Source organism: Carassius auratus, chromosome 19 (assembly GCF_003368295.1).
Source record: "Carassius auratus strain Wakin chromosome 19, ASM336829v1, whole genome shotgun sequence".
In the NCBI taxonomy this organism is placed as follows: Eukaryota; Metazoa; Chordata; class Actinopteri; order Cypriniformes; family Cyprinidae; genus Carassius; species Carassius auratus.
The window spans coordinates 8,109,287-8,251,266 of NC_039261.1; the positions used below are offsets into that span (position 1 = coordinate 8,109,287).

Genomic DNA, 141,980 nt, shown 5'->3' on the forward strand with positions numbered 1-141,980 from the left:
TATGCCATATGATTCCTATAGGATTCATTCATATATATATATATATATATATATATATATATATATATATATATATATATATATATATATATATATATAATGACATTTTACCACAAACCACATTGATGGAATGTACTAAATATAGCGCATACTACATTTAAAGCATACATACACAGTATTATTAACAATTCATTATTATTAAAATATATTAACAGGTTACAACCAAAATCCACATAAAATCCCATGTATTTAAGTGTTTATCTTAAGAGCTTTTTAGAACTCATGGTATAATTAAAACTTTATCCAATAATTTCATAAAATAAAGGTTATCTGCAGTGTCTATATGTGAAACCAAAAAGCTATCTGGTTATTTAGGTTCCTGTTTGAATTGAGATCATGATTGTCGGTGCCATTTTTATTATTTAATCTATTTTCTATATATTAAAATTAAGTTGTTTATTAAGAAACTCTTTTATCAAAAACGTGTTGACATTAAGCTTGATAAGCTACATTTTCAAACATACATGTCTCCAGGACATGTACACGGTGAAAAGTTCAAGAACATCAGGCTTCAGGACCAGTTTAAGTGAAGCAGTGGTGCAAGATGGTCTAAAAACCCCAAAAGCTAAATCATATATTGTTAAAACCACACAAATAAACACTTCTTTCATATCAACAATAAAAGGAGTATATAAAATCAGAAGAATTAACCAAACCAGAATGTGACACACTGCTCAGATCTTTTATTTAAAGAAATGTCACATTAACAACCAGAACACAAAGACATTCAGGTAATTTGTTTCATTTTTGTCAAAAAAAAAAAAAAAAAAACATGGGAAAGAAGGAGGGGAACTGAATAACTGTTACAAAACAATTCTAAACAAACCTAATTTCGCAGACAGGTTTAGCATTGCCTTCTAAAGTGGTTTCATGTTTGAGATAAAGAATACTGGAATCACTGGTGTATGCACTGACAGGAAATGATGACGCACTCCTTCAACATCATCATATCCAATGGCAAAAACCAACTTAAATGGGGGAATACAAGATCAAAAATATGAACTACATCGCAGCCCTGAGCATTTCTGTGGCTGTAGCCCACCCCTCTCCAGTTATAAAATTAAAGGCACTCACACCGACAAAAAACATTTTCAAAGCGTAGGTGATCAAGTCAGCATCTGTTTTCATCAGCAAAACTCATGATTTGAAATATGCAATGTTATGCATCAATTATGCACCCATGTTGAATATCAGTTTTATGCATGAGACTTAGGGACAAACTTACAAGGATGGTTTACCCAAAAATGACATTTTTGTTATCATTCGCTTTTTGTAGTAAATCTGTATGAATTTCTTATTTTATGAAACACAAAAGGAGATTTCAGGCAAAGTCAAACTCTTGGTCACCATTCTTCTTCACTGCCTCTTGGTCTTTACAATGAATGTGAATATGGACTGACACTAACCTCTTTTGTTTCACACATAAAGATGGGTCTTAGAGCCAAATGAAGTTGAGAAGATAACAGAAGTTTCTCTTTTTTTTTTTTGCAGAACCATCATCACTTTAAATCATGATCGCTTGGTTAAGTTTTGATATTTTCACCTTGACGTTTATATACTGTTGACTTTTGTATATATTATTTACATATTATGCTCATCTGATCTAGTTCAACCCCAAAAAAAAAAGAAAAAAAAAAAGAAAAAAACATTCTGTCATCATTTACTCACCCTCGTGTTTTTATACCAGCATGAACATTTTTTTAATGAAACACAAAAATATTACATTATGGTAAAATGTTGCAGTCCAAACAATATCAACTGGACACAAAAAAATTTTTTTTTTCAGAATATGTTCTACGGTGTCCAACAGATGAAAATCATACAGGTTTGGAATGGCACGAGGGTGGGAAATTGATAGCTTTTTTTTTTTTTGGGTGAACTATGCCTTTTATAAAGTGTACTTGACAGTAAATATACAGGGAAGGGAGACTGTGATGAGAAAACTGAAATATTGAGGAAAGCCTGAACACAGAGTATTCTTAATCCTGTCACATACCACAGTTACATGCGCATGGGCTTTTAATATTGCACTGAAACATTGTAAAACTTATGATAACCTATTCCTGATATACCCCCCTCCCCCAACCCTTCCTTAGCACATATATATTGTCTTAATTTGAACATTCACATCATTTGTGACATACTGGAACGCCACACTGGAGTAAAATCCACTTTATCTCGCATGCACAATCGCAGTCCTTCTCTTTCCCTCGCTCGGGTAGATTTTCGTCCTCTCAAAATTAGGGTGAGCACTAACAGAAAATAAAACACAATTCACTTAGTTTTAATATGGGTTGATTCATTGTAGTGTTATTTGTTTTCTATACTTGAACATCCTCACACACGCGCGCGCGCGCAGAACCAGACAGAAACGCTCAAAGCTTCCTGCTCTCAGGTTCAAGAAAGTCACATGATCAATCGGCGGGAGACGCATCCTACAAAACTCCAGAGACTTGCATCCTGCTGCTCGTTTTCTGTTCTTTCTAGTTGTTCTCGTTGTGAAAGAATGCATTCCTATTGGTTGAGGAAGAGGAGCAGGACGTAAACACTGTGTAGTCATCATAACGGCATCAGCATGCCTCAATGTTGTTTGCGTATCGGTTTTATATTCAGTAGTTCCATAATGCTTTAAGTACTTCCTTCAATTTGTTTACTATATATCCAAATATGAAATATTTTACATGGTAGCTCCTTGGTTTTTCTTCTTGTATATCCAGTAGGTGGTATCATATTTATGTAGTACGGCACGTTGCATTGTATTTACTTTGTGTAACTTGTTCAGGTCCGTGCTGCAGCCAGGCAACCGCTCAGTGAACAAGCCATGCCTCCTGTAGCCACAACCCCACACAGCGTCTCGTAGTGGTGTGGAGCGGAGACAGGGCAGAGTTTAGAGGTTGTCTGACAGCTTGACTGTCTATGGGATCTCCTAGAAGCCTCTCCTTCTGTCAGAGTATGACGCAGCAACGGCAGAGACGCTGACCACCTCCGTGCACTGAAGGAGGAGGTGTGACCGGGGCAAAGTAAGCGTGGACCTTGATCTCAGGAAGGTGAGCCTACAGGAGAAACAACAGCAGAATGAGCCAGAACGCAGAATATGTCATAAGAGCTGGATGAAGTCATTTTTCAACAATCTAAAACTAAATAAACCCTATTGCTTGTCAGGTTTGGTATAGACCAGTGGTTTTCAACCTGTGGTCCGCGGCGTGGTATTGCAGGTGGGCCGCCAATTATTTTCTGTTCATTTCCAGTCCATTTTAGGGCTGTGCGATTAAAAGAAAACGTCCTAAAATCACGATTTGAGCGTGCGCATATGCCTAACTCCAGGTTCACACACTGTCTGTGATGCGCCTTTTTTCTGAGCCAATGTTGACGGATTAGAGCGTTCTCACTGCGGTAAAAGGCTAGAAATAAAACGTGCGAAAATAATTCATGTCTAACACATGAGCATAGAGTGAAGTGAACAGGATGCAGTTTAAGTGAGAGGAGACACGTTTTAAGTGTGCACACTCTCTCCTCGCAAAGCAGCGTGTATCTGAGCAAGCACGACCGGTTTTGTGACAGAGCAAAGGAAATCTGCTGCGAACAGAGAGATTCGCACTCGTGCATTATTTTAATGTGCTTTCGCGTTATATTTATGCGCTCTCACTGCTGACCGCATACACATACTGTATACACACTGCAAACACCTGAGGCACCGCTACAATTAATGAGCTCTATGTCCCTGTATACAGGATTTTTTTTTTTTTTTTTTTTGCCACAAGTCTATAAATTTTTTTACATCTTCACTATAGTGATAATTTTGACTTATGTCTGTCAAAATTGATCAAAAAAATCGCGATAGTTTTTTTTTTTTTTTGTCCATATCGCACAGCCCTAGTTTATTCAATAAATATAGTTTAAAATCTAGCTTCTGAGTACTAAGTTATTAACCCAACAATAGCGGGGTCAGTTAATTTTTTTGAAGTGGGCCACGCAAACATATGTGTTTGGTTGTGTGGGCCGCGAGTTGAAAAAGGTTGGGAACCACTGGTATAGACTTTAAATGGAGAATTAAATAGAACAAGTAGTAAAGCAATACTGTATAGTGAAGTCTATTACCAACCAATATTTGTAGTAGTTTTATTTCTACTTTTTGATGGAATAAAATAAGACTGTGACAATAAAACAATATGAATTATAGAGGTATTGATAATATATGTATGATGCCAACCCCTCAGAGGACCTCAGATGATGCGAACCCTGAAACAACAGAGAACTAACAAATATTGCTACAAATGTGATTGCATCACATAATAATTGCTGTTAATAATGTTCATCGTCTGGTTGACTACGTCTTGTATACGTCTTGTCATATGCACATAAACTGACAGTTACCACTGATAAGCTGCTACTAAATATTGTAGAAACTCAATTTTTTGTAAAGTTGCTTTGCAATGATTTGTATCGTAAGAAGTGCTATACAAATAAACTTGAATTGAAAGTATAAATGTGTCTGTGTGTATAAACACCCATTATTATAATGGTTAATATAATTGATGTTTGCTACGGTGTAAAAACAAATCCTTTATTCATCTTTTTATTGTCTATGTTCTTTAGGTTGCTTATCAGTAGGGTACTTAGTATAAGCCATGGGTGAAATGGGTAACTTCCCAGATTTCCAAAATAAATCCTGGGCATCCCATTTAGCAGGAGCATATGTAACCCTAATGGCCCAATTATTTGGTGTTTTTACAAGTTTCTACAATTATGACTGTGTACATAAAGCATGTCAGGACTGTATCAGTGAAAAGTAAATCATAGATTGTGTCCAAACAACACAGAACTACTGCAGCAAAGTGGCAGTAAACCTCAATATTCAACGGGAACGCCCCGTTTTCTCAAAGACTGTCCACAGAGAAATTTACAATATCTATATGAAAAAGCTGCAATTTCTAAAACTTAGATTTAAGTCTTAAGTTTTAATTTTAAAAACTTAAACTTAGCAAAAAAAAGGTGTCTTTATCACAAAACCTGGACAGTTGGAGCACCAAACCCAAGTTTCACTTTGCGGCCATGTTTGAAACGCCTCTCTGGCAGCTATTTCAGTAATGGAGGAGCAGTTCCTATCTATTTGAATAGGGAAACAAAGTTCTCCAAAACCAAGCTTACGATTAAATTTCAGATTTGAAATTAACTATAAAATCTGAAGAAACGTTGTTTCTTATATTCAAATTGGGTCAAAAAAGCTTTTTTTTTTAAGTTAGACCAGCTGATGCACATGTGCAATCCTAAGCACGCATCTCGGGACATTAAATGATTCTATCAGCCTCATTTTTCCCGTAAGAGTGGTGCAGCAATTTGTAAATGTAAAGTGTGTGGCTTCTGGACTCATTTGCTTCCAGCTATTTTTAGCTGTACAAAACAGCTTGTTTTGCTGCCTGTTAATGCAAACCAGTGTGTTTTAAAATATTATTTTAGTGTGTTATCTGAACTATGAACACAATGGTTTGTAGTGCAAGCAGTTTTACCGTTTACTGCCCTCTGTTATTCTTCTTGCTATTTCCCTACAGCAGCTAATGAATCAGAAGTCTTGCACATTTACGGAAAACGGCAAACTACTGCACTGAAAAATAAAGTGGATAGTATCTGGAGCTTCTAACAGCAGCTGCAGTGACACAATAACTTTAGAGATTGTGATTGGCTCTTTTATTTAGAAGGTGTTATTGTTCTGCCATATTGTGTGTCGCGCTTTCTCCCATTCATAAGTAATAGAAGTGCACCATCTTTGTACATCTACAGTCTTTGACCAAAGTGAACCTCAACATCTGCCCTGGATAGACAAATCATGTGACCCAACCACTGTGGGAGGGTTTTCAGAGAAAATGTGACCCTGGAGCATAAAAGCGTCTTAAAGAGTCTCAAGTCGCTGGGGTATATTTGTAGCAATAGCCAAAAATACATTGTATGGGTCAAAATTATAGATTTTTCATTTATGCCAAAAATCATTTGGATGTTAAATAAAGATCATGTTCCATCAAGTTATTTTGTTAAAGTCCTACTGTACATATATCAAAACAATTTTTTTTAGTAATATGCATTGCTGAGAACTTCATTTGGACAACTTTAAAGGTGATTTTCTCAATATTTAGATTTTTTTGCACCCTCAGAATCCAGATATTCAAATAGTTGTATCTCAGCCAAATATTGTCTGATCCTAACGAACCATACATCAATGGAAATCTTATCTCAATTGTGAAAAAATGACTCTAAAGACTGGTTTTGTGGTCCATGGTCACAAATGAGAAACCAATTTCCTTCTCCAACACCTCTAAAACAACTTATAGATGTTTTTATTAACGAAAATCACCTGGAGACTATTTTAAATGTGTATGAATCCATTCTAACAAGGTTGGAATCTGTATTAAAACCAAATGGTGGTAAAACACTTTAAGTGTTTCCCAAGCATTCAATATATTTAAGCAAAGTTGTTTTTCTTAAAATAAGTCTCAATTAAAAATCTAAATTTAGAATTTTATAGGCAGGCTCTGTATTAAACTGCTCCCAACTGATTTACTACAAAAGTGCAAATGTGTGTATAAAAAAAAAAAAAGAAAAAAAGAAAAGCTGGCCCCAACTGCAAGTAACCACAACTGGTAGTGCCACAAATAACTGTTCAACAAAACAGGCCACAGTTTACTCCCAAAATGACACGGCAACAAATTAAACTAAAAATAAGGCCCTTTTTGATATTTCATTGTAGATGTTACAGATTGTAATGTGATCAGTATGAAACTGAAAAAAAGGCACATAGCTAACATTTTCGTGACTGATTATTATTGCTGTCAAGTACTCATAAGTATTTATATGCTTACTTGCCAGCACTGTAAACAGACACTGCACATTTGAGTTTGCACATAAGTGATGATCATTTTTGTCTGTATGTGGTCCTTGCATTTGAGACAATGTGTGGGAGTTGTGACATATTTAGTGATTATTTTCCACAGACCCGGATTCGTTTGATGCCCGCACGGGTGACCTGCTGGCAGTCATAGAGCTCAATGCGTTCCAGATGCTGGCAACTCTTGAGATGCTCCAGTGTGATGTCTGTGATCAAGGGGCAGTTGTCCAGCTCCACGACCTGCAGACGCTCCTGACCACACACACTGCTGCTCAGGTGTCTGATTCCATCATCTGTTATCAACTCACAGTGAGACAGACTCTAGAAAACACACACACACACACATATATATGCCGAAGTGAGCAGGCTACAATGAGTGAGCTTTGAAAAACAAATGGACATGCTTTATAATCCCTTTACAGAAAGCCATAAATAAGCATGGAAGCAATCCTCCCACACACTCTCTCTCTCAAACACTCACCAGCGCCTGCAGCCGAGGGCAGTGGATTGAGAGCTGAACCAGAGTGTTATCAGTCACCTGAATGGCACGTACAGACACAGAACATTAATATTTGTATGCTGACTAATCAGGATAAATAGTTGCAAGGAAACAGAAACAGCTCAACTTTGAGACAGAATACTTTGGCTTTATAGTAGAGGTAGATTTGACTGAAAATCTAAAGTTTTTTTTCACCTTTTCATTGTAATAAATTACATACCTTTAGTATATGTAATGATTAATTAAAGGGGGGTGAAATGCTATTTCATGCATACTGAGTTTTTTTACACTGTTATAGAGTTGGATTCCCATGCTAAACATGGACAAAGTTTCAAAAATTAAGTTGTACGTTTGAAGGAGTATTTCTGTTCCAAAAAGCAGAGCTGAGAGAGGCTGTGCACAGACAATCACTGATCAGAGCGAGAGCATCGCGAAATGTCACAAAAGGAGGAGTGTTTTTGGTTGCCAGGGCAAGACAACCCTGCACAGATTACCAAAGAAAAAACAGCATTAAGGGACCAGTGGACGGAGTTTATTTTTACAGAGCATCAACGGAGTTGTGCAAGTGTTTGTGTTTGTTCCCTGCATTTCGAAGATGCTTGTTTTACAAACAAGGCCCAGTTTGACGACGGATTTGCGCATCGTTTATTTCTTAAGGATGATGCAATCCCAACGAAAAAGGGTCATGATCGTGTGTTGGAACCGCAGGCGGTGAGTAAAACTGCTTCAAATATCTCTGCCTCCTTGTTAGTGCGTCCGCCTCCCATCGGAGACCCGGGTTCGAGCCCCGCTCGGAGCGAGTCCTTGCTGCTGCTGCTCTCGTTCAGTTTCAGCCTCGGGATCTGATTCTGGATCATAAATAAACGGCTGAATCCATGGCTGTTAGCCATGGTTTATTTTGGATGATGGTTTTTTCCTCAAGGCAATGTCAGAGCCGTTAAATATGTTTTTCAACGGCTCTGGGTAATGTCACAGCTTCCAAACGCTCTCGACGCAAAAGCCTACTGGCGCTCGTGATTCTTTAGCTCCGCCCACACGTCACGCCTCTAGGCGCTCGTGTTTTTCCGGGAAAAATCGGTACAGACTATCTTTCTCTTATGAATATTATAAAACTAAAGACTTTTTGGAGTTATGAAGGATGCAGTACTACTCTATAGGTACTCAAGATTAACAGGATATTGAGTGAAAACGAGCATTTCACCCCCCCTTTAACATATCAAAAATTAATTTAGAAAATAAATAATTTGGATTCATTTTTTGTTTCTTCGTTTCAGTTGTTTAAATTTGGTTTTAGGCTGCCTTGTGACAACTTACCCCATATAAATACAACACCATTCAAAATTTTGGGGTTAATAAGGTTCTCTTTCCTTTATCGGGCAAAGATGCATTAAATTAATCAAAGTGAAATATACAAAAGATTTCCAATTCGAATAAATCACAATTTCTGAAAATAAAAAATTATATTACCGTCGCGGCTGGAGATGGTAATGTTTTCGCTTGGTTCATGTCCCTTAGTTCATTTCTCTTGGTTCATGTCAAATTAATTTTGATAAATAAGTCGAACCTGACTAAGTCGCAGGACCAGCCAAACTATGAAAAAAAGTGTGACTTATATATATATATATATATATTAATCAGCACAACATTTTTTCAACATTGATATTCGAAATGTTTATTGAGTACCGTATTTTCCGGACTATAAGTCACACTTTTTTTCATAGTTTGGCTGGTCCTGCGACTTATAGTCAGGTGCGACTTATTTATAAAATAAATTGTGACATGAACTGAGAGAAATGAACTAAGAGAAATGAACCAATAGAAAACATTACAGTCTCCAGCCGCAAGAGGGTGCTCTGTGCTGCTCAGTGCTCCTATAGTCTACACTGAAGACATAGAGAGTCCTCTCGCGGCTGCAGACGGTAATGTTTTCTCTTGGTTTTTGGTTCTAAATAAATGTGACTTAAAGTCCAGTGCGACTTATAAATGTTTTTTTCCTCGTCATGACGTATTTTTGGACTGATGCGACTTATACTCAGGTGCGACTTAAGTCCGAAAAATACGGTAATGACTTCTGAAAATTCAGCTTTGCCATCACAGGAATAAATTACATTATTACTGAAATAGAAAAGTGTATTTTAGTCTATGTATTCAGTTTCAAATTCAGACTGCATCTGAAAATGCCCCCTATACTCTCAAATAGGGCACTATTTGAGGGGACAGACATTTTTAAGGGTGTCCGAAACCATAGTGGACATTCTCGAGTGCACTCATTCAATCCCACAATGCAGCGTAAAAAGCTAGAGATAACCCATAATGCACTGTGAGAGTAGCACACCGAATGAATTCCCACATGAGCTGTTTGTTTCAAATGATTATTACAGCAAGCAAACTATGTAAAAGCGGCAGTTCTTCCGCTACATTCACTCAATCGTTCTCATTCACTCCTTCAAGTGGACTGTGTGAGTGGACTAACCTAGGGAACAGTGAATGAGGGTATAGGGGATGATTTCGGATACAGCCTCAGTCTTTATGAGCATAAGGAACTTTTTAAAAAACATTAAAAAATCTTACCAGTCCCACAATTTTGAATGATCGACTATATTTATTTTATATTAATATTTACAATATTATCATATATATAATAGGAATTTTAATCTCACCAAAATACATTCCTCTAAATCCATCTTCTCCAAATCATGACAGTTCTGAAACAGAAGGCATAGTTTGTTTAGGAATCCTCTCATATCAGCAATGTCTTCTAACACAAAGCATGCTCTCTAAATCCAGTGCGTTGATGTTTTGTTGTTTTGGGGTGTTTGTTTGATTACTCACTCGGGCAAGAACAGTAAAACCAGCATCAGTCACATGTGAGCAGCGAGCAGCCTCCAGGATCCTGAGGACAACACATGCAATGTGAATGAAGGACTCTGTGTGGGTACGTGTGCTTATCTGCGTACAGATGAAGAAAGCTTTACTTGAGCCGTTGGCAGTTGAGGCCGAGGGCAGTCAGAGAAGCGTCTGTGATGTTGCTGCAGCCAGACACACAAACCATCTGCAGTTTGTGACAACCACGGCACAAACTCACAAAGCCGTCATCTGTGATTTGCTGCAAGATGGATAAAGCATCTTATTTATTTCCAACAAATTTACATTTGTGTGTGTTTGTTTTCCATTAGCAATATTTAACAACAGCATAGTAATAAGTCAAAGCCTTACTGTGCATGATTGCATGTTGATTATCATGAGCTCAGGACAGTGCTTTTGAAGGTGCTTTAGTCCAGTATCATCAAGCTGAAATGGCACATTTAGCGATTATTATGTTACACTATCAATGATTTCCCTCAAAGTGTTTTGTATAAGCTGGTGTTTGTATATATGTATGCACCTGGGTGCAGCCTCTCAGAAACAGAGCTTTGAGACTTGTGCAGCCACGGCTGAGAGCCTCGATGCCATCACTTGTGGTCTGATCACACCAGGACAGGTTCAGATTCTCCAACATCCGACAGCCCTCACTAGCAGACAGAAAGAGTCAATAAGAGAATATTGATATTATTAGAGTTATATTAAAACATGTCCTGGCTCCAAGCTTTATAATAGCAGTGAATAGCTGTTATTTTTCAATAGTCCAAAAGAAGTCCAATAAAGTGCATCAATCCACCATAAAAAGTGCCTAACACAGCTCCAGGGGGTGAATAAAGGCCTCCTGTAGCGAATTGATGCATTTTCGTAAGAAAAAAACTTCTACCTTCTCATTTCTACCAGTCATGCACAAGTTCACAATAGAACGCTGTTCCAGCAGATGACACAGGATGTAGGGGTAGCATAAGTCTCATGAGAACCAATGTTTGTTTACAAGGGCAAAGGAAGCAAAGTTTCCTTACTTTAGCAAAGGAAAAACCATTCTTCTCTTATTCGCTTATATCAAAATCCTCTAACATTTTTCTTCACAAATCCTTGTTTTTTTTAACTTATAATTCATGTGCGGTGTTTTGTTTTGCTCTCTCCTCTGCACTTCCATGTCTGTCGATTCTTTACTGTCCTACGTCATCCACCAGAACGGTGTTCTTTTATGAACAAGAATGAGATTAGTGTTTATAAAAGTTTTTAATATGGATATTTTTTTTCCAAAAAATACAAAACACTGATTCACTACAGGAGGCCTTTTTCACCCCCCGGAGCCATGTGAGGCCATTTCTATTATGAATTGATGTGCTTTATTGGACTTCTTTTGGACTATTGAAAAATAACAGCCATTGACTGCCATTATAAAGCTTGGAAGAGACAGGATGTTTTAAAACATTCGGATTCGTCTGAAAGAAGAAAGTCATATAGGATGGCTTGAGGGTGAGTAAATTATGGGGTAATTTTCACTTTTTGGAGAACTATGCCTTTAAACATAATTTATGCATACAATATCCCAAACAATCAAACACGGACACAAAAAACCAAAATGTTATTTAACAGAAAAAATAGAGAAAAAAACATTTAAACCGCAAACCAGTAGAGTAAACAATAATCAAAATAAAAAATTAATTTGGATTACAACAACAAAAATTCTTGTTTTTTCAGTTTTAATAAACTCATTTTATGAGGATCAATAAACCACTAAAATTTGTTTCCAAAACTTTTAAATAATAATATAATTAATTATTTTAAAATAAGCATATTTAATCAGGCTCCTATATTCATGTTCAGTTGTTTCACTTTAATTGCATTGAAAATTACCTATTCACTGCCATTATAGTAACATTACTTAACCTAAAAATAGGAGCCTAATAAAAAATTTCATTTTAGATTAAAATTTCAGATGGCACTTTGCATCTGAATTCTTCAAATATAGATATTTTCTTTTTAAGATGTGGGAATATAAACAGCTATCATCTCAATTGTCTAACAAGGAGTTAACTATTCCTCTTAGTCTCGGTTTAAATATTCGCTCTCAGAATTTCCTGCTTCAACAGCTCATACAGAATAATCTACTACAACTGTGGAAAAGATTGGTGACAGACTCCTAATCATTAACAAAGCCAACCTCCTGACACAATGAAATCAAACCAGGCTTTGATTTAACACCCCCCAGTTAAGTTTTAAAGACTCCATAAAATCTAAATCACAGAGTCTTTAACTTTAACTCCTGACAAACTGAAGCAATTTTACGTTCAGGACATCAATTTTCTGTCTAATAAACATCATGCTATTACACAATCAAAGCAAAAAACCCAGCCCTAAATTTGGTCTCCAAGACCTTATGACTGCCCCACCTTAAGGCCTTAAGTGCATGATTGGTGATGGACACGCAGGAGGTCAGGTCAAGATGGCGAAGTTTGGAGCAGAACTTGCTAAGGCTGATGCAGGTGGAGTCTGTGATCTTGGTGCAGCCGTTGAGGTTCAGATGTTCAATGTTGCGACAGTTCTGAGCAAAGGTCCTGCCAAATCAAATGAAACCTCTCAGCTGACAATGTTAAACAGAAAAACTACACAATAAAAGTGGTAAACATGGTGCCAACAACAACAGCAACAAATAATCCTTACACCATCTAACCAGCCGCAATATGGCATTTCCAGCGACAAGACATTTGTCACAGTGAAAGCTAAACTGCTGCACAATCCAATTAGCTACCTGAAAGATATTTAATATATGATATGCAATTATATGGAAAGGGACCTATAATAATGGGCGGGGCCATTCAAAATACCACAAATCACAGCTAGTTAACGACAAAAACTGATTTACTGAGATAGCTTTAAAAACTTTTTACTTTGACTTGCTTAAACGCAGCAAAATGCTATTTTATATTTGATTTATTTATTGTATGAACTGTGCAAACCTACAGTGCATGTTTTAATTAACAAAAAGTAATGCGGCTCACTTCATGGAGGCATCTCCCACACTGAGGCAGCCCCGAAGACTGAGCTGCCTCAAAAACCCTCCACATCGCTTCGAGATGTTCTCCACGACACGGCCCTAATAGAAAGACACAGACAGAGAGAGAGAGAGAGAGAGAGAGAGAGAGAGAGAGAGCTCAGGCACAAAGGATCAAAGATGACGTTATGGTCCATAGAAAAACCCACTGACCCAGTGTTAATCCCACACACATAACACCCAAAGACAGACAATTTAATGCACACAGCAACATATTACTGATGAAATACTAAGACATACAAAGCAAAAGCCGATAACACACAAGACTATATCTGTAATCACAAACCAAACATTTACTTGACAGTTGCTTTTTCACCTCAATATCTGTCTGAAAGTTGAAGAGATCAATCTTCTGCCAGTTACTTCCATCTAATGCAAGAACATTCCATGCCTGTTTATCCACGGAGAAAAGGAGAAAGCATTGTTAGAAAACTATTTTATTACTAGATCGTTTCGTTTAATTTGAACTAAACAAGCTGTTGAACATACCTTGGATACTTGGGCACACCTACACAAAGTGACTACATCCAGGAAAGAGAAAATCCTGAAATAAAAACAGATTTTTGATTACTTGTTTATTTTTGGTCATTATTCTGTTTTTTCCCCTTCTCTACTCACTTCCTGTAATGTATTGACAGTGCATCAGCACATTAGTATGTCAGGCTGATAAAGCTATTTCAATATGAAAACAAAAAAAAATTCAGATGGACCTATTGATAGATATGCAAGTTAGACAAACAGGCAGAATGATAGACAGACCGACAGATAGATAGACAGACAGACAGATAGATAGGAAGACAGACAGACAGACAGACAGACACAGATAGACAGATAGATAGATAGATAGATAGATAGATAGATAGATAGATAGATAGATATTCACAAAATTCATTACAACGTAATCTGCCATCTATGCCAATAAGAGTCATTAATTCTCACCTGAGCAGAAGCTCTTTGGGAAGTTTTTTGTTGATTGGGGCCTCATCACTGTTTGAGAACACCTGGACAATATGACATGACAGATTAACTACATAATAAAGCGCACACAGCACGAGTTATGCTCATGCACAATCAACATGCTCAAAGCTGGTTCAGACACGTCTCGGCCTGGTGCAACTTCACTCATAACACTTGCACAAGAAGGACAAATAAGCATCAACGAGTGTCTTAGATAACACTGCTGCTTTGTGACATCTTCTCAAGGCCTCGCATTCAGGGCACGTCAGCAAGCCAATCAGATTGATCTAAACTCCAAGAACAGCAGCCAACTCTAATGTTAAACGGATTCAGGCACAGCGCCCGTTGCTGACACGGTCAGCTGGTGCCGTTGTGTTAGGACGGGATTACCCTTGACGAACAAAAGCCTAAACACGGCACGTAAAAATAGAGCCATGCTCGGTCCAAAACACACACACAGTACACTTGCAGACACGCACGCAGTCACTCACGCGCGAGCGCGCGCCCACCAACACAAACAGACGCTTAAACACACTGTCATCGCTCAGACAGCCTGCCACCGCCCGTTTTCATTTCCTCGGGCGAAATATCACAGTTCGCTCGATATGAGTTACCTCAAATCTGCTCTTGGTGATGCCGTTCATGTCTGTTGCAGTGTCAATAATAAAGACAGTCCTCTGCAAGCGCTGCGCACAGCGACGTTTGCGCGTTTTGTCAACGCTGGCGATCAAACTATCGTGAAACAGACGCGCAGCTGTAACGTGTGGCCTGCTAGCCGTTCGTGTCTGCGCTGGTAACCGGAGAAATCCCGGGCTGCCCGCCGTCCGTGAACCATCACACAGCCAAAATAACAATAATAACATGGACGGAGCAGACTGCTGCTCTAACCTCACTTCCGCCTGCCGAACTGCCTCTCTGACTACATTTCCGCTCGAGCGCAAATTCCTGCCTGAAGTGAGTGCTGCTTAATCTTTAAACGACGTCAGTAAAATGCCAGAGGTGTCTGGCAAATAAGCTTAAAGAATAGCACTGGAGTTGAGAACGCGCTCGTGGGCTCCAGGGTTTCAAAAGAGTGGCTGTCGTGACGTCACTTTTGCGGGAAAAACACGCGTGGTGGGTTTGTTTTGATAACGATGTATGATGTTGCATAGGTGTGTCGTGGTTAACACACAAATGGAAGTGTATGGAAGTGAAAAGTGACTCTTTATTCATACATAATTATATGTCATCGACTATATTTTGGCACAGTGTCTCAATGTTAGCAGAGCAGGTGTGCGTGCTTAAGTGAACATTTGGACACTGTGTCATAAATGTATTCGCTTTAGTTTCGAAGCATTTAACCAACACAGACAAGTAAAACATTTCCACATTTAATTATATTTACGTATTTTTATTTCATTTAAATGTCATTGTTTTAAAAGTCAACATAAAATGTTAAACTGTAACCAGTATCCTGAAACCAGTTTAGCTGAGACTGTTAAATACAGCTTTATTGGTGGGTGATTGATAGTTGAATAGTCATAAAATGATTGCTGTCTGTTTGTCTGTCTTCAGCAATGTCCTGACGACATGCAAAAATGTACTTTGGAAGTTTAAATAAAATAAAAAAGCAGTGTATTATTAGGCTATATCTGAGGAATGCAACTAAATTCAGTAATATTTCAGTAAGGTACAATATCTCTCTCTCAGAATTATTATTATTTTTTATTTTTTTTACAGCCCTGAAAAATCAGATACATGAATTTTATAAAATGCTAATTTCTGTACATGAAAAGGCGCTAAATGTGTTTTTGCAATGCAGTAATCCATGTCAACAGTAGAGGGCAAAAGAGAGCCGCATTGCAGGTGACTTTTGATCTTTCATGATTTTCAGTCTGTGACTTTTCTGTGACTGATTTTCCCATTGGTAATTATTCAGCTATTGTACGGTCTTAAAGTGTCTCCCAATTAGCCATTATTCATCTATCGCGTTTAGTAGGACCGGCAAGCGATGCGGTTTGTGTAGATATGGTCTTGCGAAAAACTTCTTATTTCTGCATGAGTTTGAGGCTGGAAAAGGCTGCAGAACTAGGAGTTTGTTCTTTAAAAGAGATGAAGGGAGGAACAAAAATCACTCCATGAGCAAGATTCCAGAAGGTCCCAAAGAACCCCAGAGTAATATCAGCGTAGATCTACAGGCCTCTCTTGCATCGGCTAAGGTTGTCCAGGAGTCCACCATCGGGGAATGAAATGTGTCCATGGCAAGACAGCAAGATGGAAGGAAATAATATTGCTACCAGTTTGCCAAAGACTCAGTGAATGAGCCAGAAGACTATGAAAAGAATGTTTTGTCAACAAATTAACATCAGAAATAGACCGGATTGATATAAAAATAAGAAGCGTATAATCTGACCAAAAAGCCCCAGCTAACAGGGAACATTCTCAGAATTTTGGCTAACTTTCTGTGCAAGGTTCTTTCAAAGTTAAGAACAAACATTATTCCCAGTAGCATAAAATAAACGTTCATTTAAAGTTGTCAGGTCTTTAATAATGTTCTCAAAACATCAGCACAAATTATTGTTATTATACATCATTAATGGAATGCTTTTCTGAAACATTTTAGTTGTATGTTCATTACGACAGGTTTCAAAACGTTCAGAGAACATTCAAAAGTAACATTTCCATTGCAAAGTGATAAAAAAAGTCATTGTAGTTCAAATGTATGCACGTTCACAAATGTTCTAGCACAATGTGTGTGCCGGCTTTAAGCTGTAATTGTTTGGCTAATACCTTGACTAAATAATAAGCTAAGGAATTTAGGATCACACATAGCTCTGTTATTGAAGTAAATAACATTAGAAGCTGTTCAGACACACTCCTGCCACTAACTCACTAAAAACCAAACGTACTTGCTAATTCATGCTCTCTATCACTTTCTCCAGCACATAAAAGCCTTTACAATTAAACGAATGCGAATTGGAGTGTGTGTTTGTGGGTGGTTACTGTGTCCTGAGGTTGGCCCCAAGAATTTGGGACACAGACACAGTTGGTTTTGTCCTCCTCTTTCTGAACTGACATACAGCCAGGAGCGCCATGGTGACAAGACTCGCCAAAATTAAGGGTCCAGTCCTAAACACACACACACACACATTACGGTTCCAGGGAAGCACAAGCATTATGAGCCGGACTCCCCACGGCCCTGGAACAATCCCAGTGCTTAGAGTCTCTGTTCGCATGCGGTACTGCACAGGTTCTGAGTCATGACGTATTTACTGACAACGCCGTGCGAGTTTTCGCACGAGCGCACAAGCTGCTCGGTAATGTACCTCTTGGTCAGATAAACCTCCCCTTGCACCTCTGTCACTGCGCCTTTTAGTTCTTTTCTCTCGGCAATCGGGATCATCGGACCTGTCCGTCTGGAGAGCGCAATTCTCCTGGGATTTTTCACCTTTTCTGACAGATTTGGAAAAGTTTTACCTCCGTTTTTTCCAGAAACGCCGTTTCATTATGGGGCGAGCCTGTCACCGAGAGCTCGCTCTCCTGCCGCTGCTGGGATACTTGGCTTGCCTGACGCGCGCGGACGGTGGGTTTTCTCTTGATGGTCTGGGTGCGGTAATTTGTTTCACGCGCCTCTGCAATACACATTAACGCGAGGTGATGAATGGACGCGTGCGTGTGTCCGTGCTCCAAAAGATTAGAAAGTTGTTTGCATGGTATATTTGTTCTTAGTGTGTGGTTATAAATCTTTGTGTGTGTGTGGTTGTATATTATTTTTAAACTAATTTGATAGTTTTCAAAGTAATTGTGTGTTGGTTTGTGCTAGTTTCTTTGAATAGATATGTCTATTTTAAAAATGTCTATATTACATTTTATTACAGCTTGAATTTTAGTTATTTTGGTACGTTATTTTGGTATTTTAAGAAAAACCACATATTCTCATCTTTTTAATGAACTGTTTAGTTGTTAGTGGAGTCAAAATCCTTTAACTAAAGATCTAATTCACTAATGAATTTCATGTTCATCTACCACAAACCCCTGATATCTTCACATCAGCATAACAGACTCATCAATATGACACTAATGAATTTGTAACAAACGATTGATAGATGACGGGTTGTTTGTGGTGGGTCTGCTTGATTAGTCAGACTTCTGAACATGACTCAGTCTGGATTTACCTCACTGACACCAACCTTCTAACTTTATCTCTTCCAATTCAAATTGATCCAAAATGATGATGTCAGCTGTATTTATTAGACATGGAGGCATGAGCCATTATTCTATTATGGGGGGCTGCATGTTTGGTGACATGCATGTAACCTCGCTTTCATTTTGATCTATAATTAGCTCAATTTCAGATGTTTTACACAGGAATTGACTCACTGAATCTGGTATTTTATTTCCTCTGTGTGAGACTGTGACAAACTAATGTTGTTATTACGGAGCTGTCCTTATGTAAGATTTGATAAGATGCTGTCTGATGTGTGTTTATATTGTATGTGTCTACAATATAGTCTGTCAGGATGGGGCTTGTGATAAAAATGGATTCCTTCACCTTCACACGGCCAAAAACGCTGCTAAAAACACTTTATACAGTAACCGTCCTCACTTGACCCTGCTGTTAAAAATTGCCCTTTACCATACAAAGCTCTTTGGTGCTGTAATTCATAGCATTCATACCACCTGTAGATATCATATCAACTTGCTGTGGCTATATCCTCGCATTCTGCTAATTTCCCAATGTCCTTCTCATTTCCCCTGTTTGAGGTAATGTATTCTCACTAGTGTAATGCAGAATGCGCATTCTAGGAGTAACACTGGATAATTCTTTTTCCCAGTCTCTCCATTAGGACACGTGTTTTTACTGGAGTTGGAGAATTTTCCAAAAGGTGGGCAGGAGAGAGGGTTCGAGGCAGCAACACATGCCTGTATGGCTCAAGGGGCCCAGGTGGCATCCGGGGCCGACCTGCATCACGCAGTGTTGGAATGTGCCTTCTCAGCCTGCTCGCGTGGTTGGCTCTCCGGACCGAGTGTTGGGTAAGATCATTAATTACCTGAAGAACAGATGCTGTCAATCAAAGTGTTGTTTCCTTGAACGTGCATTGTGCTTTTTTTGAGGCACAATAATGAGCTCCCTTGCTTGGGTATATCTGTGTTTTTGTGTGTGATTGCAAGAGAGAATCCTACCTGTGAATTCAGCCAGAACATTCCTATTTACACCTCAGGGCCTGAGAGAAATGGACCTGAGCTGCTGTGAGGGAACACATCAGCACCTTCCATGTGTTCATTTTCTGTGCTGCTCCGTTGCTGAGGTGTATTACTTTGCCACTATGCACAAATCCCAAAATAATTATCACATCCAAAATGTGGTCCGAAACCATTCTTTCTTTTTCAAACGAAATATATATATATGTATATGTATATATGTATATATATATGTATATGTGTGGGCCCAAAAAGTAAAGAAATACAAAAAATGTGAATTGCATTGTCTTGAATAACAAAGCATCAAACCAAGCATTATATTTTTTATATAGTAATAAATGATATCTATTATAATAATATATTATAATATTTACTGCATAAAATACAGTGGGGGTTGCGTTTTATTGTATTTTATTGTAACACATATTATACATTTTGGTACATATATTATGTATAGGTTTTGGTCAATAAGATTTCTTTCACATTTTTAAAAAAAAGTATCTTATGTTCATCAAGGCTGCATATTTAACATGTAAATGTAATTAATTCCTGTGATTGCAAATGAGAATTTTCAGCATAATTACGTCAATCTTCAGTGTCTCATGGTCTTTCAGAAATTATATTAATATGCTGATTTGATGATTAAGAAATATTGAATTATTATCAACAAAAGTGGTGCTCAATTCCTTAATTGGAAGCATCTTTTATTACGCAAAGAAAGATCAAAAGAACAGCATTTGTAATATATAAATTTTGGCCTTACTGTCACTACTGATCATCCATGCTTAGTGATTATTTAATATTACTGAACCTTAACCTTTAAACAATAATATATATTCACTTACATTTATGCTTGCAATGGGGTAAGAAAAATAAGCTTAATCCAATACTGTTTGTTCTAAGTTGTACACTTCTTTCCAATAAGTCTGGAATACAAAATTCAAACCATTCTGTTGTTATCATGTATGGATTTGTGAATGTCTGAGGCCTTTGTTGAATATCACTTGCATCTGCAAGTTTTTCCAAAAGGAGTGGCCTTCCCTTCAGAACAACCTCTAGATTACATATGGATTTCCCGGTCGTGACACATAAATTGCACATCAATGACATACATGTGAAAATCTACAATCTACCTCAGTGCAGCTGAGCCTTAATAACTAAACTTTGACACTGGGTGTTTCCTAGTAACTTAACACTGTCCCAGGAGAGTCCAGTCTGGTAAGGATTCAAGTCGTCTGGTTGTGGTTTGAGCTTCTGCAGCCACTCAGACATACCCACATGCTCATAATTCTGATTAAGACCTCACAGCTGAGTGTTAAAAAGTGAGGTAAGCAACTTACTTCCCTCACAAACATTTGGAGGAAAGTCTCTAAAAAATTTAGGAGGAAACATTCTTGGTTATAGACATGCACAGTATATTCTGGAACCTTGACTGACTTCTTGAATAGTTCTGTTTGAAGCTATTGTAAAATGAGTATAAATGCAAATGTCACATTCTATATTAATGCGGCACGTGCTATATTGCTTGGAAACTGCAAACATCCTACAGTTAAAATAATGAACAATATCATTTGGTGGAAGAGCTATTTATTCTGGTGATTAATAATACTTTTTATTTGTTCACCTGTTTGGTATCTTTAATGATTAAATGTTTTTCTAAATGTTGTTTAATTGTTGATCAATTGTTGACTGTTTTGTGTTGCCTACAAATGCCGCATGGTAAAATCACTGTAATGCAGGGGTTTCCAAATTTTTGATGCCAAAGACCCCAAATATTATGAGTTACTTGTGGTTTATTGCATATTTGAATCACTCTTGCCTTTTTTGTTCTAACAGACACACAATCAGAGAGTGGTACTGGCCGACACAAGCTTTAAAAACATATACACGCACGACAGAAAACAGACCTGTGATGTAAATTTATACAAACACTGGAGACATAGCAATGTGATGGGGATATACGGCATAGAGTGTGTGTGTTGAAATAGTACATGAGATGACTATGTATATAGAATTTAACAGTGACATCATGTCTGTTGCCTTTATAATGGAAAAGACAAAAAAAAATTGAGAAATAATTCCTCTAATTTATTTTCAGGACTACAGTGTGCAGCGGCGTCCCGGGGAGTTTGAGGCCAGTTGATGTGCAGTTGGAGAATTTCACTAGGGATACTGAGAGACTGGGCGTGTTCTGCGTGAAAGATAGCGGTCAGTTTTAAATCACTGAAACTGGAGAAGGGGACTGTGTTTTTTCACTTATGAGGGCTTATGAAGGACTATTTCATGTAACACATACCTAAAGACTTTGGCCTGTTTCATACCGCATGTAAAAACAGAAGAGCAAAAGCATATGTGTTAGCTTCAGCGCCAACACAGAGGAGTTTCTAAACTTTTAATACCAAGGACCCCCAAATATGATCATCCTGTGAGAGACTTATTTCATTTAACAAAAAATAAACAAATGAAGGTAAAATCCTGACTATTTCAAATATCAAGTTCATAGCTGGGATTTGGAGTAATTTCCATATGGATTTAAATGTGCTTCCCATCTTCAAGTTAATTATATTTCCCCCAATAAAAAAGGAATATTTTAAAAATCAGTTAATTTCAAAGTCTAGTTCAAATCTATTAACATGTTTCCTGACATATCACTTGAGATGTAGTGATTAAAAAATTATAATTAAACTTTATTTGGAGTACTACTTTGTGCACAATGCATTTTTATTCATATTAAGCCTAAAATGTGTTTTAATATCATTATTGATGAAGATTGCATGATCTTTGAATAATATTGATCTGTAATGCAAGATATTTAAAGTGTACACAAAGTATGCTTGCAATAGTTCCACTTTAGCACAATCAAATACTTCATTACATATTTAGTCCAGCACTACTTTTGCAAAAAGTGCATTAAGTACAAAATAAGTTGTTTCAATCAAGCAGACTTTAAGTATACCAGTTTAGTATACTAAATGTACCATTGCAAGGTTTTTTTTATTAAGCACTTAAATCTGTAAATGTGTTAGTAGTACTTAGCATTTTTAGCATATTTATTTTTCATTTCCATCACATTGGTAAAGATTCTCAGCAGCCAACCTCCTATAACCATTTATTAAAATTGATGATGTTAATAAAAGGATTAGCCAGTATATTACTATTATATATATTATAGCTGTCACTATAGAATGCTGTCACAGTGTGTCAACAAAACTGGCTTTACATGTAATTGAACCTTTTCACTTATTGACATTTTTCTTTTATAATTTATGACACGCTTTTCACCGTTCATCCATCAGATGCTCCATGTGGCCAGCCACCTTCATTCCCACACTCACATCTGCAGGGGAAAACTGGTCTGGACCTCGGGGATGAACTTCTGTATACCTGTGACCCAGGATATAAACTTCCCAACGGAGAGACGGGCTTCAGCCTGCTTTGCGACAGTTGTGGAGAATGGTATGGACTTGTGCAGCATTGCCTGAAAGGTGAGCTGGGAACACAAAGATCAGATTTAAAAATAAAAGCAGCCATGTTGAATATGAGACAGAGGCTCCAAGATGCATAATTCTTGAGGTTCAAAGGGTTTATTTGGCTTTTGGGTGTAGCTGCGTAGTCTTCAAAAAGTTTTATTTGTTGCAGATGATCCTGAAGGCCACATCGACTATGAAGATAAGTTCACAGATGGCCATCTCCTCGAAAATCTGAGGGAGGACCATCATATTTCTTTGAATCCAGGAGGAACGCAGTCCACTGTTCATGAAGTAGAAGAATCCTTTCCTGAGCCAGAGCCAGATCCAGAGCCAGAGCCTGAGCATACAGTCATTTCTGAAGAAGAGAAGGAGAATGATGGAGATTCAATATCAGTCACTGAACCTCCAGTGTCTCAACTCAGTCAGAAGCACATGTTCTGGTTTCCTTCAGAGGCCTTCCAGGAAGAGAAGGAGCAGCCGGGTATCACCACTGATCTCTCCTCTGTTAAAAACCCCAATGAAGATGAGAGTCACATGACAGTCAAAACAACCAACAGCCAGTCAGTTCCTGATATTATCGCTGAGGAAAGTGACCATTCTCCCACCGATGAACCTACCAGTCCCAGTGACGGTGGCTCAGACGATTCCTGGCTAGATGGACACCCTGTTACTCAAGATGAAGATAAAGCTGGAGGTGAGTCCACAGGGGAGGCAGGGCCAGAACAAGATGTAGAGTCAGAAACCGAGACCTTGACTGGCCACTCGGAAGTTGAGGTGTTTGAGGATATAACCAAAAACCCTGTGGAAGAAGACACCGGGGGTTTGATTGAAAACCCTGAGGAGGACGAAGATGGAGAAATAAAAAATCCAGAGGACACAATCCACATGAAAGGAGATGAGGAGGAGCTCGCTAAAGGCACAACAAGACTTGAAAAGGAAGAGTCTGTTGTAACACCTTATGAGGAAACAACTGAAGGACTTTCAGAAGATGACATGGTGAAAGAAACGTACACACCAGAGGAAACGGATTCTGATGGATCCAAAACATTGGGGTTTGGTGGTGTTACTGACAGTCCAAATGGTGTGGAGGTGAAGCCCACCACCTTCATTACTCAGATTACAGCCAGTCCAGATGATATTGCTGAACACAAGCGGCCCACGCCGTACACACCAGCTTCCGCTCCTGAAAACGTGAGCACCAGTCAAGGCGGCCTGGGCCCTGAGAACACATCCACAGCTTCTGGGATGGTACATCTGGATGGTCCACCTGATTATATCACCAGCATGCCCACACCCGTCATCAAGGATCCATGGGAAACCTTCGATGACCACTTCCTGGAGCACATACCTGGTCACGTCCCAACTGAAAACCCTGAAAATCAGAGCGTGATGGAAAGAGGTGGAGATCACAGCCTCGATCAACAGGAGCGGGCTGGAGAGGGTGCTTGTGCTGAAGACCCCTGTCACGGTTCAGGCCGTGGGCCAATGATCGCAGCCATTATCGTTGGCATCGTAGCAGCGGTGGTGGGTTTGGTCTTGGGCGTATGGTATTATAAAAAGAGGCAACAAAAGAGCTCTCACTACCAGCTCAATGGAACTAACAGGCAAACGCAGTGCATTGAGTTACAACAGACTGTGTGAAAGTCACACAGATCCTCATAAAGCCACACAGCTTACTCAGTCGTCCATACAAAGCCATTTATGTGTGAACATTACAGTCTACGTCCACTGGGGCTCAGCTAAATTCAGAGTAGAAAAAGCGCAAAATCTATCTATCTACATGTATCATTCTATCGTTTTTCTAACTTTGTAGTACACAGTCATATTAATTTCTAAAAAATTTTATTTCACTTAAATTTCCTTCAAATTCAAGAATTGCATTGGAAAATAATCTTAATTCAATTCTGAATGCAACACAATCCTGACTTTCACACTAACACTCTGTGTAACACTCCTTTATCGCACAAGGTTGGATTGTTTAGTGCTTACTTAGACAGTATTTCTGTTTTACAGTGTTTTCTTTTTCTTTATGTTTCCATTGTATTGTGGATAATTGATGGATCATGAATCTGATGTCTTCTCATGCTTTGGACGGACTGGTGGTCGGTGCATGTGTATATGGGGTGCCCGTCTGTCCAGATTTGTACATGTTTATAGCTTTGTCCATTAGTGAGTAAGCGTGTGTAAGAGAATCATTGTGACTTTAGCATGTTTGCTTTTGAAAGAGAGCAGTCAGTTCAAAAGAGAGTGTGGTTGAACTGTGTGCGCAATTGACAGTTTCTAGCTTGCAGACAGGTGATACATTCTGGTCAGGTGAATTCTGATTGGCTTTCAGCTCTTACAGTCCTAGAGCAGGCAGAATAAATAGCTTTCTTCCCTAAGTTTAGAATACAGTGAGCATTTGTTCTTTTCAAACCTTTTTCCTAAAAATAAGTGAGTTTCTTGGGGTTGAGCTCAGGACTCAGAAAGATTCACACTCACAGACTGGTTTACAGTGTATTGAGTTAATATATCCAGCGCTATAAAAGTTACATCATAGTAGACTATTTTCTACATAGATTTTCCCAGATATCTCATTGATGTTCAGTGCAAACTTTTGGCCATGTCTTATACAAGATATTCACCTCCAGTGACGTTTATGAGGCATATTTATATTGTGTATTATAAATGTAAAAACTTGATTTTAGAGCTAATAAATTAAAACAACAAAAACACAAATCAGATATGTCTAGAATTACGCATTTCAATTGTCATACTGAGGTCAAACATATAGTATGTTATTTTTAGATAATATTAATAATAGGTAATTAAGTGTAGTAAAGCCATTTATTTCTAGGTGGTGTTAGAGCAAATGTAGCATTTTTTTAATATTGTTTGATTGATTTATAAATGAAGAAAAGTGAAGTAAAGCTTCCTGAATTTTGCAGGGTCATTTGTAAGTATCCATTAAAGAATCGACTGACAGTATTAACATTATCTAACTGTTTGGATATTTTTGATTGTTGGCTGTTATTGTCTTTTAATATGTTTTCCAGCCCTAACATCTCTATTTAGCATAGAAGCTTGCACAGTCCTATTTTAGATTAGCCATTTAGAGGATGCTTTTATCCAAAGATACTTACAAATGATGAAAATCACAAGCAATTTATCATAGCCAAGAGCCAAAACACTTACAAAATAATCTCATTTCTAAGATCAAGAAATCACTTCCAGTTGGCTGCTGTAGATATATTTAAAGCTACAGTGGATAAACACATGAACTGCTTACCATAAAATAGGCCATTTGCTATTTGTGAGGTAAATGTGGCCATTGGAACTATTTTATTTGCTCTGATATCTTCTGAAAGTTATTTTCTGAACTGTAAAGTGTTTTATTGTGATGTGGAACTGTGAGGCTTCATACTCTTTGTTGAAATTCATCTGTAATCATTTCAATCCCATTTGAAGCTAACACTGCTTAGTAATATCAACATGACACTGTAACAATGTCAGTTAGATGTGACATGAGGGTATCTGACTAAACATAGCTGTGGAAAACTAGCTGAACATTAACCAATAAATTACTTTTTGGGGGGAAAATGGCCACTTTAGTCTTCCTTGGTGTCAAGATGACTTAAATAGGCTTAAAAAAACCCATTTCATTCCGAAAATAAGACTGCAAACATTTGCGTAGCGTTGCCGGGTGACTCTGTATGTGTGGAAGAGCAGCAGAGCCAAACCAGAGATCACAAAAAAGGGACATGTTTTCTGTGTCTATGCTGTTGTTTTACCACAAAACAAAGACGAAACGCTCAGAAACACTCCTGCATACAAATACTCACACAGCGGGAGAACAGAGACTTGTTTAAATGTGTTTGAACATGGAGTATCTGTGCAGTTTATCACACCATAGTAGGAAAAACCCAAAGAGAAAAGGAAAGAAGGGGTGGGGGATGAGGAACGAGAGAAGTGGAGGGAGTCTGGATTAAAAATGACCGACAACATGCACTCTTAAAATAATTCAAGTGCTTTGCTTATGGTCCAGTGTTTAGTCTTTTGCTATTATATTTAGTCTAAATGTTTACTGCTTTTAAGGGCAGGCAATATTTGTTCAGCCTTTGAAATAGACAAGTTTGTGTGATTTCCTCTACGCAGCACTATTTCACACATATTTTGAATAGTAGCCAAGTGAACATTTGTGAAGTTATCAACAACAACGTATTAGTGCCAACATTTGGTCCAAAGAGATTGTGTGAGGCTTGGCATTACCAAAAAAAAATGGCAAAGCTCAGCATCTTAAAGTAAGCCAGTCCTTCTGAAATGCCAAATACACAAATTCTCCACCAGAAGGAGGATTCTACAAAGATAGTGTAACACCTGAGATAACAAAAAATAACTAAAACAATACAGATATAGAAAATGACTGATGAATAAGCGTGTGTTTCACTGCACAAAAGTGGTGAGGTTTTTTTAAAGCATTTTCATCCATATTATTTATTACGACAGCATCCACATGTGCAACAATCAGCCAAAAAGTACATTTTCAGTGTTTAACCAGTTCTTGGGGCTCAATTCTGCCTGGATATCTTCACATGGTAACAACATTGCTTGGGTTGTATTCAATATAGAAAAGCATTCCTTATTAAAAAAAATCTAACCAACAAAATAAAAACACATCATTGTATTCTCTGAGATACAGTAACCTGACAGGGACTGAGATTCAAAATTATAATATTTTGACTTGTGGTGCATAATCTGTACTTACATGTGTAGATATAAGCACATATTTTAATACAGATGTGTACAGTAAAAAGATACCAACAATTCCAGTCAACAAACCCTAAATAAATACAAGAATAAAAATGGTACAGGATGGAGAGAGTACCTTTATGGTCTTTTTCACAATATTTTCCTTTCAGTGCAAATTAAATATATTTTTTTATTCATCCTCATCGTCAAGATATTCATCAAGAAACTCTAAAACTTCACCCTGAAAGACAAAAAATGGTTGGAGGAAGAGTTAGAGAGAGAATAACAGTATACCATTGATACTAAAACTACACAGCGCAGTAAGCATAGTGCGCCCCCAAGTGGCCAAAACTCAGAATGCAAGCTTTCAGCACTACGAATATTTTAAAAACACCTTCATGGTCGTGACTCGTGAATATTCAGCAAGCACTCTCACCTCATCATCTGACAGTAACTTCTGTTTGGCAAATTCTAGCATCTGCAGCTGTAGCGTTGTCTGATTGTGGTACCGTACTGCTTCCTGTCACGTGAGAGTTAATTATAAGTACAACATCAACCATCTAAATGAAAATAAATGTATTTATTCATTATTTACCATGATGTGAGACACCTACCGCTCTAGGGAAGAAATCCTCATCAGTCAGGCCAAATTTTTCTCTGTGGTACCGATAATAATCCACATTATTCTTCATCACCTCATCACTGGGATCAAAGAGCATGTAGCTGGCCACACACGGTACAGCGTTCTTCAGATCATTCACTGAGTAAGAATGAAGGAGAGAAACGTTATTCACATTCATGGTTCACGTAAGTAGTCATATAAACAGAGAACTTTCTAGACTTACATTTATAATAAGCAAACTGGAGATAGTGGTACATGGTTGCCACAAATTTCTCAACGACGAATCCACCTACAACCGGTGTAAGCTCGCTTTCACAGCGAACCTTCCTCTCCAGAACCTCTGTGTAATGATCTAAAGACAAAAACGGATATGTTACGTTTCAGCTAAAGCGATAAAGGATCTCAGAGGCAGACATGACTAGAGCAGCAGGTAATGCCAACCTGCAATGGACGGGTAAAAGTCTTTGAAGTCTTTGATCTGTCTGGATCCCTCTGACGCTGCGATGCACTCATCATACACTTTGAAAAAGTCTCTCAGTGCCAGCTCCATATCTGACACTGACGTTCTGAAGTTATCCCCATTGTACGCCCGCACGGCCCGAATGAACAGCATCTGGAGAAAAAGAACCGCCATTATGTAACTGAAAACTACAACACTGTTTATAACATTCAAGACGTATTGCACTTGTATTCATTACCCTGAGCTTGGATTACACAAATGTAGACATATATTATTATAGATAGATATTACACATGCACTACTGCTTAAAAAGTTTGGGGTCTTGAGATTTTTTTATGTTTTTAAGTCTCTTATGTTCGCCAAGGTTGCAGTCATTTGCTAAAAATGACAGTAAATAAGTAATATTGTGAAATTTTTAAAGAATTTAAATTAGCAGCTTCTAATTTTATAGATTTTAAAATGTTATTTATTTCTGTGATGGCAAAGCTTTAGTATCATTCCTTTCGGAAATCATTCTTACATGCTGATTTGGTGGTCAAGAAACATTTCTTATTATAATCAGTGTTGAAAACAGTGTTGTGCTGCGTAGTATTTTTACTCAAGATTCTTTGACGAAGAGTAGTTTAAAAGAACAGCATTTATTTAAAACAAAAATATGTTAAAATTATAAATGTTTTTGATCAATTTAATACATGCTTGCTCATACTGCCCCTAAAAGTTTGAAGTGATGTTTTTATATTATCTATTGAACTGAATAGAATTGAATGTAATTACAATCAGCATATCTAAAAGAACATTAAGCTGCATTAACAATAGTATTAACATAAGGATTTGATTTCCCTTTTATTCAGTGTTTTGTGTATGAGGTCTCACCTCGTATGACTTGGTCTCCAGGTCTTTCATATGTTCATCAGCTCCAGGTAAACTCTTGTAATAGTTCATGTTCCTCTGCATCATCTCGTCATCAGGATGCTTCAAGAGGAAGGTGTACGCGGCAGATACAGCTTTGCCCAAATTATCACTCTAGAATGGTTCATAATAATCAATTATATCAGACATTTCCAAACCAAAACTCTACACATAAAAATATTGAAAGAAATCTTGGTACAAAAATGGTAAAGCCACTGATTTTTAGCCATGTACAATAGTGTGTTATTATTCTTTTGACATGGTATTTTGTTAATATCATGGATTTTTTTTTTTCACATGTACTTGTACAATGCATAGCACATTATATTAGTGTTTGAAACAGACTACTTTGAAATAAAATGTATTTTGATACATGGTACATGGTTATCACCATTGTATTACCATCTTATACAATCCACACAACGAAAAAGAGCAAAAAACAACCATCGTACTACCATGTTTTGCATGCATTGCAAGCACTCACTCACCCTTAAACTAGCTTTATTCATAATTGTTGACGTAATGAGAGAAAGTAGTAGACTCACTTTGAAGTAAGCAAACTGCAGGTACTTGTAGGGCTCTCGTTTCTCAAACTCCTCGATGGTTTCCCGGCTGGGGAGCGTCTGTCTGAAGGCAGGTAAGCCCTGCTTGCACCGCTTCAGACACTGAGCTCGCTTCATCACGTTACCGAAGGCGTGCAGCTCGGGGAAGTCGCTGAAGCGCGTCTCGTCGTCGAGGCGCACCGTGCTGCAGTTGAGGTTACAGAAGGCCTCGCTGTCCCTGAGCAGCCGGTACAGCCGGAGACTCATCTCCAGAAACTCCACGCTCTCGGGCCACTTCTCCTCACTGTACTGGTCTAAAGCGTGTCGGTACGCCGAGTCCAGGGGCATAAGCTCGTGCCGTGGGAAACTGCGAAAGTTGTATTTCTCATACTGCGCAAGAACGCAAAAAGAAAAACATAATAAAAGAAATGGTAGCCCGAGGCAGAGCGATGAGGAGGCCATGGTCCCGTATGTGAATCCTAAAGTACACAGGGGTGTTAAAAGTACAAGACCCGCCCGCTCTGCAGCCTCTCCACGTCCCCAAAATCAGTCGGGACGCACCCTTCCCCCAGGCAGCTAAAAAGCATTACAGTGATTTACTAAATATATATTTATTTATTCGGCAAATCCCACCGATAGCATTTTGAAGGCGGGCAAAAATAGTATATTTTACACGCAGGCCTAGTTAACTATGAAAGTTCACACTTTTGATTTGTGAACTTTTTAATGGCTGCTGTAAATTAAGCTGGATAACAAGAACAGTTCATTCCAGTTTGTCCAAACCCCGCAAAGAATCATACATTTCATCTGGTGTGGTTTATATACAGTTTAATCATTTGATAATTTATTATAACATTATCCACGTTATACTGACTGCAAATTATTGTTTTATTCATTGGGCTAAAAGAAAACTAAAGTAAATTAATGCATGAAGGTGTAAGAAGTATCTGAAATTGGTATAAAATATGCATTTATCAAAACGTACTTAACTATAGAGACATTCTCATTTTAATCTAATGAATATAAAGTTTTAAAAGGCCTGTTGCACAGCTCGGTGGGGCCTCTATAATTAACATGCTCTCGTAAACCCCCATCGTAAAGCGCGAGCGAGCCGCCCCTCTCTGTGCCACGTAGAAAACATTCCAGCCTCTAGGCCTACATTTCCGCATTTTCCTTACAAAACGGAGCAGCTTCCTGCGCACTCTCCCTTTGTAAAGTAACACCGGAGTCATAGGTAGAAGTTAGAGGGAGTTTGAGGACCCATCCACCACGTCTACACACTTCCCCTCTCCACTACAGTGAGCGAGAGAGAGAGAGAGGCTTTGAGGAGACTGCTGCAGCACCAGAAAGCAGCAACTAGCCCAGTGCAAAACACGAACGGAAGATGATACGGTTAACGGTTCCGATGATGATTCTCCTGGCTTTTCTAGTGACATTCGTGGCGTGCAACGCGCCTCCGGTACCGTTAGATGACATCGTGATTGAGAAGACGTTCACCCCGGAGCGCTGCGACCGGGTGGTCAAGTCTGGAGACTTTGTTCGGTATCATTACATCGGCATGTTCCCTGATGGAAAGAAGTTTGACTCCAGGTTAGTGCAAAATGCCTGTTTGACCTCCATTGGTCATCTTCTCATCTGACCTAAAGCCATTTGCGTTTTCAGAGGTTACAGTCTGTGGAGCTCACAGCCACGGAGTATGAACATTTACTTCTGCAAAAGCACCCCATATACATTTACAGCTGATTTAAAACAAGCTAACATTTTGTACATTTTAATATAGAAAGGTTGCAGAAATAAGTGAATGAATAGCCTACATGAATGAATGTACTAGTGACTGAATGAATGAATGAATGAATGAATGAATGAATGAATGAATGAAGGGATGAATGATCGAACGAACGAACGAATGAATGAATGAATGAATGAATGCATGGAGGGAGGGAGGGAGGGATGAATGAACAAATGGATGAATGAATGAATGAGTGAATGGCTGTTATTTTCCATAATGCTTTATGAAAAGGCAGATTTTTTCAGCTTCTTAAAATAAATTTCGAAATTTTAAATGAAAGATCATTTGAGTATATCATACAAGAAAATACTGTTTTAGTCTTTCTTCTTCAAAATTACATTTAATTCAGTGTTACATGGTGTTTCAAAAAAAAAATTAATTTGTGAAAATTATTCTACCAAACATTGTAAAATGTACAAATTATTCTGCCATTATTTATTTATTTATTTATTAGCAAATGTATTATAGCACAGAATTATTATTGCTCTAACCTAATTTTAATTTAATTTAATTTATTATGAAGAAAGAAATCTAAAAAAAAACACATTTAAATAAGAAAATTGTATGAGAAGTCTTTTCAGAGAATATCTCTTTAAATTAAGTTTGTTCTTAGCCAATTTACAAATGTTTAATTTAATAATACTGTTTAAGATTTTGATTGATAAACATTTAATGCAACATTTAATGCATTTTTTATCTATTGCCAAAAGATAAAAAAAGTTATTTATACCTTATGTCTTTATATCTTTATATATATATATAAATGTGTGTGTATCAGTTTTAAAAATATTTTTTTACTGATGTTTGTTGATTTGTGTGTTTGCAGTTATGACCGTAGCACCACCTATAATGTGTTTGTTGGCCAGAAGCAGTTGATTGCTGGGATGGACAAAGCTTTAGTGGGCATGTGTGTTAATGAAAGATGGATGATCAAAATCCCTCCACAGCTCGCTTACGGAAAGGATGGTTACGGTAAATGCACTTTTTAAAAACACAGCTCTCTAATTACCACTTTATCCATAAATGTCAGTCTGTGTGGGTGCCATCAGCACATTTACATTTCAAATCATTCATTTACATTTAAATAGCCACATACCACTAGGTAACATGCTAATGCATGAAACTCACTGAGACCTACAATACCCATGATCCTCCTGGACTCCTGCTGATTCAGAGGAGCACGGGATCTCCAGGTGGAGAGAGAGAGAGAGAGAGGGGGGAAGTTGAACAGACTGGGGTGTGAATTCCCAAAGGGAGTGACCCTAAGAAGAATGTTGAGCCATGTACACTTGTCAGAACTAGTTGAGAAGATGTGTCTGCCCTATTCAACTGCAGGAGACAGACAGATGTGTATAATTTAACTGACTTAAATTATTAGTAATCTCAGATACATTCATCTCATGATCAGCTCTCAGTAAAATACACAATACACAGGGTGGCACACTTCCCCTTGCACAGTTTTATTGTAGTGAGCAAACAACAACTAATAATGCAGCCTTTATTGTAAACACAAAGTCTAAAGCATTAATTGTCCTTCTTTAGAGTAGCTGGTTTTAATCATGCTTCAGTGGGAAGATTTCAAAGCTGCCAAGCTGGGGGGTTTTTATTTACAGTATTTTTATGTCATTCCTTGTCAGGTGACACCATCCCCCCAGATTCTATCCTTCACTTTGATGTGTTGATGTTGGACATTTGGAACAAAGAGGACAAGGTGCAGATAAAGACCTACCACAAGCCAGAGAGCTGTGGGCGCACTGTACAAGTGTCTGATTATGTCCGTTACCACTACAATGGTACTTTACTCGATGGCACACTATTCGACTCCAGGTGAGATGAGTCATGCAAACCTGAAAAAAGGGGGGAAAAAGATAAGATAGAGATATAGATAGATAATTTTAGTAACTAATTTTATATATTGATACACTTTAATTAAAAATCTTATATTAGATAAAAACTTATTACACATTATCGCCAGTTCAGGGAAGGGAATTTTTGTAATGTTTATGAACAAATCACCTAGCCCAGTGATTCAATGACTCATTCATTCCAAGCCCTTTGAATGAAGGCATCAAATGACTCAAATAGACAGTCACATGTCGCCACCTACTGGCGTAATCATGTAACATCTAGAAAGAGCCGCAAAAAATCCCTATCACTAAAGACAGGTTTATTTGTTTATTTAAATAAAATAAAAAATAAACTATGAAATTAAATAGGATTACAATTAAATATTAAAATAATATAATTAAAATGTATTGCAATAAATAAATATTAAATGTAGGTAAATACATAATTAATACATCTAACAGGACTATAATGAGTATAAAAATAATAATGTAAGTTAATAGAAGCAAAACCTTTTCCAAAAAATATTATTTACACATATTTATAATGTTTTGTTTCGTAGTATAAATGAGGTCTTTATACACTCTTGGACCTTATAACAGGACCAATCAGGTTCGAGGACCAGAACTAACAACACAATAATGTGTGCATGCAATATATTGTGTTTAAGTGAAATATTAAATATGTAAAATATTTTTTAATGAATTCATCTAAAAATTATTCAGAATTCATTCATTAACATAGAACTAAACGTAAACATATTTCATTTTTGGACATAAATAGATTAAAACATTTTAATCTGAATTCTTATGATCATTTTTATTTATTTATTATTAATGAAGGAAAATATTTATATCATTGAAACAAATGTGTGGATGCCTACATTTGATGTTTTTCCCAATTAGTATTTCTGGTTCTTTCGTTTGCAGTCACACACGTATGCGCACTTATGACACTTATGTGGGGATTGGCTGGCTCATTGCTGGAATGGACCAGGGGCTTTTGGGAATGTGTGTGGGAGAAAAACGCATCATCACCTTGCCACCTTTCCTTGGCTATGGAGAAAATGGAGATGGTGAGAGTCATTTTATTAGAAGTATATACTAACAATATTTGTGCATGCAGAATAAGCATTACAACCTCCAGTTATCTCCATCACAGGAAGTGACATCCCTGCTCAGGCCTCTCTGGTCTTTGATGTGGTTCTGCTGGACCTTCATAACCCTAAAGATGAAATCACTGTAGAGGTGCAAAGCCTTCCAGATCCCTGTCCACGCAAGAGCGTAGTAGGAGACTTCATGCGTTACCATTATAACGGATCCCTGCTGGACGGCACATTCTTTGACTCCAGGTTAAAATAAAACTTGATTTGAACAGAAACCACTTTTAAGGTGATATACAGTGCACTTATGCTTTTGTTTATGTTTCAGTTACTCAAGGAATAACACATATGACACATACATCGGTAAAGGCTATGTGATCGCAGGCATGGACCAAGGACTCCTGGGTGTGTGTGTCGGAGAACGCAGGAGGATTGTTATCCCACCTCACCTGGCATATGGAGAAGAGGGCACAGGTGTGTGCTGATCAGTCCTTTTATAGTCAAAAGAACATGAGCTTAACGTTTATCTTTGTACTAATCTCTTCTATCTCCTCATTCAGGAACTAAGATCCCTGGCTCAGCTGTGCTGGTGTTCGATGTCCACATTATTGATTTCCACAACCCATCTGATACCGTTGAGATCACCAGTGTGAAGCCAGAGAACTGCAGCAGGATTGCAAAAAGTGGTGACTTTGTCAAATACCACTACAACGCCACTCTCATGGACGGCACTTTCATTGGCTCCACGTGCGTTGCAATTATACGTTTATGTATCGGGTTGTTTTGGCATGCCCCTAACAAAACATTACAAGTATTTAATAATGAACAAATGGTTTATATTTAAGAAATGTTTTCCCTTGCGTCTGTATGTAACTGCAGGCACACCTTAGGTAAGACATACGATGTGGTTCTGGGGGCTGGACAGGTGGTCATAGGCATGGAACAAGGCCTTATAGGAATGTGTGTTGGAGAGAAGCGCAAGCTAGTCATTCCACCTCACCTTGGTTATGGAGAGAGGGGAGTAGGTAAGACATCCTCTCACAAAAACAAATCTAAAAGTTAAAATAAAAATATAAAAATAAAGTTTTTGTTTACATAGTATATGTGTGTGTACTGTGTATATTTATTATTTACTGTATATATATAAATATACACCTGTGCATCTATTTATTTAAAAATAGGTTACATTTATATATTAAATATATTTATATACATATAATATAAATTATATGAATATAAATATATACATTTAAAAACTTTAATATTTTTAAAATATATACAGTATGTTTGTATATTTATATATACATAATAAATATATACAACACACAGATATATTATGTACATAAAAACTTTTATTTTGAATGCAATTAATCATTTGACAGCACACACACACACACACACACACACACACACACACACACATATATATATATATATATATATATATATATACAGTATATACATATATGAATATTAAATAATTATATAATAATTTATACATACATATAATATCATGAATTCTACACATTAATTAATAGTGTGTTTATATTTTACATTTGTATGTAAATATTTCATGTTTATATATATATTGCACCTATGTAACACCTATGTGACCTTATTATAAATTGTACTATATAATTTCTGATTGTGCTGAATTAATTCACTAAAAGAACCGGCTCAAAGGACTCATTTGCTCGCAAGTCAAACTGATCACGACTCACGCTGTTTGTTTGTGCAGGAAATACTGTTTATCCTCAGAGCAAAATATCAGATGCCTTTTATTTGCCAAATAAAACTGTTTTGTTACATGTGTGTAATATAAAATTAAGTGTTAAAATGTTATGTTAATGTTACATATTAGGACCATTCTGAGCTGTACTGATGGCTTCCTTTTTCTTTAATTGCACCAGAGGGAGCCAAAGTAAATTCTTCAAACAACCTTCTCAGCCAAACTAACAATTTAGTTGCTGATGTGTTGATATTCAGGGAGGTTTGGGTTGAATTCGAAACTGTATATTTGAACACTACTCTTATTATTTTTTGCCTTGTCTTTCTGTGGCAGTGACAGAAAGAATAGTATGCTTGCATATTTAGTTCAAACTTCAATATTTCACAAAAATAGATTATTAAAGCACTATTTCTTGCTCAGATGGGGAGGTGCCTGGAAGTGCCGTGCTGGTGTTTGATGTTGAGTTGGTGGACCTCGAAGAAGGTCTTCCTGAAGGATACATGTTTGTGTGGAACAGCGAAGTCTCACCCAACCTATTTAGTGAGATGGACAAAAACAAAGACGCACAAGTGGACGCTACTGAGGTATATTGTTTTATATTGTAACCGCATGCTTAGCAAATACATCCCCAAAATGTTTATTAAGCAAAATTTTCCATTTTCTGTCCCTCCCATACAGTTTTCAGATTACATCCTCCAGCAGGTAGAAGAGGGCAAAGGTCGTCTGGCGCCAGGTTTTGAGCCGCAGCGCATTATAAAGAATATGTACGATAACCAGGACCGTAACAAGGACGGGCGAATCACAGAGGATGAGTTTAAACTCAAGGCAGATGAAGAAGTTGCTCATGATGAGTTATGAGGCTGGACTCAGGAATGGAGGGTTGTGACTGGTCGTTCTGTGGTCGATTATTATAAATGGGAAGGGTGTAAAGATACTGAATTTGACAAGTGAAGTGTCTCCCTGTAATGCTGTTGACTGTAGATGTTTGTCTGAGAGGTGTGTGCATATGTGAATGTGCATAATTGCGTTTTTATATGATTTTTTTGTTGTTGTTTTTTGTACGGGTCTCTAAATGTTTGTAAGCGTCTGGAGTGATACAAATGTGCAAAACATTACTTTGTAAAAAAAGAAAAAATCCCTTAAATAAAACACATTCCAACCCCCAAAGTGTTATTTCAGTTTCTCACTAAATCGCTACTTTATGAGATCTTTCAAAATATTGCTTTAAATAAGTCATGCTCAGTGTTTCTCCAACCTAATCTAAGTCAACAGAAGTCAGGGAACACCTTGTAGCTTCCTCTGAAAGTGAACAACTGCAAAACAACCACAATTTAAGGTTTTAGCTTGTGGATTGACAAGCTGAAATGCAAAATGCTGAAAAGGAAGTTTGTTGTCTGAGCATAATACTGATGAACTTTGAGCTTTGAATGTTTTCTTCATGATTGAGCATGTTCTTTCTAAAATATGTTCCTGATAATGTTCCTTCAGTCTTAGCAAATAAGAATAGCACTAAAACAGTCACGACATGGCTGAATGAACAATACTTAGGTATCACATGAGCGTCTAAGTGCTGTGTCTGCCTGGTGTTTTTATAATCCTTTGAACGTGTGACAGTGTGTGTTTAGTAGGTGTGGGCTGATAGAGACTCCAAACCGGAACTGACTGTAACAGACTAACAGACAGAAGTAATATGATATAAATATAATATTTAACTTTTCTGTCCCTTAGATAAAATAAATAAAATAAAATTTGTGTGCAAAATATACAAGAATCATCGTCCCTTAACAATGCTGTCATTGCCAATATTGTCAAGCATTTAAAAAAAATTAAGCTTTATTCAGATTTTTTGGTAATTCAGAAACAATCCATTTCTTCTCATTTATTTATTAAGTACAAAGTTAATTGAGTACTAGTTAAATTGGTATGTTAAATTCAAGGCTTATTTTTTTCCAAAAAGATAAATATGTGAACATTACGTCACAGCCTACAACCCACGCAATCACACATTACACACACAAAAAAGCTGATTTAAAAAAAGTAATCCAATGTAAGCACCTGTTGTGCCCAATTTTGACCCCCTGTCAAATTACTACCTCCCTAGTATTGGTAGGTTTAGGAGTAGGTTTGGGGGAGGGGTTAGGATTAGACAATCAGGTAGCGATTTGAATGAGGGGGGTAATAATTTCGCAGGGTGTCAGAATTGGGTACAACACCCCATACTATCCTACATTAAAAACGTGAAAAGTTATACTTCTTTATGCTCAAATACCAAACAAAAGTAACTACAGCCAGGCTTTTTTTTTTTACTTACTAGCACAATACTGACGAGAGAGAGAGAGAGGTGAGGGGGAGAGACATGGATAACATGCTGTGTGAACGTGAAGTGATTAGTAAAAGAAGTGCATACTCGGTGAAGTGTGAGAATCCGGTTCGTATTTTGCTCTGTGCCAGAGGGCGGGTGTGAGAGAGTGCCAGTCCTGCCAAATCAGACACAAACGAGTGTGTGTTTAGAAACAACCGACAGCTAAACTTGACAGAAAAACTACGAGAATGGCCAAGCCTGAAGACATTCGATGAGGAAAAGGTATTACATTTTGTTCTTCAAGTCAACATCAATTGCTTCTTTCCACGATTGAATTTGGTTCAAGTGAGAGAGTTTGACAGGTGCGACTCCATCTGTTAATTCGTCTTCGACTATTGGACGTTTAACTAACCTGGAGTCTTTTGCAGCTTGATATAAATAAATTATAATACGCTTATGTCTATGTTATATGTGGAAGTAGATGTAACACTTGGTCCTAGTGAAATGGTCATTTGTTTTCTTTTGTCTTGTTTTTGTCATTGTTTGTTGTGCGCGTGCGCGATTCAAGCATCACATAGCCGAATTAAAACTTTACTGATGTTCATTAACATTTATATTGGAAATGACAAAGTGAATTTAGTGGTTGGGAAAACAAATTTATTTAGTTTACTGTTTTCTTGATTTAATATCGTTACGGTAATTGATGTATGGTAATATTAAAAATAACATTTTGGGCTAAAATAATTTTTTTTAATAGAGTAAAACTAATCTTAACAAAAGCATTGAAAATTTAGTTGGCGATGCGATATTAATAATGTAACTAATTTTTCTTGTAAGAATCGAAAACATTTAAACGAAGTATCAAAGAGTATCACTGGGCTGTTCACACGCCTATGTTTTTTCCCCTAGTTTTAGGGAGATTTATTGTCTCTCTATTTCATCTGGAGAACATTAATAAACATTTAATGCAGGTTGGAGCATTAAGGAATGTTATAATTTCTTGCATTTAAAAGAATACATCTGATATCAAAATATCAACTTTATATTTTTTTTATTGCTAGTTGTTTATTTTTTATTCTCTCATTAGTGCATTCGTGATTACCACAACTACTTCAATTCCCACATTTCCATCTGCGACTCTTGGGTGTGGATTCTCAAAAATCGCATCTAAATCATCTTAATAACCAGGTGTGATCAGTGTGAGGTGTGCCTGTAATGGAAGGGGAACCTTTCCTAGATCTGTGTCACCTGACTGAGGTGGAGCAGACTGTTATTTTCAGCGTTCTGCAGAGAGATGCTGAACTACGCAACAAAGAGGAAGGGAGAATACGGTCAGTCTGTGTAAAATACTGAACTTATTTGGCAAATATAAGTTATATGAGCAATGCAGGATGAAATGTTTGTTTTCAGGAAACTGCAGCAGACGGTGTCAGATCCTGTCCGTCTGCGCACTCTCTCGGGCGCGTGGTTTCATGAAGAGCGTGCTAAGAGATATCAAAAGGGAGGAGCTGATGTTGTTCATTCTTCAATACGCCATAAGAGGCGTGTAAAAGGTCAGATGATCTCTTAGTCATTCCTGTAGTGTTTATGTATTTATGTGCTGTCTCACCCAACACTCTTGTTTTTTGTTTGATTTCTGTAGATATACCTCTGACATCAATATTTACAGAAGAAAAAGGTAACTCTTCTCAGCTACATGAGCAGCGAGAGGAAGACAAAAATACAGAGAGAGAATTGCAGGAAAATATTAGTGTAAGAGAGGATGACAATGGCCAGGAAGAGAAGGAAAGAGAAAAAGAAGATGGGGAAAGGTTGGTGCAAATTTTGGTGTCATCTCTCTACTTAAGGCTTAATAAACTGCATGGTCATATTTCATTATTGAATGAGAAACCGGCAATTAAAATGATTAAAATGCTGTTTAAACCTCTAATACAGTAAAAAAAAAAGAAATGGGTCTCATTTACTAGCTTTGTACGCAAGTATACAGTATTTACATGAACATGTTCGCATAAAATCATGATTTGTTAATTATACGTCTGAAAACATACATTTTTGAATGATTTTCACTTACAATCATTTATTTTAATTTTGTAATGCTTTATTTTTAGTTGCATTCCCTTGGTTAGCCCTGAACAACAATCCAGGATTATAGACATCACAAAGGTCAATTTACATTGTAGATTATATTATATCCTTGTGATATATGTGCTACGGCATGTGTGATATTTCTAATATTCTTGCTTTGAACAGAGCAATACAGCAAAAGAAAACTGTGTTAAAGGTAAAATAAATTATGCTGGTGGGGAAATCATCTGATAAATTATGAAAGACAAAATATAAATGCATCTAAACTCCACTCTGCTTACTTTACTTTTCCTAAATCCTCCAGAAAGTGTTGGAGAGTCTGAGGACAAAGAGAAGAGAATTTTGCTGAATACGTCACCATCTCTGCAGGTCTGTTTGGCAAAGCCAATAGTTCAGATACACACATCCCTGAAAAACTTCTGTATTACCGGTATGTGTGTGTGTTTCGGTAGATTGATTCGGAGGGTGATGGGGACATGGACTCTGGCAGCACTGAAGTAGACTATACTAGGTTTGGGTCAGTTAGCAGCTTGGCCTCCCATCATATGGTAAGATGCACTCTCAAGCACAACACTTGAACTTCTGCACCAAGTTTTGAAGGTGTAAACGGTCCAGTTTCTGTGTGGGTAGATGAACGGCAGTTTGATGAGCCTGTACAGTGTGGGCGATTTCGGGGATGTCGTGGTATCAGGGCGGATCCAGTTCTCGGTGCAGTATGATGTCAAGAAAGAGGAGCTTCATGTGCACATAATACGCTGCCAAGATCTTGCGTCGGCCCGTAAACATCGATCAGACCCGTAAGTTGACTGTGGTCCTTTTCATTCAGTCAAAACTATCAACTACTTATCAAAGCGGCCAAGCTTTATTTTATATTATTTTCAAACAGCATTGACAATAGCAGTGGTGCTTAATATATCTGTGGAATCCGTGCTAGATGTTTAAAGGATTATTTTGATGAATAGAATGTTTAAAGGGGGGGTGAAATGCTATTTCATGCATACTGAGTTTTTTACACTGTTAAAGAGTTGGATTCCCATGCTAAACATGGACAAAGTTTCAAAAATTTATTTGTACGTTTGAAGGATTTTTGTTCCAAAAATACTCCTTCCGGTTTGTCACAAGTTTCAGTTTCACAAGTTTTTTTTCGAGTATGGCTCTGTGTGATGTTAGATGGAGCGGAATTTCCTTATATGGGTCCTAAGGACACTTCTGCCGGAAGAGCGCGCGCTCCCGTATAGCAGAGCACTGAGAGGCTGAGCACAGACAATCACTGATCAGAGCGAGAGCGTCGCGAAATGTCACAGAAGTGTGTTTTTGGTTGCCAGGGCAAGACAACGCTGCACAGATTACCAAAAAAAACAGCATTAAGGGACCAATGGATGGAGTTTATTTTTACAGAGCATCAACAGAGTTGTGCAAGTGTTTGTGTTTGTTCCCTGCATTTTGAAGATGCTTGTTTTACAAACAAGGCCTTGACGTCGGGTTTGCACATCGTTTATTTCTTAAGGATAATGCAGTCCCAACGAAAAAGGGTCACGATCGTGTGTTGGAACCGCATGCGGTGAGTAAAACTGCTTCAAATATCTCTGTGTTGTTAACTTAGCTATCAGCGCATAAGCACATCAAGTAAACAACATGCGATGTTGTCATCAAACTGCACTTTCCATATGTACAGCTTAAAAAAAAAAAAAAAAAAGACGACATAAAGTGGAACTTAGTCATTTTCCAAAACCGCTAAGCAAATATATACAGTTTCAGTACATACCACATAGAGACGTCGTTTGCTGATGCTGCTCTTGTTCAAGTTCAGCCTCTGGATCTGTGTCACAGCTTCCAAACGCTCTCAACTCAAAAGCTTACTTGCGCTCGTGATTCTTTAGCTCTGCCCACACGTCACACCTCCAGCCGGTCGTGTTTTTCCGGGAAAAATCGGTACAGACTATCTTTCTCTTATGAATATAATAAAACTAAAGACTTTTTGGAGTTATGAAGGATGCAGTACTACTCTATAGGTACTCAAGATTAACAGGATATTGAGTGAAAACGTGCATTTCACCCCCCCTTTAAAACAACAGCATTTATTTGAAATAGAAATCTTTTGAAACATTACAAATAAGTTTGCTATCATGTCTTTGTCCTTCTCTTAAACACAGGTATGTTAAAGTTTACCTTCTCCCTGACAACACATCCCGCAGTAAGAAAAAAACTGCAGTGAAGAGGAAAACATTAAATCCAGTCTATGATGAAACCATGAAAGTAAGTTTTAATAATTTATTATTTCACAAATTATTCCTATGCATTTAAAATACACGATCAAACATCCAGAAATTATTTCTCGGCTCAAATATGTAATGTTGCCTATACCAGTACAGAGTGCGCAGACTGGAGCTCAAGGCTCGTGTGCTGAGTATGTCAGTCTGGCACATGGAGAGAATGAGGAGAAACCTCTTCCTGGGGGAAGTGGAAGTGAGGCTGGCTCAGTGGGACTGGAGCCAGAGCCAACCAACCTGGCACAACCTCCAGCCAAGAGTAAGGCCATTTCAAAGATGATCTGATATCTTTAGTGAATTAAACATCCTGTTTAACCCCAGATTTTTCCAGATATGAAAATATCCAAATGCTGTGTCATTAGTAACCATTTGAAATAATCAGTAATTATTTGTTGATTTATTTCTTTTTTGGAAAAGTATGTAAAAAAAAATTCAGTTTCGGTATTATATTTCGGTAACACTTTAGAATAAGGTTCCATTAGTTAATGTTAGTTAACTACTTTTGTTAACATGAACTAAGCAAGAACAATCCTTGTACAGCATTTATAAGTCTTAGTTCATGTTAATTTCAACATTTACTAGTGCATTATTTAAATCAAAAGTTGTGCTTGTTAACATTAGTTAATGCACTGTGAATTACCATGAACTAACAATGAATAACTGTATTTTCATTAACGAAGATGAATAAATACAGTAATAAATGTATTATTCATTGTTTGTTCATGTTAATTAATACATTAACTAACATTAACTAATGGAACCGTATTCTAAAGTGTTACCCATATTTCTGCAGTCATAAAAATGGTTAGATATCTTAGCCCAGCTATTATAAACTGTTTGATCAGGGTTACTATTATGCATAAAAACCTTATGCAACATTGATAGGAACATTGAGATATAAATTAGAAAATTCAACCATCATTGCATGTAAAAATGTTAACTTTTTTGTAGGGGTTCACAATAAATATCGGCCGATAATTAATGCACATCTCATCAGTAAAGCCGGTTCCAGCATCTTCTCAGTTAACAACAGCTCAGTGTAGTTACAGCTGCTCTATGTGAAAACATGCACCTGATGGTATTTACCGCTGATTAGATAACCGGCTTTACTGATGAGATGCGCATTATCGTCCAAAATGTATTGTGCACCCCTTCTTTTTTGTAAAATAAAACATCAATGTTTTATATAAATAATACGAGTATTACAACATCATTATTGTAAATTTTTTGCAATATTTTGTCATTGCAACATTTTATTGTCATTTTCACCAGCAACTGGATTTATATTGTATACCCAAGTTCACTGTTATCCCATGTTTCCTCATTCTATGACCACACAACAAAACTAAATATATTTGAATGATTCTCTGATTCTTCTCATCATGAGAGTCTTTCTCTTAATGTAGGTGAAGTTGAGTCCAGATGACATCATCAGCAGAGGAACCATTCTGTTCTCAATTAAGTTTGTACCTCCAGGTTCAGACGGTGAGTTTGATTAGACAGTTCATATTTACAATCTCTATATCCGCATTTATATGCAGGGCCATTGATAAATAATGTGTGGGTCATTATTAATTTATTATGCACGGGCCCACTCTCCCCTCAATAAAAAGCTATATTGCAGAGCAAATATAATCTAATAATGTAATATATAATACAATATAATATAATATAATATAATAATTTCACATGTTGATTTATGTTGATATTTTAATAATATAACACATTCTTAAATTCACAGTAATGCAGATAAAAAATAAAATATTTCTTCTTTTTATTAAGTGTTTTTTTTTAGTTTGATAAAAAGTTTGTCATTGCAATTTGATCTAATAAAAAATCATTAAAAAAATGTAGTTGCAAATCAATTTACAAACTACAATTGCAAAATGAATGTTCATTTAATTATTAATTTTCAAATGTGAAACCCTCAAGCTTTCATTTTAGTAGAAAATAACATCTTTGTTGTTTAATTGACAACCCGTTTTTCAGCTTCTGGTTACAAATCTGATAAAATGCTAAAAACTTTCCACAAAAATGTTATGTATCAGACTAACTTTAAGTCTTTAGTGATTTCACTAAGCCATACTGTCATGCTCTCAGTGTAAATTGTATAGTTCTGTTTGTTTATTTTAGGAAGTGGTTGTCCACCGACTGGTGAGCTCCATATTTGGTTGAGGGAGATTGTTGGTCTACTGCCCTCTAAACGTGGCGCACCTAGTACATATGTAAAAAGGTGTGTGCACATTCATAGTAGTTTGTCTGTTTTTGTATGTTATTTGCTGAGCACATCAGTATGGTTTGTGTTTGTACAGCGTGGTATTACCAGATGAGAGTGGCATCAGTGGCCAGCAGACTCGGATGGTGCGAGGATCTGTCAACCCAGTGTTCAACCACACCATGGTTTATGACGGGTTTCAGTCTAGCGACCTCATTCAGGCCTGTGCAGAGATAACGGTCTGGAATCAACATCCCTCCAGCTGTCTGGGCGGAGTGCGACTCAGCACAGGCTCAGGTAACACAGATTTGAACATAATATACTTAGAATATATACATAGCTGAGAGTTAAGACTGTGTTCATATGTTGCAGGTGTGAGTTATGGTCAGGCTGTCTGCTGGATGGACTCAACAGAAGATGAGATTAGTGCGTGGTCAAGTGTGATTCAGTGCCCCAACAGCTGGGTAGACACCAGCCTACCAATCAGAACCAATTTACAGCTCTGTTCTGATTGAATAGGTCTTTGTTTAACCTATTCACCCTGTGACTTTGGTTGTGTAACATTCTGGAATACACCACACACATTTCCCTCCAATCTTTGACCCAGCTTGAAGTCTGGATGAGTTGAAGCTAGTTGGCAAAAGTCAACACCAGTTTCCAACTGTTAGATGCTGGAGTTGATAGATTTCACAGAACATTTTGTAGTATGTAATGGGCACAGACTATGGTTTGTAGCTTCAGACTATGACTCCATCCAGTTTGAGGATATCAAATGTTTTTATATTTTGAGCCAATTTTAGAACACGGTGTATGACAGTGTATTTTAGCGGTGTATGACATAACCTAACTGACTTGACACTATTCATCTCCAACCACGGTAGCAATCTCTACAGGACAAAAATTAGATCCCCCCTCCTTTACATAAAATGGAGCAAATTATATAAGGGGAATAGAAACAAACATTTTTGCATTATGGATTTTTCACAAAATAGTCCTCACACATTTCTTTGAGTATGTTGCCAAATAATATGATACAGTTTTGTTTAACGTTGTTGTAAGATTAAGTGTTTTTTTTTTTGCTAGAGTTTGCTAGTGTCATGCAAATCTAGAGGGGAATGATAATTAATTGTCAAACTTTAACTGTCCTCTTATGGGAATAATTATATTTACATTTTTCTACTTGTGGTCTCATAGAAGGTCAAGCCACATATGTAATGAAATACTAACTGCTGATTAAAACCACACATTTGTATTTACAAACAAAAACAAAAAAACTATGAAATCAGAATATATTATTGTACATATTTTTGTCAAACTGTTTGATAATCTTTTTCGAAAGAAGTGCTTATTTTTACTTGCATTAGGATGAATAAAAAAATAGATTTATAAAATGATAGAGACATTCTGTGTAATTGCGATGTATGTTAAATGTTATTGCATTCCATTTATTTAAGTTGGCCTTCATGTAGTGAGCTCAAGTTGTACAAATCCATTCAGCATTGGGTGAGAATCTTTTCTGCAATAAGGTATGGATGTTATATTCATATGTACTAGTTGGTTAAAGTTAAAATATTGCATCATTGAGATTTGCCTTAGGTTAAAGGGTTAGTTCACCCAAAAATGAAAATTCTGTCATTTATTACTCACCCTCATGTTGTTCCAAACCCGTAAAACCTTCGTTCATCTTCGGAACAAAAATTAAGATATTTATGATGGAATCTGAAAGCTCTCTGACCCTCAATATACAACAAGGATTGCCAGGATCACAGAAACGTAGACATCGGTAAAATAGTCAATACTTTTTGTGAGCAAAAAAAAACCGTCTCAGGTTACGAATGTAACCATGGTTCCCGGAGTAAGGAATGAGACACTGCGACCTCTAGGGGTCGCTATGGGGAACGCCTCATCATGATCCGTTTCTGAGGCATACATTGAAAAAAAATCAAGAAGTTGGCCAGCAACAGCACCTGACATCACTACCGGTGTGACTATAGATAAATAGACACCAGAAGAACACGTCATTTACTTCTTCATCTGAAGCTTGTGTCCGAAGCATGACAGGAAGCTCGAGGACACAGTGTCTCATTCCCTACTCAGGGAACCATGGTTACTTTCATAACCTGAGACATTCCCTTTCAAGTGAACTTCAAACTGGATCCTCTAGGGGTCGCTATGGGGAACAGTATGCCCATGCCACCATGCTGAGGGGAGTGCAGGCCTCTCTTCCCGCTCGATGCATCAGCAATAAGGGATATCCAGGTGACCAGGAAGCCCCTCAAGATGACCTGGCCGGACCTCCAGGAAATTCTTTGCAGTGCTGGGCCTGATGATCATGAAGGCTCCAGCAGAAACCTATGACCTGGCGCATGATACCAGAAGCATGAAGCCGGAATCAGGGCTATCATACTGGCTGGACATAATATCGACAAGTTTTTAGTAAAATGTGATTGAAAAGATTAAAAGAAAACTCACAGAGGATTAATACACACATAACCACCAGCAATTTAATACATACATATTTATAAGAAATGGATCATACTCACTCACCCTGGTTCCTGTGCTGGAGCCCCACTCCCTTTAGTCCGGACCATTATTAAGGTGGTTACTACCCACCGGGGCAGCTGTGGCCTGATGGTTAAAGACTTGGACTTGAAACCCGAAGGTTTTGGAGCTGGCATTCACATTGCTGTGAAGGAGCTTTTCTCTAAAAACTGCACTTCTTCTCGCCCTAACTTTGGCTAGGGGATATAGATTTACATGTTTTTTTGTGTGTGTGTGGACAATGATTGTATGTGCTTTGTAAACAGACTCCGGTTTGAGGACTTACATTGACACTCCAGCCATCTTTCAGCTCTTTGATTAACTTTTCTTGTGCTACGGTGGTAATATGAAGGGCTGGGATGTTTCAAAACAGAGGCTTTCTCACTGGATTGTGGATGCTGTCCATGGTTGCTTATATGAGCCAAGGTTTGGAATACCCCTTTCACATTAGGGCCACTCAACAAGAGCTATTGCCTCCTCCTTGGCTTGGTCAAGAGGTATGTATATTCAGGATATATGTCTTGCAGCTATTTGGTCTTCTCAGAATATCGTTGTCAGGTTTTGCAAGCTGGACGTCCAAAGTGCTGTTGGTGAGTGCTTGACTCAAGTTTATGCTACCTCTATTCTTGTTATGCTGCCTCACACAGTTCTACTCTGAGCAGCCCTAAATGCTATTGTTGTTGTATGCCCTGTACTCAGTGCAGCACCTGTTATTCATGTCTAACTCGATTCATTACCATCATCACATTATGTTATACTGTTTAACACAGTTATCTCTGTGTACCCCCACTTAATACTGTTCTTGTTGCTTCTGCTCTATCCTCAGCACAGTCCACATTATTTCTGACCAGATATGCAAATTTAGTATACCTGGGATTTAGACGAACATTGGCTTATCTTCACCTATCAGCTGCAAGCCCGCCTAACAAGCGTATTGGTTATGGGAATAATGTGTGTGTTCTACAACACTTCACCACTCTTTTGGAGTCCCACAATGACAAATATACTGTTGACTACAGCAGGGATCCTCAAATCTGGACCTCGAGATCCACTTTCCTGCAGAGTTTAGCTCTAACCCTAATCAAACACACCTGGGCATGCTACTCAATGCCAATTAATGTCTTTGGGATCATTAAAGAATCTCAGACAGGTGAGGTTGATCAGGGTTGGAGCTAAACACTGCAGTGCATTGGACCTCCAGGGCAAGATTTGAGGAAGTGGGGACTACAGTGACTTCAGCCCACAAACTGAGCCTGACATTATACTGTACCACCTGGAAGTAACTTGAAAACAGACTATTTTTGCATTTTTCAACACATCATCCAATCAAACATTCACTGATGTATTTTGTTTAGGAATGACCTGTAGATAGTTTCTTGATCCTGTTGAGAAGCATCAAATATTGGCCAACACCATTCAAGACTATGTCAACACCTCTCCTGTTAGACATGCACTCTCAGAATAAAAGGTATAAAAGCTGTTACTGGGGCACACCTTTGTACATAAAGAGCCCATATAAGATTCATATTAGAACCTAAAATGTACATATTAGTATCTAAAAGGTACGCCCCCAGTGACAGTTTTTATACCTTTTTTTTATTGAAAGTGTGCCCCCCGTCTGTTTGGTCCCTTTAAGGAAAAATTCAATCATCAGTATAAAAGTGAGAAGGAATATGAAGATCACGAGAACTACTTCATACATACTCAACATTAAGGAAAATGACAAGTAGTAGTAAATAATCTGTGTCTGAAATAAGATATGCATGTTTTTTTTACATCCCCTTTCTCATGTTTGTGCACTCTACAAACAGAGCTGGTCTTTCATTCAGCGTCGTTATCAATAACTTTGCTGACTGGTCAAAAGCAGAGCTGGCCAGGATGACAGGAGGTGTGCCAAATAAGGGAAAAGATGTTCCAAAATAAAAACATTTTTTTACTAATAATTTTATTTATTTGTATATATGTTTTGATCCTTTGATCATCTGTATAAATTTGAAGAACAAAATTCTATTTAGTATTTATTTACTCATCAGCTATTTCTTAAGGAGACTGATCTATCACTGTTGTCACTGTAAATCAGTGTTCAACATGTTGAACTTCAGCCAACTGTGCAACTTTTTACCTACAAACTCAAAAACCAATACAACACTCTATAGCTTGCAGACACTCAATTTGTTCTCAGATTATTCTGGTAGTTAAAAGTTAAGTTGATTCTTATATTTCCTTATGGCTTCTGGTTGAACCTTATGGCTTTTGCATATTTCAACCAATAATGCAGGTATTGTCCTTTAAAAGCTTAGCTACATATTTGCAGTGTGTTTGCTCAGAGATGTCGCAAGCAGGGGGAGCGATGGACCGATTACAGGGGTCCCACATCAATCATCCCTGCAATCTCTACTGAGAGGACCTTGTCCTGGCTCAATAAATATTTGTCCACCCACTGATGGACCCTCATGTCATATGATGTTATTTCAGTTCCTTCTTCATCTGTTATATTGGGAACCACTTTTATGGTTATCCACATTTCGTCGCTGGTGCAAACACTAATGACCTCTTCCTAATTTTCTTGTTTTTTTTTCTTTCAGACTGACAAAAGCTTTTAATCTCCAGTGGATGTCTGTCTGGTTTCTTTAGATTACATTATGTGGCTTCTTCTAGCTGGGTTCGTGCTGCTGGTGTGTGCTGCAGGTAAAAGAGAAAACAAAACACAGCAGGATGAAAACATGGAGAAGTATAGTTGGTTATGTGTTTTAGTTAGAAAGAAACCTATTCAATTAATTGTGTGATGTCTCTTTGCTTTCCTCCTCAGATGCCACACCAATTGGTGGCAGAACAGTTCCTGATTTTGGAAAGATGTATCATGTCAAAGGTAAATTTCTCTCTAATTACAGAGTGCATCCCTGTAAAGTACACTTCTTTTTTTTTTACAGTATCCCTTTTTATGTAGGTGAGCTCTCTCTGCCATATTCTGATTTAAAAGAGCCAATTGAAGCTTGGTACGACCTTGATGGAAACAGAAGTCGAATCGACTATTATAATGGTCAGTGATTATCAGATAATAAAATGAGGCAGTATTTAAATGGAAATAGATTGTGTATGTAGTTTCTCATCACTGATGCTCTCTATGCAGGAACGGTGCAAACTTTTCTGATTGGAAACGACTTGGAATATGGTGCCATTTACAAGATCACACCAGTCACCACAACAACCGAAATCCAAGCTATTAAGTGTTTCCAGCTTAAAGGTACCCAGGAGGATCCAATTCGCCCACAGGCAGCACTGCCTGATTTGCAGGGCTTTGAAGTACGTACTACTCAGGGATACGGGTAGTTTACCCAAAAATGAACAATGCGGTCCTGTGCACATTCACAATTTTGGTTTACATATGTGCTCCCCCTCAACCCCCTCATGCTAGCAAACTTATAAAAACATGCTAGTGGTGTGCTAAAATACGACAACATCTCTCAGAAACATGCTAACAATGCCTAGCAACAACCAGCAGAGGACTTTTTTAAAGGTCTAATGGTTTTTATTTGGTTTCTTAGCAGTCTGATGATGTTGAATGAGGTCTGAAGAATTTTGAAGAACTTTTTGACTTTCCTTAACTTCTAAAACCTTCAAAGATCCAGCTTTTAAAACATTATTTTAAACTTTTTGTTTTGTCAAACCAAAGCTTGACTCAAAATTCGTCTTTTGTGCTCCGTTAAAGAAAGTCTGGTTTTAAGCCCTATTTGGTAATTGTTTCTCATGTGGACGTAAGTTATTTTCACCATTTACAAGGGGTAGTCTGTGATTTTATTGCCGTCTGAATACAAAATGTCAGTGTTTATCTCTCACCAGTCACCACCCAGGTAAAAACACTGTACGGAAACTGTTGTACTTCGCTGTTATTTGCATGCATATCTATTTCTGAAATGATGGAATTTAAAAGAAACGTATGCTACTTAATAAATGCTCCACCACAGCGAGTGGGAGCAGAAAGAGAAAAGCATGTAAACATTTAAAATGGGTCTTTATTATGGCAGCAGCAGGCATGCAATACAACTTTAAAATGTGAATTATAAACAGTTGTAGGATCACAGAACTCGCTCCTCCACTGTGAACAAATCACTGAGGTGATATGTACATTTATTTTTACAGACATCCATATGTGAAACAGTCGCCGTCCCGTATAGGGATTTTGAAATATATGAACAACTTTACATCCCATAGATTCAACTGTAATGCAAACCAAAACATCAACAAGGCTGAGATGTTTGAGTTCATTGATTGTTTATTTGTTTGTTTTCTGCAGTTTGAGAAGATGGAGAATCACACAGGTATTCTCTGTGAGGTCTGGAAAAAGGACACTCAGGTTGGCCATAAGAAGAACACGTATCGTCTGTGGGTCGCTCGTCCAGAGGGAATCGATTCCTTAGCCACCCCTCACCACTTTGAGATGATGAGCTTCAACACTCTTTTGGAGTCCCAGAATGACAAATACACTATTGACTACAGTGACTTCAGCCCACAAACTGAGCCTGACATTTTCACACCACCTGGAGGTGCCTGGAAAACAAACATTCAGTGAAATTACTATTTCTGTCTCTTTTACACCAATACTTCATCTAATCAAACATTCACTGATGTATTATGTTTTTAGGAATGACCTGTGGAGAGTTTCCTGATCCTGTTGAGGAGCATCAAATATTGGCCAACCCCATTCAAGACTATGTCAACACCTCTCCTGTGAGCCATGCCCACCGTCTGTTTGGCCCCTTTAAGGAGAAATTCCATCGTCTGTATAAAAATGAGAAGGAACACGAAGAGCGTGAGAACTACTTTATACATACTCAACGGTGAGGACAATTACAAACTTTGCAATATAGTAGTAGTAAACAATCCGTGTCTGATTTAAGATATGCATGCTTTCTTTTTACTTCCTCTTTCTCAGGTTTGTTCACTCTAAAAACAGAGCTGGTCTTACATATAGTGTCGGTATCAATAACTTCGCTGATTGGTCAAAGGCAGAGCTGGCCAGGATGACAGGAAGTTTACGGATTCCAAAACAGGAATAGGATGTTACAAAACAGTCCTCACACATTTCTCTGAGTACGGCATAACAAACTGTCTTAATTAGTGATATTTTCAGCTTTTTCTAAATCATCTTTTTAATCATTTAGTTTGATTAAATGGAGTATCTGCATCTTCAAGCATATTTTGGAATCATTTTCAAGTTATGGTTTGTAACTGGTCTGTTTCTAAAGTTCTCACTGTGACACTGCTTGTCAAACTCCAAACGGAATGGAATTCTGATTATTAAACTGATATTGTGTAATAACTTTTTTTTCTTCTTTTCCTTACATTAGGATGAATACAAAAATAATAAAGACCTTCTTAATATTGTAATATATTAATAAAAATATCATATATTTTTTCCACTGTGCCAGTAGCTCATCAAATTTCTCTGACATTACCTCCCATCTCTCATTTCACTAAATGTCACTGGTGAAAGATGTATCAAAAAGAAGAGTTTGATAAAATAAACATCCTATTAGGTCTTGCATTCTCTACTCATTCTAATGCTCATGGCTGACAGAAAGAGCATCATTTAGTCTACTGCAAAGTAAACATGGCAAAACTAGTTCATTTGACATCTGAATCCTTTGATCCATCTGTATATATTTGAAGAACAAAATTCTATTTACTATTTATATACTAATCTATTCCTTCATGGCATGGATTATTTGAATATGTTGTATTAATAATTATGTATTTATGTCTGGAACAATTTATTAATTTAACAGTCTCAGCCAGTGATAGAAGATTAAATTCTATTTGCAATGTTATCCTTTTCGTCAAATTATGTTGTAGGAGATTCTGCATATTGGTGATCTATTTCTGAAATTTGTTCTATTCATTTTTCTTTCCTCTTTTTGAGTGTTAGTCTGATGTGCAATACACAGAGATAATAATTTGACTACGTACCTTCAGAGCTTCCCATAATATGCTTTTAGAGACATCTGGGATTTCGTCTGACTTCTGAAGTATATCTATTAGTGAAGGTTAGTTGTAATGTTAGTGGAGCCAGATCAAATAAAACAATGGTTTCATAATCAGTATATTTTACTGCAGAAAATAATTTAGAACATCCTAGTTTGTATTTCTTTGTGTTTTTGCGTGCTCTCTCTCTCTCCCTCTCCACCTCTACTCATAGGTCATGGCTACATCTGACATCAATGATTGGTCCTCAATTCTGACTAGAAGGTGGGGTGAAGGGGGGCGAGCAGTGTGCATTTAAACAGCACTGTCTTGAGAGAGAGCCTTGACTGTGTGTGTGTGTGTGTGTGTGTGTGTGGAAGCTGTCTTATGAGGTTCCCTCTTCCAGAAGGGTTTATTTTGCAATTATATTGTGTTGACTGAGTTATATTTTGTTAATTCCTGTTGTTGTTGTAATCGATATCTCTTCAACAAGTAGTTTACTTTTTATTATTAAGTTAATGTTTATTTGTAGAGCTTTTTGTTGCAGGATCTTTGAGTTCTAGAATATTTTTGTTCTGAGCTGGGTTTAAATATTTAATATATTCTTATTATATAAAAGGATATAATAAATGAGTAAATATCCCCGCATCCACAAGAGGGAGAAAAGGACTCCAAAAACTCCAAGCTCTTCAACATTGACATTTGATTTACCCTTCTCACCCCCCTGCCCATTCCCAAAAAATTAGCAGGGGAATGACAAATTTACCAAAGAACACATTGCTGTTTTCTTCAGCTTAAGGAGAGAAAGGGGAACAAGAGTTTAACGAAATTCTCTCTGCTCCTGTTTTGATATTTATCTATTTAAGACATCTAATTTTTGCAGAATGCTGAACACATTTACAGTTTCTTATTTATTCAGTTTATATAAAGGTCTATGCTTTGTGAATAGGCTTGTTCGAGAAGCACTACACCAGGCTGTCACCGGCTGAAGAGAGCAGCCGCCTCGGATGCTTTCTGCTCGTGGAAGTGATCAGATCATTGGGTTTGCATATATGTATCAATGAAGTGAATTATATACTACATTATTTCTAATTACACAGAAACATTTTTATGAGCAAAAGAAACACTTATATATTACTGCTTAATACAGCGTCATGTTCAGGGGCGCTGCACAAGATGCATAGGCAGTCCTAATGACACCCCCCATGAAAATATATTCCAGACTTTTAAAGGGCCCTCTCTTCCTTTGGGGCCCTGGTAATCAGTACTGGTTATACCCCGTCCGAAGCCCCTGGTCATGTTCAAGAATAAAATGAAGCATATAAACATATGGTCATCTAAATACCGATAAGTAGGGGTATGCTTTTATCAGTGTTTCAGATTTTTTTTTTTAAGTGACTCAAGATAACAGCGTGACTACACTAAAAGAAACGTTAAATGTTATAAAAACACGAATTTGTCAGCATTATTTTCATTTAATTGTTAGTATAAACACGCAAATCACAGAATCTAACGATTGAGAATAAAGCGCGCCGTCACCAAGGCTAGGTTTTCGCAACGACCCTCTTGACCGATTTTGAGCGATTTTGAGCAACTGCACCGCCTGGTCTCGTTTTGCTCTCGCGGTACTTGGATGGCACACGTGATCATGCGGCTGCAGCGCCTAGCTCGGACCAATGTTCTAATCAGAATGCAGTGCGGAGACTAGGCGACTCAGTCGAACAAGCCTTATTATTTTGCAGGGTCTCTTACGACAAGCCGCCTGCAGCATACTGAAAAAGAAGTCTACTGTACTTAGATGTACTGTGTTGGCAGAAATGTACCTTTGAATTGATGCATCTTTCCAAAATCAGGAACTGCTCTGCACCAGCTGTTGTGGCCTCTGATAATTAAATCACATATTCATATTTTCTATCTCATATTTTATATAAATGCGTTTAGTGTTAAAAACATCACATAAATGGTGTCTCAGCTATTATATATCATGGGATTAAATATGCCCGTTTGTGTTTGTTTTCTTTTCTTTTGTTGTTTCTTTTACTGAGACAGCACTTTAACTGCATCATGGTTCAAATCTATCTAAATAAACCAGACAGACATACACTGGAAGAGGTGAATAACCTTTAGTCAGCACTGAATCAACATAAGTGCTTGATCTGTGATAATTTAGTGATAATTCAATCACGAAGCCTTAGCTGTCTTCATATTTGTTTTCACTCTCAGTAGCACATCTCATGTTTCAAGCATTTTGCAATGTTACTTCCCATCTCGCATGTCACTACATTTCACTTTGTAGATAATTTTTTTCTGGTTCTGGCGCTAAATTCTGATTTAAAGTGATTCGATTAGCCAGAAACATGTTTTAAGATATGTAGCCTACTACTTGTGAACATCTAGAAGTCAGCAATTTTACCCGCTTCAGGGGAATTTGGTCAAAGGCAAACAGCTGACTAAAATCATGTGACAGCAAGACCCTCTTGTCATATGACTTTAATTTAGTCCTTCCTTCCCGTGTTTTATGTGACCTCTCTTCTATCGTGAGTGATCTTCTTTCAGTCGTCTAAGCGTAAACACATTTACGTGATTCTCTTGTTTTGTTCCGGGTCTTTTTTTTCCAGAAGGAGAAAGCGTATTCATCTCCAGTGGATGTCTGTCTGGTTTCTTTAGATCACATTATGTGTCTTCTTCTAGCAGGGCTCGTGCTGCTGGTGTGTGCTGCAGGTAAAGTTCTGTCTATATAAAAGAGAACAACACAAAACAGGAAGAAAACAAAAGCGTCTGACAGTTGATCTTGTGATTTAGCGCCTTAGACATTTTCTGTGATTATGTTTTTAACACCGTGTGTTTTGGATAAATACGATATTTTAGGCTCAGTATGTTACGCTTTGCACTCGTAGTGTATATATTATGTTTTGTATTGTTTAAAAAAAATAGTTTTCTTCCCCAGATGCCACACCAGTTGGTGGCAGAACTGTTCCTGATTTTGGAAAGATGTATCATGTTAAAGGTACATATTTAAATACGTACACAGTACATCCCAGTACAGTACACTTCTTTTAAAGTCACAAATCCCTCTTTTATGTAGGTCTGCTTACTTTGCCTTATGCTGAGATAAAGGAACCATTTGAAGCTTGGTTCGATCTCAAAGGGAACAGAAGTCGAATAGACTTTTATCACGGTCAGTTATCATCATGAAAATAAATGAAACCCGACTGTATTTAAACATGTTTATAGACAAGCTGTTGATATTTTATATTGTTTTTTTTTCTAATTGCTGCTGTCTATAGGTACAGTGTGCACTTTTTTTATTGGTAATGATTTGGACTATGGTGCCACTTACAAGATTACACCAGTCACCACTGAGACTGAATTCAATACTATGAAGTGTTTCCAGCTTAATGGTACCAAGGAGGATCCAATACTTCCACAGTCAGCTCTGCCTGATCTGCAGGGCTTTGAAGTATGTACTACCTGAATGACTTCTTATCTTCTGTGGAGCAAACCAAAGGAACAAGGCTGAGGTATTTATGAAATTGTTTGTTTTGCAGTTTGAAAAGATGGAGTATTACGCAGGCAATCTGTGTGAGGTCTGGAAAAACGTCACTCAGGTTGGGCATAAGAAGAACACGTATCGTCTTTGGGTCACACGTCCAGAGGGAAATGATTCCCCAGCCACCCCACACCACTATGAGATGATGGGCTTCAACACACTTTTTGGGTCCCACTATGATAAATACCTAATCGACTACAGTGACTTTAGCTCTAAAATTGATTCTGACATTTTCAAACTACCTGGAGGTGAATACAATAAATGCATAACTCATTCAGTGAATAGACATTTTTCTGCCACTTACAAACTATCTAATAAAAAGCTCACTTTTGTATTTAGGATTGACCTGTGGTGACTTTCCTGGTCCTGGTCTTGAGCATCATTTATTGGCCAACCCCATCCAAGACCTTGTCCACACCTCCCCCGTTGGTCACGCCCACCGTCTGTTTGGCCACTTTAAGGAGAAGTATGAGCGGCAATATGAAAATGAAAAGGAGCATGAGGCGCGTGAGCACAACTTTGTACATAATATTCGGTGAGGAAAAACTAAGAAACATTAGTAGAGATTTGGTGATTTGTATTAAAGGGGTGGTTGACTGTTTTTTTTTTTTTTTAGACCGTGTTTATTGGGTGCAGTCTAACATGTTAATGCTTTATTTAAAAAAAAAAAAATGTTCACATAATTTACCTTTATAAATTATGTGAAACATTTCCATTTACTCTTGGCCACATAAATGTGTCTTCGTAAAATGGATATAAATCCGGTCTTCAGTTCCCACACTAAACAGAGTACATGTCAAGGAAGCAACAGATATACACTGCGTTTTATGCTATTTGATTAATTATCAGTTAATTTCAAGATCAAAGACCGCAACAGGAGAGAGCGCTGCATCAGCACTGGAAAGATGGGTTAGTTTCACTACTCTTAATGAAGACAATTGTGTGTTGAGCGTCTGCGACTTGCTTCAGTTTCATTTGCAGTAGTTTGCACATTAGCTTGCTGAAGAAATACTCATCTTCTCATTCGCAGCGATGCTTGTTGCCTATACTTTATACTATAACATGCCTTGTATATACAGTAGTATATAAAATACTCTCACATGTTTATTATTTTAATGTTTTGGGAGGAGTAAAATTTGCATGTGTGGTTTCAACAAGCAGATGCATTTACACTTGTCCAGTTTTGTCTGGAATGTGGCCCATTGGTTTGAGCAATTAGATTTAAATGCGTCTCGAAAACATTTCATTTGGAACTGACGAGCTGATGATCTGAATCAGGTAAGAAAGAGAAATGCAGAGCAGGGGACACGAGGAACAGGATTAAGAACCGCTGCTTTAGAACATTGATATTAACACTTGTGACTCCTTTAGAATCGTTAGAAGACAGAATCATGATTCATATATGAATAGATTTTTTTTTCATGCACCTCTAGTTTTGAAGCCATTGGCAACAACTGTTCCTCGTCTCTAAAACAGTGCAACATGGCCTCGCCCCTGCATTGCATGTTCCTGGGGGCGGGATTTATGTACATTTTAAGGTTTGTGATGTCACAAACCCGGGAAGTAGTTATAATATCACTACAGTGACTTCACAATCCTTGAAACACAAAGCACAAATTATTGCGGCCCATAGAAACAGCCACTAATGAGGCATCTATATATACAACAGCACATGTATATCTTTGAATATTCATTGATTGTTATGATGAGTGACGACAAGTTGACCGCTCCAAGATGGCGCACGGATCAACGTATCTGGAGCAGTCGAATAGGGCATATGATTGCAGTCCCTACTATTCATAACTGTAGGCATTAAACTGCCATAATTTAAAAAGACAATATGTCTGTTTGCATGATTGAACTTTCAGCTTCGTAACTTTGCAGATATTGTTTATGCTCAAACAGCAACATTACACACTAACTAATGTTAAAAGTGAACCAATCAACCACCCCTTTAAAATGTGAAAAAAAAAAAAAAAATCTCTCTTGGTTATATGGACATGTTAATTACCTTGAAATAAATGAGAATATGGAGCCATAATAATCTATACAAAGTTATATAACGAAAAACAGTAAGCAGTCTGTGAACTTGTCTGAAGAAATTCTTTTTACATACATTTTTCCTCAGGTATGTGCACTCTATGAATAGAGCAGGTCTTTCTTTTTCCCTCTCTGTCAATCACCTGGCTGATCGGTCACAGGAAGAGCTGGCCATGATGAAAGGACTTAAAAGGACTCATGTTCACAGAAAGGCTCAGCCTTTTCCCTCTGAAATCCGCTCTATAGACATCCCTGATTCAGTAGACTGGAGGCTGAATGGTGTGTATATCTTGTTTGAATTTGTTGGGTTGTACAGTATGTGAAGTCAGAATCATTCCATGCATGTTTAGTGATTCAGATGATACACCTAAGGGATTTTCACACTTGAAATTGTTAACCATGGATCATCCTATACCCTGGATAAACGGAATCCGGTGTTTTCTGTAGTTATGTTTCACACTGCTCATACTAAACCTGAAGATAACAGCCGTTTCACACTGTACATTCCTAATCCCAGGGTTTAAAATTCTTATTTTCATATTTTTGGTGTCACTGTCACTGATTGGATGAACAACAGGCAACCTGTTTACACACTTTCCATCTTTTTACATTTCTCCTACCGGCTTCTTTTTACACAACATGCATTTCCGGTTACTAACGTGACATGAGTCTCGTTGCTCAATTTCTGATTGGCTGTCTGTTGCCAAGCGTCCAGCAGCAACAAGCAAACACCGCTCTGCTTCACACTGAACAAACTTAGCACAGCAATGCTCCGGATCAGGGTTTCATAACCCGGGTAAAAAGCTGTGCTAACACCACTTTCAAATGACAGATGTGAAACGTTTCTTTACCTTGGGTTAAAAACAGGTGTTTGAAACGACAATTACCTGGGGTTATGCACATGTGAAAAGCCTTAAAAATATTGTTATGTATTTTCAGGGGCTGTGACACCAGTGAAAGACCAGGCTGTGTGTGGATCCTGCTGGAGCTTTGCCACCACTGGAACACTAGAGGGAGCACTTTTCCTGAAGGTAAATCTGAATAATAAATCCTTAACACCATATCCACTTTATTTTGTAAGAGCTTAAAGGGCTAGGTGTATATGACTTTATTCTTTCAGATGAATTCAGTTGGAGTTATTTAAAAAAATGGTCTTTGATCTTTCAAGCCGTTTGATGCTACTAAGCGGGTGTTGTACTCTATCGGTCCATGAGAAGTTTAATAAAAAGTTAATCCGTTATTAAAATGAATGATTTTTTTTTTTTATTCTTACACTATGATAATCTGTTGTTTTATGATCTGATATTTGTAATGTCCAACTGAATAATGTGTTTTACTTCACTGACACAAATTTGAATTTGTCCTTGTCTTTCTCTCTCTTTTAGACGGGAGAGCTGACGCCATTGTCCCAGCAGATGCTGGTCGACTGTACATGGGGATTTGGGAATAATGGTTGTGATGGAGGAGAGGAATGGAGAGCGTTTGAGTGGATTATGAAACATGGTGGCATTTCTACCGCCGAGAGCTATGGAGGATATATGGGCATGGTGTGTGTACATCTCTATCTAACCCAAACATTTCTGATTGATTTAAATAGTTGTTTAGGTCCCTGCAAAACTGTATAGGAATTTACATCTATAATCAGAAACCCTATTTCCTGATTGCTTGAAAAGGTCCACGTATTACAATTTTTCTTTCTAGAAAGTAGAAAGTACGTTTTTGATCCATATTGGTGGTTAAAAGAACACGACTAATCAAATCACTGTGTGTGTTTCAGAATGGTTTGTGTCACTACAATAAGTCCTCCATGGTGGCAAAGTTGAGCGGTTACACTAATGTGACCAGTGGTGATACTGAGGCACTGAAGGCCGCTATCGTTAAATTCGGCCCTGCAGCAGTCAGCATTGATGCTTCTCATCGTTCCTTCACCTTCTACAGCAATGGAGTGTATTACGAACCAGCATGCAGTGAGTCTTCACTATATTTAACATATTATTTGCCAGATCATTAAATATATCCAAAAAAAATTTAAATGAATACTTTATTTACTTTTTTAGAAATTTAGAATTTGTTTTATTTAGAAACCTTGATGCACAGTTAATATTGTATATTTCAAGTACATATAAGTTAGCATATTATTTTGAGTACAGCAATAACTTACAAGTATTCAGTACTCTTTTCTAAAGAAAGCAGAAATTCATGTTTTATGTTCCTATATCCACAGAAAACGGGACTGATGACTTGGATCATGCTGTGCTAGCAGTTGGTTATGGGGTAATGGATAATAAGCCCTATTGGCTAGTTAAAAACTCCTGGTCCACTTACTGGGGCAATGATGGTTATATACTGATGTCCATGAAAGACAACAACTGTGGTGTGGCCACTGATGCTACTTACGTGACATTAGCCTAATATACCTACATCTTCCAGAAAAATCATACAAGAATTGTTTTTGAGTATTTTATTGCAGATGCTGGACAAATGATCACAGTTTTATCGTTCATGAGTTGGAATGTCAATAAATGGAAAGTCTTAATAACAAAATGTTTGTTCATTGTAAAATCACATAAAGACTTGCATTCCATCGTGCAGCAAAAGTAACACACTCATACTTGTTCAAAGCAAGGCAATGGTCAGTAACTAGTAGGTCTATGTAACAGTTTCATTAGACCCAAATTGAATAATTCTTATGTCCTCAACATTTTAAGACTGGGGGCTGTGGTAACCATCCAATTTTCTTAATTGTAGTTCCACTAATGGTGCCCTCTTCTGGGAAAAAAAGTCTTTACATTTCATCAGGTTAAAAGACAGATGTACCAGACAGTTACAAATTAAGGTCTGGTCAAATTAAGGACAAGAGTAAAAACATTTAGATCATGATAATCATGCAGTAATTTATAAAAATTATTTGGTTAAAAGTATAGTTAATCAAAATTGCATTATTATTTACTCACCCTCTTGTTGTTCCAAACATAAAATCAGACATTTAAAATAATTTTGGTCAGTTAGTCATTAGTAGTTTGGTTGGTTAGTGAACCTCGGATTAAGGATTGAATCATTCAGCCTGAATCACCTAATAAGAGTGATTTGTTTACTGTTTAGTTTATTTCTCTGGTGCAAGCCATTGGCTCGATGACCTGGTCATAGCTATTTTCAGGCTTCATGTGAATAATGACTTAACATTTTAGTCTGTTCCTCCAAAATTTTACACATGGATTCAGATTCTTGAAATACAGTACAGTGCTTTCACAGTATTTTGTAGGACACAGAATAAGAGTTTAAAATGGCATGGGGGGGGGGTGAGTAAATAATGATAAGTGTATATCCCTTTAAGATAACATTTAGAACATTAGACAAATTGCATTCTAAAATAGTTAAATTCTATCAAACAATAGCATGCAGTAAAATTACATAGTTAATGTCAGGATATAAAGGTAAAAACTAGATTGTGTCATTTGGCAGTGTGCTGCTGAGATTGACGTTATCTGTGAGTTTGTGACCATGTATCATCACAGCAATCTCATGACCTTCTACAGTAGTGTATGTATCATAGGCTCAAGCAAAGTTGGCAACATACATATTTAACCCGCTATACATTAAACCTCTTTTTTAAATTGGGTGTTGGATGATGTTTTTTTTCTTCAATAAAGCAACAGAAAAATGATATGCAGTCAAACAACGGACAAAACAGCACTAAACAAGAAAACTTTCCCCTCTAGCTACTGAGCTAAGATAATTCAGGATACTAATATACTATTAAACAATTCAACCAGGCATAATCTTTGGGAACTGTAATCTTAACCAAATATAAATGGAACCCACTTTCCCCACGTGAGACAAATCCGGTGTAATTCCTACACATTGGAGACCATTTACAAAGAAGGCATTGGTTCACTCTTCACTGGACCAAACACTCACAAATTTGGCATTTAGTGAGTGTTAGCTGGTGCTAGTGGGAGGTACATTCTCATTCTAGAGAGTATTTGATTGGACAAAAATCTGGGTAGTACAGGACGAGTCATGAATATTTTTGGTCCATTTGCCATAAGAAGAAAAACATTTTAAATGTAAACTTAATGATTTTAGATCGGCTTACTAATTCACAAATGTTCCTTTAAGTTTGTTTAGGTCAGCGGTTCTCAATTCCAGTTCTTGTGACCCCCTCCTCTGCACATTTTGTTTGTCTTTCTCTCTTATCGCTTCAGACGTTTGTTCTATTCGAACATAAGTGCCCTGCAAAGTGGACATCATAGGATATTCCACCATGATTCCGGTTCGAAGCGAACGTATGCTATATGTTCTATTCAAAGTGCATTGAAGTGTGCGAGACGTGATTTTAAATTGTATTTATTTACAGAGGTAGACTATATGATGTCACACTTGTCCATGTGTGAAGACGTTGCACAGCTCAAATCAATAAATGAATGTTCAAAGTGAAGTAAACTTCAACAGATTTCCCCTGCTCAAGGAGTAGGGAGCAATGAACACTGTGTAGGCACCATGTCAATCACAACACAGTTCATGCACAGAGCTCACTTCTAATGAGCTGATTATCTGAATCAGGTGTGTTAACAAGGAGAGACATGCTAAATATGCAGAGCAGGGGGTCGCAAGGACTGGAATTGAGAACCGCTGGTTTGGAGCATCTCTTTTTTTTTTTTTTTATAAATATTAGATGCACAAATTGCATAGCTTTCAGACCCGGTCATCCATTTTTACACTTAAGTTTTATTAAAACTGCTAATCCAAATGTAAATCAATCAAATAAACAACCTACAGCCATTTAAAAAAACTGTATGGAATGTTCAAATAACTGTCAAAGTCCCATTTTGTATCAAAACCTTAACCATTTTCAAGTTTCACTGATCATCCGCAAGGCTAATAGTGTAAACACACTAAAATTAGACACTGCATAGAGTTTGTGTTATTATATACATCTAACTGGACTCATCTGCTAAACACTGCAGTTCCTGACCTTCTGTGCTGCTTGGCAGTTGGCTGGTATATACAGGAATTTGTCCATCATATTTCAGAGCTGGCCTAAAGGAGAAGAGAGGAGGATAGACTATTTGAGATGTGTTTTCAGGGAATTTTGCAGTAATCTATCCCTTTAATTGTATGTGGTGTTATTATTTACCTCTCTGTATCATGAATGCTGTCTGGTAGTGGTTGATTGGCAGTTTCAGGCAATGCTAGAGCAAGCACTGCAGCAAGCAGAGGGGTGGAGCCAAATATCACCATGGGCACAACAGGTGTATGGCGTCCAAGCAGGTTTATTAGTGGTGCTAAAACTCCACCCATCCGTGCAAACATAGAAGAAACACCAATACCTGTTTGCCTAAAGATAAAAAAAAAGCCAAATCAGATGTTTTTCCCACACGTTAAACTATATGCTGAAGTCAAGAATGCAAGCTCTTCACTCCCACCTGATTTAAATGGACTTGTTAACAGATCATGGCTTTTGAGAAGGTTTTGTGTGCGAGTACCTGAGAACAGTGGGGAACAGTTCTGCAGAATAAATATAGATGATGGCAAAAGATGCTGTAATTCCAAATTTCCCCACCATGGCCAAAGCAGTCCGAATATGAGCGCTGTCTGAGAGAAAAAAAAAAGTTTGATAAGAAAATAATTAAAAAGACAAATAAATTCAAGAAAAGTGCCTGTAGCCATGTTTGACTGATCACCTGCTGGAACAGCGAGAGTCAGCAGACATGCACTGCCTCCCACAGCGAGGAACACACTCAGTGGGATTCGTCGACTACAGGGCAGCAGAACCAACACCAGTGACCTTGCAGGAATTTCCACCAATCCAAACATGAACTGAGAGAGGTAAAGGTCTGCCCCGAGGTCTGACACACCCAGAGACAGACCATAATACACCAACACATTAACAAACCTGGAGAAATGCAGAGACATTAAGTCAATTAAGGGACACCTTTATGTGTGTTTGAAGGGCACGACTACAAACACTTAGTGTTGGGAAGTAACTATAGTTACATGTAGATAAATTACGTCATTTAATTACAAGATAAATGTAACTGTATTCAGTTACAGTTAATGAAAAAATTTTTACAATTAAATTACAGTTACTTATGAAAATGTTAACGATTACAGAGGGGGGTTACATCTTTTTTCACACACCCACATACAGATTTAATTGATTTCATTCAGAAATTGCATTGACTGTTCTAAAATTTGAGACACTAATGTTTCAGGAGGTTAGTGCACAGAATAGGACACATGCTTATTTGATAACTGTTTTGTTTCCTGTTTGGGATTATGTATATGCTTTATTTTTTAAGATTAACTGATTTTTCCATGCCATTTTTAGAAGCCTTTAATCTTAATTCAAGTGTTAAAAGATTTTGAAAGTGATAGATATCAGTGTTGAGTACTACTGTAAGGTTAACCCTGCCTGGTTTACATGTTTGAAAAAAAAAAAAACTACCAGTTCAAAACATTAGAAATTTTGAAAAGTAATCAAATATAATCAGTTATATTAATAAAGTAACTGAAATAGTTACACTACTTATTACATTTTATAGGGTAACCTGTAATCTATTACATTTCCAAAGTAACGTTCCCAAACACTGCAAACACTGAACACTGTACTGCACACAGTTGAGTTTGTGGGTGCTTCTTCAACTACAGGAGCACTTTTCACTCGCTGACTGGAGACATCCGTCATACCTAGGTTATTTTTTTAATTAAAATCATGAATTCCCACCACAGTATCATTTTCATGACATGGATTGCGTTTCAGTAGCATTTTACACCTTTGTTTTTTTTTTGTTTTTTTAATATAAAATAGCAGGTTCATCTGTCTTGCTATAGCTCATTTCATAACTACAACAACAAATATTCTGTTTATTGGGTGATATTTACTTTGATAAATATTATTCTTAAGATGGATTTTCATGTTATGGGACCATGGTAAAACATTAATATAATAGCCATTTGAAATGAAACAAGAATAAAAGATAAATGCATGATCAAATGTGACTTTCTTATAACAAAAAGCACAAAGTTAAAATCTCTTTGTTTTAATGAAATATAAACTGTCACTCTTTATGGCTTCTTTCCCAAATAAAAGTGATATATAAAAAATTGTCTGAAATTGAAGAAACATTAATATACATATCTATGCAGCTACTACTTGTAATCTCACCAGATGTAGAAGAGTATGAGAGCTCTCTTCCTCATATAGGGAGTCCGGAGCAGGTCAACAGCTGTATATTGACTCCGTCCTTGTGGGCCCTCATATCGCTCCACCTGTGATAGCAAGAATGACACTTTAATACTTTGTAACAAATGTTATGAAACATCCTGTTTTTGACTGATTTCTGAACGATTGCGTGACACTGAAGCCTGCAGCTTTGCCATTTAAAATATATTTAAAAACTAAATTTTTCAGTACCAATTTTACTGTATTTTTTATCAAATAAATGCATCCTGTTTTTCAGTTCAAGTTACCCAAACACACTTACATTCATTCATAACAATGGGAGAAACCTTACTAAATACACCCAATGACCTGATGATGTGAAACTCATCTGCTTGTTGCCCTGGTGATGAAGTGAAGCTTCAGACTATCACTTCTTAAAGACGAAAAACAAAGGCCCCTTGGTTGCCCAGGGTGGGGGATGGTGTTGTCATGGTGATGCTAACAGAGCTATTAGAGAGTTTATGGGATTTGAAGATTGGGCCAAAGGCGTGACAAGAAAAAAAGCCAAAAAGAGAGCGGAGAGAGTGAAAGGATCCAAATTTTTGATACCTGAACAGTGGGAGGTAAGGTGCGACCATTGACCGTAGCTGCTTTACGCAGAAGATCAATCGCCTCCTCATTTCGGTTATTCACCAAAAGCCAACGGGCCGAATGTGGAAGAACCCTGAGAAATAGAAGGAGAGGAGGATGAAAGGAGATTTATGCTGTCAGACTGATAAAGGCAGAGGAAGGGAGGAAGTGAATGAAAAAGAGAAGTGAGTGGTGCTTTTATCTTCTCTGTTGCAAAGCCTGATTTCGTAAGGTAGGATACACTGAAACATTTATTTATAACAGATCTTAAAACGTTTGTTAATCTTACAGAAAACAGTTGTTTTAAATTGCAACAATATTTCACAATATTAATGTGCTTTTACAGAATTTTTGATCAAATGCATGCAGCACTGAAGCATAAAAGACCACAAAAACGACTAAACTCCACCACTCGAAGTTTGTGTTAAGTCAAAGTACACTTTTGTGTTTTCTCACCATATATAGAATATGAAGAGAAATCCTGGTGCAGAGATTGCCAGCTGCAGCTTTCTCCAGTCTCTGATGAGATAAGCCACACCTGCCAGCAGCATGTAGCCAAAACCAAAGAAGTAGTCGGTGAAGATGCCTGCCAGCATCCGTTTCTGTGTGCAGGTCCACTCTGTGCCTGTGCAGGAGGGGTCAGGGGAGGTTAGGTGTTCGGGGGTGGTTAGGTCTGGGGTTTAAGGGTTTAACTTAGGGTATTTAGGTCTGTGGTAAAGAAGAAAAGTGTGTTTGCTACTGTTGGCATATAAATATGTCAATGGCACTGTGCGAGAGCTGGGGGGCACTTGAACTGAAAGGTTCCGGTTGAGTACAGGTAGAAATGTACTCGACTGGAACCATTTATATGCATGTTGGTATATGAGGTTGTGCAATAAATCAGGAAAAACTCCAAAACATAATAATGAAGATAATATTCATGTCAATCAGACTCTCCTCATATGGTACAGCCCACCTGCTACAAGTCAGGGTATGTCTTGACTTGTCTAGTAAAGGCATTGGAATATAATATCACATTCCTATATCAATTGACAGGAATATTAGAGGTTTCAGACAGTCACACTGTTAGAAAGAAACAGTAAATGTTTCTCAAATGTAAGACATTAAGTATGCAGAGGAGCAGAAGTTCAGTGTGCAAGTTTTACTTAAAATATCATGTAGATGATTTTTTATCCAGCATGGCAAACTTTTTAAAGGGGTGGTTGCAATTTCACTTTTTTTAACATTAGTTAGTGTGTAATGTTGCTGTTTGAGCATAAATAATTTCTGCAAAGTCTGCAAATATCTTCAGCTTTTAAAATTATGGCAGTTAATATCTACAAAGACGGCTCGTAGGGACTACGACGAGTTACTTCTCGGGTTTGTGCAACATGCAACAAAGGGGGAGAGGCCATGCTGCACTGCCTTAGAGAAGAAGAGGAGTTGCTGCCATGCCATCAAATCTAGGGCTGCACGAAAACATCTATTCATATATGAATCACAATTCTGTCTTCTAATGATTCTAATGGATTCACAAGATTCAAAATAAGTGTTCTAAAGCAGGGGTTCTTAATCCTGTTCCTCCTCGCATCTCCTGCCCTGCATCTCTCTCTCTCTCTCTCTCATTCAGATCATCAGTTCAAGCAATGAACTGTTCCAGTAATACACTCTGTGTGTATAGACAGACAGATATTTTCACATAGCTATTTGAAGCGTTAAACATGGACATGTATGCAGTTCCCTTGCTGTATTAATGTTTTAAACAGGATAAAACTCTATATTAAAAGCTAACATAAGCAGTGGCATTACAAATGAAAGTGTTTCTAAAAGTATGAGAAAACAACAAACAAAAAACATACCATTAAGAGCCATGCTTGCACAGGTTCTGCGTGATCCTCTTCATTAATATTCTCTTCATCTCAATCAGGCTCAAATTGACGAAAGTGACGTTTAGACATGCATTAGGCGGTTTAGCGAATCACAACACACTGGGCCAGCTAACCAATCTGAGCCCATCGCATATTTCTGAGGGAGGGGTTTCATAAAAACAGGAAATCATCTGAGCGTTCAAAGGAGAAGGGACAGAGCAGTGTAGAATAAAGATAAATTATGTGAAAAATAATGAGTTTTTGTAAAAACTAAGGGAGAGTCGTGGCCTAGTGGTTAGAGAGTTTGACTCTTAACCCTAAAGTTGTGGCTTCGAGTCTTGTGCTGGCAATACCATGACTGAGCATGGCATAAATGGCTGCCCACTTGTGTGTGTGCATTTTTTTTTTTGAGAAAGTAAAAATGCACACAATTTCCTGTGAGGGTTAAGATTTGGTGTAGGGTTGGTAAAGGGCGATAGAATATACAGTTTGTACAGTATAAAAACCATTACGCCCATGGGATGTCCCCACTTTTCACAAAAACAAGTGTGTGTGTGTGTGTGTGTGTGTGTGTGTGTGTGTGTGTGTGTGTGTGTGTGTGTGTGTGTGCACAACATGTTACACTGCACCCCATAAACAATCAAGCCTAGAAAAAAACAGTCAACCACCCCTGTAAACAAAAAGTCACCTTTAACCTGAGGTTAAATGTCTTGCTCAAAGGAACAATAACACTAAAACAGGAAAGGGGTCAGAGGTCAGATGTAACCTTTAGTACAAGCACAGATCCTCAGTTATGCCAGTTAATGTTCAACTCACATTCTATTATTAGTAAATATCTATAATTATGTGAAGATGCATGCATGATCAGTGATGACTAATAAAATAGTAAGTGATTTGTATTTTTGAGTGAACTATCCCGTTAGTGACTAGAGAGTTACTTTAGTACTCCAAGTCTCACCTAGAACAAACGCATTGATTATCACGCCCGACACAGTCATTCCTATCATGAAGCGCAGGGTGACATAAACAGGGAAGTTTGGAGCGAAGGCAGCAGCCACACCAAACACTGTCTGAAGGGATAGAGACAAGAGCATGGCAAACCTCCTCCCATACCTTACAGAGAAAGAAAGAATGAGAGAGATTTAATGAGAAATGCTGGTGAATGGACAGGTATTTTTCTTTTTATTATAATCATAAAATAGAGAGTTAAAATGTTATATAAAGCAGATCTGCAACTCTTGAAATTACGTTCTAATAAAATCAAAAAAAATATGATGCCATTCAAATTTAACACATCAATTTTTATTTTTAGTGTTATTTTAGCACTTTAATACTAGTATTTACTATTATAATACTGTTAGCAGCAGGTTAAAATAGCAACATATACAAGACATTTTAAGACAAATTGGGGCCCCTCTGGAATTTTGCCGAGGCCCCCTATTGGGCCCCAGCCGCCTGATTGAAAAACAATGATTTATAGTACATACAAAGTATATAGACCCCTAAATTGGAAACAGGGATGTGTATTAACTCTATGTAATTGCATATATAGCTCTAGGCAATGTACATTTGACATTAAAAATGTATTAATACATAAAGAGTTGAATGGGAAGCAGGACATGGAGAGAGAGATAGAGAGCAATGAGCAGGGTATGACCAATAGTTTCCCTCAGGTTGTTTAAAGTGAACAAAGCACACATGTGAAGCGTGATGATGCAAATGTGTATGAGTGTGTGTATATACCTGTCTGCCATAGCTCCAAACACAACAGCTCCTACAAGCAACCCCAGCATATAGATAGAGGAGCCCAGACTGTTTAGACCTGCCTTGTCACACACCAGATCCCACTGCACAAATACATACACAAAACGCAAGTATTAGTTGAGAAAAATCATTACAGGCATATTATCTTATTTATTTATCTTCCTTGCAAATCTTAGATTTATATATATCAATCAAACTTTTATAGGATTTATAAGTCCTTTATGATTTCACTGGATGGATTTATTTAATCAAAAATACATAAAGAAAATAGTATAATTAAATATTATTACAATTTAAAATAACTGATTTCTATTTCTATTTCTGTTCTTTTTTTTTAATAGATGGCAAAGCAGAATTTTCTTCAGCATAACACGATCCTTTAGAAATCTGCATTTGGTGCTCAAGAAACATTTCTTATCATTATTATCAAACATGAAAACGTTTGCTGCTTAATAGTTTTCTGGAAACCTTTTTTTTTTTTGTACTGGATTATTTGAAGAATAGAAAACTTTGATAACAATACCAGGTATATATATATATATATATATATATATATATATATATATATATATAAAGCATTCTTGCTTGATAAAAGTATTAATTTCTAAGGGGAAAAAATCTTAGTGATCCCAACCTTCCAAAAGGATTAATATTTTAGATTGTGTAACATTATAGAATATATATTTCATAATATGTAATTATTTAATAGCCTTCTATTGTTAGGTTAAACTAAATTTCGTTGTACCCATTTAAGAAAAAATAAAACCCTGACATTTAATTCGTCTAAAGAATGCAGACCCGCGTTTACCTCAGTGACAGTGGTTCTCTGGAAGATCTCGTGGCTGTACACCCATCCTGTCTCACAAGTTGAGTGTGTACTGTGGTTCTTTCCCGAAACTGCTGTGCACGAGTCCGCATGTCCTGGCAGAAGGGAGATACTCAGATTCACAACTGAAAGGTTGCCGACAGTAAGGGACGCGTTCTCCATCCCTGAACCCCAACAATGGTGGGGTGGCGTGGCGCCTGTGAAGACGCTCGCCATCATGTGGAATGCGAGAAAGATCTGCGGTAGACATATCCACACATACAGAAGCTTCTGATATCTCCCAAAGCCACCGATTGTGGCCAGCAGCTGATCGAAATTCATTAGGCTACCGACCTTGGAAAAACAAGTCTCGAGAATCTTCACACCTCCATCGAATTACAGTGAGCAAGTGTACAGAGGCGATCTAAATTTATGTAGATTGCTTAATGTATGCCAGAAATCAATTTTAAATCCATCAAGTATTTTATATCCCGAAGAAAGCACACGGAGATCAATAACAAATGTTTACGCAACACGTGCCATTGTGTTGTTGTTATCGTTGTTGGTCTACAACAGCATCTTAGAATTATATTTATGGCTTTAAAAGATGCTCAAACTAATCCTGAACAAGAAACAGAAAAAAAGACAATTAAAAGCCAAAAAATGTCAAAGTGAGTTGATGTCCACTTTCCAGGCGCCTATATTTCCACGGTTCACGACAGATCTGGTTTGACTGTACGGTTTCGCGCTCCGCTTGTTACAAAAGCGTGAAACAACGAGAAAGGCTGGAGCAGAACCACGTCGTCTGGAATGGACCGAGAACTGCTGCGATGCGTTCAATCTTTGGACCAGCAATCATGAAGAATAGAAAGGAAAAATAAAAAGCAAACTTTCGTTTTTCTCCGCTATTGTGTGGAGTGAAATGGCTGTTTAGTTTGGAGTTTTGTATTAAACCCGCGGCTGGTGAAGTGCTGGTCTAAATGGGACGCGCGGCGCGCATAATGAGACTGTAGATCAAAGCTCTCTGTAAATTAGTCCCACGCGACCCACTCCTGCACCTTTCACGGGAAAAACAACCTCTGGCTGAAAACTAGAAATGAGAGAAATGAGATCTGGTGACTTGGAGAAACAAAAGCGTGCCTTCAGACCGAAGACAGCTTTTCATTTCCAGCGGTAGATAGGAATTTCAACCTTTAAAAAAAAAACTATGCAACAGTACAACAACAACAACAAAATAATAATAATGAACATCCTGGACATGCAGCTTAAAGATATTATTCATATGTCTTAAGTGAATACCAGCTTTTCTGCATAATAAATTAGTAATAAAAAAAATACTAATTAGTAATAAATATATTACTAATAAAAAAATAATTTGTAATATATTTACAGTAGGCTAGGAAATTGACAAATTATCTTCCTCAACATTATCTTTATTTATTATTAAAGAATTTGGACCCTTTTAATGTATTGTTGGCTATTGCTACAAATATACATGTAGGCTATGACTGGTTTTACAGTCCCCGGTCACGTATTAGTAAGCAGTGGTGATAAAAATGCAGTACTGAAAGCAACTGCTTACTACCATCAATAGAAAGTTAATAGGCTTTAACACAAAGTATTCACCGTGATACAGGGTGGCAGAAATTCTGGACAGAAATCAACAAACATATTTACATTGTATTAATGTAATGTGTTGTTCTGTACATGTTCATGTAACCTTGTGAAATAAATGTTAAGCAACATTCATCAGTTGTGAGGAAGGCAAGGCAAGGCAAGTTTATTTATATAACACATTTCATACACAATGTTAATTCAAAGTTCTTTACATAAAAGAAAAGAAAATAATAATAATAAAAATCACAACAATAAAACGCGGAATTTAAAAACTTTGAAAATTATTTCAAAATTGATTTAAGAGATTTAAAATGAGTTTAAAACCGTTAAGAATAGAAAATGGTTATATCAAAAATATAGTGCAATCAGTTCGGGCATTGCAAAGTGCTCATTCAGTAAATGCACAGCTAAACAGATGAGTTTTTAGTCTGCATTTAAATATGACTAGTGTTTTAGCACATCTGATCTCTTCTGGAAGCTGATTCCAACTGCGAGCAGCACAATAACTAAAAGCAGACTCCCTTTGTTTTGTGCGAACCCTTGGTATTTCTAACTGACTCGATCCTAATGATCAGAGTGGTCTGTGAGGTTTATATTCAGTGAAAATATCTGCAATGTATTCAGGTCCTAGGCCATTGAGTGATTTATAAATGAGTAAAAGTACTTTAAAATCAATCCTAAGTGTAACTGGAAGCCAGTGTAAGGGCCTGAGAACTGGTGTGATATGCTCAGATTTTCTGGTTGTAGTCAGAATCCTGGCAGCAGTGTTCTGGATGAGCTGCAGCTGTCTAATGGTCTTTTTGGGAAGGCCGGTGAGGAGATCATTACAATAGTCCACCCTGCTGGTGATAACAATTTTCTTCAAGTCTTGACTGGAAACTAAACATATAATTCTTGCAATGTTTTTTAGATGATAGTATGCTGATTTAGTTATTGCTTTGACATGACTACTGAAACTAAGGTCTGTCACCAGAATCACACGAATCTATAAAATAAAAGGGGGTTTGATTTAAGGGTCCATATCCACATGCAATGTCAACATTTTAGGCTCAGGGTGTATAAAATGATCATCATTATCTATTATGAGGTGGCTGATTCACAAAATGAAATGTAAAGCATCTGTATCCAGTTAACTTTTATTTGTTAGTCTTGCCAATAACTCCCAAGGTTCAATACAGTGTTTATTCAGCTGCTAAAACAAATGGCCTTTACTTTCTGATGTGAATGGAATTTAGCATCCTGGTGGGATTGTTTCTTGAGCAGGATTTTACTATTTACATGCTGTGAGGCATGGAAGGTTTCAGGCACCCCATGAACAGAAAGGCCTAAAGTTAAAGGGTCATATGATGTTGCTAAAAAGAACATTATGTTGTGTTTTTGGTGTAATGAAATGTGTTTATGGGGTTTAAGGTTTTAAAAAAAAAACATTATTTTCCACATACTATACATTATTGTTGCTCCTCTATGCTTCACCTTTCTGAATCATGTAGATTTTTACAAAGCTCATTTTTCAGAAAAGCGAGGTGTATGCTGATTGGCTAGCAATCCAGTGCATTGTGATTGGCCGAATACCTCAAGCGTGTGACGGAAATGTTACACCCCTCACCATATGATGCTGTGTGTCCCTGCTCAACGAGACAAAGCCAATAAATCCCATTACAAACGAGGCATTTGTTGCATCCAGTGGGGACATAATTAATTATTATAATGACTTATATTGTTTTTTACTTGATGTGTTGCATATCGCACCACATAACCATGTCTGCATTTGTGATCAGAGAAATGACAAACACCAAGCGCTACTCTACACTGCTTAAAACTCACGTTTGAATGTTCAGTGCAAAATTCTTTAAATATAAAAAATTATCTTACAGGCTGTGTGTCAGAAGCACCAGACTGTCCTTGCAAATATAGAACTGTCCCACTTTATAGAACAGCCTTTGAGCACGGAAGCATTGTAGGCTATTCTGCATGTTCAGAAAACAGTCCTCCATTAAATGTTTATGCAAATCTTCCCACAAAGTGGCGTAGACATGTGAGGACGTCTTAAAACAAGTCTCAAATTTTATAAAGAATATCTCTTTGGATATGAGACTTTAGTCTTTGCAACTTTACAGATCTTCTTTATGCACCAACAGCTTGTAACACTCCAAAGAGAAAGGACAATTTTTTATTGCATCATATGAACTCTAACATGATCATTCCACGATTTTATTAAATGTTAATTTGTCTCTTTTGATGTGACTTTAGAATCAGTATTAATTCAACTTTTAGTTTTAAGAAATAAAAAAGTTAATGTATTATTTCTGTCAACTGGAGAATCATCATAAACCTCTTAGCTGTTGAAGGAGGGTCATTTGTTACCTGCCATTGAGCAGACACTTTTCCCTTTGAACATTCTCTTACTCTTTAACTAAGTAGACCTAACTGTATTTATATGAGACCTGACCAATGAACTGAAGCTTAATCTATAGAGCTGTTCAGTCACGACAATTTACAGGCCATTCGCAGAGAAATCTCATTTCCTCTGGGTTTCGAGCACTGGCTTTGGATTTATGAGCACAATAACATCTAAGCTATATAACATCTAATACTACAACAGTAAACTCAAAGTCTTGTGTAGTAGTAATACCATAATGTTAAAGGACTTTACTACTCAAAATAAAAATAAAAATAAAATAATTAAACTGTTCTTTTTTATTCTGAACCCATTTTTAATATTCTGCTTAATTTTATGTAGCCTGAATAATAAGTAAAATATTAATTTGATTTTTTTATTAATATGTATTATTATTATTATTATTATTATTATTATTATTATTATTATATTTAGCTTTACATATAAACTTCAAAAACATCACTTTTGATAAGTGCTACTGATTTCCCAGCAGAACCCATTCTACATCTAAAGAAATGCCCATATAAATAAACACAACCCAATATCCCACAATGCCTAGCGCGTATTACATGCAGCGCATAGCGGTACCGTCATTTCCGTCAGTTCTGAACATGGAGGCGAATGGATTGAAGTTGAATTTCTGGGAGAACGGACCGAAACCCGGTCAGTTTTATTCATTCCCGGGTAACAGCAGCAGCAGTGCGGCTCCAGGATGTGGACCCATCAAACACACACTGTAAGTTCATCACGACTCGTCAGTTCAGTAAATCGCAGTCAGTAAGTTTGTGCTTTCGATATGCCTTTCTCTGCTGCATCATCATGGAGGAAAGCTGCTGTTTACCCCGGAAACTGTCTCCTTTATATATCTTTAAAAATATATTCGATTAGTTATTTGTTGACGTTACTCTGAATGTAATTTAAATCTCTTTCTTTTTCCACTCTTCATCTAGTGAAAAAGTACGAGTGTAATGGTCCAGTGCTAAGTTAGCTTGTTAGCAATAATGCTAATGATTCGGCAAATATCAAAACCAGTGTTTTAATATTCTTATATATATATATATATATGCGAAGTACAATAAATATGTCTTGGCATAATTGTGGACATAAATGAGACTAATAAAAACAATAATTAAATAAAAATACGTAACAAAAACTAATTAATTAATAGAAATCTGCTTTTTTTAAATTCAAATAAATGCAGCCTTGGTGAACATAAGACACTAGAAAAATCTTTTAGACCTTTGAACGGTAGTGTTAAATGGATGTCTTTTCTGAATGTATAATGTTGAATGTTTCTCAGCAACCCCATGGTAACGGGCACATCAGTGCTGGGGGTGAAGTTCACTGGAGGTGTGATCATTGCTGCTGACATGCTCGGCTCTTACGGCTCTCTGGCGCGCTTCCGCAACATCTCCCGACTCATGAAGGTCAACAACAACACCATCCTGGGAGCCTCGGGGGACTATGCTGACTACCAGTACCTTAAACAGGTCATTGAGCAGATGGTGTAAGTACACACACGTTTGCTTATGATTTGGTTGAATACTTTTTCAGGTTTGAGACCTCATATCAGTGAACGTTAAAGGTTGAACTCGATCTATGTTTGTTTAGGATTGATGAAGAACTTCTTGGAGATGGACACAGCTACACCCCCAAAGCCATCCACTCCTGGCTCACGCGGGTCATGTACAACCGCCGCAGCAAGATGAACCCCTTGTGGAACACAGTGGTCATCGGTGGATTTTACAATGGAGAGAGGTGGGACAGTGTCCAGACGACTACTGTTGAGTGTATAAACTAGATTATTTGCATTTGAATGAAAGTTTTAAAGTTTTTTTTTGTAATCAGTTTTATTAAGAAGTGAAAACAGAAAGAAGGAGAAAGAGACTTGATTTTATCTAATGGAAATCACTCTCAAATAACAGGTTGAAAAATTTAGATGTAAGATATTGGTGATTAAGTTTGCTAAGAGGTGAATTTATAATGTGCAAATTATTAATTGATGAAACATTATAAAGAGAATTAATATGTATTTTTTTGAATTACTGTTATAGTGTGTAATATTCAAGTCTCATTTATTTTATTTTCACATGACACATTTTGTTTCATGGTGGTAATGTTTATAAAAATATCCTAATATTTTCCTATCTAATAGTGACATTTATCAGATTAGAGCTGGGTGATATTGTAGTTTACATTTTGCTCTATAGTAATTACAGTATACATAGAGCTGGGGTGTATTACTGTTAGATTTTGTGATGGAGAAAAAAACAGGCAGTTGATATTTGCTATATAGTATGCTTCACTTTCCATGAGTGTATTGTATGTATTTATTTTACTTTATTTACTGAATGTTTATAGCTTATATTTTTGACAATATAAAATTTAAACCGCTTATTTTCTATACCGTATTCTATATTGTAACAATTCTGTATTTTGTAGCACTTAAGTGTAATAAATACTATATAATGAATACTTATAGTAGTTGTATAATTCATTATTATTTATATGTAGAATAATTTCAGTTATTCACCTGTGAGTTTTTGTTCAGTTTACAATTATTATTATTCAGTGAGGTTTTTCATTTGCAGTTATATAGAAAGTAATGTCTGTTTTGTGACCCGATGACTTGGAGTTGACTGCTGTAATTTAAATTTCATTGAGCACTGTTTTTTTTGTGTGTTTCTCTCTTAAGCTTTCTTGGTTATGTGGACAAGTTAGGAGTTGCATATGAAGCCCCAACAGTAGCAACAGGATTTGGTGCTTATCTGGCTCAGGTAATGTTTTCTTTCCTTTTTTTTCATCAGATATTCTTGCTTTTTAAATTTAGTTATAACCCTTTATATGAGCTCATCATATACACTTGTGTTTTTGCAGCCCTTGATGAGGGAGGTGACGGAGAACAAGGTAAAAATCACAAAGGATGAGGCACGAGCGCTGATAGAGCGATGCCTGAAAGTCCTGTACTACCGTGATGCCCGCTCCTACAACAGGGTAAGACATGCTCCTTCCTCTCTTTGTCCTTCATGAAAAGAGCGTTATCTCAGGTGCAACATTTCATTGTAAATGTGTTTCAAGAAACTGAAAATAATACATTTTCTTGGGACTTCCTGTAGCATGAAATCGCCATTGTAACAGCTGAAGGTGTTGAGATTATAGGACCACTGTCATCTGAAACAAACTGGGACATTGCCCATCTGGTCAGGTAGGCTGAAATTCATGATTCTCACCATTTATGGTTTAATAGACATTTTATGGTATTAGTATAATGTACACTTCTGTTTGGAAACACAGGGTTGGTAAGGCTTTTTAATTTGATTGAAAATGCAGGTTTACAAGCTTCAAGTTTTTCAGTAAAACAGTAATATTGTGAAATACTTCTGTACATTGATTTATTTTTTCTGTTTTACATATTTAAAAATGTCATCTATTGCTGTGATGGCAAAGCAGAATTTTCAGCAGTTATTACCCCAGTCTTCAGTTTCACATGATCCTTAAGAAATTATTCTAATATATTGATTTTGTGCTCAAGAAACCTTTCTTATTATGATCAGTGTTGAAAACATATTCTGATTAATATTTTTGTGATACTTTGATGAATCTAAAGTTCATAAGAACATTTATAAATGTCTTTACTGTCACTTTTAATTCAAGTTAATGTGTCCTTGCACAACAGAAGTATTAAAAAATTACAAAAGTAAAAAGTTCCGGACCTCAAACTTTTGAATGATAATGTATTTAGTACGTTGCAAGGTTGTTGGATATAGATCAGTGGAGTGCATAGTTAAATCATGATTGCTGATTCATTGTATTGACCTACTGATGTTTGTTTTTATTGCAGTGGTTTTGAATGAGTTTTGTTCTGCTGCCCATTTTGCCACATCATCTTTGGATCTCTTAGCACCACCAGATCAATACTTGTATTGTCAAGACTACAGTTAGAATTGTTTCTTGCTCTTTTGTTATACATAAATAAACTTCATAAAATTGTTTGCTTGTGTTCATTGTTCTCCTATCAGTAAATCAAACATTCATATGCAATAGTTTTCCACCAAGGGCGTTTATAAGGGTGAGTTACATTATTGACAGTTTTCCAACTCATCATTTGTTCATGTGCCCCACCCCCGCCCCTGAAAAAAAAAAAAAATAGAACAATTATTCGTAAAGGAAATCTGTAATTTAATGAAATATCTACATATGTTTGGCAAACATAGAAATACATGGCTGAAATTAAATTTTGTAGAGGGGCCAATGAAAACATGGAGTAAAAATGCCCCGAAATACTGGTTCAACTAAGCCAGCGTAAAAAAATACAACAAAATTCCCCACAGCCCTGGTGAGGTAAAAATGTTACATTCTACCACATTAAAAGACAACACATGAATGTTCTTAAAGGAAAAACACAGTGTTTGCATACATTATATCCCTAAAAGTGTTTATTCATTATGTGATCAAGTATGTTACAGTATAACCCTAAATACACTAGGTAATGATTTCAAGTCATTTCTATTTACATTTATGCACATTAAGATAACAGAGATCAAACCTGATGAAAAGGTGATAAGCTCAACCACAGTGTGTAACACGTTGCACTTTTGTATTTCATTGAACAATAGAAGCCATAACCACACAGGAACTTCACACTAGGGATCTTTAGCACCCATTAATGCAACAATATTTACACGTGCTAAAAATAATCTGCATTTACAGAACTCATTTTCATAGACCCTTCAGTTGAGTGGTTCATTTTATTCTCGAAACACGAAATCTTGGTGGAAAAGGCACACTAAACACCTGCAGTTTCCAAAAATTTCCTTGACCTGTAGAGAGCTGACAATGCTATTCCATTTGACTTAATGATCTAGAATTTCTGAATCCTCAAAACCATGGAAAGACTCCACATCGCTGTCTTTCTCAAAGAGCTTTCTTAACGCAAGCATGCCTGATTGTGGAGAGGACCAAGATTCTGCAGAAACAATGCTAGAAGTCTCAGCTTTCTGCTCCTCGACTTTGTCTCCTTGCAATCTACTGACAAGCAAAGCTTCAGTAAGACTTCGCACCAGCTCAGATGATTCCTCAGATGTTCCCTCTGGGTTAGTGCTCAAAACCCGATCAAAGGAGCGAAAAAGTAGTTTGGGCTCTGCTATAAGGACATCCAATACCTCAATAAGCCATCGAGACAGCAGAAGTGCAAGGTCAGCTGGTTTGGCTCCAACCAGTTCTTGTGGCGCTTTTGTCACATGCTCGCTCCAGCGAGCCTGCATAAACTCGCGCAACACTGGCCCCATACAGGCTTCAAGGGGCTGCAGACGGCGAGAGCAACTGCGTGGGATCAGGCCTGGAAGAGTGTTAACACTGTTGAGCATCACCAAGAATTCATTGGACATGTGGCCTTTGTATGTGTCCATTATCAGCAATCCTTTGCCTCCAGAACTAGGGTTGATGTGCCGACACCACACTTTGTCCAACCAAAGCTGAAGTCTCTCTTCATCTGTGAACCCTTCTGGCCTAGCCTCCAGGATTAAGAAGTCTGGCAATGAACTTGTGTCCTCCTTGAGAGGTTCACCTCTGAGGAAAACCATGGTGGACAGTATGGTCCCATCAGCCAGGGCTGTGAATACAACATCTATGAGTGGATCTGTGGTGCCCATCAGCTTAAATGCAGACAACATGGATGATGAATCTGCGGAGGCTTCATCCAATTGCTCCATATCTACAAAGATGGAAAGCTCCTCCATGGCACCAATAGAAGACAACCTAAATGATTCGGACTTCACTTGATTTTTTAAAAAGCTACTGAAGGTGCTCACGAGCTCTTGGGATTTACACGGTAGCAACTTGCTGGATGTGGCAAATGCTTGCAAGCCCAGATCATGGCGTAGAAAGAAATCAACCATCGAGTCGAAAGAGATATCTTGCACACCATGACTTCTCATGAACCCAAACAGGTTAGATTCATCGATAGGCAGTTGTTGCTCACGTTGGCATAGCACCCATTCGACTAAGCTATCAGCCACCTCTGATGTAAAACCTTCTTGGCTTTTCAAGGGATCAAGCTGAAGCTGCCGTTTCATAAGTAATGACTGGACTTCTTCCGGTGGAGTGTCAAAGTGATTGGAGGCCTGGGGGACCCCGCAGCAGAGTGCGTACAGTACGACTTTCAGCTGTGCCATGGTAAACAAGTTTTCTGCTGTATGTTCTGTATTAACTTCAGAAAGCCCTCCATTCAAATTTGACTTCAAAGCATCTGGATTGGCTTTACATATTTTGTCTGGGACAGCACTTAGTTCAATTGGCTGAACCACAAAGGGAAGTGATTGTGTGCAAGCGGGGCTAGCAGGGAGCGTTATTGTGTAGCTGGGTCGAGGAAGGGAGTTGGAGGACAGTGGAAATGAGCTACTGTCCACGTGCTTCACTTGCAAAGGCAAAAAGACCCCGTCGTTGAGTCTTTGACCTCCTCGAAGAAGGTCCGTTGGGATGAAGACAAATCTATAAATGACAGTAATTCATAAGTTACCTCTTCTGCTGAACTGAAAGTTAAATATCTAGCAACTGACTCCCATTGACTTTCATTATATGGAAAAAAAAAAATTTTTGTGTAAAGGCTTTCATACTGCGTAGTTCTAGAAACTGAATTCTAGGAACTAGCCAGAATTGTAGTTGAAAATGGAATGTAATATCACAGAGAAATCTGACTAAATCTCCTATGACAACTTGCATGGTTACATATAATTGAGGCTGAGAAAAGAATACAACACTGCAGACAACACGTAGCTAAATGCCACTGTCGCTGTTATCCAAAAAATTTTGAGGGATGGTAAATGACAGATAAAAAAAAAATTGTGAACCATCCTTTTAAAATTTAAAACAAATGGAGCCAACTTACCTTTTATAGCCAAGTGAAAATCCTTCTGAAACAGAAGGAATATCATTAATAACTTGATTGTGATAGGGTCATTATTAAAAGCTTAAGTTTTCATTGTAAAAAAAAATTCAGACAGAAATAACCAACGTACCCCGTATGGTGCAATGGCTTGCTTGATGTTTAGGATAATCAGCAAGATGTTTGGCCATCAAATCTCCAACCTGAGTTTTGTATCTACATGTGGTACAGCTTAACCGCCCCTTCCTGCAAACATTTTAATTATCATAATTGACAATAAATGTAACATTACAAGCATACCAAAAGAAGAGGGAAAAAAATATCTTACTTTGGGCAGGGTTTGTATAGGGTAATATATTTTTTTGTGCTTTTGCGAGGAACATGTTCACTGATCATGTGATTGGCATATGCCCTGGAACAGCAGGTGTTGTATCGGCAGAGGGAACAGCTCACATAGGTGGGGAAATGGTTGGAAAAATATGGAATGTCATGGTTGCATTCCATGCAGAAGTGTTTTTCTGTTGGCTTGCTGGAAGAACAAGATGATGGCCATTCGTCAAAAGATTAATATCTATAAATATCTTTATGAAAGTCTGATCTGTATTTTGTTTACAAACAAAGGTAAATAGATCAATCAATAGATAGATCAAGCAAGAAAATACTCACCACTGACTCTGAAACTTAACCATTAGCTCCACCATGCTTTTCACTGGTTTTTTCTTCATGGGACTGACTTCACTGGTGACACTTTGAGAGGCTACAAGCGTTGATGTGGTGTTTTGGAGAGTCTTCAGTGGAGGTGCTACTAAATTTTCTCTGTTGTCAGTGCTGGCAGCATAAGCTCGGATGGTTACCTGAAGCAGTCAAGGAAAATGGTAATGTTATCAAACAAGCAGTTAAAAAGCAATAAATCAGTAGCAGTAGGGGTGTAACGGTACGCAAAAATCAAGGTTCGCTATGTACCTCGGTTTTAAAGTCACGGTTCGGTTAATTTTCGGTACAGTAAGGGAAAGAAATGCAAACATTAAACTACAGGTTGTTTATTACTATAAACTTTTTTTCAACAATTTGTTAACAATTTTTAATAGTATTATATACAGTATTGTTCAAAATAATAGCAGTACAATGTGACTAACCAGAATAATCAAGGTTTTTAGTATATTTTTTATTGCTACGTGGCAAACAAGTTACCAGTAGGTTCAGTAGATTGTCAGAAAACAAACAAGACCCAGCATTCATGATATGCACGCTCTTAAGGCTGTGCAATTGGGCAATTAGTTGAAAGGGGTGTGTTCAAAAAAATAGCAGTGTCTACCTTTGACTGTACAAACTCAAAACTATTTTGTACAAACATTTTTTTTTTCTGGGATTTAGCAATCCTGTGAATCACTAAACTAATATTTAGTTGTATGACCACAGTTTTTTAAAACTGCTTGACATCTGTGTGGCATGGAGTCAACCAACTTGTGGCACCTCTCAGCTGTTATTCCACTCCATGATTCTTTAACAACATTCCACAATTCATTCACATTTCTTGGTTTTGCTTCAGAAACAGCATTTTTGATATCACCCCACAAGTTCTCAATTGGATTAAGGTCTGGAGATTGGGCTGGCCACTCCATAACATTAATTTTGTTGGTTTGGAACCAAGACTTTGCCCGTTTACTAGTGTGTTTTGGGTCATTGTCTTGTTGAAACAACCATTTCAAGGGCATGTCCTCTTCAGCATAGGGCAACATGACCTCTTCAAGTATTTTAACATATGCAAACTGATCCATGATCCCTGGTATGCGATAAATAGGCCCAACACCATAGTAGGAGAAACATGCCCATATCATGATGCTTGCACCTCCATGCTTCACTGTCTTCACTGTGTACTGTGGCTTGAATTCAGAGTTTGGGGGTCGTCTCACAAACTGCCTGTGGCCCTTGGACCCAAAAAGAACAATTTTACTCTCATCAGTCCACAAAATGTTCCTCCATTTCTCTTTAGGCCAGTTGATGTGTTCTTTGGCAAATTGTAACCTCTTCTGCACATGCCTTTTTTTTAACAGAGGGACTTTGCGGGGGATTCTTGAAAATAGATTAGCTTCACACAGACGTCTTCTAACTGTCACAGTACTTACAGGTAACTCCAGACTGTCTTTGATCATCCTGGAGGTGATCATTGGCTGAGCCTTTGCCATTCTGGTTATTCTTCTATCCATTTTGATGGTTGTCTTCCGTTTTCTTCCACGTCTCTCTGGTTTTGCTCTCCATTTTAAGGCATTGGAGATCATTTTAGCTGAACAGCCTATCATTTTTTGCACCTCTTTATAGGTTTTCCCCTCTCTAATCAACTTTTTAATGTTTTTAATGTTCTTCTGAACAATGTCTTGAACGACCCATTTTCCACAGCTTTCAAATGCATGTTCAACAAGTGTTGGCTTCATCCTTAAATAGGGGCCACCTGATTCACACCTGTTTCTTCACAAAATTGATGACCTCAGTGATTGAATGCCACACTGCTATTTTTTTGAACACACCCCTTTCAACTAATTCAACTAATTGCCCAATTGCACAGCCTTAAGAGCGTGCATATCATGAATGCTGGGTCTCATTTGTTTTCTGAGAATCTACTGAACCTACTGGTAACTTGTTTGCCACGTAGCAATAAAAAAATATACGAAAAAACCTTGATTATTCTGGTTAGTCACATTGTACTGCTATTATTTTGAACAATAAAAAAAAATAAGAAATAAAATACTGCTGCAAAGTTCTCCACTAAATAAAATACTATCAGTCTCTAACCAATATAATATAATAAAATAATGAAAAATATAAATAAATAACTATGATTACAGTGCACCAATTACCAGTCCCAGCTTGTAGGCCAGCTCATATTTAAAATATATATATAACTTTTACAAAGTGTAAAGTGCAGCATGAACCGTTTCAGTTTTTAGACCTGCTCAGATTTCGTTATTGCGTTGGACAGGTTGGAATTAAGAGCAAAGGTCTGTTTAAATGTTGACGGGAGCTACGTTTGAGTTTCGTTTTTTTTTTTTCTAGTTGTAGTGATGTTCACACTCGCATGATGCCTTTTGAAAACATTAGGCCAGTGTCACACTGGCATATTGCACCTGTCAAGCATAGTCTATTTTGACGGTGTCCTTTATCAGTAGGCTTCATATTTATGCTCAACTTGAAGTATAAATATTGTTGTCGTGAAGACAAGATCCTGGTCTGTCTGCGGTCTCCCTCTATGTCACCTACAAAAGGATCAGCGTGCCAGCGCCGCGTCAGGCACGATTCTGGTGTGTAAGCAGCCATCACGCAACTGACACACAGCAGAAATACCACGCTCACGCCACGCAGCCAGTGTGTCACCGGCCTTAGAATCAGCTGCAGGGCGGGATTTGCGCTGAACGCGGAGACTTTTGCCACTTAATATGTTCGTTTGGAAACACGAAAATGTACCTATTTTCCGCAAAACAAAATATTGCATTCGGTACACACGTTCACCGTACCGAAAGCCCTGTACCGAAACGGTCCAGTACGAATACACATACCGTTACACCCCTAAGTAGCAGTATAAACATCAAGTGACATGGCATCTGTGATTGGGAGTTAAAAACAAAGTTACCCTAGTGCCAGGCACAAGACCCTCCAATTGCTTGGGCTTGACAAAGGTCCTGTGAAACTTTTGTCTGTGATGCAACTCGTCCTTCTCACGGATGAACTGAAGTCTGCACCTGTCACAGCGCCTCGCTATTTTTTTCTGGATGAAAAATAAATAAATAAAAAAATCACAAACACATACCTTAACAGGACCTTTCTGACCCATCAGACAATATTAACATTTAAAAGAAAAAGTATCAGTGTTAATTTCGTTAACGAAGATGACGACGAAAAATATTCGTTAACTTTTTTTATGTGACTAAGACGAGACGTTGACAAGCTAAAAATAATATCTGATGACGAAATTATGACAAAATGTATGCCGCGTCTTTGTTAACTAGACGAGACTGGACTATAATTTTATTTGGGGACTACCAGACATTCAAAATGCATCATATACAGGCTATTGTCCTTCAAAATGTGCGTCCCTGTCAGTGGATTGTGATTGGATAAGGGCCGTTCGCATATCTATTCTCAGTATGGCAGCCGCAGTGGATCGATAGACTAATAAAACGCAAACTAGTGATCTGAAACAATGGCCTCAGCACCCGAAGGAGTAGGGACGAGGTGAACAGACATCCCGTTTTTCCCGGGAGTCACAATTCTTTGTCGATTAACTTAAAGTTAGTGAAGACGGGATAATCACACTGATAGAAGTGTTCTCGCTCTCAGTTCTCATCTACAACGCGCGATCATTTCTCAGCGCTCAAATACACACACAGCAGTCCAAATGTTTATTGTGTAGAGTATCTCACGTAAATACAGTAAGTTATGGATTAAGTGAATTTGAACAGGTGGATGAAAACTGAACGTGTGTCAGTATTTCATGCATGCCTTCCGTCTTAAAAGACCGCATTCCAAATATATATATATATATATATATATATATATATATATATATATATATATACACAAACCGAAATAACATTTTTATCATTTGCTCCTTTTTCACTTAAAGGGATAGTTCACCCAAAAATGAAAATTGTCATAATTTATTCAAGGTTTTCCAAATTCAGTCCTTGATTCAAATTCATCATACGCTTAATTGATTTGGTCTAAACAAAGAAGAATTAATGATTATTATAATTTGAAAACTACAAATAAAATAGTTTGGCTGACTAAAAGTTGACAAAAATGCAATGACTTTTCGTCGACTAAAACTAGACTAAAACTATGAAAGACTCAAATGACTAAAATGTGACTAAGACTATTAAGCATTTTTGTCTCAAGACTAAGACTAAGACTAAATAAAAAATGCCTGCCAAAATTAACACTGAAAAGTATCTCTTATATCAATAAATAATGAATAAATCAGCAGACAATCAATAATTGATATTCCTACATCTAATCATAGTAATGCATTAGTTTAGGATTTGAAAAGTCTTTCCATATTAATAATGATTTAATATCTCAACACTTGTTATCTATAATAAAGCATGTTGTAGTGCTAAGCACTTTCTTTACCTGATGTCTAGTGACGTGCATTTGGAAGCCGCCACAAGACTTAAATACTTTTAAGCAAAAGGGACACAATAAGATGCAGGTGTTCTTGTGCTGCTCTGCAAAGTGGCTTATGACATCTTCGTAGAAAGAGGAGCGGAACTCGCACACCTGAGGTACACAAGAGTAATTGATTTACACAAACATTTTCAAGAAAAAACTATTGTTGCTCAGAGGAAAGTTAATTAATACATAATTAATAATTAATACATGAATACACAAAATCAGTCACCTGACACATGTAGGGCATCTCGCCAGGCTTGTGCGCATGTTTCATGTGGTTCAGAAAGATAGGTTCATTCTCAAAGGACCACTCACAGATCTTGCACACTTCTGTATAACAGAATGAAATGTTAAAGGTTGACACTAAATTACCTGCAGTCAAATATTAATAACTGTATTGGTTCTCAAACATTACAATTAGTGGTCGACTGATATTGTTTTTTGTTTTGTTTGTTTTTTACAGCCGATACAGATATCTTGGAAAGCAAGCGGACCGATATCATTTTTAAATTAATATTTAAAAGATGTGAAATCATTTGAAAATCGACAAAAAAATAAACGTGTAAAATAAACATATTTATACTTAATATGATAAATCATTTTTCACAAATAAATAAATATAGTAAAAAAATGTAAACACTGTAACCAGTCGGTGTGCATTGGGAATCGTATTTTTCAAATAAAGCCAGGGTAACACTCATTTTACATAAAGTACACAGAGAAAAAAAAACATAAATATGGCATTGGGCAAATGCATAAAGCGTAGCATAATTTGAAATCATGAGTTTAAAGTTTAAAGGTCCCTTTCTTCGTGATTCCATGTTTTAAACTTTAGTTAGTGTGTAATGTTGTTGTTAGAGTATTAGAGTATGAATAATATCTGTAAAATTCTAAAGCTCAAAGTTCAACGCCAAGCGAGATATTTGATTTAACAGAATTCGCCAACAAAAACGACCCGTTTGGATTACAGCCCTCTAGTTCCTGCAGTAATAACGTCACTAAAACAGTTTTTTTGACTAACCACCGCCCACATGAATTCACAAACAGGGGGCGTGGCCTTGTTGTGCTCCGACGGAGGAGAAGGAAGAGCTGTTTGTTTTTGTCGCCATGTCGTTGAAACGCTGTTTTTTTTCATCTCTGAGTCCAATCACCTTTGTTTGGGCTTCCCAGGAATGCTGTACTTTGAGATTAATGGTTAAAATTTAGGTTTAACTCGGTTCCCGAAAATTATAATGCACATGTAAAACTATGTGCAGCTCATTTTGCTGAGGACAACTTCCTCAGTCTCAATCAGTTTAATGCTGGATTTGCACAAAGATTATTCTTGAAAGATGGAGCAGTTCCCTCTTTGTCTGGAGAAGGCGTTGTTTATGGACCACAACTGGTAAGTGTATTTTATTATTTAAGTTGGTGCGTTTAACAGTTTCTGTAACTTATTACACAAAGGGCAACGCTGTTTAGCTTTGGTAACTAGATGTTAGGGCTGTGCAAAAAAACAAATGCGGTTTTCATGCGCATCTCGTCAGTAAAAACGCTCCTGTGACTATAAATACATCTCCAGCACGTGCGTTCTAGCCCAATCGCGTTACCAGGAGGGCAGCTTGCTCTCAGCTGCTGTCGAATCACAACACAGGTACCGCTGGCCCAATCAGAACTCGTTACGTATTTCTGAAGGAGAGGCTTCATAGAACAAGGAAGTCATCAGCCCGTTTTTGTGACAGTGAAAACAGCAGTATACAGATAGGTGAACTGTGTGAAAAATACTGTGTTTTTTTACACGCGAAACATGAACACAATGTGTATTGCACATTGTAAACACAATCAAAGCTTCAAAAAAGCGCGTAAAATGGCATTCAATTCAAAAGCATTCAATTCACATGGACTGACCGTCACGCAGAGTTTGCAAGGTTTGTGATTTTAAATGTTCTTTAGTCATTCAAATATTTGTTTAAATTATATAAATGCATATTTTCTTAAAGCTGACGACAAACGAGAAAGTATTATAATATTTGCCTATCACTAATAATATAAAAGCAATTGTTACAATAGCTGTTGTACACATTAATTCCTTTGTTTAAACGCTCTGATTATTAGACAGACTTCTAACCATATTAGACAGAACTGCTAACAAGGACGGTTAACAAGGAGAATGTGAGCACTTTGTTCTAAGGCGCTGCCTTTCTCAGCACAGTCAAAATAAATGTCTAGTACGTCATCAAAATAAGTCAAATACATCGGCCAAGCAGGAAAACTTATCAGCCGATGCCGATATATGCAAAATGGCAAATATCTGCCGATATATCGGACTTGGCAATATATCGGTCAACCATTAATAAAAATGTATATAAAAAAACAAATATTTAATTCCAGGGGTATAGACTTACTTGAGGAATCTGCTTTGTTATGGACTGTCTCAACATGGCACTGCAGAAGAAAAGGTGTCGAGAAGTTTCTGTAGCAGTGCTGGCACATAGCATGATAGTCTACTTCCCCTGTTTGTCGCTCCAACTCCATGTGATGTTTTGTGTGGTTCATCAGCCTTTAAAATGAGGGTTAAAGGATGAAAGATCTTTTGACCTCAACAACTCCCCTCAAAAAAACAAACTGAAAACCAACTTACTTGATGTTGCCTTTCACCTTCTTGTCACAAAGTTGGCATTTCATCATGATAGGCTCTGCACTGGGTCTTACTAGTGCAGGCTGGCCAGGGTGCTGCCCATAGAAGAAGTCTTCAACTAACATTATCATTCTGCCCTGCTCATCAAAATCCCCAGAGCGAGGACTAGGCGTTCCTTCAGGTATCTCAGAAGTGGTGACGTGTTTGAAAGTCTTTTCTGAGGATGTGGAGAAGGACACTGGAGTCTTGGATGTGGAGGGGTTTGAATGGGTTTTGTCACTCGGACGCTTAACCCTTTTTCTAGCTTGGGCTGTCAAGTCCCAGACACTCTTGATAAGTTCTTGATTGCATTGCTGGACAATGGGGAAGAAGACAAATGAACATGAGTAAAGAATTTGGTGAAAGGTTTACATAATTATCACAGTAGAGTTTCTGAAACAAATCTGAAGCATTGTTCATATGCATTTAATCTCAAAAGGATATGGATAAAAACTTACACAGTAGTATCCACGGAGGGACAGAATCTTTTGGTAAAAGGTCTTACAGCGAACACAGAATTTTGATGAATTGAAGCCTCTCTTCAATGCTGTAAAACAAAGATACTCCTCTCAATTCCTTCTCTTCATAGGATAGTTCGCACACAAAAATAAAAGTTCTGTCACCATTATCTCTATAAATCCATATGACTTCTGGCCATCATCAAAATACAAAACTAAGGTATTTTTAAACCTGCAAACCTGTACCTCAATAGAATGTCCACTGAAATGTTACACTTTAAAAAGTTCATTAAGAGATTGTAAAATAAATCTAAGTCTTCAGAAAAGACACAATCTATTTATATAATGAATCTCTTTTATTCACATGATCAACGCACATGCATAGGGCTCATTAAATATGGTTAGTGGAAGCACAAAAATGCTTTATTGACATGCGAGAACCAATTAGGTTTATTCTTGCAAAGTACAGATGAGCCAAAAGCCTAAATTAAGTCAATTCATATGGATTCAGTTCATTCAAATGATGACAATTTTCATTTTTGGTCGAAGAAATCCACCAATCAGTAATATTTAATCTCTAAACGGTCCTTATTTAAAGCAATAACAACACTAAGAATTGCAACAAAAGATGAGATCTAAACAGAGATCTGTTTTATCAGAAAAAGGTCCTGACCGTTAGTTGATGTGGCTGGAGCAGGTTTGTTGACCTGAAAAAGCCCTCCAGACAGGATCGGGGCTGGAGCTCTGTTTGTTATGTTGTTTTGGATGGTGATGGCTTTGTTTGTCTGCACTACTGAACTCGCTACTTGACCAGCAGCTGCAGGTGCTCCAGTAAACTTAGTAAACTTTATTACTTTTATTGTTGCTCCTAATAAAACAACAAAATAAACATGAGTTAAATCATCTAAAATGTTTTGGTTGTAAAATCTGAAGTATCAACTGCATAAATTGTCACCTGGATTTGCGGCTGGTAGGACGTTGGAGGGTGTCATGTTCAGAGTGGTCACTCCGGGGGCTGCTGAAGTGATGCTTTGTAGATTTGAGGGGTTGCTGATGGTCAAAGTGACTGGGATCTGCAATGCAGAGATTTTTCCAGGGGTTGTTTGCTGTACTGAACTTGCTGGGGTAACCATCCGAGGAGCAATTAACTGTTGTGTCTGAGCTGATAAGGACAGACAAAACTATTTCAGACTCTTGAACACTATTTAGTCTGATGCAAGAGCATTCACACTGGTTGTTGAATGTTGAAATGTGAATTTTGCAAATGAGTGTAAGAGAGGACTTTGGTTTAAGTCAGGCATACGTCACCAGAGAAGTGCGTGTAATTTTTTAAATTAAACACTGAGGTCAAAAGAATTAAACACCAATGAATTGTTCACCATATGATATAGAACATTTAAATGTTAATTTCATTGCCATCTTTAAAGAGAGCAATGCATCCCACAAAATGTGTCTGAAAGTAACTGTGAAATAAAATCACTGGTTTGAGGTAAGACTTACCAGAAGTCAGAAAACTAATAGGTTGTCCATTCAAAAGGTAACCAAGTGATGTTCCCAAACTCATTGAACCTGCCAAAGGCTGCCCTGGATTTGGCTAAAACAGATGACCATCATTTAAATACAACATGTCTAGTTTCAGTATGTAAACAGAAGGATAAATGCCCTATTGACAGTAAAAGAGAAAACTAAAACCTGTGCGCTGATGAAGAAGGTTTGGCCACCGGCAGCTCCAGCTGGTTGGGCAGCATTAGACAGTAATGCAACAGCAGGAGCTAGCAGTAAAAACAAAACACTTGATTGTTTATTTCCACACTGAAGCTGCACAGATTTTCTTTTTACATTGCTTTTTCAGTGTTTCTAAACGCAAACTAGTGACCACTAGGTGGCAGTACATGAAAAGGAAGTTCTTCCAGGCTTTGTAATATTTTTTAGAAGCATGTTTGTTTTCTTCTTACCAGACGCCAAAGGCACAGCTTGATTTGCGAGGTCCGTAGTAGCTGAGGCTGGTTCAGAGGTGCCATCAGACTGTTTTGGTATCAGTGCACTATTTCCACTTGGGACTACAGTAATTAAGTAAATGAATAAATGAACAAAAGGCATAACACTTTTATTTGTAATTACACACATTTCCGAATATATGATTAAATGATATTCATAAAACACTTCAAAGCCTGCTAGACCACATACATTTAAACAATAAATAATAAAGAGTAGTTTAAACTTATATTTTAAAAATTACCTTTATTATATATCTGGTTCCTGTTTTCTGTAAAACTCTGGCATGGCTCTAGATCATCTTCATCACATTGCATGTAAAGGTCTGATTCTGCCATGTTTCTGTAAACAGAAATGTATTCTTATACAGTCAGTCATCACTCCTGTCAATAAGACTAGTAATGTTTGTGGCTAAACATATATAACAATCTGTTTGACAGCTATAAAGTGACAACGATAATAATAATTGTTGTTGTTATTATTATTAGTTAACATGATAATATTAATCTTTTTGTGCAGCTTTTAATCATATATTCTATATTTGTATATACATACATTTATTATATAACAACTTATTATTTTATAACAATAATAAGTTATTACTGCAAAACAGCAAATGTACTAATGATAAAGTGGAAAGCAGTGGAAACGTGCCCGTAAATATTAATTATTTTAGTTGTCAGTGCTTGTGTTGTGGCTGTCCTACTCAAAGTTATAAACAAAAACTTTAATATTTTGTTTTACTTTTTGTCATACTTTGGCAGAAAGTGACATAGATCAGCTGCTAAACCGATTTGTTGATTCCGTATCGACATCCTGTCATCATAAACACGAGTCCCTTTAACGCCCCAACAGACGCACGCGATCCTCCCGTATAGCGCGCGCGAGGCTAGCGTTAGCACGCTCTGCTAACTGCACTCATGCGAGACCCCGTGCTAGCATTTACCTGACTGAACAACTTTTAACAACTTCTTTACAAACACCGACGCGCTGCTTTCAGAAAGAAGTAGAGAGACTCTTACCTCGTGCACGGTTTTGCATATAAGCAAGATATTATGCAAATTTACAATGCGTTATTTCCTTTAATTCTTCGCGGGCTTTGCCATGATGGAAAAACAATGATCCCTGTTCTGCAGACGTTTTTCCCTCTTTGCTCGCGGTGGTAGGCGAAACATTTAAAAACGTCACTTCCACGAGCGTTTCCCTGCACACTGATTGGTTGCGATATTTGTGAGAAAGGCGGGTTGATCTTGATTATTCATTATTTAATAAAAAAAAGCGAATAAAATAGTTAATGTCTATGCTAGCGAAGAGTCATTGTTACATTACACGCATATAATGATATGAAAAGGTGCCTGAAGTATCACTTCCAATAATAAGGATACATGTTATAATGCCGTTTTATCGAAGATAATTGCCATTTACAGTAAATATTAACATTACGATTTTTTTTCTTCACATTTTTCAGCATTTGTGGTGCTATTCACTGCACTGATTTGGTTGTTTTATAACGGCAGTGTCTATCTGCTCTAAACAGTGTGCACAGCCACTAGCATAGCTGGCTAAATACTGTAGGCTAATGATCCAACACGATCACTGCAGAGTTAACGATACAAACTCACGTCTCGATCATCGAAAGCAACACATTTACTTTTTTTAGTCAATGTATGCTAGTCTCGCGCCATAACTAATAGCTCCTGCCAGCATAATCGTTTTCTTATCGTAATAGTCTTCACTCTATGGCTTCACTAATTCTAAGATGGCGCCTGATGTTTAGAAGTCAGGAATGCAATACTGACATAAGATATTATTAAATGGTTCTATCCAAAAATTGCTCGATTGAGACACCAACTCTTTCATATTAAAACGAGTATGTTTTTCCAACAACACCAACACAGTTTTGTGATTTTTATAGAACGAATTGGTGTTTTGTTCAATTATTGTTATAACGTTTATAAGTAGTAACAAAGAACGAAGCCCCTCATGTTTTATAGAGTCGTTCAGTTTATACTCTTAAAACCAAGAATAGAATTTGGATTTTAGACCAATGGCTTCCCCTCGAGATGTTCCTGTTTTCTTTCCCATTTCTTAGGATGATGGCTTAAATTTAAAAACATAACTTAAATAAGATATGTTTTGTTCATAATTCATAGCCTACCTTAAAATCTCGAAGGCATGAAGCAGCTGCGTATGCGACAATTTGTTAGCACTTTGTATTAAAAGCAGCTTCAAAATTCACAATTGTGTAACCAATTTTATGTGTATAAAGTTATTTATGGGTATCTATGTTTCCGTGGATCTATGGTTATCATCCATGGAACCTTTCCATTGCAAAATAGGTTCTTTAATGGAAAAGGGTTCTTTAGATTATTAAAATGTTCTTCACATGCAGAAAAATGGTTTTAAGATCGCTTCACTAAAAGGTTCTTTGGGGAATCCAAAATGGTTTTCATGGCATCTCAGCGAAAACCACTTTTAGAAAAAAACTTTAATTTTATAAGACTAGTAGAAAAAATGTCTCTTGCACTAATTTAAATCACAGGCCATATTTTGCATATAAAACACTCCTTAAAACCCATATGTAAATTAAAAGGAAACAAATGTCCAATTAGCCTATTGTGCAATAGTCACTGGATAAACTGCAACCTATTTTAGCCTGGTACTCAATCAAAAAAAAAAAAAAAATCCATATAAAAACTTCCATATTCAAGGGCATGCATCTTTTTTACAAACTCATATGATTATAACAATAGATTAAGATGTAGAATGAAAGCGAATTTTAAAATATATGCTACCCTGATCAATTTTTCTCTAATTTGTCATATCCAAACATCCCCATATCTCTGATCTTGGGAGCTATAGCCTAATAAAATCAGCAAAATAGTGCCAAACCAATGAAAAAGGCCATAGTAGGGAAGATGACACATGTCCCAAACAATATACCCCAAAAAGCTTTTTATAGCTTAAAAGATCAGGAGCTGTTTTCAAATACCTCAAATTAAGTAAATCTTAAACCCAAGACATTTTTTTGCATCTAACGAAAATCTCTTTGTGTCACAGTTTTCTGTTTTAAAAGCAGGATTTGTTTAGATCACTGTTTTTGTTATTCACATTTCTGTCTGAACGTAAGCCATGGAATCTAAGTTGATCTTGACTTAATCTTCTTATAAAACCTTGACCCATCCTTAAATGCAGGGTGCTTAGATGTGTTAGCCGGCACTGAGCTTGATGGTGGCCTGCAAATTTTTGTAAGTAAAGAAAAGAGTTACTGTACAACAGAAAATAAAATGAAAGCAGAGCTGATAGCACATCACAGTGGATGACATGTATCTCTCTATTCAAGTAACTCAACTGTGGGAGGAACTGAGGTCAAATCGTCTCGCCAAATACGGCACAGTAACTGCGGTCACAGCTATTAGTAAGTTACGTAATGTCATTTCTTCTCATTCTAACTGTCGATGGGTTTAAATAACTTTTCAGTCAGTTATAAGTTTCTTCCAAATATTGCAAAATATAATAATACAGAGCTATTGTGCTGAATGTACAATGTTGTGGCTCAAGAGGTATTTAACATAATTTAAGGGATTTGGTTAATTTTTGAGGAATCTAATAGAATTCAGAAGCTGTGTGATCTTTTTATAGATTTGTTTTCACTACACAGTAATATCAAATTCATATTGTTGTATATTTGTTTGATTTGTAGGGTGTTTACACAGCAATATATTTAAAAATGGCTTTTTGTATGGACTTTATGGATTATAAAGGCAGTGAGCCAACTCTTCAGCAGTGCTTCCAAGCCAGATCTAAACCAAAAGCCCTTTTTCATATTTTCAGAATCTTTGTAGACACAATTTACAACATGTAGACTTCCCTGGGACTTGAATGAAAGAATGTGTCTTATAATAGATCTTCACATACACTATTTAAACTGAACAGAGATGACATCAATGAATTCAATTATGAGCTGCCTTAACTGTCATTTTGCATTATTGACACACTGTTTTGCTAATGAATGTTGTTCAGTTGCTTTGACGCAATGTATTTTGTTTAAAGTGTTATATAAATAAAGGTGACTTGACTTGACTTCAAAAACAGGTTTGGTTCTGCTGAGAAAATGGATTGCAGGTGGAGTTTGCCGCTGTCGTGTGCGACTGGACGGGAAGACAGTCATCATTACTGGTGCCAACACTGGCATTGGAAAAGAGACAGCACGTGACCTGGCCATGAGAGGTAAACACACTGTTATGCTTACAAAACCACTGAAAGGTCTAGATTTTGGAGGAATTTAGGGATATAAGGTGCACTTTGCATCATAGACTGATGGACAATAGCATCTGTTTTTTGGTAGGGGCTCGGGTTGTGATGGCTTGCCGTGATCTTTCAAAAGCAGAAAAAGCTGCGGCAGAGATTCGCAGATCTACAGGAAATGGCAACATAGTAGTTCGGCACTTAAACCTCTCATCTCTGCTCTCCGTGCGTCAGTTTGTGCATGAATACACTGCCACAGAGGAACGACTGGATGTACTTATTAACAATGCTGGTGGGACCTTTGACCTCATTATTAGTTAAGCAACAAATCACACTATGCTTTAACCTGTATTGTTACTTATTGCACATTTTTTAGGAGTGATGATGTGCCCTAAAAGCCTGACAGAGGATGGCTATGAAACCCAGTTTGCTATCAATCATTTGGGCCATTTCCTCCTGACTGTCCTGCTCCTGGACATGCTGAAGAAGTCTAGTCCTAGTCGAATTATTAATGTATCCAGCATTGCTCACAAAGGAGGTAAAACCCACCCATTAACATCTTAGCTTCACATCTTTTAGTTGCCAGGCTTTCCATAAAACTTCTGTTGTACATGTGATACACAAAACATACCAGAAAATATCCATATTTAATCTAATGTATATCAGAAATGTTAGTAGAAATTATGAAATCATTGACAGTAAATATATGCAATACGTGTCCAATATTAAAGTTCTATATTTTTCTAAATAAATAAAAATGTAAACAATACAAGGAGTAATTTTAAATGCAAAATTTTATGAATTTTAGTGCTCAAAGGGGGAATTTACGCATCACAAAATGTTTATATACTGTACATGTGAAAAATGTTTATACATTTTGAGATCTGCTAAAGAATACAGTACTATTAATACATTTTGTAAAAGAGACTTTCATATCCATGCAACATATTTCAGTCTGCTGCCATTTCTTGCAGGTAAGATCCACTTTGATGACCTTAACTTCAACAAAGCACCGTACGATTCCTTGGTGAGTTACAGACAGAGCAAAGTTGCCAACCTGCTGTTTACTCGAGAATTAGCACAAAGGATTAAAGGTTTGTGCACTCATCCCCAATGCATCAGTTACATTCAAACTGTTTTACAACTAAGTATTGCATTAGGCTTGCTTATTCCTGCTCTATTTTGAATAGGATCAGGTGTAACAGTGTACTCTCTTCACCCTGGAGTAATCCGCACTGAACTGGGACGTTACGTGCAGACGCGCCACCCTCTGCTCAGCACTCTGTTGTCTTTTCCTGCTCTCTTACTGATGAAAACCCCCAGTCAAGGCGCTCAGACTTCTATTTACTGTGCGGTTGCTGAGGGGCTGGAGTCTCACAGCGGCTGCTATTTCAGGTGAGCTGTTAATATTAATGTTCCTAAGCTTTCACCATGATTGTATTTAAATTTTTGTAACCTTTTCTAGTATGTTTATTCTTCACTCTGAATGACAATAAGACCTTTTTACAGTGATTGTAAGCTGAAGGAACCAGCTCCTGAAGGTAAAGATGATCTCGCTGCCCTGCGATTGTGGGAAATAAGTGCAAAACTTGTCGGCTACAATGAAGAGAACTGACAACTCTCCACCAAGCTCTATTCATAATACCACATGCCTGAAAGCTTTGTATGCAGCTATCAACACTCAGATCATCTTTTACATCTTTGTTGATGTTAAAAAAATGTAAAACTTAATGAAATGGAATTTATGGTTACTGATGATTAGTGGTTTAATCAGCTAGAAGAAAAAAACAGAGTCTGTATGGTGTTTGTGTCTGGATCAGCAGCCTACTGTAGCCTACTGTGTTCTCTGACTTGCCCATGACAGATGTCATTTGACATTTTAAAGCTGTTTTGAAATATCTCATTTAATAAATGTTTAATTAAAGGATATCTTTATTGTAACCTAAATAAAGTTCAAATAAGAAAAATAAATTTTAAAAAGTGCAGTTGATTGATGCAGTGATTCGTGAGTTGTGACAGAATCATTCTCCTGTGTCAAATCTTTCAAATAAATTTGTTCATGAATCCGACTGAATTGATCTGACTGAAGTACTCACTGAATGAATATTTTAATGCTGGTATAATAAGTATTTATTTTGATGATTAATACATTTTTGATGAAATGATGTTACACATTTCAGTAGCCGCTATGAAAATACGGTCGCCGTAATTTTGCCAAGTAGGACATATTCCTGGATCAACATCTTTTGATGATCCTGGATCATTATTATTTTTTCAAAAATATAGACTTAACCCAGTCCCTACCCTTAAACCCTACCTTACCCATACTTTATTCCTAAAATCAGAGGGAAATTATATCTGATTAACGAAGGTGTAGAAGCACTTAATCCTGATTGTTAGCCTAAAACAGATATTTCCTGAAAGGTTATATCTCAATTCTGATTGGTTGGTTGGAATGTTGTTCCAGGATCAACAAGGATGTTGATCCAAGAACATGTTGTACTTTGCTAAATCATACTCGCCATGAAAATACTGTGTGAGAGTGTGGTTGCGATGTCCGATTTGTGGCCGAATCATTCTTCTGAATAGAATATTTCATTTATATTTCAGAATATTTGTTCCATAGACTAGGAACCTCAATGGAACCTCAAGATGGAACAGAGAAGAGACCAAAATTACATAGGAATCTGTTTGGTTTATAAGTAGAAACTGCCTTGGAGATATTTTGGGACTTGATTATATAGAGATTCAAAAACAATAGTTAAAATTGTAAAAATAATTCTAAATTTGACTGGTAACCAGTTTAGTGAAATAAGAATGGGTTAGCAGCCATCTGTAATAGAGGGCTGATTTAGTAGCCTATGAAGTACAGCCTAATCTAAATGAGATAGAACAAACAAGCGAATAATCTGTTAAAATAATTTTACAGAGAGTAAATATTTGATTTTTGATAAACACCATAAGTGGAAGAAACTTGATTTGACCACGGTACTAATTTATTTCTCAAAACCCAGGTTGCAATCAAAAAGAACACCAAGATTTTTAGCAAAGAAGGGTGTAAAGCAGGAAGAGAGTATTCTGCTTATATAAAATATTCTGCTTTAACCATATTTATAATTCGTTTTTAGACAATCCAACAGAGGTCCTAAGAATTCTTTACTTCTTTAGTTTTATGCTGCAAGGGAAAAGGGTTTCATGAATACAACTGATTTGGTCCGAACACTGACTCACTGAACTTGCATTATTAAAAGATATAATATTATAGTAATACAATTATAAAATTACCAGCATTAAGATTGTAATGAAATTGTTTTAGAATACCTTTTTGATTATTAATAAAACTTGAATAAAATTGTAATTTCAAATAACCACCCTTTAAAACACGTTTTTGTTGTTAAAATACAAGTGTTCAACTTCAGATTATGCTTCTCTAAAAGATGAAAAACCCTCCCTCGCCACATTTTATGTACTCCGTTTTACGTAGCGGCCTGGAATTATGGGATATGTGTATGGTCTTCGAGCTGTTACCAGATCAGTTGAGCTAGTTAATTGAACCTGCAAGACTTGCAGACCAACTGAACCACAACAGTTCCCAAATCAGACACGGATCCAGCGCTTGTGACACCGGAAGTAGTAGGAAGCGCAGTGAGTTGTCGTCTCCCATTGTCAACAGTGTTCTGTATGCAGGAGTTTACGGGTGAAAATAGCCCTTTATCGTTCGTTAAACAACTTTGAAACGAACTGATCGTTTGACCGATTCTCACTGACAATTAAAACTTAAATACAACGACAAAATGAACGTGACTCTTGCTGTCAAGCAGTACATTTCCAAAATGATAGAGAGCAGCGGACCCGGGATGAAGGTGCTGCTGATGGACAAGGAGACGGTCAGTGATTTCAAACTAGAGGACAGTTAGGCTATATGCTTATTAAAGTTAAGAAAACGCAGATGTGTGTATGGAGTTTACTGACCTGTTACATGTCATGTGTTCATATCATGCAACTGAACTCGTTTGTTTTTGTAATATGGCTGCTTCGAAACTGCTAGTACCTACACAACTGTTGACTGTGATCTGCCAGCAGTAACAAAAAGTGATCAAAACATTGATTTCTTTTTCTCTTTTCCTGTTTAAAGACCAGTATTGTAAGTGTGGTCTACACACAGTCTGAGATCCTGCAGAAAGAAGTCTACCTTTTCGAGCGCATTGACTCACAAAACCGAGACAACATGAAGCACCTTAAGGCAATCTGCTTTCTTCGGCCAACCAAGGTGAGCTGCTATCATTTTTATAGAATATATAGATTTAAACTGATTATTGGAATTCAAAATGATTTAAGTTATTAATTGATACATGAACGTCTCTGGTTTCAGGAGAATGTAGAGCACCTGATTCAAGAGCTTCGCCGGCCCAAGTATAGTGTTTACTTCATCTGTGAGTCCCACTAGTATTTCAGAAGACACACTGTATCGGTTCACCTGTCATTAATATTAGTTTGCAATTTTGCATATGTGCTTACAAGGGTGGTCAGAAGATGCACATTTGACCAACTTATGGACTTGTTTTGAGCAGATTTCAGTAACGTGATCAGTAAGAGTGAAATAAAGGCTTTGGCTGAGGCAGATGAACAGGAAGTAGTTGCAGAAGTGCAGGTGGGTGAAGTCATTTTCATAATATATATATATTTGTTCAAAATAATTCATAATTCTTCTTATCTACATCTCTGGAGTACTTCTGTCTTTCTGTCCATCCATAACAAAGGAAACAATTAAAATCAGTGTTCACACAGTGTTGTCGAACTTTACAAATGTAATTTCTTGTCAACCAATTCGATTTTGTGTTATTCTAGGAGTTCTATGGAGATTTCATTGCTGTGAACCCTCATCTCTTCTCCCTCAACCTTCAAGGAGTATCCAGGGTAAGAGAAAAAATGTAGGCTTTTGTCAGATTTGAGGAGCCTTAACTATTTTTATAGAAAACTTAGAGCTTGTATTTTGTTGCTTTGTGTGGTTTGATTTGTGTATGAATCATTAAAGCAACTTGAAATATCAGTTTCAAAGTCATTCTGGTGGAACACTGACTTCTAATAAAGCAAATGGCTTCTGTTTCTTTCTCATGCTTCACATTTAAAACCTCTCTCCTCAGAGTGTGTGAGCCTGGTGTGCAGGTGCAAAATCCTGTGAAAATTGCTTTTCAGTGGCTTTATGGCAGCAGCAAATGCAGGTGTACAGCTATAGACTTATTCAGTGAATTTCCCTCACATACCTAGAGGGCTCCAATGTCATAGAAAAGTACACAAAATCACACAAAAGGTTAGATAGTTGCTTATATATGTATTTTGTTGTTAATGTATTAAAGGTATGTTATGATTGTGAACAGAAAACTGGTGGAGATCATTTACGATAATCATAAGATATTATAAACTGATAGTGCTGCTTGGAATCTGACACTCATTTTTTGAGTTTTTGGCTCACTGTGAATTTTTCTGTTTATAGGGTCGCAGTTGGGAGCCCAGTGTACTGCCTCGTGTCACTCAGGGTTTAACATCAGTGTTGCTGGCCCTGAAGAAATGCCCCATGATCCGCTACCAGCTCTCTTCTGACATGTCCAAAAGGCTGGCAGAAAGTGTCAAAGTAAGGCTGTAATTTTCATTATTAGTCATTTGATTTCATTATAAATGTCATTGATTAAAATTAATGAATAAAAATGTGGTGAACGTTTGATCTGTTTGTTTTCCACAGCAAATCATAACTAAGGAGTATGAACTGTTTGACTTCCGAAAAACAGAAGTGCCTCCTCTTCTCCTGATTTTAGACAGAAGTGATGATGCTATTACTCCCCTTCTTAATCAGGCAAGAAGCAATGTCTCTTAGTAATGTTACATCTGAGTCTCATATTACAGAAGGAGGTCTTAGACCTAGCCACCAGAGGGAGATAGAGGCCATGGGTTTATTCTGGATTATATTAGAAAACTGCTAAAACAGTATGTTTTAGTGCTGGACATTAATAGCATGCTTTTTCTCTAATGCGAGATTTACTGGAGACAGCGTGTTCTACTTGCTTTTGCTAAAACAGTTGTCTTCAGCAAAATAAATGTTACATAATGAAGTAGTGTGCTGATACTGCTGCAAATTCTACATGTGCATGCGTTTGCTTCTTCCAGTGGACGTATCAGGCCATGGTCCATGAGCTACTGGGCCTCAATAACAACCGCATAGACCTGTCAAGAGTGCCTGGAATCAGTAAGGACCTACGGGAGGTGGTCTTGTCTGCAGAAAATGATGAGTTTTATGCAAATGTGAGTAGCTTATCATTCAAAATATCATTGCTATGTAGATTCCATTAAAGAATAATACATCCTGTAATTATGTGCTAATTAGATTTTATTTCAGAAGAAATGCCCTTATTTAAGTAAATATAAGCTCATGTACTGTACTGTAAGCTTTAAAAAAGTAAAAAAATAAAGCAAAGATATTTCACATTGTTTTATTTCTCTTTCTGTTAATAAGAACTTGTACCTGAATTTTGGTGAGATTGGAACAAATATCAAGAACCTGATGGAAGATTTCCAGAAGAAAAAGCCCAAGGACAAACAAAAATTAGAGTCCATATCTGACATGAAGGTAAGTGAACCACCTCTTTATAGCCAGTTAATATTATTCATTGTAACACATCTTATATGAGGAGTAAACCATGAAGACACCTGATTCAGAACTTTTATTATTGCATTAACCAGTTCTGTATTTAATCACCATTTTCTGGCCCCTTTGTAGGCATTTGTGGATAATTACCCACAGTTTAAGAAAATGTCAGGCACAGTCTCAAAACACGTAACCGTGGTTGGGGAGCTGTCTCGCCTGGTCAGTGAAAGACAGCTGATGGAGGTTTCAGAGGTGGAGCAGGAGCTGGCCTGTCAGAATGACCACTCCAGTGCACAACAGGTCAGAGTGCAGACACATATGTACTGTTTCTTGAGGGAGCAGATCAGCATAAAATCTCACGGTATTTTTGATCCAAAAAAAAAAAAGTTATTTACAAAACATTTTAAAAAATCTTACCAACCCTGCACCGTTGTTTAAGATTTACTCATTCCTTTTTCTGCAGAACGTGAGGCGGCTGTTGCAGAACCCTCGGCTTTCTGAAACTGATGCTGTGCGGCTGGTGATGCTATATGCACTTCGCTATGAAAAACACAGCAGCAGTATTCTGCCCAGCCTTATGGAGGAGCTCAGCCGCAAAGGGGCGTCAGAAAGACACCGCAAGGTGAGAGCCATCGGATCTGTCTTGTAGCAAAATGACAAATCCTGATGAATCTGAAACAAAGTCATTTTATTTTATAAAAGTGAAAGTGTGCTTAATTTTGCATGCATCTGTGCTGCAGATGGTACAAGCCGTGGTGGAATATGGTGGCAAACGAGTCAGAGGAAGTGACCTCATCGCACCTCAAGATGCTGTGGCCATTACCAAACAGTTTTTCAAAGGACTTAAGGTAAATCATCTGTTTACCAATGTGTTTTCTTGATGTGTGATATTGGCATAGTCACATACTCAGAACTTGTTTATGTATCTGAATAGGGAGTTGAGAATGTGTACACACAGCATCAGCCACTACTACATGACACGCTGGATCAGCTGATCAAGGGTCGTTTAAAGGACAGCCAGTTCCCCTACCTCGGGCCAAGTTCTCTGAGAGACAGGTGACATGGATACGTAAATAGACTGGCATGCACACTCCTGCATTAATGATATGGCCACTCTTATAGGTGTTTAATCTGAGCATTTTGATGTTGTTTTAAAGGAGAAGTGTATGATTTCTATGATAATGGAATGACTGTTTTAAAACCTCCTACAAGTTAAATCAGTTTTGAATAGTCTGTTTAATTTACAATACAGAAACCTTTTGCTTGGATTGTAAAACATGGACTGCAGTTATATAATGTACTTCTTCACACCCTGTCTCGACCCTTCAGACCTCAAGACATTATTGTTTTTATAATTGGCGGGGCCACTTACGAGGAAGCATTGACTGTTTACAACCTGAACCGCACGATGCCAGGGGTACGGATCGTACTTGGGGGCACAGCCATTCACAACACTAAGAGGTCAGTGTCTTAAAATGCTCGTCTCTTTTCACCATCTCACCTCTATCCATTGGCCCTCTGGCACACAAGCCTTTATGCCTTATTCAAAAGGGTTCCCGGTTACAGAGTGACATCAGCCCTAGAATGGCATTATGTAAAGAACATACAATTGTGGTACTCATATGACAACACACTCATTCATTCTTATTTTGAATATATGGATTCCTGTTTATTAGCTGTACACATGCACGTGTGTGTATTTTGTATATACATAATAAATATACACAGTACACACATATATATTACATAAACAAAAACTTATGTGGATGTGATTAATCATTTGATTGCACTAGTAATATGTAACTATTCATGATGTTGTGTCGATGTATTCTGTTAACCACAGTAGGTTGTGTATACCTGACTCTGTCAAATACAGTGCTGACTGTACTCATCCATTATAACCCAAATATGTTTCCGTTCTTTGTTACAGTTTCCTGGAGGAAGTGATGCTTTCAGTAGGTTCAGGTGGTGACAGAACACTGGGAGGAGGCCGTCAGCTGAGCCGACGCTGAGCTGTTATCATCACTCATATTAACGTCTGCTTACACTCCCAGCGCTGTCTGTCTTCGGAACCCTGAGCTGAGCACATTGTTCTTTTTCTCTCTTCTGACATTCCTTTAAAATGTTTCTAATGGTTTTAGGTAAGAAAATGGGAACACTGCACAATAAGCTTCGATTTGATAACATTATTGGACGATGAATAACAATTTGACCTGCATTTATTAATCTAGGTTAATGATAATTATAAAAAATGCAATAATTCTAACTTCAATTGTTAAAAATCTATCAATTTAGGTGGAAATTTGCAGAAAAATATTTAGCAAACATTAACCTAGATTACTGTAATATTATTGTTCATTGTTTGTTGATGATGTGTGAAACACTGTAAATGTGCAGAACATTTATGATCGAATGTAAATAATGTTTCAGATGCCTGGAAAGTGTTCACAATGACAGCATTTTTATTTATTTGCTCGGTGATGCTGCATTTGATAGTTTTTGGACAAATGTCTACTATTAAAAAAAAATAAGAAAATATGTATATCATATAAGCAAAAAAAATTGTGTGTGTGTATATATATATATATATATATATATATATATATATATATATATATATATAGAGAGAGAGAGAGAGAGAGAGAGAGAGAGAGAGAGAGAGAGAGAGAGAGAGAGAGAGAGAGAGAGAGAGAGAGAGAGAATATAAAATAGTTGAATCAAAAGATCCCAACAAGGCTACTGAAATCATTAAAATCTGTGTTTCAAAACCCTATCCAGCTAAATTATTTGACATGCAGACATGGATAAATTGTTGCCTGCTTATTCATTTAAGAGCTTAATTTAAATGGTGCACAATTACAAATTTATTTTATTTATATCAAAGTCTTTAAACTTCTAATATGGCTTCAATTTACAATTTTTTTTATTTTTATGGCAGTCATTGGAAGACACGTGGAGAAACATCATCTTTGAAGAGTTGAAATCAGCTGACATTAAAGCCTTGTATGAAACACTTTTGTTTTTACATTATAGGGTCTTTTACATACATCCTACTAATTTATTTTTTCCTTTATACATAACTTGAAAAAGTGGACAACATAATGTGTGATAATATATTATCATGCTCTTCAATATATTAAAAAAGAGAAATTGTTTATCCATTATCTTCAGACCAACACATTTTTATAGTTTTTGTTATCACCAAAGCCTCAGTTCACAGGCTGCAAAACCTCACAGATGACACTGATGAAACTGTATCTATTTAGCCCTGACCTTAAGGTCATTACTTTAACCTCCAGAGCTCAACCCCCCACCCCACTGTACATGTTCAGTTTGCTCTAGTATAAGTCCCCTTCCTCCCTCCTAAATCACATCCATTAATCCCCACCATCAGCCAGAGTACCAGCAGACCTGAACGACTTAATGGCTTTACTGCATCAAGCACACAATTTGCTGTGTATGGATAAAAAAATGTTAACAGTTGCTTATGATGAGTCAGTAAAAGGCCCGGTAGATTTCTAGCCAGATTATATCACGGTTGATGTATTGAACTAAAATGCGCATAAATACCATGAAAAAAATAATAAAAATCAGATTTGAGATTATTTACAGATATTGGTAAAAGAAATCTCTTTAACTATCCCAGGCAAATGTAGAACGCTTTGTCAACCCAAGGGAAACATTTCTTGTTCCGTTTTAGAATTAATGTGGTCAATTTATGTAGATGACAAAGAAGCTTAGAACAGTGTAATCAGGTTTTCTCTGAGTTTGTTGAAGAGAATATCCTAGGAAATCCCCCGTATGTGTTTGAGTTACATAAGTTTGTTGATCGTAACTATGTTTATTTGTATTATTCAGATCTGTGCTATCATTTATTGTCCTTTTTATCTTTTGCCACAACTGGCACACATTTCTTTTTAGGTTTACTGAATCAAAAAAGTGTTGACATGCACTTTAATTTCAGTGAATATCTCTCAAGGTGTTTTTAAGGGGTTATTTATTTCTTTATAGATGCTTTGGCTTTGTTTCCTTTGTTTTTGGCCATGCCCCAGTAGTGTATTTGCACACTATATGGTGTAAGTTGTCACAATACAACCTGGCTTATCATGTTTTTAAGCAAAATGTAAACCGTTAATCAGTAATGTAGAAAAACTATGCAAGAAACATCAAAAATTTAAATTATAATGCATGGCCGCCTTAAACTTCCGTAAAAATGTAGTAATTGTAATTTTTTTTTTACTTCCCCTGCCTACAATTTATTTAAAATATAGTTGCTGCACTATGCCAATGTTGTTTCACTGTGTTCCATTGTCATCCAACAGTTATTACAAGAATATGATTTTGACATTTCATTTTGCAGGATAACACATCTAAATATCCAAACTATGGACAGCTTTTGTATGTGACAGCTTGCCAAGTTCTCCTCCACAGTAACTCACAGTTATTCAGTTGTAGCTTTATATCTGCTAGATATCACATTATAAAACATATCAAAAAAGGTCTATATTCTTGAATTCTTTAGGTTACACAAGCTATTATATTACTGAAAATAGCCATATTCTTAGCTTAACGCTGATTTGCACTGTGTTTAGACTAATGAGGGGCAAAAAGAAAGCCCCTGAAGCTCAATATGCAGCGTGACATCACACAGACAGCTGTGCTCGTTCAATAGATGGAGCAGTCGAGCTCTATAAACGGGAAAATCCGTTTCGGTGAGAGGCACAGCAGCTCGGGGACTCACCCAAGCCAATGGAGAGCCTGTGCCCGCGGTTTGCAAACCGTCAGTGTAGAGACTGGCAGTCAGTCAGCACCTCGTCCCATCCATAGCACCTGCACGAGGCGAATTCACAGCAAAAGATAAACAAAAACACCCGTTTCTTCTAGAAAGCGGGACAGATCGCGGGATATACTTCGGGAAAGATACATTTTGAGAACAGCATGAAGAAAAGCCATTTGGTCAAAAGGGTGAGAAAGTCTATGATGTTAAAATATTGATTTTGAATGCTCATGATTAAATAGTTTAATTGAACAGTGACTGAATGTAATAGCCTACAGCGCAAAAATATATACTCTGTTTTTCAAATATGTGTAAATTAATTTAACAACGACTCCTTTGTTATGAATCCCGAATGAAAGCGTATAGCTATGTAGGCTATCCGTTACATTTCCTCGTTATATGCTGTAGTCGCTCGTGTAATTGGCTCAACCTTTATTTTATTTAACAATATTCAATTAGCCACACCCTTAATTGACCAACTCATTTTGCATCACACACACCAAATAACAACACGGTAGAGTGAAAATTTGACTTTAGGGTGCATTAAATCAGGTCATATTAATTAATTTATTTATTTAATCGAACTAGAGTTCATTTTTAGTTCCCAGTATTTTTCATTGTAAGTAGTAATCCAATACTGACTTGCCAATATTTTGTAAATTTACTTTCAGTATCCCGCTTATAGCCCTGATTTCAATTAGACATGGGAACTAATTGTCTATTTCTTAGTTGTACTTGCCATATGACAGCAATTTATTGAATTAAAATCTATTACTAGCGAAACGTTTTATATTCACTAGTATCTGATTAATTGCTACTGAAAAACTGGATCTAGTAACTAAGTGCTTGATAACTTGAAGAATCCCAAACTGGGATTTACTAGTCAAAATACTAGTGAAAAAGATGCCAGTCACTATTGGATGACTTAATAGTAGTTAAAAAAAAGTACTAAAGTCATATGGTGAATAAATGTTATGAAGGCTTTGCAAGGTAAAGTGCGAAAGAGATCTGTTTGAACTCGAATGCTGTTATGTAAGACAGGCGACACACTAACCGGGTCATTGTTGACACACTCAGGGTCTTCAGGATGCCAACCAGCCATCGTCCCAGCCAGACAAAGTAGGCTGGATCCGCAGGTTCAGCGGCAAAGGAATATTTCGGGAAATATGGCGAAACCGCTTTGTGATGCTTAAAGGAGATCACCTGTACATCTTTGAAAAAGAGGTGAGTTATTAAGATTTTAATGATTTCATGATCAAAATGGTCAAAACAATGCAGGACATGTCAAATTTAGAAAAGTATACCGTGTCAACTACTATATAGTGATTATGTATGTATGTTAATAATTAATGTTTGCCAAAACCTCCTGCCCTTGATATAAAAGACATACTTTGCAACATCAAAGTAATTCCTTTGACAAGCTATAATTTTCTAAAGGGTATTATATAAACACTGAAAATTAAATCCTGAAACAACAGGCAGCTTGTGAACCTGTGCTTGTGTCGTGCCTGTACCAAAGATCCCTGAAGGTGCTTACAGATATTCAGTTGAATTCAATTTCCGGTTCATTATAGGAGCAACAAATCTTTACAATTGAATCATTTGCTCACTTGAAGCATGTGTAGAGGGATGGTTGTAATTTTCATGGAAGTGTAGCAGCTTGTTTCTGTCAAAGCCTGTAGGCCTTCTTCAGTTTCACAGAGCCATCACGTAACAGAGTATCATCATGGAAAACTGTACAGCGGTGCTCTTGTTTTTCTCATCAAAGTGACATGAATGGATTTAAGAGTTGAGAAGGCAGTTGCACATCCCTCATTCACACAGCTGCTGCTGTTTTTGGATGACATTGTTATTTACATTCAATATTTTCAAGACTCAGCTGCACCTCTCTCGCACACACAAAATGCAAATTGGTTTCACAGTGAAGAAAAATGTTTCCTATTTATAGTGGTGAATTATTTAAACATGGACTTTACAGAGACAAACCACACAAACATAAACTGGACCTGCTGACATCAATGCAGTTTGCACCTAGAGTTCAGTGTTATGGTTATATATAGATCTTAAATATAAAGCATTAAGGGAAAATAAAAGTTCAAATGTTTTAATGTATCAATATATCACTAATTAATTTGATAAATGAGTAGAGGAATAGCCCCTCCCCCCAAACATACATAAATATATAACTTTAAGATGAAGAAGAGTGTGTTTTTTCAATGAAACAGAGAAATGTAGCATTACATCACTTGCTCAGCAATGAATCCTCCCCAGTGAATGGGTGCCGTCAGAATGAGAGTCCAAACAGCTGATAAAAACAAAAATAATCCACACCATTCCAGTCCCTCAATTAATGTCTTATCTGTGGACATTTCCCTACCAATTAAAATGAGAAAACAATATTATTGATAGTCGGAAGCAACCATCTGAAAACAAAAGCTTAAGAACTTAGTGATGAATTTGCTTCTTACAAACATAAGGGTTTTCATTCAAGATGTTAATTGATGGACTGGAGTTGTGTGGAATTATTATTAATGTTGATTTTTTCAGCTGTCAGTCTGATTTCTCCAAATCTGTTCTAATGAACAAACAAATTCTTGGAGTATATTTTAAATGTTCTTTTTTGGGTGAATTATTTCTTTAATTTTATTTTTTATATATATTCTATGCTAATAGCAATTGAAAATCTCTTAAATCTCTCATTCTCCACTGTTAACACTTCTTGAATTCCCAAAAATTAAAGTTACAAAAGGAGCCTCAGATCAGATTATTAGCATTCTGTGTGAATATTTCCAGCATTGTGAATTCTTTCACTGGTCAGGCAAGCAAGGCTATTTTTATAATATCAGAACACAATGTCAGCAGGTTGCATCAGTCTGAGTATGTGCGCTACAGGTCTGTCCTCAGGCTGTGTGTATTGTTTGCCATGGCTGTCTATAGTACTGATAACGTTATGCACTGCTGCACTTGACTTTCCTTCAGTGCTCAAGGTAGACCTGTTCTTGCCAGAATGATGTCACTTGACAGGACTCTTCAGTTGATCTCACTCATATAGCATAGTGAAGCGCATCTCATGCAACACGAGTCGTAAAGGCTGCGATCCTTCCTGACTCCCATGCGAATCATTTGAAGTTTATACATGTAGACAGCTAAGCATCTATAACTGTGTTCAAAGTGCTTCTTTTCAAGCTCTCTCTATATATCTGGTGTAAATAATTGATGCTCTAGTCTAGTATTCACTGTATTCAAGCTGATCAGTCATGGCTGTGAGTGCATTGTGTGCAAATGGATCATATGTAAACATGTACTGAGGATTTACCCATAAACAGTGTAGATTCACAGAAATCTGTAAACGTGTCAGTATTGCTCAAAACATCATATATTCAAGACACTGCAATGCTCAATAATAAGGATTTCTTTTGTACTGTGGTAGAGCCCTTTAAAAATCCATTTAGCTGTTCCCAAATTCCATTTTATTTCTTTCCAAATTCAGTTTTTTATCTTATTTTAATTTTTCTGGATTCTGTTTACATTTTTCTAGACTGTTTTCATGGTTGAATTAAATGTTATTAATCAAATAGCATGTCTAATTATTTGAAATAATTACTTTCACCAATTAATTGAAATGTACAAAATTTAACTGCAATTTATTAAAATTTTACAAAAAATTAAAATTGTAAGCTATAAAATTGAATTCATTTCTTCTCAAATGCATTAATTTTCTGAATTCCACTTTAATGGTTTCATTAAATTATAATAATTAAAAGCATCTCTGATTAACTGATTTTATATAAAAAAAAAGTAGTACTATATTTATTTATTTATTTATTTTTATTTCTTTACAACACAATTCTTTATTTAAATTTCTCTGCTAAATAATATATACATTCTGATATATATATATATATATATTTTTTTTTTTTTTTTCTTCTGGTAAATATTCTTTAAAAATATGTTTGAATAATAAAAACTATCATTACATTAGTTCAGAAAATGTATAGCATTTACATTTTTAATTAATTAAGTAAGGCTTCATAAGGTTTCACATTTGTTCTTGTTATTTGTGTTTGAGTGTGTATTTGTATATTTATTGTATATTATAATTTACTCTCTATATAGGCCTATATAAATAATACGAACATTATTATATCTCTACAAATAAGAATGGTATTTTTGTTAATTTAAAAGGGTTTATTACATATACATATACATATTGATATAAGATTTTATCTTTCATTTATGTCAAATAAATGAGTCAGTGAATCAGTCTAATCAGCTGTGTTCATTTTGATATTTGAACACTCGCTCTCATCCATTTGGCAGGGCAAATGCTTTTTGGTCTACCTATGGTGTTTATTTTAATTATGTCTATTTTAGGAAAATTGGTTGACCTCAAAATAATGCAGTCAGCCAGATTACAGATCACTCTGAACACGTGATTCGAGGGGATTCTGCAAATCTATTTCCACCTTTAATTCCTGCCTGGTCATAGAAGTAAAACTAGGCAAGTAACGTCAGTGTTCACTTCATGTTTACTCCACTGTAGTCTCCATACATCCTGAAACAGTTGTATGGTTGTATGGCTTAATAAAATCCCAGTTCACAATGCATCGAAAACCATCTCTCTTCTGAAATCCTTGTGAATTTCAGGGAAAAGGCATCAAGAGAATGTAATATTCATAGGAGTACTCTTTACGATGCCTGTGTTTTAGTCCTTACATCTAGTTGTTGATGGAGCTACCCCCGTCAGAATGAAGATGGTCGGTTAGTGGGTTATTTTTGGAGGTGGTTAATCCAGAGATCAGGATGGCCCCCTGCCGGGAACGTGCTGGGCCAACAGTGGGGGAGTGAAATATTGATGTGGTAAAGAGAGGCCAGGCTCTTTTCCTCCAGGGGTCTTTTGCCCCATATTAGCATCACTAGTACGCTCTTTCTCAGAGTGTGCACTCACTCACATTTAAATGTGTGACCCCAGGAGGCCATCTGGAGGCATACGGTTACACAGATTACCTTTGGCCTTATGTGCCATAGGGAGGATGTTACCTACATTTCACTCTTTATTGTAAGGTTTTCTAAACACGACCACGTTTAAAGCAGAATATGATATTGCAGAGTCATATTAACTAGAGATGTTATGAAGTAGCTGGTTTGCTTGTGCCTGCTCTATGATCATGAATCACTTTGATCTTTGCTCTTTAATCTCAAGCTCACTGACACCAGATTCCTTTGTTGCGTATTCCTGTTGCTATGGTGAATGCTTGGTAACCATGCAGAAGTTTGGCCCAAAAAGTCCATGTTTATCTTTTTTGCTCAGTGTGACATCACATAGTGCATGTTAATACCTCTAGTTTTTGTGTTCATCTGAGCAGAAACCCTTGTGACCCTTATTGTATCTCTTTGGGATTTAAAGTCCCACTGTGGGACTCCCTTAGGTTCAGTGAAATTTACAATTTTTCCACCACGGTCAGCTATAATGAGGACTGATCTGTCTTAAAAAGGCAGTTTTTTTCACAGATGGGTCACTGGTTGAATAATTAGAGGAGGAGCTGGACTAACCGAAATCCATTTGGAACATCTGTCTTGGTTTCTGATTAAAAAGAACACCAGTCACATTTCTGTTCCTTTTGTACTATTTGACATGAAGAGAGAATTTATTCTGAGCTAGGCTTAGTTTTAGTTATACGTGTGTGAGGTTTGTGCTGTTCTTAAGGTTTCATCGTGAAAGCATGGTCAGAAAAATTATGTACTCGCACCTAATTATTTTCAAATAATAAATATACATTGAGTGAAATAATTTCACTGAGATACACATTCAAACGTTGTGGTCTGTGAGAAATGAATACTTTAATTTAGCAAGGACACATCAAACATGACAGCAGAAACTTTTATAATGTTAATAATTTCAATTTCAAATAAATGCTGTTCATTTAACATTTCTATCCATTAATAAATCTCATTAAAATATATTTACATAGAAAACAGTTGTAATTATGTTACACGATCTTACTGTATTTTTTAGCAAATTATTGCGGCCTAAAGACCTAAATAAAAGAAATGAACAGTTATGAGTAATAAAGTTGCCATTGTGATATATAGTTGCAATTGTTAGAAATAAATAAAAATGCAGAAAAATAAATTCATTTAAATTTTGTCATGAATTACTAACCCTCATGGCTTTCCAAACCCGTAAGACCTTTGTTCATCTTTGGAACACAAATTAAGATATTTTTTGATTAGGAATGCACAATAAATATCGCCCGATATTTAATACGCATCTTGTCAGTAATGTCGGTTCTGAAATCAACGGTAAATCACAATAAGTGCGTGATTTCACGTAGAGCTGCATTAATACACACAGCTGTTGTTCACTGACATGCTGAGCACAACGGGTGATATTTATTATGCATCCCTATTTTTGATGAAATCCAAAAGCTTTCTGACTCTGCAGACGGCAATGGAACTACCATGTTCAAGGCCCAGAAACGTAGCAAGGACATAATTAAAATAGTCCATGAGACATCAGTGGTTCAAACTTCAATTTATGAAGCTATGAGATCATTTTGTCCGCAAAGAAAACTAAAATAATGACATTATTGAACAATTTCTCATCAGTATTCAACCCGTGTTCACGAGAGTAACATGACTCAATTATCATTTTTGGGTGAACAATCCCTTTAGATAAGAGTACTGATGTTTTGTTACTTTATGTAAAATAAATGTTTATTGTGATTTAGTGTTCTGTCAGCATGGATCAAGCCTTTAATGAGCTCACAGCAGTGTTCTGTTGAACATTAATTATTGCTGTCCTTGGAGCTAAAATCAATATGTTCCACCATGATTCACTGTCGTCTGCACAGTTGGCCTGGGAAAGCACTGCTGATACTTTCAAAAAATGATAGCAATTGTTTCTAGCTTCAGTCCTGATGATGGCCTGTGTCTGTGTGCAGATGAAGAATGATGGGAAGACTCATGAAGTGTTTGACCTGGCACAGTATGAGCGCTCAGAGGAACTGCGAAAGGCCAAGAGCCATAGCAAGAAGAACCACAGTCGATTTACCCTGCTCCGATGCCAACACCCTGGAAACAAGGTAAGGACAAAACATTGTGATGTTATGGTTTAAAAAATAGGGTATAATCCAATGTGTGCCTCTTTTACTTTTCTGAGGTCTGAGGTTTCTTAATTTATTGCACAGTAAAAAAAAAAAGAAGAATCTGTGTCAGTCAACATCAAAGTACTTTTTGATGAAATTTTTAAAGAGTTAATAACTTCAAAAATATGTAGATTTTGCAATGAGGAACTGATTCCTTAGTGAAAAGATCAAGGAAAATATTTTTGTATTTGTTTTTTCCATAGACCCTAAAAATGCACGTTTGGAAATTCAAAATAACACCATCATTTATTTTAAAATCTTTGATAGTTTATATTTGAATATATATTTTTTTCCTCCATTAGAGCCCCAATCTTGTCTTTCTGGCCGTCAGTCCAGAGGAGAAGGAATCTTGGATCAGTGTTTTAAATAATGCTATTACCAGAGCTAAGAATCGTGTGCTGGATGAGGTGAGTACAGACATTTCATATATTCTTTATTTATTCCTTGCTGTTTAATGCTCATCTTCCCACCTATATTTTAGCTTTCCACTCCTGCAGTCTCTTCCCACACTCCATCCTCTCATTAGTCAGTCTCTTTCTGTATATATTTCTTTCTCTTTTATATTCTAGTGCTAACCCTCTTCCATTTCCTATTCGATTTTTCTGTATTCCTGTCATCATTAGTGTTTTTAACTTTTAGGATACTGGAAATGTAATTAATTTTGTAATTTTTTTTACAAAAGCAATAAATGTGGAAAATAGTTACAATTTTTCTTTTTTATTCCCATGAAAAAAAATTCAGCTAAGCACTGTTCAACCATCAGTATTATTATACACCTGATTGTGTGAAATATTATAATATTAAAATATATGTTACTGATATATAAAGTTTGGGGTCAGTAATTGTTTTTGTCAAATAAATACATTTTCGCATTAAAAAATAAACTTTTTACATCGTTACAAAAAATCTATTTAAAAAAAATCCTGTTGTTTTGATCTTTCTTCTTATCAAAAAATAACTGATTTTTAACATTGATAATAGTTAGAAATGTTTCTTGAGCACCAAATCAGCATTTTAGAGTATAATTCTTGTGGTTCGTTTGACACTGAAAACTGGCGTAAAAACTGCAGAGAATTCAGCTTTGCATCACAGGAATAAATAACATTTTAAAATGTATTAAAATAGAAGACTGTTTTAGTATATTTTGCACCCTTGAGCATAAGAGACTTCTTTTCTTTATTGCTCTAGCCACAAAAATTAAAATGAGCTTTCTTGTATCTAATAGAAACTGATAACAACTTTATATGTAGGAAATGATGTCTTGTTTTCACTTATAAAAGCACTGCATTTCATATAGCAGAAACCCACTTTTGTGAATTTAACATCATCTGCATATAGCACCTTCTATATATAAATCTGCTAATTCATTTTCACACCAACAACTGCTGGATTAAACTGAGATGAATGTGAAACTAATTAACACTTGATGTCATATAGGCCTTTTGTGTTGTGTAAATTAGAAACCATATAAGGCTGGTGAAAATGATTGTGTTAATATAGTTTTCTTATGTTTTCCTCTGCAGGTCACGATTGAGGAGGAGAGTCTTCTGGCTCACCCTACTCGCGATCGGGCCAAGATCCCACTTGGGCGCCGTTTGCCCACGCGGGGTCATCTCATGGCTGTGGTGGGTGGCATCCTTGTTCAGACTATGATTCAGAGAACTGTTGTTGTTTGTCTGTTTATATTGGTGTGCGCCAGAGAAAATGTACTGACTTCATGGCACTAGGTGGTTGTTTGGCACAGTAGTGATGAAACTTAGATGCAGCTATTTATAACTAGACTGCATAACAGATAGTCCAGAAAACTTTACTGAAATCTAACTATTCAAATGTATGTTTCATCATTTAAGTTTTACACATGATATGAATATTTATCTTTCAGTTGTATCTCTTTGACTGGGATTCTGTTATTTAATTTATCTGTTGTTTTCCATCTAAATTGTCAAAATGTTTTTAATGACCCCACATAAAAGTTTTAGGGTCAGTAAGATTTATTTATTTATTTATTTAAGAAATCAGTTTTCTTTATTAATTGTCTTTATTCTGCAAGGATGCATTAATCTGATCAAAACATACAGGAGAGGCTTACTTTCTATTTTAGAAAAGTTTTATCTCAAACAATTGCAGCTCTGTACTTTTAATTAATTAAAGAATATATTTTTATGTACTCCACTGTTCAAAGGTTTGGGGTAAAATGTTTTAAAAATAAATAATACTTTTATTCAGCAAGGATAAAGTAAGATAAGTAAGTAAAGGCTTTTTAATAATTTTACAAATTATTTCTATTACAAATTAATTCTGTCAGATTTTTTTTCTATTCATCAAAGAATCCTGACAAAAATGCACCATGTGTTCCACAAAAACATTAAGAGGCACAACTGTATTCAACACTGATAATAATATGTATTGTTTCTCGAGCACTAAATTATCAATGATTTTTAAAGGATCATGTGACATGGAAGACTAGAGTAATGACTGCTGAAAATTCAGCTTCAGCATCACAGGAATAAATTTAATTTTAAAATATATTAAAATAGAGAACAGTTCTTTTAAATTGTAATATGATTTAATAATATTGCTATTTACTGTATTTTGATCAAATAAATACAGCCTTGCTGACTTAAAAAACAAACATGTAAAACATCTTACTCACCCCAAACTACATGTGCATACATTTGGTTTAATATTTTTAATAATATTAATATTTTGGTTTAACTATTTTAAAATGAATCTGTTATAAATAAGGCGTATCCACTAAAAAACAAATAAAAGTGAGAAAAAAAGAGCAAGTGTCTCTTTAATAGAAAAAAAAAGTGTTTTATGCTTTCTTGTTTTAGGGCTCTGCTTCCTCTGATGGAGTGCTGACACTGGATTTGGTGAATGAGGAGGATGCTGGTATGCTGGATGATGATCAGGGTGGGTGGTTGAAGGACCATCAGGTCAGCCTGGATAAACTGGCTCCTGGCCGTCGACGTGCTGGCACTGATGCGTCCAGGCCACCGGCCTCCATTACAGACAGCAAAGTAAAAACCAGCAGCTTGCCACGCAGGAGCGAGTTCTCCTGGAGCCATGAAAACCAGCCTCACACACCTCAAAATGAGAAGAAGTTCGCGCAGGGCCGTAACCGATGTGCATCCATGGATGACGCTCTGTCCCGAGGAGAGAGAAAACCAAACAAGAAGAATGGGGTCCAGGCAACACTGGCCCAGAGTTCCACGGGCCACCTGCAGGAACTGATCAGCCAGCGGCTGCAGAGGACTCAAGAGCTCCTAGCGGAAATTCAGGAACAGGAACCCCATCGGGGCAGGATGGGATCTTACTCCTACTTAAGAGGCATTGAATCCCCTCGTCTGCGCCACCTCAAGGGCTCTGATTCACCGCACTCCAAGGGCTCAAGCTCACATAGCTCACCCCACAGCAAAGGCACAGACTCACCCTCAGTAAGGGTGAGAGATTCACCTGGTTCCAAAGGGAAAGAATCTCCACATGTGAAGTCAAAGGACTCGCCCCGTTTTAAGTCATCCAAATCCCCTCATTCCAAGAGCGCACTTCGTTCGAAGAGCATCGACTCACCCGATTCAAAAGAATCAAGTTCACCCCATACCAAATGCATTGATCTGACCCACATTAAAGGTTCAGACTCGCCTCTGTCCACTGGCTCAAACTCGCCCCCTATGAAGTCAACAGACCCTGCTTTTTTTTGGATCTCTAACTCTCCCCATTTCAAAAGCATGAAGGGTGCTGATTCTCCTCTCAGTGAAGTTTTGGACTGGGACAGCAGGAGGGCAGCTGCTGAGCGGCTCTTACAAGAGGCCATTTCCTCCTGGCGAGAAGCTAGAGAGGTTCTGGCTGAGGTGAAGGAGCTACAAGCCAGACAGCAGCGGGCAGAGCACAGTAAAACTGGAACACCCACAACACCCTCACAGAATCGCAAGCAAAAAAGCCCCTGACCAAATCTTTAGTCAGTCATAGTGCTTTCTAAGACTTGTGAAACTTTACAATGAATGCAAGGAAGGAGAACAATAGGTGGAACTTTCTGTCTTGCCCACATCACAAACTAGTGTTCTGTTTTTTCTCAGTCTATTGTTTGTATATTAACTGTTGTTCCTCTTGACACCTCAACTCTTTGTCTTTGCACTTTGAACAATTGTATTTTTACTTGTATTTCAAGGCTGTACTTCTTCTTTTGTTGTTGGTAATGTGGAATGCTACTCATGATTAAACTGGTTTATAGTTCTCTCTTTGCAGAAAAGCTCAGGTGAAAAAAAACTGATGGGAATGTTAAACTTTGTGTGGAAAAAAAGTTTCAGGTCAAGGTTAGCAATGGTCCTAGACACAAATGCATTTTAGCAAGTCTATATACTCCCTATTATCAAGTGGATCAGTTATAATAAGCATTTCAGAATATTTGTATATTTTCTCCCAAATCACTAAAGATGATCACATTTAAAAAAAATAAAATGTTTTTTCTTGTTACTGTAGTTTTTATTGAACAGACTTTGAGTATCTAACTAGAGCAGTCAGTACGGGTAGGAACGGAAAATTCTAGCTTTCTATTCGATAATGTTTTTGATTCGATTCCAATGCATTTAGTCAAGTTTGCTTCTGATTATGCTCTAAAGACTGATTCAAAAGTTGCTTTTTGAACTACGCTTTGATTCAAAAAGACACCGTTCATAAGAGTCATTTGTTCGTGAATCATTCTGGTCATGAATCGTGACTCGCGTTAATTGTTTGCTCGCATCTTGTGATCGTTTACAGCCAGCAAAGAGCTCATTATTTTCGTGGTCTTCAACGTACTCACATTCACAGCTCAGGTAAAAAAATAAATAAATAATAATATATATACATATATATATATATATATATATACATATATATATATATATATATATATATATATATATATATATATATATATATATATATATATATATATATATATAATTTTAACTTTTTTTTTTTGGATCATGACGCTGAGTATTATATATTTTGTAGAATTTGAGTTATACATAACATCAGTAGCCTATTATTAGATTGTCCAGTCAAATTAGGCTTAACAGGAACTTACTGTTCCATATACCATGTTTTTATTTAACAATACTAATATGACAGAATTTGATTATTAATTAAGCACAATTAGTCAAGACAGTTTATTGTTTTAGTCACTAATGTATCAATATGCCTCAGAAACAGGCTTTGCTAGGAAAATCTAGCCGGATACTACTCTTACACTTGAATTGCATCACTCTGAGATTCATTTTTCATGAGGCAGGCTGACCCCTTTATTTTAGAGGCCTGGTGTTGTTTTGAATAATTACTGTACTGAATTCCATCAAAGAATACCTATGAATGAGATACATTGTGATTTGAAGAAGCTACTTCTTAACATCTTTTTCCTGCCTGGATGAATAGTAATTATGAGGTCATAATTACAGGCCTGATCATCAGCTACTGATATGAGCTCAAATCAGGTGGGTGGGTGAACGGAGTCAACAAATGCCCATGTACTCAGTCAGCGCACTGTTTTGAGCCATCTAATAGAATTTAAAGTCTATTATTGTAACAGAAATTGCTCCACATGATTAAAGTTTTTATTAGGAAACACAAGTACCCTTTAGATTATGACTGTTCTGAAAGCCCAGAGTTTTAGTCATATTAAATGACAAAATGAGCATAAATCATAGAGCACTAAATTAATTATGACTGTAATCTAGGCCACAGCTTGACTTCAGCATGCCAGGTTTAACATGAAAAGCTTATTCACATCACTAAATGTATGGCTAATTAAAATTGATTTGATGCCAAGCGAGGTCATGGTGTACAGCTTTTAATCTCGATACTCTATCACACGCCTCTTTAACATTAAAGACATTTACTGATCTTAAATAACATGATTACTATAACAGTGACATTCTGATAATGTGACAAATCTGAAACTTCTCTTTATTCACTGCACTGAAAAAAAGCCTTCCTGTGAGCTATACAAATAGATAAATTGATTTGTGTATATATAGAGAGAGAGAGAGAGAAAAAGAGAGAGAGAGATTAAATATATTTATTTTAAAATATTTACAAATTTAATTTATTTAGAAACTAAGCATTAAATTGGTCAAAAGTGAAAGTAAACCCATTGATAATGTTATAAAATATTTCAATTTAAAATCTATCAGATTCCACAAAAATATAAAGCAGCAAAACAGAGTTCAGCATTGATACTAAGAACAATTGATAACTGAGCCCAAATAATACTTATTGATAATTGAGCACTAAATCAGCATATTAGAATGATTTCTGTATAATCATGTGATACTGAAGACTGGAGCAGTGGCTGCTGAAAATTTAACTTTACCATCACATGAGTAAATTACATTTCAAAACAGTACTGTATTTTGGATTGAATAAATAGAGCCTGGGTGAGAATTGAAATATTTTAATTATTCCAAAAATGTCTAAATGTTATATTATAATGATATTATATTATAACAAATGCATGCAGCACATCATTAGCACATCTGTTCAGTGATGCACTTAATGCATTCAGATGCATTCAGTCTGAGTAACAGCCTGTATACACTATACATGTTAGTATTCATGGTGTACTCATGTGAAACATCACTGACACACTTTAGGGTATGATACAAAACTGAGTCATCCTCTTGGCCCAGTTCCAATCCACGATGAATCCAGTTCATTGTGTGGAGCTTTAAAGTCTTATCTTCAAAATCTGTGGTATGGCCGGATGCAAAATTTGGTTGTTATATTTGGAAACTAATAGTTTAAATAACTCCCAGGTCTAACCACTGACTCACAATAGCCTGTAAACACTTATATAATGCATTTAGCATTCTTAATTTCATATTGCAATATTATATTTATTTCCCGTGTTATCATGCGCAATGTGAATTTTTGTAATTTAACACAATACAAATGTTTGCCTCTTAACAATTCCCTGGCAAAACTAATCAATGAGCGCTACTTGAACACATTATCTAATTTGTATGAACTGATTCTGTTGCATGACTACAATAAATGATTTATGTCTCGCTCCCCTGTGTTTCTCACTTCTAACAATTCTTAATAAGCTCTGGGGCCTGTGAGTGTCAGCACTACAGTTCCTCACGAAAAAAGCTGTGTAGATTTGTAATCGAAAAGAGATAATGTAGCATCCAACATGGCATTGTTATACATTTGAAGGCCTGCTTTCTTTTTACATGTATTTTTTATCAGGCTCATGTTAACATTCTTGCAGAAGGAAGCATTCTGAAGGGTTATATTTTGTATGCAGAGCTTGAACTCGAGCGGATGATCAGCAACACCTGATTCATACAGAGGCAACGGATTCATCTGGGCCAATGAGAGCGTGTATGTAAGCGTGGGTAGAAGGGGGTGGGGTGTTGCTTTGTGACTCATTAGCCTTGCAGCATCTGGTTTTGGTGCGCTTCTACTGATTCAAATAGATTACTAGAGACATCCCAGGGACGTCATTATTTGGTTTGAAGCCTGAAGCTAAATGGTATTGCCTTACTCACCCTAAAATTGTATTTCTGCATAGGAGAAAGGCTTAGAAAGAATGGCTGTTGAATGTGACCTATATTCACAAATAGATCAGACACAGCCCCAACACTGCGTGGGATTCATATGGCATGTGCCTAGTGCATTTGTTTAATAAGTGTAAGCTCAATTAATCAAATCAAACCAGTTTACTTCAGTAAGATGGCGCTGATGAATTCTGGTTCATTTACATATTTAGTATTAATATTTATTTCCACATAACAATACATTAGAGCATTAGCATTAGAGGGTTTCCCAAATTGGGTTCATGAGGAAAGTACAGTGGGTTTGTGAGTTGATGAAAAGCTAATAATAAATTCCCTCAAATCAAATGTAAATAAATAAATGGGGCTGCACATTAATCGCTATCTGATTCACTGCCCCAGCATCACACAATTCACAGTAAATGCATTAAACTCCATCTCTTCTTATGGGTTAAACATGCATTAGGGAATACAGAGTGTGCAAGGTTTCTTTATTTACACATTTAATTTGTATGCTTTCCAACATTTTGTGGACAAACGTTTACAGCTTTACAAGCTTGAGGATTTGAAATATATATAAAAAATTGGGGGTAAAAATGTAATAAAAATTTCAAAAATAATAAAATTTGGATTTGATTCTAATTATCAAATATTCATGGTTTATTTTACAGTGCAATTGTAATTTATAAAAGCTTTTCAATTGGTTTGAGTCCAATTGAAGGTTTAAATGCAAAAACAAAACAGTTACTAATAAAAGATTAAATACTTTATTTATTAACTGGTGTGTCATGTGACTATTAAAGGGATAGTTCACCCAAAAATGAAAATTAGCCCATGTTTTACTCATCCTCAGGGCATCTTAGGCATATCTGACATTCCTCTTTCAGACTGATCCAATCGGAGTTATATTAAAAATTCTGAACTTCTAAACTGTATAATGGCAATGAAGGTGCCCCTTCAGTTTTCGAAGCTGAAAAAGTGCATCCATCCTTCATAAAATACTTCCACACTGCTCCAGGGTGTTAATAAAGTGGAGTAGTGAAATTATATGAATGCAAAACAATGCTTTAGTGTTAAAAAAAATATTGATTTTTAAACTGATAAACTGTAATCTCCAGTTACCGGTTGCTCAGGCAGGTGCATTCACAACAAGGCATTCGAGCGTATGGCGTAGGCGTAGCGGAAGATGTAGAACGTAAGCGGAAAGCGCAACAATTGGTCAGCGCCGTGCTGGCTCTGTAACATTGCGCTTTCTTTCCACTTTCAGTGCATTTGGCTTCCCATATACGACTAAGCACCTGTACTCTCACTCTCAGTTATGTTGCTTCTAGCGGCTGTTTATTGTTGTAGATATAGAATGCAGAGAGACTTATACACAATGCCCTCTTCTGGAGAAGGTGCGGGAATATGCAGCTCATTTGCATTTAAAGCGATACACTCCAAATCAGCTCTTTTTTTTTGTGACATCCCAAAACTGACATTTTTCAGCTGTTATAATAAATTATCTATTGAGTATTTTGAGCTAAAACTTCACAGACATATTCTGGGGACACCCAATACCAATATTACATCTTGTAAAATGTAATAGTTAAACGACAGACTTCTCTCTGGTGAAGTGTGCAGGACTTCAGTATTTAGTCCACTTAAACCCCACTCCTTTTGGTCACAGCTGATGGATAGAACCAAGTCCACACCCTAAAACCATCTGTCTGTAAATCCTTTGTATCACAACCTTTAAAGGGTTACTCCACCCCAAAATGAAAATTTTGTCATTAAACACTTACCCCCATGTCATTGCTTTTATGGACCTTGATACTGTTATTTACTTGGCTGTCTATGGGACAGTCTCAAGCATACAGGTTTTTATCTGAAATATCTTGAGCTTTTACAGGTTTGGAACGACATAGGGGTAAGTGATTAATGACAAAATTTTCATTTTAGGGTGGAGTAACCCTTTAATAACTGCTTTACACTGTGACTTGGCAAGTGTAGCTTATTGCAACAGTTGCCCTTATTTGAATACAACTGAACTTATGTTAAGCTACTAAAAGCGTTGCTGCATTTAGTTTCTTACTGCCCAACACAAACGATTTAAAAACTATTAATAATGTCACAAGCAAAGGCATGTGCCAGTAACTCCTTGCAAATTACCAGTCGGTTAAAAATAAATGTCTCGGTCACTGGTTTTATTTCCAGTTCCAAATTACATCTCTGTTTCCACCTTTCAACAATAACATTGCTTCCTCCTTTTGAGAGAGGATTTTCCCCCTTGTGTGTGTTGTGCGGATGCTAGCAAAAGAGCTAAAAATACATGCAATTTTACCTATACCACATGATAAAACACAAACACGCTATATAGCACTCTGGGAGAGCAAAGGCCTAAGCCTAATGTGTCATGTCTTTCGGACCAGCGCACAGTGCACATGGCCACTTATAAAAATAACATGCCAACAGAGAGCTTTTAGAGAGATGCTGGGCTTTGCATATTTAAAGGATGAGCCACGCCACATGTAAACACTTGGACAATCAACTCTGAGGGGTTAACATAAAATGTGATACTACTGGTTTATATAGAACAGTCGCAATATAAAATAGTTTGATTAAAATGCATTTTAATGCAGTTTCTAATTTTTACATTAATGAACAACCAGCCCTGTCTGTACGTTTGTGCTGTACACCCTCTTAAATAAATAATTTCATCTTGAACACTTCCTTTTTTACCAGATAAAAAGTAAAGGGGATTCAGCCATAATTGCAGGTTGTGCTTCTGTCCCAAACACTTGAACCCTGGGCTAATAACAGCTGGTGCAGTTTGCCATCTCATGTTTAATTCATAAAGCACACTGTAAGGATGATTATAGCTTTGTAAAATGAATAAAGACCCCAGATTAGGGTCTCCATATACACTCCTTTTCTCTCAGTGTAGTGATGTCTATGACCTCCATTCAGTGTAGTGCTGGCAGTTTGCAAAATCAATGAAAATGACTTCAGCCCCATGATTTTTATGAAATAATGATTGATTGCTCTGAGGTTAAGTAAACTACATGGTGTTAAGTGAAGTGTACAAGTGCCCTGTGGGGTTTGATAGAGTAACAGCTGTTTATTGACACCTGAATTCTTCTGGAAGATCTGGGCCAAAGCAGTATTTCATGACAAAATCATTTTTAGTCACATTTAGGTATATAAACAAGCTCATCAAAAAAGATTTCCCAGTCATCTGGCTAATCATCCAGATTTTAATTCACATTTATTGCTATTGGCTGCTGCACAGATGAACAGCTGCATGCAGGAAAAAGATTTAAAAATATCAGATCAAAAATGTTACAAAATCCATGTCCGCCTCAGATTACAGATTATGCAGTGGGTTTCACTCAAAATATGCAATAAATGTACTTATCAAAGTACATATCACCACATCAGTGATTCAGGTTTACATCTGAGTTATATACAAGATTTACATAACAAAACTGTGCAAAACTAAAATAGCTATATAGTGATAAAATGGTATCATTTATATAATTTTCTTTTTTTTAATTTAGATTTTGAATAAGTCACTTGTATTTAGTATAAATTACATTTATACTAAATACAAAACACCTCATCTGACCGGGCCAAAAGCATTGTACAGGGACTTGAATCACTATTTTTATGTTCATTTATGACCTGTTCGAATGATAATAAATCAGACTTTCCAATGTTAAATATGAGAGAGAGGACCTTTTAGCATGAACACATTCACTAGAATGAATCAGAGTTTTCAATGCTACAAATGTGAAAAGGAGGAGAAATTTGAAATGAAAATTAACCTTATTTATTTTCTAAATGCATCTTTTATATCTCATTAAGAATGATTCATTAGTGTATTTTCATGTTCAATTTAAAAAAAGATTACTTGATTACCCAATGGTTTTGCCATCAATGTACTTCTCAGAGTAAGATTATACAGGTTCAAATTTCTGTTTGTTGTGTGTATAGTGTATCTGCACGCCACTTGTCTTTTATTCACTCACCTTGGGCCTCTTGGGAATTTTGTGGTTTTTATTAAATATCTGATGTAAGGCACATAAAAGCATTGTTAATGTAAAAGTTTTCCCTGGGAGCGATGAAGATGTTGTGTCATATAACAAAAGCTAAATGGCTACTCATCAGAACTGCTCATCAGATCTTGGCCATTCACTGCATTGACTCCTTTTAAGGCTTACAGAGGCTCGGGCTTCCTGATTGGATGCTCCAGCTCATCAGCTGCTGTGGGGGTCTAGGCAGTCGGCACATGATGAGCTGTAGGCTGTGTGTGTGTGCGTGCGTGCGTGCGTGCGTGTGTGCGTACAGATACATCTAAACTGTAATGTACATGAGCACTGCTGAAACACTCTGTGCTGAAGTATTCTTTTGGTGTGGTGTCTGTAATACACTATACATCACAGACATAAAACAGCGTTGTCCTCTGTGCAAAGAAAGATTCAAAGGTGCTGTGAACTGACTTGTCTATCTTCACACATAGTCAAAAATAAACTATGTTGACAGGGATATATTAAAATGATTAAAGCTTCTTAAAGCCTCCTGAGTTATTGCTATATGATCATAATGTGGGTATGATTATGTGCCAAAGACAAAAAATGCATTAATTGTAAATTAGCTCCCTCCAGTGGTCTGAAGGTTATGTTACTGTGCGAGAATAAGATTTTTTTTTTTTGTTGTAGTCTGTGTTTTGTTTTTTGGATGCCAGTTTAGAATAATAAAGATATATTTTTTTGTCTGTTTTGTTTTTTGGATGCCAGTTCAGCATAATAAAGACATTTCTGTGAGCACGTTGACACTTAGTGTGGAGTGTTATAGTATATGGGGGAAATTTCAAATCTGATATTTATTAATAAAAATACTCTTGTTCCAAAAAATAATTTTTGAGAAACTTTTAACAGTTTTTCAGGTGTAAACTGAATGTTTGCATGGATCTTGAAAGTCTTTCTCAAGAGAAGCGCAGAAGGACTTTAAAAAAGATCAGATGATAAAGCTGTTATTGAATGCAACAATAAAAAGAAGATGAGAAAATAACATGAAAAATAAACACTCCTCTGTGAATGGTATGAACTCTTCAATGATAAATGAAGGCCCAAGAGTGTTTTAAACGAAACTATTTTTCATTTTGAATTCATGATGTTAATAAAAAAATGTTGTAAAAGTTTGATGTGAAACAGGCCTGGTTGTTGGCAGATATAGAAGCGTGGGCTGGCATATATCCTGCTGGGTGGGCAATGTTGCTCTTTCTTTATTTTTAAACTTATCTATATTGTCTATACTCTCCCTTTAAATTCTGAGCACAGACCACCCAATAAACAAAAGCAGCTGACACTTTTTTTCCAAAAAGAGAAAATGAAAGCAATAAAGGAGATGAATGAAGAAATATATTTCAAGGACTAAAATGTATTGTAATGTACTGCATTTGATCTATTTGCTCATTTATTTTGTCCATTTTTGTATTTTAATAGGCAAAACGACTTAACCACAACCTACGTCTTAACCACAACCTATAAACACATTTGTCAAAGCCAATCTTCAGCACTTTCTCAGATTTCTTTTAATGCACAGATAAATAAACAAAAGATTAATGATGCCTTTGTCTATTCTGATTGGGCAAGACAGATATCTATGGCCCCCGACATACAGAAAGGCCACAACATTGATGTGGTGTTCACGCTGACAACACAGCTGTAAAAGTTTGTTACATTCTGGTCTCAAATTAAATTGTATTTTATTTTCTCTGTAGTCAGTGAAATAAATGATCATTGCATTTACTGCCATTGATCATATTAATTATACTGATTATCATTTGAATTTGTATGTCATATAAATAAGCTGTGATATTCCTGTCAAAGTACAGTAAGTATTGTTAAATTTTAAGTTTTTATTTTTAACATTTCTTAATACTAATAATCACCTAGTGGAACTGTCATTTATCAAATCTATGAATATTTAATATGCATCAGAGTGACCCCACCCTTCCACTGTATTTCTATTGGCTGGATGGTGATTGCTTTACTCCTGATTAATTAATGACACTTTGGTAACTCTGTCTGTTGATCACATGCCACACCCCTTTCCACTATGCTCTGCAGCTTAAAAGTTTGTGCAACTCATAAATAACCTAAATTGGAGGCTTTGCAGATGGCATTGTAGTATAAAATTAAAGTTCACAGGCTTGCGGGTCTATGGACCTCAAGAAAAAGCCAACTAGTTAAACTTAAGCTGGGATTTTTTTAATTATATTACAAGCCCTTCCACTTACTACATTGCAGATAATTTTTGAACTACTCAAAGTTTAAAGTTTTATAAAACAAAAAATCTAAACCACAAGGACATTATGGTGAAAGGTCTTTCCTTTATTTTCCACATCAAACTTACACCAGGTTGCATTTATTGTAAGGGTTTTTATAAATCTTCCAAAATTTATCTAAAAAAAGGATTGAAACACCACTGCACATTTTTCTATCATCAACTCTGGAGACATTAAAGAGACAGTGCTTCTTCGCCTATGTTTGAGGCTTCCAGACAGTTCATAGGTCTGTTTGAGAAAATCCCAAATTGCATCAAATTACGGAACTCTTTAGCAGACAAGGGGTCCATCTCGGAACATCCCATGTCATTAAAAAAAACAAAAAAAAAAAAAACACAATTCACTCATTCATTACAACTAACTCAAATTCAAACTCATTATTGAACAAAAAAGCTTGCAAACTTAAAAAATCTAACAGAAAAAAAAAACCCTAAACCATTAAAACAAAACATCAAAAACCAACAAAACTAAAATTCTTTTAGAAAGAGGTTTACAGCACATAAAACCCCAAATACAACACTCACACAACAACCAAGTACTTGAAATTTAAATGGGTGACCTGTATGTAAGTCCTTTAACATGTGCCTTGTATTAAAACAACTGACCAAACAGACTAATTAAAAAAATTAAAGGAAAATAAAACAACCTGTTGAAACAGATACTATATACATATTGCCATTTGAACATTAGATTAAAAGGTATTACTCTGTGAAAAACCCCAACAAAAGGTAGAAACTTAACCGGTTTCCACAGCAAGACAAAGGTAGAAAGGTACTCAAGGGTACTGTTTAATCCAACAAAGCTGTTAAACCTGAACATCATGAGAAATTTCCAGCAATGGCATTTCTCTTAAAAATTAACAAATCTCAATTTTAACATCTAAGATGACATCTTGTCAAAAATAAGTGACTCAGAAGGGCGAACTGCTCATAGGTTACACATGATTGATCTCTTTATTAAAAAACTACTTTGGGATTAAAAACGGAAATTTGATTTTGCCAACCTACAGCTTGACCCCCCCCATCTTTGCTCAATTTACATCACATTTACATACATCACGCTTTAAAATTCACGAGATCACACACCATCTGGTCGACCTACGTGAGCCCGATCTACAAGAAAAGCTGAATCAAGTAGAGACCATCTCATATAAAGAGTGTGACAAGATTCTTGGCAGCGATTGGTTGATCCAGGAACAAAGGGGTTGAAGCTGGAGATGACTGGCTTGATGCTCTGTGTTTGGGCTGAGAATGAGACCTGGAGAGGTAGATGAGGAGCAGGAAACGCTCTGCCTCCTCACAGAGGTCTTGGGGAGCAGGAGTACGCTGCTGTCTTCTCTCAGTGGTGAAATCCTAGCGCTGTCTCGAATGGGCTGTTCAACAGCTTATTAACAATCGGCAAATCTCAAATCTCACGCTCATGCCACCCCCCTGATGACACCGATTTACATGTTGGGAATAAACTTGGAATGGCTATAAATGAATTATCAATAAACCCCTTTTATATAGTGTAATATATAATGCATTTATAAAAGAAAACACTTAGCCTCTACAGTGATTTATCTATGGTTTTACAAAGAGAAAAAAACAATCTGCAAGATCACGGTCTTTTTCAGGGTTGATCTACACCTTGAACATTGTTTCCAAGTCGTCGAACAAAGGGTTAGTCGTCATCCTCATCGTCATCTTCGCCCTCATCCTCTGCGTCCCTCTTTCGCTTCTCTCCTCGAACATCTGCCTCCTCTTCTATACAAAGAAAAATTATTAAAAAAAAAGAAAAAATAAAAGTCCAACATAGGTGACAAGTTCCCAATGTCCGGTTGCATGATGAATTCTTACCTTCTCCTTCCTCCTCCTCCTCCTCTTCTACATAGTCACCATCATCTTCTTCATCCTATTACAGAAGGATGTTATCAAGCTGTAAATATTTGGAAAACTGGTTGCGAATGTTAAAAATAGGTGGAAGATACATCACCTGAATGTCCTCTTTCATAAGGTAGGAAAGTCCAACTTCTCCACCCTCTGAGCCTTCCTCATCCTCCTCCTCCTCCTCCTCTTCCTCATAATCTCCCAGCTGCCCTGCTCCTTCCTCGCCATCTTCATCTGCATGAAAGTAGTAGAAATAATGACTTAATGTAACATACTTTTGTCATTTACTTTGCAACGTATTTTTTTGTTGTTGTTATAATTATCCATGTATCCATTGGAAGAGCATCATAACTATGTGCACCAAAAAAGCACTTGACGGCATAATCAAACAAAATCTTAATTCATGGTTCTTACCATCATCATCATCATCAGCTTCAGAGTCTGGAGCTTCATTGTCTTCTGCATCAAAGCCGTCCAGGTATGTGACCTGCGGCAGCAGCTCGAAGATGCTTTCCCTGTAGTCCTCCAACGTGGTGATCTCACAGTTGAACAGATCCAAACTTTTCAGGTTCTTTAGGTTTTGCTGAGGGAAGAGCATGTCATACATCAATAAAGTTAAAAAAACAAAAAAAAACAAAAAAAAAACAGACACTTAGGATAACATCCATCTGACTCTGAATTAACTGCGCCTTCTCTTAAGATAAAAATCATTCAGAAATATGATGTGGTGTCAGTGTTTTTACCAGGGCTTCCAGTGTGCTGAGTTCTTTGATTTTGTTGCCGCTCAAATTAAGATAAGTCAGGTTGGCGCATTTCTCTGCAAGTGTCTCCAGTGACCCTGAAATGTTATTATCACTCAGCTCCAACTGCAATAGAGAGAGAATTGCTCTTAAAATAAACTCAACATATACTGGAAAGGTCCAAAGAAATACTAACAGGACAATTAAAGCAAAGAATGTATTCAGACAATAATAACAATTATACTCCGTAATACTAACTGACATTTATATGCTTACAAGACTATTTACAACTACACTTATTAAACATGGATATTTTAAGTTTCCTTTGGACATTCTCCATCCATTTTTGTTCATTTTAATAATACAACGGCTCTACATCAATATGTAAACTATGTTACCATATCAGTAACATTAAACTTAAAACACAACAGATCTTCTAGTTAAGAGCGCTTTGCCTAAGGTGTACTGAACTGAATGCTAGATTTCTTGACTGACCTTCCTCAATTTTGGCAGTGTGGGTAGTTTGGCCAGGGAGGTGAGACCCACGTTGACCATGCTGAGGAACTCCAGTTCCTTAAACTCATCTGTCAGGCCTTCAATCTCACCGTCACTTGAGCGGCAATTATCTACCACCAGCTCTGCTACCTGCATGAGAAATAATCATAGTTAAGAAACAACTTAATAGTTAGGACACTGGTAAACAAAGAAACACACTATGGGTATGATCTACCACAAGAGTAAAGTTGCAACAACTGACAACTGCTGATGCCACTGATAGAGGCAGTCTGTTCAGTAGCCCATCAAACGATCAGTCCCCCCCCCCCATTTCTGTGATTTTAGGTGAAGGTGAAACTTAGAGCGCTACTAGTGGCACCAAACGGTACTGCAAAAACAATGAGCGTTTTCAAACAGGTTTCTAGACCCCCCTCCCCTTTACTATTCTGTCTGGAAAACACAGCCCCCCTCTTTGATGGGGTGGACTGTTGAAACATACAGCACCTTAGGAACTCCGCTATATTTGCACTTTTCGGGGAAAGCTAAATAAATGTCTCTAAATTTAATTAAATCGGAACAAGACAAAAAAAAAATCTTTTAACTTATATTTAAGGCTACTGGAAACATGTAAACAACATTGATGTGTATATGCCTAAAAGAGTTGAACAATAAAGTTAATTAACTTTAAAAACTTAAACTAAAACTTTATGGGCTTTGCGCACAGGCGCACACAGTATTACACTGCAGCCCTAAAATTTAAATATTCAATAACTTGTTGCCCTTGTGGAAAGATACATTTTTCAGCACGTGATGTGTGTGTGATGTAGCCTTGGTTAGCCTTGCTTCCACCTCTTTTATCACTTAGGATTTACAATGAATTTACTGCGAGCGTTCCACGAGAAGATATTCAGAACGCTCGCGATTACGCGCGCGCCAGTAATATATTGTTATCTTTCTTGTAAGTTACTGGTGACGCGAGATACACTCGAGTTAAAAGCCACGTATCGTCGTTTATACACGCCCGCTCCGCCGGAGTATTAACTCAAGCTCGTGTAAAAGATCCCATCCATCAAACCCCCATTCAAAAGAAGCGTGCTTCTCTACTAATCTACTAAAACCGGAGAGGAGGAAGGGGGGTTCGCCCCTTCACCATCTGCCACATTCCTTCAATTAATAAAATAGTGACGGATATGATTCACAAAGCCGAATGCATATTGTTTAACGTCAGTGATAAACAATGTTACAGAAGCTTACATAATTACGCCATTAGCGTAACCACGGAGGGAAATGTCAACTTGTTTTTCAAAACGGTTCGCACAAGCGCATCCGTCCAGCGAGCGACTATTTATGGCTCTACGCGCCAATTACTCCGTTCTACACTGCTCGTAAGCACCGTGACTCAGAAATCGCTTAACTTTGAAGAATAAAAATACTGTAAAAGCCACAATACACCGTCATTTGCGCTTCAACTATTGATGCAACAAAATGACTTCCACTCCCCGCCCGTGAACGCGGAGACTCGAGCAGCTTTCACCCCCCATCCTCACCACACACACTGCGCGGCGCTGCAGCAGCCATGAACGCGGCTCAATTATACTGTTTGACCAATATGTGCTTGAGCTCTCAAACCCTGAACTTCAATGGCTTTGAGGGTCTGAGGAGGAAGATCGAAAGCAAGTGCCCTTGAATCTCTAACGTTGGAGAGTAAGATGTCCGCCTTTGGAAGAAACTGCTCGTTTTAGTAACGTTGGAGAAGCCATAGTGAGGTTAACTTACGCTTCGGCGAAGCTTGCCTACAATGAACTTTTTATATGAGGAAAGGAGATATTTGCGTGATGTTTTCGCTCGGTATTTTGCATATATGTACGGTCGGACTATTAAATCGTTTAACAATACTGCAGTTTTGTTTTTATTTCAATTTTTCTTCGGAAGCGAGAATGCGGTCGTATCGAGGGACTATAATCACGTCGTAACCGAGTTGGACGTCACTTGTTGAGTAATAAAAATGGTTTCTGAAGCATCAACATAAAAACTGGTCTTAAAAATTGAAGTACGTTTCACATTTTGAGGTTCTAGTTGGGACGCCCACAACGACAAGTCCAAGGCAATGGCGAAGGAGACCATGTAACGAGTTCACAAAAGATTCACTAAGAGTTTTGCGCGCTCACATAACGATATATCGACTAACGTTATTTGTTTTAAAATAATCTTGTATATATCCACATAGGCATTCTATGAGGCATTTATTAATGACTAAAACTCGTATTTTCATCATTTTAAGCGTCCATGTGGTGCTGCCATTCAGCGGACTCTACTGACTGCTCCTTACGTGCAGGACAGACAGGTTGCGAACTAACATAATTTCGCGTTTCCGTAAAAAAAAAAAATAATTCAAGCTCTCACCTCCGCTGGAGTTTTGTTCCTCAGCTCTAAACTGATCCTCTTCTTCATCTCCATTTTGTTGGTGATTTCTGCACTGTTTTAGACCGACTAAAGAAAAAAAAATTCAGAAACTCCGGAGCACGGACCAACGGCTCGGCTTTCTTCAATGGCTGCCGTTCTCTAACTGATCCTCCATGATACCTCGCATCCAACCCCCTTCCTGAGGTCCCGCCCCCAACGCGCCCTCATTGGCTCGTGGTTATTTTTGAAAGCGTCATTGGTGGATCGGCCTGTCGCTCAAACGGATCACGCTTATCAACATAATCGGTCTTTGTAGACAGACGTGATTGGCTGGAAATACGCGCGCAGTAGATTTTAGACGGGTCGCTCAGAACGTCAGTATGAAGCTTTCGAACTATAAATCCGCCCATTCTTTGACCTCATTGACGCCTGGAAGCGATGTCCATGTCTTTTAATACTCCAGTTAACCGAAATCAATTTGGAGACCAGGTTAAAACGGTGCATTTTTAAAGAGTCTAAAGTGACCACTAACATATTAGAAAAAAAAATAAACAATACAAATATGTTATCTTGGTATATATGGTATAAATAAAACGTTTTGCATTGTTTCATAGAAGTGATCTCATAATACTCTCAAACTCTGAGTATCTTCCATACAGTAATTCCACAAAATGGCTGACCATAAACCCAGACAGTCATGGTGGCTTAAAGGCTGCGCGCTCGCCTCGCCATCTGTCCCATGTGCTGCTGATCGCTTCTCCACTGAACTCACACAGGCCCATTTGGTGGTAGAGTACCAGCAGGCCATTGTTATTATAAACTAATAAAATTCATGATCCAAATTTTCTTCAAAAATATCAAAATTAATTTTAAAAGAGCTTCCCCACCTCAAACGGAAATAAGCGCCTATGTAAAATGAATGCTTTCAGCAATGTGCATTAGTGCAGTACACCAAGGTGACCAGCAGGGCTTCATGGCACACTGACCCTGAAATGGAATGGACACCACCACAACAGATCTCCTAAGCTGATTTATCCAGGCTGCCAGAGAAGAAGTGAATAATCTTTTGGATAAAACAGTCATTAGGATAGACTACATGTTTGTTTGTCTATTTGTCACAAGTAATAAGTGTATCTCAAACAATAGGCTAGCAGAAATTATTATTATTATTAATAATTACGGTTATTTTCTAAGCAAATTAGAATTTTTGGTGCATTTTAACCTAAATGACGGGATACTTTCTAAATATTTAAAACACTGAATTTTGACTATATATATAAAATATTATTTTTGCATTTACTTTTTTAACACCCGAAAAAATTTTTTAATCCTGGCATCAGATATTAATTTACAACAGATGAAAAACCTTATGTATCACGTTGATAGATGAGCTGCATAGCACATGATATCACATACATTACATCATGTGATTAAGATATCCCCTTCTTGTTGTTGTTTCTTTATGCAAACAATAGACAGCTCATAGGAAGCCCAATATTTAGATGCTGGGTTGAAGCACATGTAGGCAGACAGGAAACAGGAAATGCTCTAGCAAAGTCTGCTCAGAATGACACAAATCAACACTTGATTTCTATTAAAATCATATTTGTTTATGAAAAGTATATTTTAGTTTACATGTAATGTGTATAAGGTTTTGCTCATACTAGTATTTACATTGTTGTAGAAGGAACTTGACAATTAAAGGTTTTATCATGCATGAGAACTGACAGGAGTCCCGAATTGGATAAATGCTGAGAAACAATGTAATAAAAATCCACTAGATGGCAGACAGTGCAAGGACACGGCAAAAACCAGTTAAGACTGGTTAGGACTGCTTGTGTACCTTGTGGCCTTATAGGAAACTGCAGCTAGATGGCGCACTAGAGCTTTGTACAGAAGTATATGTTTAAATGTAACCTACTACATTTACAACACCTCAAATCATACTTTCAATTTTAATGTGTCAAAAAATCGTTTTTACACAAGCGCTTCAAGCTTTTTGAGAAGTTGTACGGTTGTAAGACTTGATTTGTGTTGGACCAAGTTAACTAATGATGGGTAAAATTCATTGTGCTTGAACTCTGCAACTTTTCTTGCTTGACCTTATTGAGGGCCATTGTCACATCTTCTCAGTGTTTCCTGCAACCTTTTGTCCTCCGGCTGCATGGTGGCCTGCTGAGATGGGGGACAGGGTTTCACGTTTAGGCAAGAATAATGGGAGACACACACTAGTGTATTCTCATGCAAAGAACACAATGGGCCAATGGCAATTAGACAGCTCTGGGAAGTGTTAAAATACTGGAGTGATTGAGATAAATATACCACCAAGCACAAAAGACAGACCCAAGAGGCTCAAGACAGACGTTTTAGACTGCAAGTGTGGGGAGTATTTAGAGCAATTAGTCAGTCATCAAAAATTTTAATAGAGAACCTACATTCTGCTCTAAATCCTGTCTTGTGAAAGTCTTATAAATGATAACTTGCATATTATAGTAAACAGTATAGTGTGCTGTATTATTAGAATCAGACTTGAACTTATATAAACCAGTCACACAAACAGAGTTGCCCTAACAAAGCTAGCAAAACAATAATATGAAGTTCTGGACTTGGTTAAAAATAACAAAAGGATGTGAGAGACATTAAATTGGATCCAGGTGTAGCTGCCAGCCCACATGAACAAGGTCAAGTGTGCGTGGGTTTGTGGGATTTGAAGCTGTGGATATGGATCGCAAATCCTGGGAAAATGTTGCCTTATTTAGGACAACCCTGTGTAAATCACAAGCACATAAAAAAGTGAAAAAAATTGCAGTTATAATGGAAACAGAAATTGGAAAGTGCTGTTAGAACGACTAATAAAGTGCACAGATGAACTGTAAAAATGCACTTTAAGAGCATTGGATAGCCTAGATTTTGTATGGAGCAATAAAAGCTTGAGTAATGTCTAAGTTAATGGGTTGTTTTGGTAAACAAGATGACAGTATCACATTATTTTAGACATGAAATCACAATCGCTTATTTCAAGTGGCTGTGCAAGTCTTTTATGCTTTGTGATTGAACATGTTATATTATAAAGAGAGGGACTGTGATCACACATGAGCGGCATCTGTACTAGAGCCTGTTTCTAAAACACTGTATTAACAAAGGGTTAAGTTGTGCATGTATCACATCACACCCTGCCTGCAGTATAACATGTAAAGGCTCGTGAGGGTGTGTTTGTGAGTGTGTCAGGGAGCATGCTCCACGTGTCAAGGGAGTTTTCCAATATAACTTGAATTATGCCAAAAAGGGTGTTTAAGAAAATGCCTGACACATGGTCTGCTTTTGTTCCTGAGAGCTAAATTTAAAGAACTTTGTAGGAAAGAATGAAACTTCTTTGTAATTTGAAAGATTACTATGATTTTTATTTTTTACTATTTGTGACATTTTTAAATAGAAAAGTGTTGGGGACAAACTAACCAATTAACTGACTAAACTGCATTTTCAGTATCTCAGATTATTTTGAAATATAAGAAGATTTTCTGCCATAAAGATGTTTTTTCCAAAGATGAGCAGTGCAGAGCAACCAACAAAATCGCTTTTTATGTACAAAATGCTGAAACACTTTTAGCTCATTTGCTGTCATATGCTGCATTTGAAAGTCTGATACATTTTAATAAACTAGTTCATCTTAAACAGTCCTTCAATGTTAGTAATTCGTTTTTTGTGTCAAACTAGAGTATCTTGACATTTGTTTAATCGTTTTTTATTAGCTTGCATGACAAGTTTCAAAGTGGCTTTCTTCACACTGGTCTCCATGAAAAATCTGTCCACACTTGCATCTTTGTCTTATTTAAAGATGTTTGAATGCCCTGAGGTCATATAGATGAGACAAATCAGATGATGCAATCATCTTCCGGAAAATTCCCAATCCTGTTTAATATGTCATCTTTCATTTGCTATAATTGCCTTTAAGCCCCCGGCACAGAATCCACGAAACAAAGCAGCAGTGAACAGATACATGCTTTTATCAGTGATCAAGAGATGAACTGAGATATGCGTGAAGAAGATAAATTGACTTTAAAATGAATAAGCCAAGTTTACACCCATTCATTCTCCCCCTCCCCCTTTCCTGTTTCTTTTCTGTAATTGACTGTTCTCCAAGTCCACACCTTCTTAAAACTTCCCAAAATGAGCAAAAGGAATATGAAAAAATGAGGACATCATCAGGGGAAACACAATCAACCTAATTTAGCTGGAGCTCCTTTACTCTGGGAGTGTTATGTTAAGGTCATGTACAAATCAATCCAAGAGAATACGAGGTTCTGTTTTTTTAGGCTTCTGATGGCCATTTTGACCATAATCCACGGCTGATTTACAAAGGAAAATGAACATGAACCTGAACACTGCACAAGGTCAAGGATAGAGGTCCTCAACTCCTCCTGTGGGGACAAGAAGAATGATGACTTGGGACTAAGCTTTAAACCATTCCTGAAATACATGAGAACCCATAACATTCTCAGTCAGTGCATTTTGAATCCCTAGTAAGAGCAAAAGACACTTACATTGGGAAAACAGTTGAAGAAACACATTATTTAATAATAATAATTCTTATTTGTATTCTTATCCATGTTTTTTCTTCATTTTATTTGTAAAATAGTTATATTGATGTCTGTTCATTTCTGTTATTCTCATTTCACCCTCGTTTTCAAATCATTGCTATTAACTGCTCTGCTGCGTTTCTCCTACACATGTGGATGTTGTAACCGTGCGGTTTTAACAGCTAACTGTCAGTCATTTTTGATTATGCTGGAGCCACAGACAGTTTTTCTTAGTGAGCTCATTTCCTGCACATGCTTCCAGTTTGGGGAACAATGAGAACCAGAGATTTAGCAGGTACCCCAAACTGTGGCCTCTATCCCAAATGTATTTTTTTCTATTACCTCTCCACGGACTCTGCTCTGTGGGTGGGTTTAGGGAAAAAAAACGATAAACCCTAAATAGTCAACCACCTTTACCTGTAAATACATCAAGAGTCTAAAGGGGACTACTGAGACTCCAAACAATCAAATGGTGACAATATATATTGTCTGGAAAGTTATGCTATATTCTACTTAATGCATTTTTGGCATCTTTCCTTTGGAGACTGTAACAAATACAATAGTGTGTCTTAAACTCCATGCAATGATTCATCCAAGGATTATATAACTGGTTTATGGGGCACAAGGCTATATACTTCATGGCATAGGGGGTTAAGTTTCTCCCAGCTGTGTCAACTGCATCCTCTGAATTAAACATATGTTGTCTTGTGGTTGTCCTGAGTCCCTGCTGCGTAACAAGAAGACTATTCTTATCACTTGAGAACATCTCTCCATGCCAGCATTAAATGAATGATCTGCAGATGGGAGGATAAGTGTAAACAGTCTGCTGCTCTCAGGCTTTATTCTTGGCTTTCAGCAAGTATAGCGCATTAAACATATTAGATGTTGGACCAAATATTATGGCCATGTTTATCTGGTTTCATATGTTGGAGCTTGTGTTTAACATCATGGAAAGTGCTTTTTTTTTTAAGTGCTTCAGTCAATGTTTTTTTTCTTTTTTTCCTGTGGTACAGTTGGTTATTTTTAATGTACTACCATGGAATGTGTGTTATGGCATGTCATTTTAAATATATAACCAACCAGTAATGTAAATACAATAAACCTGTCATCATGACTTGATAAAAAAAAAAATATTTAACTCATGTGGCGCAATGTTAATTACCAAACACAATAAATTCAACTTCTATCTCTCTCTCTCACTCTTTCTTTTTCTTTGTTTCTTTCTTTTCTCTTTCTTTCTTTTTTAAAAAAATCTAGGTTGCAGTAGTAGAATTTTGTCAATTAAATTGTAAAAGTAAAATATTGAAAAAGTATATATAACTTTACACTGAAAAAGTTTAGCAATTTATTTTTTCCTCACACTTCATCAAGCTAACAAGAAAATTGTTCACATCTTGTGACTATACTATTGAAACGTTAAGTTGTAGTTGATTCAGGTGCCAGGTCATGAAAATGCATATAAATAGTACATCTAAAAAAACTTGTTGTATTGATCCACAAAATTTTATTTGGTTTGCATATAATATGCACGTGTTTGGCTTTTCGCAAACATATGATACACACCACAATCCAATCTAACCCACTGAGTAGCATATACACACCAAAGTTAATTTTTGCATATTACTATCACAGGTTCTTGATTTTGTTTGGTGTACTATTAATACACACTTTCATGAGATCAGGTTGGAACAGATCAACAGACTGATGCCAAATTTCATTACAAATTTCTCCTTTGTTACCCAGATTGTATTTTTCCCTAGAAAAGTGTAAATCTATTCTTGCAGTAAGCTACATTACACGACTTGAACGGACCCCAAAATACTGCTTTAATCTTTAATCATCAAGAGAAATTCACGAAGTAGAGAGTGAATGTATGTGTAAGCGGTGCATTGTGGAGAATTCCTCACCGGTCTGTTCTTACAGTGTGCATGGAAAACAGATTCTGGATCAGAGCCCAGATTCCATGCAAATGTACTCGCAAATGTTTTCTCCCACTGGCTTGTCCATTGTGGGACCTCGCAGCCAGAGCGGTAGATCCATCCCCGCTCCCGCAGGGGGTCCCCAGTGACCCCCGAGACTCATCTTCTCTCTGTTCTCACGTACACACATCCAATTTGATGCATTGGTCAGCCGTGCCCACGCTGAGATATCAGTGGGAGTGTGGCTAACATCCCGCT

The 141,980-nt window shown here is 37.0% G+C and overlaps 13 protein-coding genes across 17 annotated transcripts; 9 read left to right on the plus strand and 4 right to left on the minus strand.

The window, feature by feature from the left end:
* Window positions 1-723: 723 nt before the first annotated feature.
* fbxl2 (F-box and leucine-rich repeat protein 2) lies at window positions 724-15,218 on the minus strand. Its single transcript, XM_026288727.1, has 14 exons — window positions 14,931-15,218; window positions 14,299-14,360; window positions 13,849-13,903; window positions 13,676-13,750; window positions 13,307-13,401; window positions 12,698-12,862; window positions 10,822-10,948; window positions 10,653-10,727; window positions 10,412-10,542; window positions 10,269-10,329; window positions 10,097-10,141; window positions 7,419-7,475; window positions 7,046-7,258; window positions 724-3,113 (listed from the first exon to the last, which is right to left on the minus strand). Exons 1-14 carry the CDS (start codon window positions 15,177-15,179, stop codon window positions 3,006-3,008), a joined length of 1,518 nt encoding a protein of 505 aa, XP_026144512.1. The 5' UTR covers window positions 15,180-15,218; the 3' UTR covers window positions 724-3,005.
* susd5 (sushi domain containing 5) lies at window positions 15,215-26,708 on the plus strand. 3 transcript variants are annotated; one of them, XM_026288722.1, is made up of 5 exons: window positions 15,215-15,270; window positions 19,131-19,329; window positions 21,596-21,705; window positions 22,794-22,982; window positions 23,137-26,708. In XM_026288722.1, exons 2-5 carry the CDS (start codon window positions 19,223-19,225, stop codon window positions 24,606-24,608), a joined length of 1,878 nt encoding a protein of 625 aa, XP_026144507.1. In that variant the 5' UTR covers window positions 15,215-15,270; window positions 19,131-19,222; the 3' UTR covers window positions 24,609-26,708. The 3 variants fall into 3 exon arrangements, with proteins under 3 accessions (XP_026144507.1, XP_026144506.1, XP_026144505.1); XM_026288721.1 differs by lacking the exon at window positions 15,215-15,270 and adding an exon at window positions 15,279-15,429; XM_026288720.1 differs by lacking the exon at window positions 15,215-15,270 and adding an exon at window positions 17,003-17,878.
* A 698-nt stretch (window positions 26,709-27,406) lies between these two features.
* crtap (cartilage associated protein) lies at window positions 27,407-30,786 on the minus strand. Its single transcript, XM_026288728.1, has 7 exons — window positions 30,232-30,786; window positions 29,651-29,800; window positions 28,759-28,930; window positions 28,541-28,669; window positions 28,310-28,455; window positions 28,132-28,215; window positions 27,407-27,936 (listed from the first exon to the last, which is right to left on the minus strand). The coding sequence occupies exons 1-7, from the start codon at window positions 30,688-30,690 to the stop codon at window positions 27,886-27,888; spliced, it is 1,191 nt and encodes a 396-aa protein (XP_026144513.1). The 5' UTR covers window positions 30,691-30,786; the 3' UTR covers window positions 27,407-27,885.
* A 605-nt stretch (window positions 30,787-31,391) lies between these two features.
* On the plus strand, window positions 31,392-37,860 carry fkbp9 (FKBP prolyl isomerase 9). The gene is made up of 10 exons (XM_026288723.1): window positions 31,392-31,818; window positions 32,844-32,989; window positions 33,655-33,844; window positions 34,792-34,937; window positions 35,024-35,213; window positions 35,293-35,438; window positions 35,525-35,711; window positions 35,844-35,989; window positions 37,114-37,277; window positions 37,372-37,860. The coding sequence occupies exons 1-10, from the start codon at window positions 31,613-31,615 to the stop codon at window positions 37,549-37,551; spliced, it is 1,701 nt and encodes a 566-aa protein (XP_026144508.1). The 5' UTR covers window positions 31,392-31,612; the 3' UTR covers window positions 37,552-37,860.
* A 1,187-nt stretch (window positions 37,861-39,047) lies between these two features.
* sytl1 (synaptotagmin-like 1) lies at window positions 39,048-46,946 on the plus strand. 2 transcript variants are annotated; one of them, XM_026288724.1, is made up of 15 exons: window positions 39,048-39,277; window positions 40,083-40,326; window positions 40,406-40,548; window positions 40,638-40,806; window positions 41,104-41,158; window positions 41,246-41,276; window positions 41,385-41,449; window positions 41,533-41,628; window positions 41,711-41,877; window positions 43,234-43,336; window positions 43,448-43,609; window positions 44,757-44,835; window positions 45,484-45,583; window positions 45,663-45,862; window positions 45,938-46,946. In XM_026288724.1, exons 2-15 carry the CDS (start codon window positions 40,211-40,213, stop codon window positions 46,078-46,080), a joined length of 1,629 nt encoding a protein of 542 aa, XP_026144509.1. In that variant the 5' UTR covers window positions 39,048-39,277; window positions 40,083-40,210; the 3' UTR covers window positions 46,081-46,946. The 2 variants fall into 2 exon arrangements, with proteins under 2 accessions (XP_026144509.1, XP_026144511.1); XM_026288726.1 differs by having other exon boundaries at window positions 39,049-39,277; window positions 40,184-40,326.
* Window positions 46,947-50,579: 3,633 nt separating this feature from the next.
* Window positions 50,580-53,516, plus strand: LOC113119332 (uncharacterized). Its single transcript, XM_026288730.1, has 7 exons — window positions 50,580-50,794; window positions 50,916-50,975; window positions 51,054-51,146; window positions 51,237-51,409; window positions 52,401-52,650; window positions 52,749-52,944; window positions 53,040-53,516. Exons 1-7 carry the CDS (start codon window positions 50,749-50,751, stop codon window positions 53,161-53,163), a joined length of 942 nt encoding a protein of 313 aa, XP_026144515.1. The 5' UTR covers window positions 50,580-50,748; the 3' UTR covers window positions 53,164-53,516.
* A 3,045-nt stretch (window positions 53,517-56,561) lies between these two features.
* On the plus strand, window positions 56,562-63,268 carry zgc:110239 (C1 family peptidase). The gene is made up of 11 exons (XM_026288729.1): window positions 56,562-56,788; window positions 57,015-57,074; window positions 57,153-57,245; window positions 57,355-57,527; window positions 57,616-57,865; window positions 57,957-58,152; window positions 59,746-59,936; window positions 60,597-60,688; window positions 61,043-61,204; window positions 61,435-61,624; window positions 61,882-63,268. Exons 1-11 carry the CDS (start codon window positions 56,743-56,745, stop codon window positions 62,067-62,069), a joined length of 1,641 nt encoding a protein of 546 aa, XP_026144514.1. The 5' UTR covers window positions 56,562-56,742; the 3' UTR covers window positions 62,070-63,268.
* A 940-nt stretch (window positions 63,269-64,208) lies between these two features.
* si:dkey-166k12.1 (solute carrier family 22 member 13) lies at window positions 64,209-73,044 on the minus strand. The gene is made up of 10 exons (XM_026288731.1): window positions 71,872-73,044; window positions 71,043-71,146; window positions 70,258-70,412; window positions 67,909-68,077; window positions 67,432-67,546; window positions 66,826-66,929; window positions 65,342-65,553; window positions 65,144-65,252; window positions 64,795-64,995; window positions 64,209-64,697 (listed from the first exon to the last, which is right to left on the minus strand). The coding sequence occupies exons 1-10, from the start codon at window positions 72,208-72,210 to the stop codon at window positions 64,595-64,597; spliced, it is 1,611 nt and encodes a 536-aa protein (XP_026144516.1). The 5' UTR covers window positions 72,211-73,044; the 3' UTR covers window positions 64,209-64,594.
* Window positions 73,045-76,458: 3,414 nt separating this feature from the next.
* psmb4 (proteasome 20S subunit beta 4) lies at window positions 76,459-79,873 on the plus strand. The gene is made up of 7 exons (XM_026288734.1): window positions 76,459-76,619; window positions 77,184-77,390; window positions 77,495-77,641; window positions 78,579-78,660; window positions 78,761-78,877; window positions 79,000-79,088; window positions 79,725-79,873. Exons 1-7 carry the CDS (start codon window positions 76,495-76,497, stop codon window positions 79,735-79,737), a joined length of 780 nt encoding a protein of 259 aa, XP_026144519.1. The 5' UTR covers window positions 76,459-76,494; the 3' UTR covers window positions 79,738-79,873.
* Window positions 79,874-94,960: 15,087 nt separating this feature from the next.
* On the plus strand, window positions 94,961-99,333 carry LOC113119334 (retinol dehydrogenase 12). Its single transcript, XM_026288733.1, has 7 exons — window positions 94,961-96,456; window positions 97,134-97,268; window positions 97,387-97,578; window positions 97,663-97,824; window positions 98,261-98,380; window positions 98,477-98,681; window positions 98,796-99,333. Exons 1-7 carry the CDS (start codon window positions 96,363-96,365, stop codon window positions 98,899-98,901), a joined length of 1,014 nt encoding a protein of 337 aa, XP_026144518.1. The 5' UTR covers window positions 94,961-96,362; the 3' UTR covers window positions 98,902-99,333.
* A 1,583-nt stretch (window positions 99,334-100,916) lies between these two features.
* Window positions 100,917-106,385, plus strand: LOC113119336 (vacuolar protein sorting-associated protein 45-like). Its single transcript, XM_026288735.1, has 15 exons — window positions 100,917-101,173; window positions 101,422-101,556; window positions 101,659-101,719; window positions 101,858-101,937; window positions 102,135-102,203; window positions 102,781-102,918; window positions 103,027-103,137; window positions 103,449-103,583; window positions 103,795-103,908; window positions 104,059-104,226; window positions 104,390-104,548; window positions 104,667-104,774; window positions 104,861-104,982; window positions 105,256-105,387; window positions 105,857-106,385. Exons 1-15 carry the CDS (start codon window positions 101,081-101,083, stop codon window positions 105,936-105,938), a joined length of 1,707 nt encoding a protein of 568 aa, XP_026144520.1. The 5' UTR covers window positions 100,917-101,080; the 3' UTR covers window positions 105,939-106,385.
* Window positions 106,386-106,589: 204 nt separating this feature from the next.
* On the plus strand, window positions 106,590-120,316 carry LOC113119337 (pleckstrin homology domain-containing family O member 1-A). The gene is made up of 6 exons (XM_026288736.1): window positions 106,590-108,891; window positions 109,781-109,927; window positions 115,648-115,788; window positions 116,154-116,258; window positions 117,375-117,476; window positions 118,689-120,316. Exons 1-6 carry the CDS (start codon window positions 108,865-108,867, stop codon window positions 119,799-119,801), a joined length of 1,635 nt encoding a protein of 544 aa, XP_026144521.1. The 5' UTR covers window positions 106,590-108,864; the 3' UTR covers window positions 119,802-120,316.
* Window positions 120,317-129,745: 9,429 nt separating this feature from the next.
* anp32e (acidic (leucine-rich) nuclear phosphoprotein 32 family, member E) lies at window positions 129,746-135,406 on the minus strand. Of its 2 annotated transcripts, none has more exons than XM_026288739.1 (7): window positions 135,227-135,406; window positions 132,824-132,973; window positions 132,332-132,454; window positions 132,003-132,171; window positions 131,695-131,822; window positions 131,559-131,613; window positions 129,746-131,462 (listed from the first exon to the last, which is right to left on the minus strand). In XM_026288739.1, the coding sequence occupies exons 1-7, from the start codon at window positions 135,278-135,280 to the stop codon at window positions 131,383-131,385; spliced, it is 759 nt and encodes a 252-aa protein (XP_026144524.1). In that variant the 5' UTR covers window positions 135,281-135,406; the 3' UTR covers window positions 129,746-131,382. The 2 variants fall into 2 exon arrangements, with proteins under 2 accessions (XP_026144524.1, XP_026144522.1); XM_026288737.1 differs by having other exon boundaries at window positions 129,746-131,465.
* Window positions 135,407-141,980: the final 6,574 nt, after the last annotated feature.

Coding starts and splice junctions, on each gene's coding strand:
- fbxl2 (XM_026288727.1), bottom strand. CDS start 15,179: ATGTTATTATTGTTATTTTGGCTGTGTGATGGTTCACGGACGGCGGGC. Junction 13,904..14,298: donor CCCAAAGAGCTTCTGCTCAG/GTGAGAATTAAT, acceptor TTTTTATTTCAG/GATTTTCTCTTTCCTGGATG. Junction 10,949..12,697: donor CATGCACTTAAGGCCTTAAG/GTGGGGCAGTCA, acceptor TCTGTCTGCTAG/TGAGGGCTGTCGGATGTTGG.
- susd5 (XM_026288720.1), top strand. CDS start 17,803: ATGGGGCGAGCCTGTCACCGAGAGCTCGCTCTCCTGCCGCTGCTGGGA. Junction 19,330..21,595: donor CTCTCCGGACCGAGTGTTGG/GTAAGATCATTA, acceptor ATTTATTTTCAG/GACTACAGTGTGCAGCGGCG. Junction 22,983..23,136: donor TGTGCAGCATTGCCTGAAAG/GTGAGCTGGGAA, acceptor TATTTGTTGCAG/ATGATCCTGAAGGCCACATC.
- crtap (XM_026288728.1), bottom strand. CDS start 30,690: ATGGCCTCCTCATCGCTCTGCCTCGGGCTACCATTTCTTTTATTATGT. Junction 28,931..29,650: donor TGGAGACCAAGTCATACGAG/GTGAGACCTCAT, acceptor CTTTTTCTCCAG/ATGCTGTTCATTCGGGCCGT. Junction 28,670..28,758: donor CTTTTACCCGTCCATTGCAG/GTTGGCATTACC, acceptor TTTTGTCTTTAG/ATCATTACACAGAGGTTCTG.
- fkbp9 (XM_026288723.1), top strand. CDS start 31,613: ATGATACGGTTAACGGTTCCGATGATGATTCTCCTGGCTTTTCTAGTG. Junction 34,938..35,023: donor CTATGGAGAAAATGGAGATG/GTGAGAGTCATT, acceptor TCTCCATCACAG/GAAGTGACATCCCTGCTCAG. Junction 35,712..35,843: donor GGCACTTTCATTGGCTCCAC/GTGCGTTGCAAT, acceptor ATGTAACTGCAG/GCACACCTTAGGTAAGACAT.
- sytl1 (XM_026288724.1), top strand. CDS start 40,211: ATGGAAGGGGAACCTTTCCTAGATCTGTGTCACCTGACTGAGGTGGAG. Junction 41,159..41,245: donor GGATTATAGACATCACAAAG/GTCAATTTACAT, acceptor TGCTTTGAACAG/AGCAATACAGCAAAAGAAAA. Junction 43,610..44,756: donor GGCACAACCTCCAGCCAAGA/GTAAGGCCATTT, acceptor CTCTTAATGTAG/GTGAAGTTGAGTCCAGATGA.
- LOC113119332 (XM_026288730.1), top strand. CDS start 50,749: ATGTGGCTTCTTCTAGCTGGGTTCGTGCTGCTGGTGTGTGCTGCAG. Junction 51,147..51,236: donor TCGAATCGACTATTATAATG/GTCAGTGATTAT, acceptor CTCTCTATGCAG/GAACGGTGCAAACTTTTCTG. Junction 52,945..53,039: donor TACTTTATACATACTCAACG/GTGAGGACAATT, acceptor CCTCTTTCTCAG/GTTTGTTCACTCTAAAAACA.
- zgc:110239 (XM_026288729.1), top strand. CDS start 56,743: ATGTGTCTTCTTCTAGCAGGGCTCGTGCTGCTGGTGTGTGCTGCAG. Junction 58,153..59,745: donor AACTTTGTACATAATATTCG/GTGAGGAAAAAC, acceptor ATTTTTCCTCAG/GTATGTGCACTCTATGAATA. Junction 61,205..61,434: donor ATGGAGGATATATGGGCATG/GTGTGTGTACAT, acceptor TGTGTGTTTCAG/AATGGTTTGTGTCACTACAA.
- si:dkey-166k12.1 (XM_026288731.1), bottom strand. CDS start 72,210: ATGAATTTCGATCAGCTGCTGGCCACAATCGGTGGCTTTGGGAGATAT. Junction 70,413..71,042: donor TTTGGAGCTATGGCAGACAG/GTATATACACAC, acceptor TTTCTCTGTAAG/GTATGGGAGGAGGTTTGCCA. Junction 68,078..70,257: donor AATCAATGCGTTTGTTCTAG/GTGAGACTTGGA, acceptor CCTCCTGCACAG/GCACAGAGTGGACCTGCACA.
- psmb4 (XM_026288734.1), top strand. CDS start 76,495: ATGGAGGCGAATGGATTGAAGTTGAATTTCTGGGAGAACGGACCGAAA. Junction 77,642..78,578: donor GGATTTTACAATGGAGAGAG/GTGGGACAGTGT, acceptor TTCTCTCTTAAG/CTTTCTTGGTTATGTGGACA. Junction 78,878..78,999: donor ATGCCCGCTCCTACAACAGG/GTAAGACATGCT, acceptor GACTTCCTGTAG/CATGAAATCGCCATTGTAAC.
- LOC113119334 (XM_026288733.1), top strand. CDS start 96,363: ATGTATCTCTCTATTCAAGTAACTCAACTGTGGGAGGAACTGAGGTCA. Junction 96,457..97,133: donor AACTGCGGTCACAGCTATTA/GTAAGTTACGTA, acceptor CTTCAAAAACAG/GTTTGGTTCTGCTGAGAAAA. Junction 97,579..97,662: donor TGTACTTATTAACAATGCTG/GTGGGACCTTTG, acceptor CACATTTTTTAG/GAGTGATGATGTGCCCTAAA.
- LOC113119336 (XM_026288735.1), top strand. CDS start 101,081: ATGAACGTGACTCTTGCTGTCAAGCAGTACATTTCCAAAATGATAGAG. Junction 103,584..103,794: donor ATGATGAGTTTTATGCAAAT/GTGAGTAGCTTA, acceptor TCTGTTAATAAG/AACTTGTACCTGAATTTTGG. Junction 104,775..104,860: donor AGTTTTTCAAAGGACTTAAG/GTAAATCATCTG, acceptor GTATCTGAATAG/GGAGTTGAGAATGTGTACAC.
- LOC113119337 (XM_026288736.1), top strand. CDS start 108,865: ATGAAGAAAAGCCATTTGGTCAAAAGG. Junction 109,928..115,647: donor TGTACATCTTTGAAAAAGAG/GTGAGTTATTAA, acceptor GTCTGTGTGCAG/ATGAAGAATGATGGGAAGAC. Junction 117,477..118,688: donor GGGGTCATCTCATGGCTGTG/GTGGGTGGCATC, acceptor TTCTTGTTTTAG/GGCTCTGCTTCCTCTGATGG.
- anp32e (XM_026288737.1), bottom strand. CDS start 135,280: ATGGAGATGAAGAAGAGGATCAGTTTAGAGCTGAGGAACAAAACTCCA. Junction 132,455..132,823: donor CACTGCCAAAATTGAGGAAG/GTCAGTCAAGAA, acceptor TCTCTATTGCAG/TTGGAGCTGAGTGATAATAA. Junction 132,172..132,331: donor TCAGCACACTGGAAGCCCTG/GTAAAAACACTG, acceptor CTCTTCCCTCAG/CAAAACCTAAAGAACCTGAA.